General features: G+C 40.4%; 3 protein-coding genes across 5 annotated transcripts; 1 reads left to right on the top strand and 2 right to left on the bottom strand.

Annotated features, from left to right (window-relative positions):
• Positions 1 to 52,966: 52,966 nt before the first annotated feature.
• On the top strand, positions 52,967 to 82,376 carry cdkn3 (cyclin dependent kinase inhibitor 3). Of its 3 annotated transcripts, none has more exons than XM_060829150.1 (8): positions 52,967 to 53,018; positions 60,049 to 60,131; positions 69,014 to 69,069; positions 76,739 to 76,783; positions 77,285 to 77,507; positions 78,196 to 78,227; positions 78,385 to 78,488; positions 81,357 to 82,376. In XM_060829150.1, exons 2-8 carry the CDS (start codon positions 60,058 to 60,060, stop codon positions 81,444 to 81,446), a joined length of 624 nt encoding a protein of 207 aa, XP_060685133.1. In that variant the 5' UTR covers positions 52,967 to 53,018; positions 60,049 to 60,057; the 3' UTR covers positions 81,447 to 82,376. The 3 variants fall into 3 exon arrangements, with proteins under 3 accessions (XP_060685133.1, XP_060685132.1, XP_060685134.1); XM_060829149.1 differs by having other exon boundaries at positions 52,998 to 53,714; positions 81,357 to 82,374; XM_060829151.1 differs by lacking the exon at positions 76,739 to 76,783 and having other exon boundaries at positions 52,998 to 53,714; positions 81,357 to 82,375.
• cnih1 (cornichon family AMPA receptor auxiliary protein 1) lies at positions 82,336 to 106,777 on the bottom strand. Its single transcript, XM_060829152.1, has 5 exons — positions 106,672 to 106,777; positions 105,999 to 106,067; positions 95,594 to 95,706; positions 87,448 to 87,591; positions 82,336 to 83,501 (listed from the first exon to the last, which is right to left on the bottom strand). Exons 1-5 carry the CDS (start codon positions 106,750 to 106,752, stop codon positions 83,474 to 83,476), a joined length of 435 nt encoding a protein of 144 aa, XP_060685135.1. The 5' UTR covers positions 106,753 to 106,777; the 3' UTR covers positions 82,336 to 83,473.
• Positions 106,778 to 127,954: 21,177 nt separating this feature from the next.
• On the bottom strand, positions 127,955 to 143,351 carry LOC132818295 (glia maturation factor beta-like). Its single transcript, XM_060829147.1, has 7 exons — positions 143,063 to 143,351; positions 142,627 to 142,723; positions 140,677 to 140,726; positions 140,269 to 140,318; positions 138,802 to 138,884; positions 136,116 to 136,189; positions 127,955 to 131,493 (listed from the first exon to the last, which is right to left on the bottom strand). Exons 1-7 carry the CDS (start codon positions 143,063 to 143,065, stop codon positions 131,422 to 131,424), a joined length of 429 nt encoding a protein of 142 aa, XP_060685130.1. The 5' UTR covers positions 143,066 to 143,351; the 3' UTR covers positions 127,955 to 131,421.
• Between the last annotated feature and the right edge of the window lie 828 nt (positions 143,352 to 144,179).

Here is a 144,179-nt window from a genome sequence, read left to right as displayed (position 1 = left end):
TAGTGTGGAAACGGGCCCTTCGGCCCAACAAGTCCACACCAACCCACCGAAGTGCAACTTACCCATACCCCTACATTTACCTCTTACCTAACACTACGGGCAATTTAGCATGGCCAAGTCACCTGACCCCCACATCTTTGGACTGTGGGAGGAAACCAGAGCACCCGCAGACACAGGGAGAACATGCAAACTCCACACAGCCAGTCACCTGAGGCAGGAATTGAACCCGGGTCTCTGGCGCTGCGAGGCAGCAGTGCTAACTGCTGTGCCACCATGCCGCCCACAAATGCTAGGCCAACGTTTATTGCCCATCTCCACTTAACCTGAAGAAGGTGGTGGTGAGTTACCTTCTTGAATGATTACTGTTATTGCTGTGTAGGGACATTCAAGGGAGTTCCAGGATTCTGACCCAGCGACAGTGGAGAGGTAGTGATTTAATTCCCATTTACTTTAAGAGAAAACAAGGTATGATCTTGGCATCATTGCTTCCTCATGAAAATAAAATGAGAAGCAAAATGTTTTATGATTTGGAAACTCATCAGTTAAGTACCAATCAAGATCTGAAGATTGTATTAAGCTTCATGAATGAAAATTACAAAAATGATGATCTGTTAGATATTAATGAGACAAGATCAGGTTGTGACAGACTTTGGTGAGTATTTATTCAATAGGGGAATATATGATGGACTATAATGATCTAAAAGATTTGGAGGAGCAGGTGTTGGACTGCGGTAGACTGCGGTAAAAATCACACAACACTAGGTTATAGTCCAGCAGGTTTATTTGGAAGCACACTAGCTTTCAGAGCGACGCTCATTCCTCAGGTGATTGTGGAAAATGACCAGAAGACACAGAATTTAAAGCAAAAAAAGGTTACAGTGTCATGGAGCTGAAATAACCACCTGATGAAGAGAAAGCGCTTTGAAAGCTAGTGCTTCCAAATAAACCTGCTGGACTATAACCTGGTGTTGTGTGATTTTTAACTTGATCTAAAAGATTGCCAACAATCGACTTAGAGATTCCTCATTCAGTGGTCACACTTAAATGGGGATGTGAGTGCGAACAGCTGGGTTTAAACATTGGCAGGGAAGTGATAGCTGGACAAGGGGCTACCTTCAAAGGGGAAATGATTCAGATATAGCCAGTCAACATATTTTCCCTCAAAAGGGAAAGATAAAGCAAACAAATCCAGAGTTCCTTGGCAATACTCCCTCAACCCTTGTTTTTGGGGTACAGATTTCCAAAGTCTATGCACAGCATTGAGGCAATACGTCAGCACATGTAGAGTTCACAGAGGAACCTCAGAGCAACTGTGCTGCCAGACAGCTTAAAGGGAACATTGCTCCCCGGCTGACAAAGGAAACAGAAAGCAAGTTAAAGAAGGAAAATTGTGTTTATGACCAGTGTCAGGAAATAAGTACAACTGAAAGCTATGCTGAATAATGAAGGTTCAGAACAGAGGTGATAAAACAAATAATTAGGAGCAGAGAAGCATCACAAGAAAAGGCTGACAGTTAACATAAAACAAAATCCCAAAGTCTTCTATACACACATCAACAGTAAAAGCACGTAAAAGGAGGAGTAGGAACTAAGAGGGAATTCACACAGATAGGCAAAAGGCATGATTATGGTGTTACATCAATATTTATCTTTTGTTTTTACCTACAGATGCTGCCAGGTCAGGATAACAGAAGAGGAAATTCAGTCACTAGAAAGGTTGAATATTGAAAAGGAGGAGTTATTGAATTAGATATCAATGATTAAAGCTGATAAAGCACCAGAACCCAGTGTGATACATCTAAGAATATTGAAGGAAATGAGAATGGAAATTGTAGAGACAGCAGCAACAATCTTTCAATCTTCCCCAGACTCGGAAGAGTAGATAAGTGCAAACATCACACCCTTGTTCAAAAACAGTTGGACAGATAAGCCCAGCAATCACAGAACATCCGATTTATCTTCAATGGTGGTGAAACTGCTGGAAATAGTTATTTGCAATAGGATTAGGCCATATGGAAAAAATGGGTTAATCCAAAAGAGTCAGCATGAATTCAGTAAAAGAAGGTCATGACTAACATGGAGTTTTTTGAAGACACAACAAAGAAAGTTGATGAGAATATTGATGAAGTGTGCATGGATTTCCAATAGGTTCTTGACAGATTTATGAGAAAGGTGATAACTCATGGAATAAAAAGGTCAGTTCATGCAAAATTGGCTGAGGGATAGGAAATAGAGAGTAATGATTATTGGGAATTTTTCAGGCTGGAGGATGGTTTGTCATTGAGTTGGCTATGGATTTTTTTTTAGATTACTTACAGTGTGGAAACAGGCCCTTCGGCCCAACAAGTCCACACCGACCCGCCGAAGCGCAACCCACCCATACCCCTACATATACCCCTTACCTAACACTACGGGCAATTTAGCATGGCCAATTCACCTGACCCGCACATCTTTGGACTGTGGGAGGAAACCGGAGCACCCGGAGGAAACCCACGCAGACACGGGGAGAACGTGCAAACTCCACACAGTCAGTCGCCTGAGGCGGGAATCGAACCCAGGTCCCTGGCGCTGTGAGGCAGCAGTGCTCACCACTGTGCCACCGTGCCGCCCAATTTGTATGGAGACTTTTGTTTTTCCTGACATAAGTATCTATAAATGACCCAGATCTTGGTGTGGAAGGGACCTTTTCAAAAGTCTGTAGATTACACAGAACTTGGGAGAAGCTGGTATAAAACTTCAAAAGGACATAAGCAATCAAGTGGAGTGAACAGATTGGTGGCACAAACCGTTCAATGCAGAGAATTGGGAATGATACATTTTGGTACAAACAATTGGGAGAGACAGTATAAGATAAAAGACACCTCCATCCCCCATCACAAAGGACTCAAAGCCCTCACCTTCTTCCTTTCCCGCCGCACCCACCAGTACCCTTCCACTGACACCCTCCTTCGACTGACTGAACTGGTCCTCACCCTGAATAACTTCTCTTTTCAATCCTCCCACTTCCTCCAAACTAAAGGAGTTGCCATGGGCACCCGCATGGGCCCCAGCTATGCCTGTCTCTTCGTAGGATATGTGGAACAGTCCATCTTCCGCAACTACACTGGCACCACCCCCCACCTTTTCCTCCGCTACATCGATGACTGTATCGGCGCTGCCTCGTGCTCCCACGAGGAGGTTGAACAGTTCATCAACTTTACTAACACCTTCCATCCCGACCTCAAATTCACCTGGACTGTCTCAGACTCCTCCCTCCCCTTCCTAGATCTTTCCATTTCTATCTCAGGCGACCGACTCAACACAGACATCTACTATAAACCGACTGACTCCCACAGCTATCTGGACTACACCTCCTCCCACCCTGCCCCCTGTAAAAACTCCATCCCATATTCCCAATTCCTTCGTCTCCGCCGCATCTGCTCCCAGGAGGACCAGTTCCAACACCGCATAGTCCAGATGGCCTCCTTCTTCAAGGACCGCAGATTCCCCCCAAACGTGATCGACGATGCCCTCCACCGCATCTCCTCCACTTCCCGCTCCTCCGCCCTTGAGCCCCGCTCCTCCAACCGCCACCAAGACAGAACCCCACTGGTTCTCACCTACCACCCCACCAACCTCCGTATACAGCATATCATCCGCCGTCATTTCCGCCACCTCCAAATGGACCCCACCACCAGGGATATATTTTCCTCCCCTCCCCTATCAGCGTTCCGCAAAGACCACTCCCTTCGTGACTCCCTCGTCAGGTCCACACCCTCCACCAACCCAACCGCCACTCCCGGTACCTTCCCCTGCAACCACAGGAAATGTAAAACTTGCGCCCACACCTCCTCCCTCACTTCCCTCCAAGGCCCCAAGGGATCCTTCCATATCCGCCACAAGTTCACCTGTACCTCCACACACATCATCTATTGCATCCGCTGCACCCGATGTGGCCTCCTCTACATTGGGGAGACGGGCCGCTTACTTGCGGAATGCTTCAGAGAACACCTCAGGGACGCCCGGACCAACCAACCCAACCACCCCGTGGCTCAACACTTTAACTCTCCCTCCCACTCCACCGAGGACATGCAGGTCCTTGGACTCCTCCACCGGCAAAACATAACAACACGACAGTTGGAGGAAGAACGCCTCATCTTCCGCCTGGGAACCCTCCAACCACAAGGAATGAACTCAGATTTCTCCAGTTTCCTCATTTCCCCGCCCCCCACCTTGTCTCAGTCAGTTCCCTCAACTCAGCACCGCCCTCCTAACCTGCAATCTTCTTCCTAACCTCTCCGCCCCCACACCACTCCGGCCTATCACCCTCACCTTGACCTCCTTCCACCTATCACATCTCCATCGCCCCTCCCCCAAGTCCCTCCTCCCTACCTTTTATCTTAGCCTGCCTAGCACCCTCTCCTCATTCCTGATGAAGGGCTTGTGCCCGAAACGTCGAATTTCCTGTTCCTTGGATGCTGCCTGACCTGCTGTGCTTTAACCAGCAACACATTTTCAACTAAGATAAAAGATGCCATACTAAAAATTAGGTGGGAGCAGACAAAGCTGGACATATATGTATATAAGTCATAAAAGTTGCTAGGACAAGTAGAGGTGTTGTCAGTAAACCATGTAGTATACTAGGCTTAATTAATAAGGGCATAGAGAATAGGACCAAGGAAGTCATAATAAACTTAAACAAGACACTAGTTAGACCTCAGCTAGTTAGACCTCACTACTTAGGGGTCTGGGCACAACACCAAAGGAAGGATGTGAATGCATTGGAAAAAATGCAGAAGATGTTCAGAAGAATGGTACTAAGGATGAGGTACTTCAGTTATGAACTTGTGGGCGGCACGGTGGCACAGTGGTTAGCACTGCTGCCTCACAGCGCCTGAAGACCCGGGTTCAATTCCCGACTCAGGCGACTGACTGTGTGGAGTTTGCATGTTCTCCCCGTGTCTGCGTGGGTTTCCTCCGGGTGCTCTGGTTTCCTCCCACAGTCCAAAGATGTGCGGGTCAGGTGAATTGGCCATGCTAAATTGCCCGTAGTGTTAGGTAAGGGGTAATGTAGGGGTATGGGTGGGTTTCGCTTCGGCGGGTCGGTGTGGACTTGTTGGGCCGAAGGGCCTGTTTCCACACTGTAAGTCTAATCTAATCTAAAAAAAGTTAGGGACTATTTTCGTTGGGTGACACATCAACAGACCATTAGTTAGGGATAGTTATATGCCATTATGTATGCCATAAAGACCCAGACAGACAGACATATTAAAATTGCCTAATGCTGTATGGACCAGAAAACACTTCGATCAAAGCTTGTTTTGGAACTACAGTGGATCAATTGAAGCATAAGGTTTAGTCCTTTTTTCTGACATAGAAACATTTTCATCAGTTAGAACAAATTATTTACCAGCTTTTGATACGAAGTTGCAAGAAATCAGAGAAGCACAAAAGGCAAGGTAAATTTTATAGCGATCAGGAAATTCTAGCCAGGTGGGTGGTAAAAATATAGTCCAAATAATCAGCTTTTCTGGAGGTATCAAGAAGAAAGGAAACTTTTGACTGTATTGGATGATCTTCTAGTCTTTAACTATAGGCAAGTAATACCCAAAGAAAATCTTCATTGAATCCATGAAGGTCAGTTGGTAAAAATGAAGTGTCGAGCTCATGCATAGCTGTCTGTATGGAGGCAAGACAATCGGAAGAAATTGATCTTTTCATATCATTCTGCGATAGTTGCGCAATTAATAATCAGATATTAACTGAACCTTTAATATCTGGTGCATTCCCAGATTGGTCATGGCAAAAGTTAGGATTAGACATCTTTAGCTTTAATGTGATCAAATATTCTTGCCCTTGAGAGTATAATCCCAGGTGACTAAAAGTTATGATACTGCACACAATGACAACTGGGGCATTGATGAAGTCACTGAAGTAAATCTTATTCACACACAGCTTTCCAGCTGACACTGTTTCAGAAAAATGTCTGCAATTTGTGAATGAATATATTAAGAAATTAGTACCAGAATCTGGAGTTAATCATGTCACTACTTCTCCTAATCATTCACAGAGAAGCCAAGAGAGTGGTGAAAATCATGGAGGTGCTAATGATAAGAATGCTGATTGGGATTTACTGAATTACAAACGGACACCCTTGAATAGTGGAAATGCACCAGCAGAACTGCTTATGGATAGAAAGCTACAGCAAAACTTCTCTAGACAACAAGAGTAGGAGCAACTGAGGATGATCAAAAGAGAAAACAGAAGAGCCGATATAATTGCTGGCAAAGAGCAAAGACTAAGTTGGCTTTGGTACCCAGCTAGAAGGTATGGAACACAGACCCTCCAATTTGTTACAACCAGTCACTGGGCAAAGTTCCCCAATTTGTTATGTTTCCAGATAAGGCATTGTAAATTAGCAAGCTCTCAGATACGGAGAGATGAACTGTCTCTCCTTTGTATTTACACCTCTGCAACCACTTTCCCCCCTAAGCCCTCTCAGAAACTGAGAGGTAACTCATCAGATATGGTTTTCTATTGTGAGGAGGTAATTAGATGCCTTACATTTCTGTCTTTTGAAATTTCTTCAATTTGAAGCTTCTATGATACCCATCAGGTGTGACAGTCCAGAATTCCTCACCAGATAGATATTGAATTTAAATTCAGAGTCACCATTTGGCTAGCTTTATCTGAAAAAAAAACACGCATGTTGCAATTAAAAGTTCAGTATGTTAGTTGGTATTTCCAGACTCTGATTCATCGTCACAACAATATTAAATTCAGCTTGAAAGGTATGGTGCAATGGCAGATTAAACTGTGTGAAGGACCAGAAAAGTGTCAGATTGAGTTCAAGTGAAGAGGAAAGAAAATGGCAGCATGAACTGAATGAAGGAGTATCCAAAAGATGGAAAGCGTGCCATTTGGAATATAGGAGCAGACAATAAAAAGACTAGCAAGAGGCAGGCAATGGTTAAGAGAGAGGGAGAGAAAGTAAAAATGATGATGAAGAGAGAGGAGGAGAGAGGGGAAAAGTTGCCTCTTTATTACTGTGACAACTCCATAAACAATTTAACAATCAAATTTTGCAACAGAGTATGACAACACATCACCACAATGGGCATAAATTTCTCCATAATGAAGAATATGAAGTTAACATTTTGATTGTAATCTTACATTACAGTGATAAAATGTTAGCTATAATAGCAGATTAAGTTCTGGAGGCAGTATGGTGGCTCAATGGTTAGCACAGTTCAAAGGACCCAGGTTCAATTACACCCTCAGGTGACTGTCTGTGTGGAGTTTGCACATTTTTCCTGCGCTTGTGTGGGTTTCCCCTTGGTGCTCCCATTTTCTCCCACAGTCCAAAGATGAGCAGCCCATGCTAAATTGCCCATCATGTCCAAGGATGTGCAGGATAGATGGATTAGCCATGGGAAATGCAGGGATAGGGACGGACATGGGTCTGGTTGGGATGATCTTCACAGGGTCGTTGTGGATTTGATGGGCTGAATGGCCTGCCTACACACTGTAGGGATTCTATGAAGTTACAATGTCCAATGGTTCACTTTAACAATGCTATTTTTCTACATCTGGTGTTCCGTTCTGCATTTTGAGTTTGTATTTTTTTCTAAGCCTTTGTTAATTTTCCAGATTGGCATGTTGGCATTCAAGTTGTTGTTAAATCAATGGAGGCAGCGAAACCTGCTTATCATCATTTCCTTTCCAAAAATTATCAGTTCTGTCAAACAAGAATAACTGTTCAGAACATCCAGTTAAAATTTACTACTGGTATTCCAGGGCTTTGTTCAAACAGATGGCATTTAATCAGCAAATTATGTGGGCAGTTTACCAACATCCCTCGGGAACAGAGGAGTGTTTCAATTCACTTTTGTCTTATCTATTGACACAGCAGGCTGTGCAGTAATCATGTAGCATCACAAATCAAGCTTCTTTCTTCACTGATCATGTCATCACAAGCAAATTTAACAGTCTTTCATATAATGTGGCAAAAAGTGTTCCTTTTCTCACTGGAAAACTCATTCGCCTCAGTTCTCGGTGTAATATAAAACTGCTTTCTGACCTTTAGATCTTTAATCACTTCAGATAAATAATGACCTTAGACTCAGTGAAGCTGAAACTGCACGGGGGGTTCCACTGGCCTCCCATCGTAACTCCAGACAGAACGCCTGTGAAATTTCAGCCCTATTTATAGAATTAACTGCATGTGTTATGTAGCCAGAATGTAAGCCTCCTCTTCAGATTTCATCCCACAACTGCAGGAGGATAGTTTCCTGATAAAGGGTTTATGCCTGAAATGTCGATTCTCCTGCTCCTTGGATGCTGCCTGATCTGCCGCGCTTTTCCAGCACCACATGCTTCAACTCTGATCTCCAGCATCTGCAGTGCTCACTTTCTCCTGCCAGAGGATAGTTTCAGTCCTGATCATGCTCCCACATCTTGTCTAAGTGACTATTGTTCTACTGGAAGCCTATGACAGTGATCACTGGTGAGTTATTACTATGCAATGGATGTCAAAGCCCAGTTCTCCCTTCACTTGACCGCTACACAAACATACACCCTTTCAGTGGGGGTCAATGGAAAGCAATCAGAAGCAGAAACCCTGAATGTTTGTCGATATCCGAAATCATGGGCATTCACACACACTGTACCAACTAAACATCAGTGAACTGACGACCTTCTTGGAGATGGGGAATCTGGATCTTTCTATCTTGACAGTACACATATTTTTGTCCTTAGCTAGAAGTAATGTAGTCTGGAAAATTGTGCCTGAAATTCTTCAGGGACTTTACTGTGTAGCACATTGGGAAGATGGAGTAGGCAACTCAAAAAGCACTCTCCAAAACCATGGCCACTACCATTTAGAAGGACAAGGGCGGCAAATGGAAGTATAACCCAATTTCTGTAGTGCCGCTGGGTCAAAATCCTGGCACAACCAGAAAAACCCACATTCCCTGAATGAATGAAAAAGCCCCAGGTAATGCTAAATGTGGGGTTCAATAGTTATAATTAGAGAAGCGTACATTAAGAAACAATGAGTTATATGTTCAGAGATTGTCGAGATAATAATGAACTACCACTACATTCATTTTAAGAGATTCATTTTAATACTGAATCTATTTTAATCAGATGAAGATTGGTTAAACTAAAGATTCTCATTATCTTCACTAGGAGTATAAGAGTTCACCCATGGTAAATAGGAAAAGGAGCAGGTATCTGCTAGTCTGTGATTTAATTAATGTCTGAAATTAGAGTTTCTCTCTAGTTCTATCCTATGTTTGTCCTACTACTAATTTCTGTACAGTCTTGCTTGTTTTGCTTAAATAGTTTGGCCGTTAGAATTTCTGTTGCCAATGCTCTGATTGTGAGTAAGGTTAACATTTCAAAGAAGTTCCCTACATCTTAAATTATTTGGTGGATGCTTACAATGATGAAAAGATGGATTTTGTGGTGGATTGCGGGTGTCCTGGATTTCCTTTACTCATTAAGGCTTATCCACAGGCAAGGGCAACCTTGCTTGGAAAATTGCATGGAGATGCCTTCAATTTGGGTCACAGGGGAGCAATGATTCCTGCTCCTGTACCTACTGTCTAAAATCCAGCTAAACCAGTTCAGCTTTTCATCAATGGTTACCCCATGATGTTGGCATTGCTGGACCCTATGATGACAATGCCATCACAAACCTAGGGAATGTTTTCTCTTGAGCAGAATGGTTGTTACTTGGTACATGATTGAAACAATTATTGTCTAGGCCCCGTAGTAAACTGGCTTGGACTGCTTTTATTTTATGTTCAATATCCTCTCAGCATCACTGCTAGTCCAATAACTATATCTTACATCCCCAACAATTTATTGTGCCTATAAATTGCTCTAAATATAGGTAAACAAAATCAGGACACTGATCACAACAGAGAATCCCTATTCAGTGCTCCAAATGCCAGAAAGTATCACATCACCACAGGAATTTCACCTCTTTGAAAAACAAACTGAACATATTTCTGATCAGGTTGAGTTTCTGGCTCCTTACAAGGCAAATTGTTTATTTCAACAAAACAGGAAAATAACCAGTTTACAGAGTCAATCAAACATAACCGCTACCTGACTTGATCCATGCATTCTCTCTGCATGCAGGTGTTAAAGTAGATTCTCACTTCTTATGCTGTGAACATTTCTGCAGTTTGCAATTGGACTGGCTCCCCTGCTGGAATTGTACAAACCAAAACCACAGAACCTTTCTTATGCATTAAGCTTACCAATTCCTGAGGAAAACAGATTTCCCTCATGAATACAATCCAAGCTCCTTTGAAGCTGGACAGAAACAAAAGGTTGCATTTCTTGTCTCAGTGTAATATATATAACCAATTGCTGATATTGCCTTATGATGCCAAACACACCAGATGAAATCCACACCCTCCAACTATGCCATGGCCAATTCCTGCTACACTCTCAGGATCTACGATGTCAACTTTGTGTTTATTGAGGAATCTATAATTATCTTCCAGTTTTGATCCAGTGTCATTGTCACACTTTCATTTATTAATTAAGTCACAGGCCAGCAACACCTGCCCATTTTTCCATTTACTACCAGTGAACTCCTATAGTCCCAGTGAAGATAATGAGAAACTTTGATTTAACCAATCTTCAACCAATAAAAATAGTTTCAACATTAAAATGCAGCAGAGTATAAGATGCAATGCTGACCTATTGGAAGTTTGAACTGGACACAAACTGAAAGTCTAGCAGCTAATCTACATCGTGGCTGGTGGGCAAATAAATGAAAATGCACCATGCAAGTCAGTCTAAAGATGAGTTTCTTTTATGGGATCATCTTTCCACAGTTAAGATTAAAATGACAAAATGATATTTGTCATAGAGTTATGGAGATGTGCAGTCTGCTGGGCTATTAACATGGATATATAGTAGAAGGCTGTTTACTCAAAGCTCAGCATATATCTTCATCAAGTTTCAAGAAGATGAGACGGAAATATTCATATACTGTTAATCAACTTAATATTGTGAAATGCTAGACAACCTTCCCTTGGCAGACCTCCTGAGACACCAACCTTTTTTCCTTATCTGCTGCCACACCTACTGAATATTTGAGGCTGCAATGACTGTGGTATTTCCTGCTCAGCAGTTTGAATGTTTCTTCTGTAAGGAGGTTGCCGTGTGATGCCAAAGAAAGCAAACCTCCCTGCCAGCAAGCACTTCTTTCATGAGCACTTCCAAACGTGCCTCAGAAAAAGGTGATGATTGTCTTTCTTCAACCAGATCTCTCTGTGCCAAACAGGTGGATCAGCCCGTTGAATAGAAGCTGCAGCCTTTAACATCCATGTCAGCATGATTTTTCCTCCCTTCCTTGTTTTTCCACCCAGTAACAGAACATTTCCACATGCTGGTCCGATACAAGCCAGAATTCATTAGGAATAGTTAACAGCGCTTCTTTAGGGAAACCTTATAAGATTCTTCTGTCACGGTGTCAGAACCAAATTATTGCGCCCATTTCAATGTTGGCACCAGAAGATGTTCCCAGAGACTGAAGAGATCAAAAAGAAAGGCATTGCAGAAATAAGTGAAATGTTGATAGGGTAATGATGATAGCCATAGACAAAAAAATCAGAGTAGGGAGAGACTGGAGGCTAAAGGTGATTTGACAAACTACCTCTGTAGAAACTATATATGATTAAAAAGAAATGTCAGACAGCACTGAAATAAATTAAATATGACTGGATCAGGTTTGATTACTAATTGTAACACAATTTTCAACAACTTGGCATTGAACAAAATCAGGTTACCATCCAGGCTTGTTTAGGAATAAGATAATTCAAAACAAATCAAGGTAGACTCCACACTTCTCTGCCACATAAAGGAATGAGCAGGAAAGGAGAAATTTAGCGAGGATCAGTCTTATTCCAACTGTCAAAAAGAGCACACAACACCAGGTTATAGTCCAACAGGTTTATTTGGAAGTACTAGCTTTCAGAGCGCTGCTCCTTTGTCAGGTAACTAGCTGATGAAGGAGCAGTGCTCCGAAAGTTTGTCCGTCCAAATAAACCTGTTGGACAATAATCTGGAGTTGTGTGATTTGGAACTTTGTGCACCCCAGTCCAACACCGGTACCTCCACACCATTATCCCAGCTGGAATGGTGATCATCTGATAGGAACATTGGAGCTGGAGCAGGCCATTCAGCTCCTTGAGCCTCCTCTACCATCGAGCTGATGGATGATCGTTAAGTTAACACAATTCTCCTGCATAATTGCCATTTTTCCTTAATGTTACTAGTAAATAGAAATCAATCAATCTCTCTTCTGATTTTACTTATTGACTGAGCTTCCGCACCATCTGGGATAGGGAATTTACAAAGGTTCACCATGTTCTAAAGTTCCTCTTTACTTCAGTCTAAATGGTTTGTCCTTTATTCTGAAACTGTATCCCCTCAATCTGGACTCCACAGCCAGGTGAATCATTCTTTCTGTTTAATTGTTTAACTGTCTGTTGCTTTAAGAATCTTGCAAGTTTTTTTTAACGTAAGATCACGCTTCATTCTTTTAAACTCTAGAGAATACAGGCGTAGTCTCATCGGTGTCTCCCCACTGAATAAACCTACCGTCCCAGGAATCAGTCTCATGAATCTTTGCTGCACTCCTTCTGTGGTAAGTATATCCTTCCTTATACAAGACTATCCCTTCATTACTGCACTGTTTCATCAAAACAGGAATCTAGGAAGCTTTAGTTGACTTCTGATTGAAGAAAAAAAACATTGACCAGTCCGGTTTTCCCTCAGGGACATAGATTGCCTGCTATACACCAGCTAAAACTCCTGCTGCTCTGCTTAAAACATTATCATATTTAGATGTTTTATGGTACCACAAAAACAAAACAATAAAATTGCAAATTAGTGGCTTTAGTACTGACAGATGTCCACTAAGGTAAAATCTAGTCCAATGACATTCGACAGCATCACCTAAGTAGTCCAAACTATAGCCAGATTACAGACAATTCCTAATGTCACCAATCATTTCACTCACATACTGAAGATGAAAAACACTTCACAGATAATGGAATATAATCTTCAGTTGAAATAAGTACAATAAAAAAATTCCAGTCTGATTAAATCCATTCCAAAACACAAATGATAATCTGTTGTTTCTGCACAGTCATGCTTTAATAGTAAAGTTCACCACAGGAGAATACATAAAGAACAAATTACACCCTTTACTGCTCAAATTTGAACTTCAGTCGATGGCTTATTAAAAGAATTTCCGCTTTGCAAACAGATTCAAACTTCTAATTTTCCCCTAGATTATGTTGTTATATTTGAGGTCAGGAGCTCTTTTTAAAAATGAGATATTGCAGAACAGGTATAAAATCTAACTGCCATGAATTGATTTAAAATAAAACTACAAATAAAATTGATACAAAGATTGCTTTAAATATGAGCTTCATTTTTTTTCTCTTCAGAGCTGTTCCACACATTGATGTTGTAAATTCGTATAAAGGGATTGATTTATCTCCTCAGATTTTTACCTGTCCTTTTCCTTTTATTTTCAGAATTGCTGTGTTCTCAAAATTTTCTATTGTCATAGTTGCAATTTTACCTCATTAATGAATTAATCTCATCAGTTCATTTCTTTAAAAAAATAAATTGAGATCATTAGAATTTCAAAATGGCAATACAACAAAAAGCACTTCATTTACTTAGCACCCTTAACATAATAAAATGCTCCAAGGTACATCACAGCAATATTATCAAACAAAATTTGACGACAAACCAGATAAGAAAATATCAAGCCAAGTGACATTCGGTAAGTTTTAAGTGGCATCTCAGAGTTAGAATTCCTGAGCAAGGGCCTCAGCTGTTGAGAATTGGGGATGGGCAAGACTTCAAACATTTAACAGTAATTGCAATATCAAAGTGACATTCTGAAATCTATGAGCTTAAAGACTTCTGCAGAGAAAAGACAGAAGCAGTACAATAAGAATCCAAAAGAGAAATCTAAGGTTTTGTTTCATGTTTCCTTACATCCTTATGACCAAGATCTCAACCAAAATATTAATCTATTTGTCTTCTGTGTATTCAGCTTCTGTGTATTGCTGTGTATTTATTTCAAAACTTCCGCAATTCATAGCCTTCTATATTTCCAATGTAATTTCTTTGCTTGTTGTCTTTCAGATATTACATATAACCCACTGAGAAGATATCATGTCAACAGCTTTAAAAGTTCATTGTTCACTCATCTTTTCAATTGGACTGAACACCAATCTGTGTAAGTATTGCCATTTAACCAAAAGCTGGGAGTTGGGTCCCAACTGTAGGGTTCACATCTCTGTCACCTGACAAATACTTGTGCCATAAGAGGCCATAATTGTAGATATAAAGCAACATTGTACCCTCATCACATTTGTACATCAACATACTTCCTTATGAAAGTTTCTTTTAAATCAAAATTTCATTTCTTTCATAGGTATAAAATGTTTTTAGATTTCAACATATATTTTGATTTTCCATCTAATTACTGATAACTACAAATGACCCAGCAATGAGGAAAAGCATCTGTATTTATGCCTAATTTGAAATGCCTCAACCCAATTAATTATATTTATCTAGCATGTTGTTTATTATACTCCCGTTCTTTGACCCTTCAGTACAAACACTGTTCATTATACTGGATGCCAAACAGTTTCGTGTCATGGACCTATCTTCTAGAATTTAATCAATTTGGCCAAAAGAGACTTGATGACAGGAAACATTTGAAATATTATTTCTGCAGAGATGACATTCTAGGATTGCATGATGTTATTTTCCTCCATACACTGTTGTCTGAAGTTAAGTGACACCAGCAGGTCAAAGATGTCTATATGCTGTTTGTGTCTCATTTGTGCATGATCAGAGCCTAATGATGATTCCGCCATTAATTTCCCACTCAGTCCCTTTTACGAAGTGCTTAGCTTTCACTCAGTACTTTCCTCCGACAAAGAGACTGAACCTGCCACTTGAAGGTAGTGGAGAGATCCTTGGTCCTCCAGAAAGTGCATACAATACCAAAGAGAACTAACTTAAACCCCTTTGAAACCTAATTGTGTATACCATATTTCACTAGAGTGGGGCACTGGGGAAGAGTAGAGGCCTAGAATATGTAACTATCAGAGAGATGAATGATATCTGTCACCATTTACTGGCTCCTGCTCTGTGGATCCAGCAGAAAAGCTGATCAGCAAATTTTAAAAGCTCTGAAGTGCTACATTCAGTAGTCAATTTTGTGCCCCTAATTCGTCCCCATCTGCAGATTCGTCCTCAGTGAAGGTGGATGTTATTTGTGCTGTGATATCAGCCACTACCACATTATGGATGGCTTTGTTTGCTGCCACCATTCTCTTCCTTTGGCTGGGTCTATGGGTCCACTTTATTTTCAGCACAGGCTTAATGACAGGAGACTTGGAATAAATTACATTTTGTTTAAAACATGATAGCAATCAACCACAAGTTACTTTAACGAGTTATATATTGTTATTAAGACTACTGACGACCAGTGGATAGACCTTCATCCTACAAGATCTTAAGCTGCTCTGCCTTTTCTCTAAACTACTCCTTATGACATCTTCAGATTGGATGATCCATCTCCAACATTAATCCTTTCAGCACCTTTATATAACCTTGGAGAATCGTTATAGGTTTCAAATAAGGTGCATTGTTGGGGCTTTGAAGAAAGAGAAACTTCTGTTCATGTGGCAAAAAATAGAGCGTTATAACCCTGAGAATGAAAACTGTTAACTTCTGTATTTCCTCAGAGGCTGACCACAGACCCTCCATACGGGCATTCTTTCTCAGACATGCTTCTTTTGAAGTGAATCCTCATGAATTCTGGAGATCACATCACAAGCCAATGGTAACCATTTTTGACAGCCTCTACTGGGAAAGTGGCTCTTCTTCACCCACTTCCCAAACATTTATGTCCCTTAAGCTCTGAGAATCACCCCATATCACATCCTCACTGCCTAAGTCCCTTGGTGTGAGTGTCTGAGTAGGTTGCCTGGCTTTGGGGAAACAAGTCATATAAATGGTTAATTGGGAAGATGGGCAGCATCGTACAACTACATGGAGAAAGTATTTCAACCTTCATTGTTTTCATTCTCATCTCTGCCCCCTCCACCACTCCCCAACCCACAAGCCTCCTTCGCTGAGGTGGATCTGCATGAAAAGAAAGTAGCCCTGAGGAATGGGGGAGCATTCCCTCTTGGGGATGAAGGATGCAAAGAAAGAGTGGAAGCTAACATCTACATTGTTCTTCACAGAGACAGAAAAGCTGCAGATGCTTGGTGAAACATCTCAGCCAGGCCCACAGGGGCCATCCTGACCTCCCAGTCATTGTCCATTTTAATTCCCCTTCCCACCCCCTTTCCAACATGTCCATCCTTGGCCTCCTCCTTTGCCACAATGAATCAAACCACAAATTGGAGGAACACCTCATCCTCTGCCTGGGCAGCCGACATCCTGGAATCTCCAATTTCAAATAACCTCCCTTCCCATCACTCGACTCCCTTCCCAATCCTTCCCCCCTCCTTTCCATTCCTCTCATCGACCCTTCCTTCTAACCACCAACCAGGTCGTACCCTTTGCCTGGGTTCACCTACTGCAAATGTGTTGCTGGTCAAAGCACAGCAGGTTAGGCAGCATCTCAGGAATAGAGAATTCAACGTTTCGAGCATAAGCCCTTCATCAGGATCCTCACCTCATCACCCTGTGCTCCCCCGACCCCCTTTATCCGCAACTCTCCCTAAACCCACCTCCCCATGTTCTGAAGAAGGGTTACACCCGAAACATGGACTTCTCCACCTCCTGATGCTGCCTGGCTTGCTGTGTTCTTCCAGCCTCCTGCTTGTCTGTGCTGGTGCTTCACAGAGCTGACAGGGCAACACTGGAGATGTTCTACCCCTCATTTTAAAGGTGCTGCCAATTTTGCAACCTCTAACGGCTGAGTCACCCATTAGCTCCATAGTTTTTTCATCCATGGTAGTGAAGGAATATAAAGCAGGGGGAAGGGAGTGACCCCTCTAAAAGTCTTTTCAGGTCAAAGACTTTTCCCCGGAACTTTAGAAAGTCAAGCTGCTGTTGTAGTGTTATATGTGTTTTTTCATAAAAGCCTATTTATTGCTATTGTTTCAATATTTCTTCTGCTTATCATGGTGCCCAGGGCAACAGAGGACAAAGGGCTAACTACATCTGACATCTCAGAACACCAGCTATTTCCAACCTTGCAGCAGCAAGCATCAGTTTGAACATAACTATTCAGTGGGAATTAATGAGTTGCACTAAATGAAACACAGAGCAGGTGGGAGAATGAATGAAAATGCAGGGCAAACCCAAGGCCTCATGCAGCAACTAAGCCAACTTGCCTAAAACTGTAGTTTGGTGGCTCATCATAATCAGTTCATGAGAAAGCACAGGAACCTCATACAGTTTGGAGACTTCCATGAAACAGTTCATAACCATTTCTGCACAAGTACTTGAACAAGCGACACAATAATGACTCAATAGGTTAATGTACAGCTGTTATAATACCAAGGTATAAAAATCAAAGCTGTCTTAACATGAAATCCTGCTGTGTGTTGATCTCAGGTAGATGAAAGAACTACAAAGGTAAATATTACTCCTGAGGTAGGGCGTGGAAAAAGAAAAAGCTGTCTCTGGGTTCTTGCTTCTGACAGCTAGTCAGTGACCCCTAGTGGGAAGTGTGGGTGTGAACTGGGAACAGGATCAGGCTCAGCTCTGATGCTCTTGATCATCACCTTCATCACCTCTACTCCTGGTCTGGAACTCACCCATTAAGAATGAACACTTTAAGTGAGTTGTCAGGAACCTAGACCCCATTATATGCCAGTTTATTCAGAAAAAGGGGAGAGGTAAATACCATGGCAACAAGCCAATTGGCCTTTGCCTCCTTTGTTGCAATATCTTTCTTACTAATGAATTGAAACAAATACAACTGTGTTCAATTTTCCCTTTTCTCAATATTCTTCTGATCATACCAAAGGTCACTCGTAAGCACACATCCAGTTCAAGTTGAATTTCTATTTCTCAGGCAATGTAGTTACAATTGTAGCAGTTCCAGTAACCGCTACGGGTAAAATCAACCAATATCACAGATTCAAATCAACGCTTAGGACTTTCTTGTTTCAGTTACATGCCACTTTGATCAACTATTGGAGATCAAAGCTATTGGAGACCTCAACTGGTACTGGACAAAGATGTACAAATCATAGCATGCATATGTGAGACTATGCAGTTGAACCTCTGTTTAACAAAATGATGGTAACTTGGGAGTATTTACAACGTGGAGAACAAGCTAGCTCCTAAAGACACATTAGATTAGTGCCAATGGAATATATGACTTCCATATATGGGGAAGGCAATGGCTTAGCGGCATTATCTCTGGACAGTTAATCCAGAGATGTGGGGAATGTTCTGTGTCTTTGGATTTGAATCCTATCACAGCAGATGGTTGAATTTGAATTCACTGAAAAAGACAATCTGTAATTAAGACTGGAACGGTGACCATTAATCCATTGTTGATTGCCAGAAAAGTCCACTGGTTCACTAATGCCTTTTAGGGAAGGAAACTGCCTTCCTTACCTAGTCTGGCCTACATGTTATTGACTGTTAAATGCCCTTTGGGAAATTAGGGATAGGCAATAAATATTGTCCTAGCCCATCATACCCTCATCCTGTGAATGAATGAAAAAAAACACTTTTTAATCCAGCCCACAGCACAACTGAACCCGAGGTGGGCTGGATTAAAAAGTGCTTTGAACCTAAGTTCAACTGGATGATAAATGACTTGATTTACTGGAGATACATTTTAAATTGAGCCAAGATGTAGTTTGATCCAATGTGGGATATTAATTGTGAATGGATAACGGGGATCAACATGTGCTCCTACAGTAGGAACATTCAGAAATTGCAACTATTGTATGTAAGGAGGTAGATCGCTGCAAATAAACAAAAAGTACAAAGATTAGTTCGACTTCTATCTTTCATCCTCCAAGCTTTCGAAACAATATCATGGTAGCAGAGAATAATTGGTTAAAGATAAGAGTTGGAGAAAAATTTCAGCCCTAAAACGAAAATCCTAGTAACCATTTTGGAAAATGGCAGAAAGAAAGTTAAATTATTGAGTAAAATTATCCTCCAATGTTCTTGGAGTCTGAATCATCTAACCTGTGGAACAGAAAAAATGTGTTTATGTGACTATGAGCTTCTGTGCAATCAAAGGGAAACAAGGCTTAGCCTTCTCTTATTATCTCTAAACAAGAAAAACCTGTCGTATTTTATACGATTAAAGATTATTAGATTCCCTACAGTGTGGAAACAGGCCCTTCAGCCCAACAAGTCCACACCGACCCTCTGAAGAGTAACCCACCCAGACCCATTTCCCTCTAACTAATGTATCTAACACTATGGGCAACTTAGAATGGCCAATTCACCTGATCTGCACATCTTTGGACTGTGGGAGGAAACCCATGCAGACAGTTGCCCAAGGCTGCAATCAAACCTGGGTCCTGGTGCTGTGAGGCAGCAGTGCTAATCATTGAGCCACTGTGCTGCCCATTAGTTGGATAACAGTGAAGTATTTGTTAGGGTTCTTTGATGAAATCTACAAGAAAGGTGATCGATTAAACACCTATTAAATGATGCATGATCAGGATGATATTGTGGAATTTTGGTTTGTAGATATGGAACTATAACACATGCTCAGCCCAAATGACATGAAGCAAAGATTCTTGACTCCACTGGTATCAGATCATTACACACATGCAGGGAAATGATGAGGAAGACACAGTATTTCATGCAGTTTGTATCTGGCTGAGGAAATTCTTTATCTGTGTCTCATCCTTCTCCCCTCTTCTGCCATTGACATTGTCTTGGCAAAGCCAGATAATCAGTTCAATTGCTCCAGCTGTCCTGCTCAGTGTCCAACCTCACTCTTGCCATCTGCTACTAGAGGTTCCATTTTGAAAGTAATTCTGGGAATCCCTGGATTGCTACCAATAATTAAATTTCCAGGATTGCACTAGAGGCTTCATATGGACAGGCTACTGGTTCTACCTGAGTTTCAGTTTACAAAGGAGGAGATCCTGTTGGAACGAGTACCATAAGTGAGTATTTTTGGAAGGGTCTACAGTTATTGTCTTGCCTTAATAAAACCCAGTGTTCCTCATCAATGGACTAGAAAAACATTAATGTCAGTGAGTAATACCAATCTGTGAAAAAACATCAAATTTTCTTAAAGTTACAAAGACAATTTGTTCATCCTATTTGTCTAAAGTTAAAAATCCTGTTAAATGACAAAAAGTACTCAAAGCTAATGGAAGATTCAGAATAAATTTGTAATCTATCAAAAATATTGGAGAAGACAGGCCCAGATCCTATTCCAAGCCTGCCATTGACTTATGTTTTTATGAAGGAGTTGCCATGGATCCTAGGAGAATAGGACAGAGACTGAAATATATTTATCTCAAATTTTATTGAACTGGCAACTGGATTTAGTCTCTCTACAATTATATTTACTAAAGACAAAAGTGTTATTCTAGAACAAACCAATCCATGGAAAATTTCATAGAGAAATCCATTGGACTTGGGACACCAATGAAATTTCTGACAAGTTATGGAGGGGATAAATTCAGAGCTATATGCGAAAAGATCAGCACCATAGTCATGGATGTCACAGTTCCAAGTCTTTTCAAGTAATGCACTCTGATGGAATCATGCAGTGATCTCTACAAAATAAATTTTAACTGATCAATCAGATTGCAAGTCGGCTAACACCCTGCCATTGGCAGTTCATGCAAAAAATTAACTGCAGATGGCTAGAGAATATAGTCCCTGTCAATTAGCTTATGGGCAAAATCCCAAATTGCCTTCTGCTTTGTGCAATAATTCTGGGCTAGAAGGCAGTACAATTAGGTCCAATCTTTCTGCACATTTGAATGATTTGCATGCAAGGAGACAGGCTTTCATCAATCCTCAGAGGTCATTGTAGCAGCACTTAAGACCATCAGTGGGACAGAGCGAATTCACTATAAGTTTGGTGAGAAAGGGAGTAATTTTTAAATCTTAAGATTTTTAAATAAAACTACAGCTGCTTGCTTACAATTAATATGTTGCATAGAGTCACTGCTTAGAGTTTTTAGTTTCTTCCAGGTTTAGGTACAGCCAATCAAGCTCCCTGCTGGGAGAAAATGAGATCAGCTCGAAACTAGTTCAGTAGCTGCTAAATATTAGAGTCATCTGTAACTTAATAATATAAATAAGAGAGGTTTAGTACAATAGGGCAGAGTTTAGTTAGAGAAACAGTTGAATAAGGAGTGGAGGGAGGTACTTTTCTCTTTTCCCTTTTCTATCTTTGCCAGACTCCAGAAACAGTTAAAAGCTGTACAAGAGGGATAAGTTTTTTATTTAAAATATTAACAAGTTATATTGCATGATAATTGCAAAGATATCTAATCTTCAAATTATAGATATTGGCATAAACGTAAGTTATGGCAGGCCAGCCTGGCCATGTGGAAACACAATCCTGTGCCATGTGGGGAATCATGGAGATGCCATGTGACCTAGAAAACCAGCTGTAGAGACTTGACCTTTTGGTTTCAGAAGTGAAGTGGCAGCTGGAGTCACTCTCCTGCATCCACAAGGTTGACAGTTTTATGAAATGCATATCCAGAAAGGTAATCAAACCATAGATTAGAGGCATACAATCTGTTAGAAAATGGCTGACCACCAGACCAAGGAAGAGTACACAGAGGTAGGAGTTCCATCAGATCCTGCTCAAAAATCAGTTTTGGATTCTGGCTGCTGGTGAAGATGCTGTCTCATCTGAGGAATCTTCAGGCTGGGCCATTTTTACAGAATAAAAGAAGATTGGAAGTTTAGTAATGATAGGAATTCATTACTTTGACAAACAGACAGGCATTTCTGCAGCTGTCAACATGACTGCAAGACAGAAATTTCCTTCCTAGTGCTGGAGACTGGATTAATTGTATCTCAGACTGGATTAAACTGTATCTTGGACTGGATTAAACTGCATTCTGATGGAATTAAAGTATATATTGGGCCTGATGTTCCAGAAGGACTTCTGATGAAGCATATAACTAGAGCCAATCTTTACACATGTGATGGACTTTAATAGAGACAGGCATCACAAACATGCCAGGGTCAAGGATGTCTCAGAGCATTAAGAGGACATGCTTCTGGTGATAGGATGATCAGTTACAGGTGTGGTCAACATTGAAGCTAACAACGTAAACAGGAAAGGGGATGTAGTACTGCAATCAGATTTTAGGGCGCTAGACAGAAATTTAGCAAGCAGGACCTCAAACATAGTAATCTCCAGATTACTCCCAGCAACACATACAAATGAGTATTGTTATGATGGAGAAGTCAAACCCCTCTGTTAATTAAAACCATTTACCCAGAAAAGCTTGCCTTGCCTCATAATGTATAAAAAGGTGAGGGAGTGACAGAGAACTCTTGATTTCCACTATTTAAAGAAAAAAAATTCCTAACTCTAATAGTGAACACGAAACAAAACTAGCAAACACTCTTTCCCTTAACTGAACACAATCCTATTAACATGTTGTTCCAATAACACACTTATTAAATACTACATTAATTTAATCTCAAGTCCACAGACTCTATCTTCTCCGTTGTCTTCAATCTTCTGTCTGCTGATCTCCCTCGGTTGTCTTCTTTCTTTTAACTGCCAGTATGTTTTATAAAGATACTTTTTGATAAAGAGGGTCTTCTAATTTCTTTGGCAGCAAGATGTTAGATGGGCAGTTAGCTCTCTGGCTCTATGGCAGTTGCTCTACTGATCATTGGCAGTTGCTCTCTGACCAAAGTTTCAAAGTTCCCTGGTTTTAAACCCCCAACATCATTCCCTGCCATAGGTCTGATATCTAGGAGAAAGTGAGAACTCCAAATGCTGGAGATCAGAGCTGAAAATGTGTTGCTGGAAAAGCGCAACAGGTCAGGCAGCATCCAAGAAGCAGGAGAATCGACGTTTCGGGCATGAGCCCTTCTTCAGGATAGGTCTGATATCGTCAAAACAATAAATTCAAACTCAATTTAGTTTTAGCATCCTGAGCATAATATAAAGTAATTGGTTAAATTTGAATTGTTGTCAAAACGGCAACCAAAACTCAGGTATCCATTTAACAGCCATTTGCTACATGTATCTATTTTGGAACAGTCCATCTCCAGCTGTTCTGTTCTACAGCTGGGGCTGTACTTTAAATTTACTTCAAATTTACTTCAAAAATTCAGAAAACACTCTCTAAAGTGAACATACATGTGTTTTACTTCATAATAGTATTTAAATAGCAGGATAATATAGATGAACACACAACTGAAAGGTTGGTGCAAGGTGGGGGGGACAATTTAGATTCCTGGGACAGGCTCTGAGGGAAGTGGCAAATTCCGTTTCCTACTTCAGTTCACAGTCAAAAGTACAGGAAAATAAAAAGTACAGTCTTTATAGAACACAGTCTGAACACTTCTGAAAATTCTGACTAAGGAACAGTTACAGATTTAGCTTGCAAACTTGGCACAAATGTGGGAGAGAAAGGAAACCTCTCAAATTAAATGAGTGGATTACAAAAACAAAATGCATGTTAACAACTAGACAGCAGGTTAGGTTCCCCAAGTTATTATGGGTCCCAATGTGATACCCCAAATCAGTGAGTTGCTGGACGAGAAAAGCTGAACTAGTTCCCCTTCTTTATTCACTTACCCCTTGATTGGTTGCAACAGAGTTCATTTAAAAAGAATCCAACCATGTTGATACATTGCCTCCCGCCAGGTTAGTTAAAATCCTTTTGTCCTGTTTCTTTTTGATAGATGCTTTTGAGTAGAGATGGAAGATGATAAGCTCTCTCATTATCTTTTCCTGTCTGTTTGAAGTCCCCTGATATTTTATAGGTGCAACATTCCACGGGTCCCAGACAGGATCTTGCCAGACAGCACTGAATTTACATTCTGACATTTTTAAAACTATAGGCATACTCATTTTTTAAAAAAAACACATTTTGGATTTAAAAGTAAATTAAATGTCCATAACTCTTCAGGGTTCTGATTAATCACCAAGATAGAATGTAAAAATAAATTGATAGGAATCTTAGGTGAGGGACCTCTTGCAATGGGATGCCTTACACTAATTATGGAGGTTTAATGTAAATATTTTTGGGAATTTTGTTTGTACGTATAAATTCAGATTATTATTTAAAGAGAGACATGGGAATCTGTTAATTGTATATTAATATGTTTACTTGTTTGCAAGTAGCCATGAACTGAAGATTCACTTGAGGTGCCAATATGGCTGGAGACTAAAATTGTAGTTCCTGGTTCAGAGATGCATGTTTGTGGTGTACGTCACTGTAAAAGCCCAGTGTAAAGACTCTAGTTCTATGCTTAATTAAAAAGCCTTTCAGAATCTCAGGCCTGAGAAATAATTTAATTCCATCAGCTGTACAGTTTAATCCAATCCAAGACAGAGTTTGATCCGATCTGACTTAGATTTTAACCCAGTCTGAGATAGAGTTTAATCCAGTCTGAGATTCAGTTTAATCTAGTCTCCAATATAGTTAAACCCAGTCAGCAATATCCTTGCTTTAGTATTATCATGCCGTGACCAATGGTGGCACAGTGGCACAGTGGATAGCACTGCTGCCTCACAGCACCAGGGACCCAGATTTGATTCCCGCCTCGGGTGACTGGCTGTGTGGAGTTTGCACATTCTCCCCGTGTCTGTGTGGGTTTCCTCCGGGTGCTCTGGTTTCCTCCCACAATCCAAAGATGTGCAGGTCAGGTGAATTGGCCATGCTAAATTGCCCATAGTGTTCAGGGATGTATAAGTTAGCTGCATTAGTTAGGGGCATGTAAAAGGATAGGGGTATTTGTCTGGGTGGACTTGTTGGGCTAAGTGGCCTGTTTACACACTGGAGGAATTAAATTCTACTCTATGATCATCTCAGGCAGTCTTTTGCACAGTTTGAGTGAACTGACTTCTACATTTTACACATCAGCAATGACCCCACCTCCACAACCCCAATGATGTAATCCTTATTCACTTCTCCATTTCTCCATCATGTAACCTGTTCATTCCTGGCAAATCCTGCAGGTGTAATTAATCAGCACTCAGTTAGGAGCCTTAGAAAGTGATGTGGAGACAGGGAAGCACCTTGGAGTGATATAATACCTGTATAAGACTGGCTGACCACAGTTAGGAGATTATCGCTCAAGTAGCTCATAGGTCAAGGAGCGCTAAGGCTTTTGAGAGTGGGGATATAGACTGGAATTGGGGACTGGTGGATAGGCTTAGCAAACAGATCAGGATGGTAGCGGTTTGGAATTTGATAGGCAGTCTAGGGATTGAGAACAACTCGGAGGGAAATGAAGTGACATTGGAAATTAGGATGGGATAGGTGGGTCTTATAGGATAGATATGGTTCAAACAAAGAGCTGGGAAATCCAGGCTTGGATCAGAGAAGACATGGCTGAAGATGCCAGGTATGAAAAGGATTGAGACTGATTAGGAGGAAAATTGATTTGGGTAAGCATATCTCTCGCAGCAGAAACAAAAGTGATTGGAACAACACTGAGGAGATCAGTGAATGAGAGTGACACTTGTGGACACACTGTGGGGGGAACAGTATTGCAGCTGATGGGAAAATGGAAAATAAGGGTGTGAGACTAAGGATTCCACTCCAATACTTGGAGGAAACATAAAAGGGCTGAATATGGCCAACAAGGACTCATAACTCTCCCTGGGATTTGTCAGGCCCTCTCCTACTTTTGCAGCCAAACAAACCAAATTCAAAGAAAGTTTTCTCTACTACTTCTGTTTAGCTCTTCGTAAACTGAAAAAAAACTAGCTGGAAGTTGAATAGATGCAATTAGCTTTATATCTACTTTGCAGCAGTGTCATAACCAGGCACAATAACCTTCTTTTTTACTTTATAGATCCAAAACTGATTTCAAACAGTAAATAAACAAAATATGTCAATGACTATGCCACTGATTCACCTTCAATGCAAATGTTATTGTTATCTACCCCAAAGTGTCCAAAGCAGAAAAAAAATCTCTCCTCTGGTAGGTGCCATGGCTTGTTGAAAGTTATGGCTGTCAGATGTCAATCATTTCAGTCCCAGGACTTCTGGAAGAGTTCCTCAGTGTAGTGTCCTAAACCCAACTACCTTCAGCTATTTCATTCATGAGTACCCTTGACTGACTGTGGCATCAAAGAGCCCGTGCAATACTGGCGTTAATGGAAATCAGGGGGACACCTCTCTGCTGGTTGGACCCATACCTGGCACAAAGGGAGGTGGTTGTGGCTGCTGAATCATCTGTGAGTCATCTCAGCTCCAGCATATCTCTGCAGGAAGTCCTCAAGGTAGTGTCCTAGAGCCCAACCATCCTCAGCTGCTTCATCAATGATCTTCCCTCCATCATAAAGTCACAAGTGGGGAGCTTCACCAATGATTGCACAATGTTCAGCACCTTTCATGATTCCTTCAATACTGAAGCAGGCCATGTCCAAATGCAACAAGCTCTGGACAATACCCAGGATTGGGCTGACAAGTGATAAGTAACAGTTATGTCACACAAGTGCCAGGCATGACCATCTCGAGCGATAGAGGATCTAACCATCAATTCTTGGCATTCCATGGTTGAATTCTATCAATGGATTCCCCACTATCAATATCCTGGGGGTGCCATTGACCAGACATTGAATTGGACTAGTTATATAGTACATTGGCTAAAAGAGCAGGTCAGAAGCTTGGAATACTGCAATAAGTAATTCACTTCCTGAGTCCCTAAAACCTGTCCACCTTCGGAAGCTAAGTCAGGAGTGTGAGGAATACATCCCAATTGCTTGGATGTGTGCAGCTTCAAAAATATCTACGAATCTCAACACCATCCAAAAAAATCCAATTTACTTTATTGGCATCTCATCCATAAAATTCACTCCCTCCTCCACCAACACTCAGCAGCAGATGATATGCATTACCTTCAAGGTACACTGCAGAAATTCACCAAGGCTCCTTAGAGAATACTTTTCAAACACGTGACCACTTCCATCTAGAAGGACAAGGGTGGCAGATACATGGGAACACCACCATCTGCAAGTTCCTCTTCAAGCCACTCAACATCACCACTTGGAAATATGCCACCTTTTCTTCAGTTACTCTGGGTCAAAATCCCAGAACTCACTCCTTAACAGCATTGTGGCTGAACCTATTGCACAGAGACTGCAGTGATGCAAGATGGCAGCTCACCACCATCTTCTCCAGGGCAACCACAGACAGGTAATAATTATGGGCTCAGCCAGTGATGTATACATTCCATGAATGAATAAGAAACACCATCCCTCCATCATAAGGTCAGACGTGGGGATATTTTCTGATGACTGCACAATTTTCAGTACTATTCGCAACTATTCAGAAGCAATTGCTAATACACTGGGTACTATGCAAGCTTGATCTAAGAAATGGCAAGTAACATTCATGTCACACAAATGCCAGACCATGACCATTCTGAAATGAAACAGAACCTAACAATCTCCCTTTGAAATTCAGTGCCATTATTGTTGCTGAATCCCCCCAGTATCAACACCTCAGAGGGTTCCATTGACCAGCAATGGCAAGATCACCCCTATAAATATTGCAGCTACAAAAGCAGATGAGAGGCAAGAAATCCTGGAGTGAGTACCTCACTTCCTGTTTCCTGACTGCCCACCCATCTTCCAAAAGCTACAAGTCAGAAGCAGGATGGAATATTGTTCACTTATCTGGTTGGCTGCAGCTCCAACATTTAAGAAATTCAGTATGATCCAGGACAAGCAGCCTGTATGGATGGCACCCTGTCCACCCCCTTCAAAACTCAGTCCCTACACTGCTGATATACAACGGCAGTAGTGAGTAAACCCATTTACATGATGTACTGCAGCAATTCACCAAGTTTCCTTTGACTCCTAAGAACTCTACTTTCTAAAAGGACAAGGGCAGCAGATGAATGGGATAAATAATATATCTTCACCCTCCTCTGAGTCATTCCCCATCAAATTATCTCACCATTCTGGGTTGGAAGCATCCTATGCTCCTATGAATGCAGCAGTTTAGTATATATTAGCACATATGAAGCAAACTTAATTCCCCACGCAATGCAGTCTAACACTGCAGAGCTAGAAAATTATTCAGCTAAGGTGCAAATTTAATACCTTCACAGCACAAGACTGAATCCCCTTAATTATGAGCACCCTTTGACTCTGCTAAATGTAATATTGCAATTGGCGTTAATTTATAAACCAATGGTATGGATAACTTATCCACTACCCATTCATCAGTATTTGCAGCCTTTGGCAAAGAGAAAAAAACAAACAAAATATATGCATGAAAAATGAATTTTGGTTTTTGTTACTTTCTCTTACATTTAACAGTTCAATTGTAATATTGTCTGAAGTAAATACTGAAAACGTGGCCTATCTTGTATAGAATGAGCTGCCAGAGGAAGTGGTGGAGGCTGGTACAATTGCAACATTTAAGAGGCATTTGGATGGGTTTTTGATTAGGAAGGGTTTGGAGGGATATGGACCGGGTGTTGGCAGGTGGAACTTGATTGGGTTGGGATATCTGGTCGGCACGGATGGGTTGGACCTTCCTGGTGAAGGGCTTTTGCCCATAATGTTGATTTTTCTGCTCCTCAAATGCTGCCTGACCTGCTGTGCTTTTCCAGCACCACTCTGATGTAAACTCTAGTTTCTAGCATCTGCAGCCCTCACTTTTGCCAGGTTAGACCGAAGGGTCTGCTTCCATGCTGTACATCTTTTTGACTCTATGACTCTATGATATCGATAACCATTGGGAATCTGTTTCTGATCTATCTGCTAGCACTCATTTGTCGGGTCTGTATTTTTAATTTTGCAGTTAGATTTATCATTGCTGAGCATTACAAAATGTATTATATCTTTCTTACCTACCCTTGGTAAGTTCATTCACTTTACTTACAAAATTAATTTTGTCTGTTTTCAGAGTGACAGGTAAAAGAGAGAAACATTGTTGTTGAAGCACATGCAAAACCCCAATAGTCCTGTGGGATGCTTGCACAATTTCTGAACTTGCCTTCATGTCCCCATGGTCAAAGTGGCAAGGTATATTATCACATTGATCATGTGCACGCACAACCAATGGCCACACCGTATCATTTGGGCAAGAGATGATGAATTAGCAACAATCCTCATTGCAGACATCCCACAACATAGGGTGAGAGATAATCAAGTGATAGGTTCATAAATTACTGGGTCAGATGCTTCCATCTGGCTCCCTATCAAATCGCGTGGGATATGTCAAATATAGTCAGTTATTCCCCTTATGCTTGTTACATTGCACAGCCAGTTACCTTGCAGATAACCTAAGAAAACATATCGGGCAAGTTCCACAGACTCGATTATTTAAAATGCCATGTGATTGCTTGAAGTCTATGATGTCACTTGTCTAATTTAATTGCTTTATTGTCACAGAACTGTCATTGCTAACACTTCGTTCTCCTCACCAGATACTATTTCTTGTTCCCAATCATTTTTTTCAATCTGTATCTGTTGCATTCTGTTTTACAGTCAGTATATATGCTCATGATCGTCATTGCTGTAACATAGCATATGACCCCAACGGTATAAAGATCTTACATTCCATCTTAAATTGGGTCACAATGGTCGAACAATATATGGCACATACTATCTCGTCAATGATCATTATGTAGTGAACAACAAAATAAGATTTTCCCCTTGCTGCATTTTTGTTCAGCACCAATGGAGAAGGGATTATAATCCCCAGCACAACATATACTCAGAAGGCGAGTGTGAACAAGCCTGCGCAGCAACCAATTGTCCAACAATTCTGAGACATAGGACAGTCTTCTTAAAAAGGCAGAGGAGAATGAAATAGATACAGGTTGAGTAACCAGGTAGAGATCCCCTGCTGGCTGGGCAGACAATGTGAGTTAGAAATGTCAATACTTAGATACCAACAAAGGATTCTTAAGTATGCAACCAACCTGGAAATTCCAAAGTCATTACTGACCATGGTGCTACATTGCCAAGGAACAGAAACCAACACAACCGGTGTATGTCATGCATGATTAGAGTAAGGTAATATATTTAAACAATGACAATTATACAGTGTTGTTGAGTGACAGAAACCAGCAATAAGACAACTGAGTTTGCAAATAAATACTACAAAAGAAAAGTGTACCTCTCCAGTTAGTAATACAATAAACAGATCAGGATGAGTTATCAAACCTCCAAAGCATTGCACTAAAGTTTGAAATGTTAATCTTGTAAAATCTATTTACCTGTTCATTTTATTATCAAGTGACTGCAAGTGCCTTTGTATAGCCACAGAAATGTGTTTGGAAAAGCTTTTTTTTAATCTTTGGAACAGCGGGTGATGTTGTGTTATCTCTTACATCAGTTATCACTATACCATTGAGAGACATGCTCATGATATCATCACTGTATCATAGCATTTGATCTAAGAGTATAAGCGCCTCACAGTTCTTCTTACCAAGGATCACTTGAAGCATGACAGGCTACTGGAAACATGCTCCTCTGTTATATAAACTATTAATTTAATATTAGTCCAGATATTACACGCCTGAAGAATGTCATTTTTGTATGTAATAGTTTCTTGTAAAAACTGTCTGTTAGATTCTTCAATGCTGTGATATTTAAGTACAGTTTTTTTTGTGTGTAACCTAATGTAAGTATTATCACATCAGGCAAAACCATTCTCTTGGAAGCAAGCTCACAAGGAAGATGTTGGGGTCCATGAATCAGTTGGTATTGTATATTTCTCATTATTTTGTTTTATTTAAAATATACAGTTATTCAAATCTCAGTTTAATAGAAATAGAATAAGATTTTGAAGAGAGGAGAATTGTTTGGTGCATGTGATCCTCTCCAGTTCGAATAGACAATATAGATTTTTTGTAATAATCTTCGATTCTCACCACCGTCTATCCAGCAATTGGACAACAGTGAGGATGCTAGTTTACTTAAGGGAATTAGCTTGTGATGCTGAACTGGATAAAGCAGCTAGCATTGTGAAATCATGACCATGTTTCTCTTTGAAAGCACTGGAACATGGCACAAGATGGTGCCAACTGTACTCTGAGATTAAATGTTTGTTTTAGAAATGAAATCCACAATTATTCTTAAACATCTTGTCACCACAAAGAGAGAATGTTGGATAAGTATTATCCACCCAAATGCTCTACAATCACTTAATGAGTGTGAGAGGGAACTAAAGTGGTAATCTGTCCTTTAACTAAAACTCCAAGGTGTCCTTCTAGGCTCACACTTCAATTCCTTTACCAAGATAGTATCTTGCACTAAGTGCAGCAAAAACTGCAATTTCAGCTCAAGAATCATTTAAGGCGTGTGTTTATTGTATTTGAACATGCAGCCAAAAATTGACCTGATTCTGAGCACCTTTGTACTTTCAGGAGTCACATTGTTTGTCCTATATTGTGTAGTTTGATGAAGAAGCAACATTAATTTCAATTGCATACTGAATTGTGGAATTTTCGATGCAGAAAACAGTGGAAACCAAGATCAAAGAGGTTAAAAAAGCTCAAGTGAAACCACTCACAACCAGCCCAAGGATTGGGTATTGGAGAAGTGTTGATCAGACATTCTGGCATCTTGATTGCCTGAGTATGTGCACCAGTGAAGGGTGGTGGTGTGATCCAATGGACAATTTGAACCAAGCTCGTGACACCAATGGCCAAAGGCCGAATTACATTCTGGAACATCAGTTGCAAGGGTGGATGGAGAGCCAGCCCAATGTCAGAAAGGAAAGAGATTCCAATGGCCCAGCTCAAACACACACACATCGTTGCAGTTAATATCCTTTCTCAGATGGATAGAGCTACACAGAGAATTAATATTGTGAGAATTTGTGAAGTGGTCATATAATATTTCAATGAGGAATATTTTGTTAATAAAGTTGAGTTGAGCTGCAAACCAAATTCTGTGCCTCATTGTCAAATTTTAAATGTTTTAATCAAGTTAGCTTATTTGCTTCTAAACTCCTAGCCTGCCCAACCTTTCCTCATAAGGCAACCCTCACCCATTTCCAGATGTTAGTTTGATAAACCTTTTCTGACCTGCTTGCAAAACATTTTTAGCTTTCATTGTGAATGTGCAAACTCCACACAGACAGTTACCTGAGGTGGGAATTAAACCCGGTTCTCTGGCAGGTTCAATTCCCACCTCAGGCAACAGTCTGTGTGGAGTTTGCACTTTCTCCCCGTGTCTGTGTGGGTTTACTCCGGGTGCTCCAGTTTCCTCCTACAGTCCAAAAATGTGCAGGTTATGTGAATTGGCCATGCTAAATTGCCCGTAGAGTTAGGTGAAGGGGTAAATGTAGGGGAATGGGTCTGGGTGGGTTGCTCTTCAAAGGGTTGGTGTGGAGTTGTTGGGCCAAAGGGCCTGTTTCCACACTGTAAGTAATCAAATCTAATCTAATGTGTATTCTTCATAGGCCTATCAATAATGTGTCACAAATGTTTTGTGTAACTGAAGTGTAACCTCCCTACTTTTATATTCCATTCACCTTGTGATTAATGATAATATTCTATTAGCTTTCCTAATTACTTTCTGTAGCTGCACACTTAATGTTTGCAATTCATCCACAGGAATACCCAGATTCCTCAGCTTCTCAAAGGTCTGCAATCTCTCACCATTTAGCTAAAATGCTTCATTTTTTTCACTCTACATGCCAGAATGGACAATTTCACATTGTCCCACACCCTACTTCATTTGTTATCTCTTTGTCATACATTTAACCTATCAATATCTTCTTGTAATCGGAGTATGTCCTCTTCACAACTTAGTTTCCTACCTACCTTTGTATTGTCAGAGAAGTTAGCAACCATACCTTTGGTCCCTTTATCTAAATCATTTACACAAATTATAAAAAGCTGAGGTCTCAACATCACCTCTTGTGATACACCATTCATTACACCGTGCCAACCCCAAAAATATTCAAATACACTTGGCAGCCAATCTTCTAACCATGCCAATATGGTGTTGGGGTAGCATGAGTTTTTATTTTGTCCAATAACCTTTCAGTCTCTGTAACTGCACCTGGGAATCTGAGTACAGTACATCCCGTGGTTTACCTTTATTGACAGCACATGTCACCTCTTCAAAGAAAACTAATAAGTTGGTCAGAAATTATTTCGTTTCACAAAACCATATTGACTCAGTCTGATTACTTTGACCATATCCAAATGCCCTGTATTAAGTTATTTTAGGATTGCTTCTCTCATTATCCCTACAACAGACATTAAGCTAAATTACCAATAGTTTCCTGTTTTCTGTATCCCTCCCTTTTAAATAAAGCTATTACATTCGCTATCCTCCACTCAAATGAAACCATTCCCACATCAACAGAATTTTGAAATATTAAAATCAATGCTACAATGATCTCACTAGTCACTACTTTTAAGATCCTGGGATGGAGTTAGTCAGGCCATAAGCGTGTCAGCCCACATGTATGTGTGTGTATGTACAACTGTGTTTCTGTATGTGTCTGTATTGATACATATATTTCCACACGTGTTTGTGTGTCTGTGTGTGTGTATATCTGTTTCTGCAATTGGGTGCATGGGTATGTACATATGCCTATGTTTCTGCTTAAGTGTTTGTATATGTAACTGTGTTTCTAAACATGTGTGCTTCTGTATATATATATATATATATATATGCACCTGTGTTCCTATGAGTGTGTGTACCTGTGTCACTATTCCTTAGTGTTGCTGTGGTTGTGTGCATGCACATAAATGTATGCATTAAAACATTAGGTTAGGACATGTGAATATGTCTATGATGGTTTAATAATCTACTAACAATTGCACCCAAAGACTGATCTTTCAGTGATGTAGTATCAAACTACAAGCAAGAATCCATTCCTTCAGAGCAGAAAGAGAAATAGTCAGAAGCTTTTAAGAAAAAGATTACTTCAGGGGAATTAAAATGAAAATAGTCTCAGTTCAAATATGCACTTATGGCCTGCTAATGAGAATTCTTTTCCATAATCACTCCCTTTCACCCATTATGTTTCAAATCACCACATGGATCTATCCATTTCCTTTATGTTAATTGTTAAGGGTCTGATGAGAAGAAGGTCACTTCAGTGGTGCTTACTTTACGAGACCATCAAGTTATTTTGTGAGAATAAATTTAAAAGATGCAAACTGATTGGTGTAATTGTCTCAGTTATGTAACGAGGTAAATCTCTGACAGCTTGAGCTTCAACTAGCTTAAAACTGAGGTTTCTAGTAGCATGTCATGCTATCCACTGATCTTAAATATTTATTTGAACGTTCGTGTTATTTATTCTGCACAACTGAGTGATTGAACTCACATTTTAAAAGTGCCTGTTGATTTCCTGCACTCTGGTGTTTGCCAGAACTAAAGTATGATGTCTCCATCTTGTGGTACAACTCCAGTAGTGTAAAGCTGCAAATCTGGAAGAAGCATAAAAGAACAAGAAAATCTGTCAAAAGTTACCAGTCATAAGATAAGAACATTTCTGTGGCATAGTTTTCAATAAATGTGGTAAAACTGTTTCAAAATGGCTTCAACTAGATGTATTTCGAAGGAAATATCAATGCATTATCAGCTGTTATGATGAATGCATGTATCAGAACAATTTTATTAACTTAAGATGTCTGCTTTGACTCAGCAGTAATACTCTCACCTCTGAGTCTAAGGTCATAGTTTGCCAGGAAGGTCGGGGACATAAGTGGTCTAGAACAGATTACACTGTCTCAGAATATGAGAAAGGCAATGCAGTACTGAGATGAGGAGGAATTTCTTTACTCAGAGGATGGTGAATCCTTGGAATTCTCTGCCCCAGAAGGATATGGAGAGTCCGTCATTGAACATGTTGAAGATTGAGGTTGCTAGGTTTCTACATATTGAAAGCATCAAGGGATACAGGAACTGAGCACAACATTGGGATTTTGAAAAAGAAAATTATCCATGATCTTATTGAATGCTGCAATAGGAATTTTATTGTTCTAATTCTAATCTGTGCCAGCAATGAAACATCAATCCATCTCACTCAAACCCCTGCCATTTTCTCCAGGCAGTTGTATTCTTCTTTCTAATGTATTTAACAAAAATGTTTGTCTTAGGTAGAGTTTACTTTTTAGGTAAAAACAATGACTGCAGATGCTGGAAACCAGATTCTGGATCAGTGGTGCTGGAAGAGCACAGCAGTTCAGGTAGCATCCAACGAGCAGCGAAATCGACGTTTCGGGCAAAAGCCTTTCATTCCTGATGAAGAGCTTTTGCCCGAAATGTCGATTTCGCTGCTCGTTGGATGCTGCCTGAACTGCTATGCTCTTCCAGCACCACTGATACAGAGTTTACTTTTTGCCTTCTTTCAAAACATACATATAAACATTTGTTTGTAGGTGGAGCAATTTAATTTAAATATTAACATGCATATATTGATGGACAGTAGTGGAGATTAACATATGCTTAATGAAAGTTGGGAATATAATGAAGATCCATTAGTGGTGCAAAACCATTTGGGAAATTTATGCATGAAGAATGCAGCTCCCCAAATTTTTGCTTCAAAATCTGTGAAACTGTCAAAGGTCCAAATAAAGCTCAATGCAAGCTTGAGAAACAACACCTCATCCTTCTAATGGGTGCTCAACAAGCTTCTGGTTTCAACACCTCTTGATTGTAGTTACCACCTCCATTTACCCTCGGGTATTGGCGCTGTCAATGGACAATGGTTGTACCGGAGTCTCTCGAAATAGAGGAGATTTGAGCTGGATATGTGGCTTTTGGGTCATGATTTACAACATTACGGCCCACTCACCTTTCTGTGCCACATTCCTGCCCTATTGCCCACCCCCACGGAAGCCGTATCCTATTCATCATGCTTCCCCCTCCGGAACCATTCCTTTATGTTTTTATTAGTACCATGACTACCCACTTGCGTCCTTCAGTCTCTCTTTCCCTCCATCCTATCACAGATTTAATTCTGTTGTCTTCCTTGCCTTTGATGCTGCATTTTTAAAAAAGCTGTTCACTTCTAACATTTTTGACTGGTGACATGATGCCATGGATCTGAAACTTTGAGCCACAGTTTTTCTTTCAGCATCTAATAGTAGCTGCCATTAGTCAGATTTGCCTTAACATATTAAAGGTATTTTTTAGGCATGGCAAGCTGTTACAAATGCAAGGTGATAGTAGCACAACAAGGCATCCTAAGTGGACAGGTATTATGGTCAATTCTTGGATGAGGATTCCCAATTTAATCTGGTTCCAGATTGAAAATCCAAAATTGTTAAATTCCAGGATGAGAAGGATGAACTCTCTCCCCTTTTTATTCACCCAACTCCTTGGTTGGTTGCAACAAAGTTAATTTAAAAAGGATTCCTCCCCTGTGGATGCTTTTCTCCCAAACTAAATTAATTTGTGTTTTAAAAGGAGCCAATTTAACCGGGTTTCCTTGAGTTAACTAAAGAGAGAATTTATTCATTATTAAATATGAGAAGAACGACACTGCACCCATAACTACAGATTAGAGGTGAATCCAAAAGAAGGCAATAAGATTTGAAAGTTTTATGGATCAGTCTCTGAGTTCCATGAACAGTCAGACAGGGAGACATCACAGCCATTATATTGGTGACACTGGTAGCACTGATGTTGGTTGGCAAGTTGTTAATTTCAAAATGCTTCACTTTGCAGGTCAGCTGAAAATCTTTGGTCATGTTTCCTTTTGACTTCAGTATTACTTGTTTTCTGACTTTCAGTAAAGCTAACATCTTTTCTTTTTACCTGCAGCACCGGGATGACTAGGGATTTTCTCATCTATGACCCTCACAGTATACACATTCACCCACTAGCACACACCAACTAGGATTGAAAATGGCTTTTAACTCTTATTCTTGTATATTCTTGGAAAAAGAGGGGAAAAGAAGACATATCCGCAGTTTGAGACATAATCCAGAAGAGACTGCTTTCTTCAGGAATGTCAGCCCTTGTTATCTCTATAACTACAGGAGATCACGTTGTAGGATGATTTTGTCTTACATCTCTCCTTTTTAAGAGTTTCTGTTTGATGTTGCCTTGACACCTTCAGGTGTGACATTCCAGGTTCTTCTCCAGATAGCCACTGAAGCCACAGTGATTTTTTTGGGAGTATTTTTTCAAAGACAGATGCGTAATTAAAAACTCAGGTGTCCCTAAACACATTGGGATTCTGAGCAGTCATATGACACAGGACAAGCAATGATGTATCTCCTAACCAATCAGATTGAAGGATTAAGAACTTAATGTACAATGAAAATAAGAAATAAGTGCATCAGTGGGTCATTTAGCCCTATGAGCCTGCTTCACCATTTAATGGGGTCTGATAATGACTCCAACTCCGCTTTCCTGCCTGCCTCCATAACCTTTGACCCCTTTGGTAGATCAAAATCTGCTTAATACAGTGATGGGGAAGTGCAAAGTACAGTTCAATTTAATTTAATACGTACGAGAGGGAAAGATGAGAAGTGATAAGACAGAACAAAACAAAATTTTGCATTATAAAAACTGTCAACAGATTACACCTAAAGGAATGAAACTCCATTCTTGCAACAGTGCTAGAGTGATTAACTGGAGAAGGGCAGAAGAGGTGAGGACCAATGGTTCATCAAAATTGTGTGGCTGTGTGCATATGTACAACCCCTCCAAAGGTCTGGGCACGGCAATTAGCATGCCAACACCAATCGCAGCACAGATGTCCAGTTCCAGGAATCATTGCCATGAACGGGCCTCCGAAGTCTGTGCAGCTGAGCAAATAACTAAGAAGTAATGCTGTTAGCACAGGCAGACAGCATCATTGAGAGGAATGGGCAAGGTGTGGACCCTGTGACAAGGAGTATGTTAGGGACATTTTCCAGCATGTATTTAATATTCTTTTAACTAGAGAAAGTGAAAGGAATGAGAGTTATTTTAGGGGAAGTCATGGCAAGGCAACTTGGGCCAGTGGAATGCTCCTCCTATACGATGTGGGAAGTCAGGAACACTTCCAGTGTCCATGTTGATCTTGCAATCTGTTAGCTTATCTTTATAAAATCGACTGCACAGAAGCAGCCCATTGAGGCTGTGCAAGTAAAGGTTATCCATCTTGAGTGGGGATCACCAGTGGACTAATTCAAGTGAATCCAATTATCCTGAAATTGATTAGGTAGGTCTTTAAAAGGGATCATTCAGCTTTATTAGTCTCTCCATATACAATTTCTCATATAAGTTAACCTGTTACAACTTATTTTGATCTTGCTTCAACTGAAAAAAAAACTTTCAACAAATTTTGTAGGTCCATTGCATACTTATCAAATTTCATTTCATTCTTAAGTTAAAGTTTCCTGTTGTTCTGTTATGTCTGGTTTGAACACAACTGACAGAATTGATTATTTTCAAATGAAAAGAGCTGTTTAAAATAAGTTGGCTCCCCAACTTAATTAAACACTGATGTTGAGTGAGGGGCTAACTGGCAATGGGGATTGCATGAATTAGAAAATTTTATGTTAAACTTCTATTAATACTTTCAAGTTTTCAGCCAAGTGCTTAGTTTATTTTCAGTAAAATTGGAAATATGGATTTACTTCTCTCTGCCATCTTTCAAACTTTAACAATAATGACTGACTATTTTCTTCTTGAATCAGCATTTTCTGAACTTAATTTCACAATTTGAAACTTCTCATAAAATCAATTATTACTAATTTAAAATGATTTGGTCATATGCCTTTTTAAAAAGTAAAAGCAATCCAAAATACCAATGAATTCTACTAAATTGTGTTACTTTTATACAAGATAAAACAAGTGAATTTGACAAAATATTCACTAACTGACTTGCTGATCATCTGTAGATATAACTTATTGAAATTCAAATTAGAAAATTTTGTTCTTATTTGTCTAAAATTCATTTATGAATAACTGAATAAATTTAAAAACTCTGTTCAAATTCTAAATTATACTATCTATGTAAGACTTGCATATATTTCTAACATAACTCAAAGCTCAAATAGACTATTTTTGCTGTGTAGTTTATTTGAATCAGAGTAAGAAACTCATCTGGAACAATTTAAGACATTCATTTTTGCCATGAATTTGCATTTTTAAATATATAATATCACAAATATTGCACGTAGGTTCAATTTAGATTATAATCAGCACTTGCATTTGCAGTTTCTACAAGCTATATTTTCTGGCCCAACTTTCAGGCAAAATGAACACTAATTATAGAACTCAAGCCAGGCAGATGTTAACTAAAGGGTAGATAATATTTCAGCTCAGCTGGGTATTCTGTAGCAGCCACAAATGCTATTTTTGAAAAGGATCAAATCTAGTGAATTATCTGATAGAATGTACTTCAAGTCATCATCCATTGCTTTTGTAATTACAGTTGCATTTTAAAGGTTACATCAATAACAAGAAAGAATGAGGTTTCAAAGGTCATAATCATCTCTTTAAGGAATTTACTAACTCAGCATTTTTTCATGGAAGTAGATTCAGTCATTTCCATATAACGAATTATGAAATAGTGTTGTATTGCTGTTGAAAACTGGAGAAAACCTCAATTGATTCTAAACTTTTATATCATATTCTTAATTTTAAAACACCTTCTGCAGTAGCTTTACTTAATTGATGCATTAATGATGCGAATATTAAATAGTAAAGTCTATATTTTTGCAGAGCATAGTAACAGACAATCTAAAATAATTGCAAATACTAATGCACACATTAAATGAAGATTCATTGTCAATCCTAAGATATATGTTCTTTCCACTCTTCAAAATATTATTTTAAATTAAGAATAAATGTAAAATAACTGTTTTACACTGAAATAAAGTTACTTCATTCAAAGTATCAGCTCCTCAGATATGTTTACCCAAGCAGGACATTTGTATTACAACTTGTCATTTGCTTTCAATTATATTCAAACTAATAATGCCTGTAGAAGTATTGTGACTATTCTGAAAGAGATACACAAAACATAGTGTAGCTCAAATTGTTTTAGACTCACCCAGTTGACAAACACAACTTTACCAAAATTAGGTTCTTTGAAAAGACATTCACAAAATCATTTACTTAAATATCACTAGTTAACTACTAGCTTCAAATTCTTTAGCCAACGTTAAAGCCGACATCCTGTAACTGCAGGAGTGTGGGATACCGCACCTCAGCAGCTACAGGAGATGGTTGAGCTTGTGGCCATCAGTTTGATCGGGGGGCAACAATAGCTACACCTCCGGCCTGCGTATCCTGTTGCAAGGAGGCAACTTCACCATCTCTGAGGTTAAGGAGGTGGTGGGCGGACGCCTCCTTGTCACCGACGTCATGTACAGAAATGCTCCCCTGAGACTGATTAATGTGTACACCCCAGTGGGTAAGAGTGAACGGTTGGCCGTCCTGCAGCAGCTTCCACTGTTGCTGGCTACGTCCAGGCCGGATATTCTGGCCGGAGACTTCAACTGTATCATTGATGCAGATGGATGATCCGGCGGGGGAGAACAGTAAACTGGACACCACTTCCAGAGCCCTGATGGGCACGGTAAAAGATGCCAAGCTGCACGACGTCTTCAGCACCCCTGCAGACGGAGCGCAGCGTAGATACACCTGATCACGGGCAGACGGGTCTATCCGCTCAAGGATAGATTACCTGTTTGTGTCCCGAATGTTCTCGGTCAGATCCACTGACGTCAAGCCGGTGTTCTTCTCTGACCACTGCCTCCTGCTGGCCGACTGTCACCTACAGGATGAACAGCGGGCGGATAAGGGAACTTGGAAGCTGAACACAAAGCTGTTGACCCCGGGAAACATTGAGGAGCTCAAGAGGGTTGAGAACCGTGAAGCCCTTCTTTGAGTCCCCAGCGATGGTGGTAAAAGGGAACATCAAGAGGTTCTTCATCCTCAAAGGTGTTCAGGAGACGAGAGAGAGGCGGGGAAAGCTGCCCCAGTTCCAGGAAAGTATGCAGAACCTGCTCCTGCTGCAGACGATGGGGGTCAATGTCACGGTGGACCTCAAGGAGGTGAAGGGCCAGCAAGGCTCGCTCTTTGCCTCAGAGGCCTCCAAGATAATCTTCCGGTCCAGGGCCTGCTCAGTGGAGCAGGACAAGACGTACTCACGTTTCTTCTTCCAGAAGGTGCACAAAGAGAGTTCCGTGCTCAGCAGCTTGAAGGAAGAAGACGGCTCGGTAACGTCATCTCAGGCTGACGTCATGAGGATCAGCAAATCCTTCTATGCCAGCCTGTATGACGTGAAGCCAACCAACAGGGTGTTAGGAGATTACAGGGTGACCTGGACAGGTTAGGTGAGTGGTCAGATACACGGCAGATGCAGTTTAATATGGATAATTGTATGGTTATCCACTTTGGTGACAAGAACAGGAAGGCAGATTACTACCTAAATGGAATCAATTTAGGTAAAGGGACAGTACAAAGAGATCTGGGTATTCTTGTACACCAGTCAACGAAGGCAAGCATGCAGGTACAGCAGGTAGTGAAGAAGGCTAATAGCATGCTGGCCTTCATAACAAGAGGGATTGAGTATAGAAGCAGAGAGGTGCTTCTGCAGCTGTACAGGGCCCTGGTGAGACCACACCTGGAGTACAGTGTGCAGTTCTGGTCTCCAAATTTGAAGAAAGACATTCTGGCTATTGAGGGAATGCAGCGTAGGTTCACAAGGTCAATTCCTGGAATGGTGGGATTACCTTATGCTGAAAGACTGGAGCGACTGGGCTTGTATACCCTTGAGTTTAGAAGACTCAGAGGGCATCTGATTGAGACATATAAGATTATTAAAGGATTGGACACTCTGGAGGCAGGAAACATGTTTCCGCTGGTGGGTGAGTGCCGAACCAGAGGACACAGCTTAAAAAATACGGGGTGGACCATTTAGGACAGAGATGAGGAGAAACTTCTTCACCCAGAGAGTGGTGGCTGTGTAGGATGCTCTGTCCCAGAGGAGGCTCAGTCTCTGGATTAATTTAAGAAAGAGTTGGATAGAGCTGTCAAGGATAGTGGAATCAAGGGTTAAGGAGATAAGGCAGGAACAGGAGACTGATTAAGGATGATCAGCCATGATCATATTGAATGGTGGTGCAGGCTCAAAGGGCAGAATGGCCTACTCCTGCACCTATTGTCTATTGTCTATTGATCAGCTTGGACCAGGAGAAAGCTTTTGACAGGCTATCACACACATATATGAGAGATGTTCTCTCCAAAATGGGCTTTGGGGAGGGAATCTGCAATTGGATCAGACTGCTCTACACCAACATTGTCAGTGCAGTCTCAATCAATGGGTGGGAATCAGATAGCTTCCCAGTCAGATCTGGAGTCAGGCAGGGCTGCCCTCTCTCTCCTGCCTTGTTTGTGTGTTGTATAGAGCCATTTGTCGAGTCCATCAGGAAGGATGTGAGCCTGAGAAGGGTGACTATTCCTGGCAGCAGGGGCCTGCAGGTTAAGGCCTCCCTGTACATAGATGACGTCACCGTTTTCTGCTCGGATCCGCTATCCGTGCACAGACTGATGTGCATATGTGACCAGTTCGAACGGGCCTCGGGGGCCAAGGTAAACCGAGGCAAGAGTGAGGCCATGCTCTTCGGGAACTGGGCCGACCAATCCTCGATCCCCTTCACCTTCAGGACCGACCACCTGAAGGTGCTGGGTATTTGGTTCAGAGGGGCTGGGGCGTGTGCCAAGTCTTGGGAGGAGCGTATCCGCAAAGTGAGGCAGACACTGGGCAGATGGAAGCTACGGTCACCCTCCATCGCGGGAAAAAACCAGGTCATCAGGTATGCGACATTGTCATTGCTGTTATACGTGGCACAGGTCTGGCCTATTCCCAGTCACTTGGGCCATATTCCAATTTATATGGAGATCAAAGATGGACCAGGTCTAAAGGTACTCAATATATAAAGATCTGGGCAACGGGGGAAAAAAATACACCCAATGCCACCCTCACCCTGATGACCACCTTTGTGTGTGGCTGCATCAAGCTGTGCGTGGATCCCCGGTAAGCAAACATCAAGTGTCACTATGTACTGAGGTTCTACCTGTCCCCGGTGTTGCGAAGGATGGGCCTGGCCTCGCTGCTGCAAAACGCTCCGAGTAGTTGGACCGTTCCATATCACCTGTCCTTCGTGGAGAGGTTTATGAAGAAAAACACCACTAACCACAAGTCCATCAGGAAGTGGTCAGCATGTAGTGTCCTTGAGACTCTTCGGGAAAAGGAGAGGGCGGATCCTATCAAACGGTTCCCTGGGCAGACTGTCAAAGTCATTTGGCAGAATGCCTCATCGCCAGAACTTTCCAACAAGCACCAAGGCATGGCTTGGCTGGTGGTGAGAAGGGCTCTGCCTGTGAGATCCTTTATGCATGCCCGGACTCTCAGCCACACCGCAGGATGCCCTCAAAGCGGCTGCGGGGGGGACGAGACTGTCACATACCTCCTTCTGGAATGTGCCTACGCAGAAGAAGTCTGGAGAGGAATGCAGTGGTGTTTGTCAAGGTTTGTCCCGAGCAGCGCCGTGAGGTGGGACTCCACGCTCTTACGGTCTGTTCCCTGGGATGCACACCGAGACGAACATCAACTGTGCCTGGAGGATCATCAACTCGGTGAAGGACGCTGTCTGGGTGGTCAAAAACCTGTTGATCTTCCAGCTGAAGGAGTTGACCCTGACTGAGTGTTGCGGACCGGCACATTCCAAGGTCCAGGACTATGTGTTGAGGGACACGCTGAAGCTTGGGGCAGCTGCCGCCAAGGCGCGGTGGGGAAAGACCACCATGTAACATCTGCTTGTCTGAGAAGAACAGGGGGCCCACGCAGTCATTTGGGCTCTGCTGACGCCTCAGCTAAATATATGGACATAAGATGGATAAATATACAGACCTGTATATGCAAATGATAAATTCTGATCTCTGTATGTCAATGTTTACGTATGTATGGCATGACCAATTGTACAGACCATCAAATTATTTTATGAATAAAGTATATTTTTGAAATAAAAGAAAAGAACATCAATCAGCTATTTCTGTTTAGAGTCATAGAGACATGGAGATGCAGAGCACAGAAGCACACACTTCGGTCCAACTCATCTATGCCAACCAGATATCTGAATTAATCTAGTGCCTTTTTCCAGCCTTTGGCCCATAATCCCTCTAAACCCTTCCTATTCATATACCCTTCGAGATGCCTTTTAATTGTACCAATTGTCATTATACTAAACTCCACCATTTCATCTGGCATTCCATACACTTACCATCTTGTGTGAAAAAGTTGTCCCTGAGGTCACTTTTTAATTTTTTTCCCTCACATAAAACCTATGCCCTCTAGGTTTGGACTTCTTCGTCCTTTGGCTATTCATCCTATCCATGCCCCTCATGCTTTTATAACCCTCTACAGCCCCTTTGCTTCCAACGCGCAAAGGAAACCAGCCCCAGCCTATTCAGCCTCTGCCTACAGCTCAAATCCTCCAACCCTGGCAACACCCTTGGGTGTCTTTTCTGTATCCTTTCAAGTTTCACATCTTTCCTATAGCAGGGAGACTAGAACTGCATGCAGTATTCCAAAAGTGGCCTAAGTAATGCCCTAGAGTAAAAAGTGAGGTCTGCAGATGCTGGAGATCAGAGCTGAAAATGTGTTGCTGGTTAAAGCACAGCAGGTCAGGCAGCATCCAAGGAACAGGAAATTCGACTTTTCGGGCCAGAGCCCTTCAATCCACCGCCTCCAACCTCATAGTCCCACAACCCCGCACCGCCCGTTTCTACCTCCTGCCCAAAATCCACAAACCTGACTGCCCCGGCCGACCCATTGTCTCAGCCTGCTCCTGCCCCATCGAACTCATCTCCGTGTACCTCGACACGGTTCTGTCCCCTTTAGTCCAAAGGATTCCTGATGAAGGGCTCTGGCCCGAAATGTCGAATTTCCTGTTCCTTGGATGCTGCCTGACCTGCTGTGCTTTAACCAGCAACACATTTTCAGTTAAGTAATGCCCTATACAGCCGCAACTTGACATCCCAACTCCAATACTTAATGCACTGACCCAATGAAGGCAAATGCACCAAAATGCCTTCTTCGCTATCCCGTGAAACTGAGGACTGCAGATGCTGGAGATTAGAGTTTAAAGTGCGGTGCTGGAAAAGCACAGTGGGTCAGGCAACAGCCAAGGAGCAAGAGAGTCGACGTTCATCAGCCCTTCCTGATGAAGAGCTTATGCCTGAAAAGTTGACTCTCCTGCTCCTCGGATGTTGCCTGACTTGCTGTGCTTTTCCAGCACCACTCTCCCCTCTTCACAACCCCGTCTACCTGTGACTCCACCTTCAAGGAATTATAAACCTACGCCCCAAGGTTTCTTCATTTGACAACACTCCCCAGGACCTATCATTAAGTGTATAAGTCCTGACTTGATCTGCTTTATCAAAATGCAGCACCTCACATTTATCAGTATTAAACTCCATCAGCAACTCCTCAGTGCACCAGGTCGGGCCCTGTTATATTCTGAGATAACCTTCTTCACTTGAAAGATGCCAACATTTATATTAGAGTTATGACTGGTCACCAGTGATTTTACAATGATTTTGTAGATACTAAAGATTCTGAAACATTGAGGAAGAAGGGTGTTCTCAATTATAAGCACTGACCAATATTTGGTGACTTCACTTCAATGAGTTGCCTCAAGTAAATTCTGAAAGAGCTGAAATTGCTCTGTAGTATCCATTTTTAAAAATATATTCATTCATGGGATGTGAATATCACATGTTGGACCAGGATTTATTGCCCATCCCGAGTAGCCTTTGAAAAGGCAATGGTGAGCTGCCTCTTGAACTTTCTTACCCTCCAGGCAATGTTGTACTGTACACCCAAATCAAGGAAAAAAGTGAGTCCAAAGTTTTGAATACTCTAGCACTCACTTCAACAAAGTAAACTGGAAACCTGCAGGCCCCATTGAAAAATCTTGTGTAAACAATCATATTCCCATTCATGACATTCTCATGTTAAAATCTGTACAGTTAAATATGCTGCCTTACCTATTACTATGAGGAGAAAGTGAGGACTCCAGATCCTGGAGATCAGAGCTGAAAATGTGTTGCTGGTTAAAGCGCAGCAGGTCAGGCAGCATCCAAAGAGCAGGAGAATCGACGTTTCGGGCATGAGCCTTTCTTCCTGAACACATTTTTAGCTTACCTATTACTATCCCCTATTTCACCAGTGGTAATTCTCTCAGAATTTCCAAGGTTAATCTGATCACTAATCTCTAATGCGTGACCTAGGCACCAGAAAATATTGAGGTTTATCAATGTAGTTCCAGAAAAGACTCTTTGGTGCATGTGCTGTTTCAGTGCTGTATTCCTAACATCCCTGTGAGTGTTCATACTGTTCCAGAAAACTTTTTAAAATTCCTTCATGGAATGTGGATATCGCTGGCAATGCCTGCATTTATTGTCCATCCTGAACTGGCATTGAAATGAGTGGCTTGCTTGGCCTTTCAGAGTGAGCCACATGTAGGCCAGGCCCGATCAGGATTGTAGTTTGCCATCCCTAAAGTAGGTTAGTGAATAAGATGGGATTTTATTACTATTGACAATTATTTCGTGCTTAGCCATTAGAATAGTTTTTTTCAAATCCATAATTGGAATTTTAAGCATCTGCTATGGTCAGATTATGATCTGCCATCCCAGGGCATAAACCTGGGTCTCTGGATTACAAATCCAATGACAATTCTGCTGCACCAAGACCTTCCAAGGGCAATCAGGAATGACAATAAATGCTGGGCTAGTTAGTGACACACACATCTCAAGCTTTTTTTAAGTCAAAGAAACATCTAAATAAAGTTCTGAAATAATTATTAGAGAATACATTAGCAATAGTGGAACAATCCACACCGCCAGGATCTATTGTTCCTCAGAAATTGGCCTTCCAAATCAGCAGCTCTAACAGGGCAGTTTTGAATCTCATCTCCCTTACTGTCAGGAAGGTGGTATTCCTAATTGTCACATTATAATATATGCTCACATCTGACTAGCATTACCATATAAACTTAACTGCTGCAATCCTTTTCTTTCCCAATGGAAATGTACTTCCTAATTTCATAGATCCACCTTTTCAACACATACTAGGAAAGCGCCATCAAGAACTTCTTTGTGCAAAGGCATCACTTTGTATAAAATTAATATGTAGAAAGTCTTTCCTACTCTGACTAATGTTAGTAACAGATGAATTGGAGTTTAGCCAGCATTCTAGTGTCAAACTTCTTACTCCACTTTGCTGGTACCTTTGACCTCCACCTCAGTGAGGCATTAGACCACAAGTCCATCAGGAAGTGGTCAGCATGTAGTGTCCTTGAGACCCTTCGGGAAAAGGAGAGGGCGGATCCTATCAAGCGGTTCCCTGAGCAGACTGTCAAAGCCATTTGTCAGAATGCCTCACCGCCAGAACTTTCCAACAAGCACCAAGGCATGGCTTGGCTGGTGATGAGAAGGGCTCTGCCTGTGAGATGCTTTGCGCACACCCGGACTCTCAGCCACACCGCATGCTGCCCTCGAAGCGGCTGTGGGGGGACGAGACTGTCACACACCTCCTTCTGGAATGTGCCTACACAGAAGAAGTCTGGAGAGGAATGCAGTGGTGTTTGTCGAGGTTCATCTCGAGCAGCGCTGTGATGCGGGACTCCGTGCTCTATGGTCTGTTCCCCGGGACGCACACTGAGACGAACATCAACTGTGCCTGGAGGATCATCAACTCAGTGAAGGACACTCTCTGGGCGGTCCGAAACCTGTTGATCTTCCAGCTGAAGGACTGAGTGTTGAACCCGACTGAGTGTTGCAGACTGGCACATTCCAAGGTGCAGGACTACATGTTGAGGGACGCACTGAAGCTTGGGGCAGCTGCCGCCAAGGCGCGGTGGGGAAAGACCACCATGTAACATCTGCCTGCCTAAGAAGAACAGGGGGCCCACGCAGTCATTTGGGCTCTGCTGACGCTTCAGCTAAATATATGGACATATGATGGATAAATGTACAGACCTGTATATACAAATGATAAATTCTGATCTCTGTATGTAAATGTTTACATATGTGTGGCATGACCAACTGTACAGACCATCAAATTATTTTATGAATAAAGTATATTTTTGAAATAAAAATAATCAGTGAGGCATTAGAACCAACACAGCTCCCATCATTCAGCTACTTCTTAGTTTTGGGTCTTTCCAAACATACATATGGATAAGATACTCATAATTATATTTTCCCTTTGACAGGCCATCTCCTGATCTATCATCTTAAAGTGTCATCTCCTGTCAATGGTACAGAATGTTCTGTACGTACCATATGTGACAATGTTCTGTTTGTAAATCGGCTGTGAAGGTTCATACAGTCAATGCTCTAAGTATTCAGTATGTTGGCTCTGTGGGTGACTCATCTCCAAAACCGTTTAATTCAAATTAGTGAATAATTCAACTCTTTAAAGTGTAGGAGAACAACTTTGAATTATCATAAGTTTGGAACTGAGCATACCGACAAGTCAACAAATGAAGAGCAGGCACCAGTAAACTAATAAATTCATGGAGCACTGGATAAATTACGAAGGTTACAAGAAATGAATAAATCAATGTAAATAAGCAGGTGCAACAGAATTAATGCCCTTTCTAGCTGTCATTACTGTTGCTTCATGACCCCAGACCCAATAATTGACTTTCATTAGGAGTTTACTTTCCAAAGCAATTTAACCTCAAAACATTAAAAGTACATGAGTAGAAATGTCAATTTTGATATTACTATGGGCTGAATTTTCCACTTTCTTCTGCGACATAGGGAGAAAGCTGGGAAAATTCAGTGAAAATTTTAAAAATTCTGAATCTTGACATTGAGAAAAATAGTTCCCTCTCCTGGTCCTGAAGACAGCCCTTGGCCGTTGACATAATTTATGAAGGGAAGAGCCGAAGGCTGTGTTAGAGAAGTCACTGAGCCATGGCAGACTGAGTACAATGAATCACCTTCGAGAAAGCACAGCCTAAAAATAGGAACACACAGCTCTCTGCTTTTAACACTGGGACTTCATACAAGTTCTTACATCATTATGTACCATTATGTAAATATTTGCTTCCTTTTGAAATTCCTGCTAGTCATTGTTAATGGGGGTAGAAATGGAAGATGAGAATTGAGGTCAGATGCTTCTGGCATTGAGGCAACAAGATTTGGGCTCACCTATCACAATCTAATCGATATGCTGTCTTCTTGTTAGGCAGTCCCTCGAGATCAACAATTACTTTCCTCCACTCCAGTTCAGTGGGTCCTGAGATGCTAAGTCCAATACACCATCTGCAAATTCTGTCAGATATGCTTTGAAGACATGGTGTTTGAAGACATGGGAAGATGAGATGTTGGAGATTTGAGTGTTCTCCAATAACATGAGATGGTAAGTGAGCACTCTTAAATACAGGTGGTCTTCTACAGAACGTGTTTCTACAACACGAATTGGCTATAACATGAATGCCAAATTTAGACCGAAATTTATAGAACATTAACTTTCCTTACCTGTATTGGCTATAACACTATTCTGGCCCCATTAGTTTAAATGGTACTGGTATCGCATGATTTTCTTACAAAGCAAGATTGCAAGGGAACCAAACTATGGCATTATAAGATATCTGTATTACTATCTGTACTATACAAGCAAGGAAATCAAAGGTTGAGTGGAAAAGATAGGCTGAGCTCAAATTAATATTTGGCTTTGTTACTGAAGTTCCAAAATCTCTTACCACTAGATGGTGCAGAGGCACAAGGATGTGTGTACCAGCATTATGTAACACAAGTAGCCAAATCAAATCAATTTCTTCACCAGGGAAAACAAAGAGCTCAGATTGAGTCGGGTGGCTAGCTTCAACCTAAAATCAAAGAGCCAGAAATTCAATGACCTGAGGCAAAGGCTTTGACAGTGGGCTGAGATTCATAGATACCCAGTTTGTCAAGTGAAATGCGAAAAGTTAGGAATTAAACATGGAAATCGGGGTTGGAAAGATGTCCAGTGTTTAAGGGAAGGAAGCAAAATATTGTGCAGATCTGAGCAACTTGTGTTACAATGGGTCCAGCAACATAATGCTGGTAATATACATCCTTGTGCATCTGCACCATCTAGTGGCAAGAGATTTTGGAACTCCAGTAACAAAGCCAAATACAAGTGTGGACATTTGAATTCTAAAATGGTAGTACATTTGTTTGGAGTTACCCAATTGTAAATATTAACATGAAAGACCAGCAAAGTGTGACAATAAGAAAGCAGGTTGCTGAAGGGGAACAGTGCTGTAAAATATACCAAAAGCAAGAAATACAAAAGTAGATTTTAAGTATGAACATTGGGTGGAAAATTAGTGTTAGGTATGTGATGTAGGAATGACAGGCAGTCAATGGCTACGACTAATTTCCATTTGGTGGTGTAAATAAACATCTACATTTGCTTGGTCTTCAACTGAAGCAGGAAGTTGGACATTTGGTGGAAGGGCTGGTATTTAGACATAATTCAGTCACCATTTTGAGGTCACCTTGTTGTCCTTGTTTTATTTGTCCATACTACTATCCATATTTAAAATGGAAGCTGCCCATGTTAACTTGTCACAATATCCTACACAAGGGAAAGGTGTAATTATAGCATTGCTATGTTATTGAGGAAAGCCATTCATTTTTAAGAAGAAATTTGAATGCCTTGTTATTGACTGAGATTTATGCTTCTCAACTAAAACTTCTGTGGTATAATTAAATAAAGCAAGTTCAGCTTACAAATGAACCACAATGCATAGACATTTGAGGCGACCCATTCTGGTAGGACAAACAAAAATAGAGAGTATTTCTTAAATGGTGAGAGGCTGAAGGAACTTGGTGCATTTGTTTTTCGGTCTCTGAATGTTGACATGCAGCTACAACAAGCAATTAAAAAGGTAAATGATTTTTGAGCTAGATGGTCTGGCTGCAGAAGCAGAGATGTTTTACTGTGCTCCGATAGAGCCCTGGAGAGACCACACCTGAAGTATTGTGCACAGTTTAGGTTTCCTTCCCTGTGGAAAGATGTACTTGTCATAGAGAAGGTACAACAAAGGTTCACAAAATTAATTTCTGACCCTGTGCAGAAAGGTTGGTGGTCTCTGTCTTTATTCTGAGGAGTTTAAAAGATTGAGAGCTGATTCTTGCAGGGCAGAAGCAACAAGACTGTTTCCCCTGAATTAGGGAACACAGTTCAAAATAAAGAACGAGCCATTTAGGGTTGAGATGAGGAAACATTTCTTTGGTCAGAGGGGTTGTCTGTTTGGAATAATCTGTATCAGGGGTCTGTGTAGTCTTTGTCTATCTGTCTGTCTGTCTCTCTCTCTCTGTACTGTCACCTGTTCCGTAATATCCTTTACTGGTTCCCTATATCTCAACTCAGATTTTAAAATGCACATCCTGGCTTACAAATTTCTTTACCTTACACCTGTAACTCTGCAAAATAGCTTACATGCTGCTTAATTAGGATTTTCTCTCCATTTCATTAATGGCAGACTTTTTGCACATCAATTCCTGCATTCACTTTTATCGAGTCATTTCTTTTGTCAAGTTCAAAAACTTTCTTAAAAATTAATTATTTGGTCACTCTCCATAAACCTCATGTTTGGAGCTTGTTCCAACCACTTATAAAATATCTGGCTTTTCCCTTTCAAAGTTGCTGTAGAAAGCCAAGTTGTCTTAGTTGTTCATTATTGACTAACCTGTGCCTCTTACACTTTGTATACATCACTCATTTGTTTATGGAGAAAGCAGAAACTGCTGGAAAAGCTCAGGAGGTCTGTCAGCGTCTGTGCAGAGTAATCAGTTAACTTTTGGTTTCAGTGACCCTTGAAGCCCCAGCCTTTGACACAAATACAGTAGCCCCACCCATGATGCGTGAACAGTTGCTCCTAACTGATTCCAGGATCCAGTTATTGGGCCCTGATGTATCTCCTTGTCCCAAGCATTGATCAGGAGTGGCTAGGAATGTGGTATTCAAAACACAAAACAGCCCTGCACGACTTTATTGAATGCAGAGCAGTTCAAAGGGCTGAATCACCTACTTCTATTTCTAATTCGGACGTCAAAGTGCTTGTAATTACTTTATACAATACTGGGAACTTCCTTTTCAAGTAAATATTCAACTACCGTTGAAATATACAATTAAAGGTGCTTCCATCACTCTTTCAGAAAATCAATTTGCGATTACAACCCACATGGAAAACAGAAACTGCAGCCTAAGAGGCTATTCAGTGCTTCACTGCCCATCCTGGTGGTTTTCCAAATGGAATACGGGATCCTCCCTATGTCCTTGCTATAAACCTGACCAGATCCTTTTAAAGTAATATCCATCTCCATAGCACATTCCTCATCCTCCACTGTACGATTCACATTTATTTGCATGTGATATGAAATCGCTTTCGCCCTTTAACAGGCTTTACTTGTAAATGTTTTATTAGCCATATGGCTGTTTTCCTGGTGATGGAAAAAAATTAATAATAAAATCTATAAAACAATCTTGTTATTTTATATTAGAAAAAAATTTAAACACAGCCGCGGGTCAATCGAGCAAAATGTAAGTGTTACTGTAAGCCCTCTTGGGTGAGGGGGCGGGGGGGTGGGAATAAAAACAACAAACATTTCTCTCCCTCTATCTCACACACTGAGCATTGGAGAATACAACAGCTTCCTGCTTCCTGACTCGTGTCTAGGAACTGTCCAATCACAACAAAGAAATTGCCAAAGGCCAGCCAATCAGAAGCTGTGCATCCAGTCTCCACCCAGAATGTGGAGAATTGGCCAATCAAAGCTGGCCGTGGGAATACAGGTTTTTTTTAAAAAAAAAGAACCGACTGTAAACGTATTTGTGAAAGGGGTAAGTGAGAGAGACTTAGACAACTATAGAGAGAGAGATAGATAGACATAGATCTATACATAGAGAGAGGTAGATACTTACTTAGATGCAGAGAGAGGAATGACAAAGATACAGTGTGAGAGATAGATACATACAGGAATAAGAGAGAGAGTGAAAGCGAGGGAAAAACGAAATACAAAGAGAGAGAGAGAGATACAAATCGAGTGAGAGATAGGCCAGATAGATTCAGGAGTCCCAGAGAGATACATAGACAGAAAATAACAGTGGTAGAGAGAGAGGCATAGAGAGAGGGTGATACGGAAATACAACGATAGATACTCGTTTGAGTCGGAGTTATAGAGAAAGCAGTTATAGAAGTTACAGGGCTGGAGTTAGAGATACAGAGACAGGGCAGAAATAGGATAAAAATTTGACACGGGGCATAGCAAAAGGGCTTATGCATTAAAGAAGTTAGAGAGAAGAGTAAAAAGGTATATAACAAGAGATGGAGCATCAGGAAAATTCAGCTGAGATGTAGAAATGCACTAAAGAAGATACAGACAGATACAGCAGTAAGAGCACACTGGAAATCAACAGGAGGTAGAGCAAAGAGATTTCAGGAGACAGTCTGCAAGAGGTAGTGATAGGAATAAGGAGACAATATATTGAGAAATAAAAGAGTGGGACAAGGCCAACTGGCAAGGCATGGTGAACCTGGTGAGTGCGGGTCAAATGTGCTGGGATTGTGTTATGAGATATTGGATTTCACTGGATGGTGTGACACGGGGGTATGAGGTTTCACTGGATGGTGTGACACAGGGGCATGAGGTTTTACTGGATGGTATTACTTGGGGGTTGTAATTTCAGTGGCTGACTTTCAAATTTTGGAGTATGGTGGACAAAGTAGCTTTCAAGAAAATCTTATTGAAGGAAGGGTAGCAGTGTTTTTGTTTTGTGTTTGTTCATCTATAAAATCCATCTGCTGCATTCCAGTTTCATTGCAATGCAATCGGTTCTATTAATTTCCTTCTCAACTTCTCTCTTGCACCTAATAAGTTACCCCTTTAAACTATGTGTCTGCAAATGATTTTCATGCATCTTTGAAAGACTTGAGTTTCTATTTTTGATGTTAAGCTGTGATGTTGCTCAAATTGGACTTGGAGCCTGGAACAGGACTGTAGTACAATATTTATCTATAAACTTGTCTGTTCCTTAAAGCCTGTTCAGCAACATTTTGTGCTAAACTTATCCCATGGTCAATTAAACATAATTATTGTTGAATGTTTCTCTAGTTGTTGTGGTTCTGTTCGCCAAGCTGGGAATTTGTGTCGCAGACGTTTCGTCCCCTGTCTAGGTGACATCCTCAGTGCTTGGGAGCCTCCTGTGAAGCGCTTCTGTGATGTTTCCTCCGGCATTTATAGTGGTTTGTCTCTGCCACTTCCTGTTGTCCGTTCCAGCTGTCCGCTGCAGTGGCTGGTATATTGGGTCCAGGTCGATGTGTTTGTTGATAGAATCTGTGGATGAGTGCCATGCCTCTAGGAATTCCCTGGCTGTTTTCTGTTTGGCTTGTCCTATAATACTAGTGTTGTCCCAGTCAAACTCATGTTGCATGTCATCTGTGTGTGTGGCTACTAAGGATAGCTGGTCGTGTCATTTCGTGGCTAGTTGGTGTTCATGGATACGGATCATTAGCTGTCTTCCTGTTTGTCCTATGTAGTGTTTTGTGCAGTCCTTGCATGGGATTTTGTACACTATGTTGGTTTTGCTCATGCTAGGAATTGGGTCCTTCATTCTGGTGAGTTGTTGTCTGAGCGTGGCTGTTGGTTTGTGTGCTGTTATGAGTCCTAGTGGTCACAGTAGGTCTGGCTGTCAGTTCAGAAATGCTCCTGATGTATGGTAGTGTGGCTAGTCCTTTGGGTTGTGGCATGTCCTCGTTCCGTTGTCTTTCCCTTAGGCATCTGTTGATGAAATTGCGCGGGTATCCGTTTTTGGCGAATACGTTGTAGAGGTGTTCTTCTTCCTCTTTTTACAGTTCTGGTGTGCTGCAATATGTTGTGACCCTTTTGAACAGTGTCTTGATGCAACTTCTTTTCTGTGTGTTGGGGTGGTTGCTTTCGTAGTTCAGAACTTGGTCTGTGTGTGTGGCTTTCCTGTATACCTTTGTGGTGAATTCTCCGTTTGGTGTTCTCTGTACCATCACGTCTAGGAATGGGAGTTGGTTGTCCTTTTCTTCCTCTCTCATGACTCGGATTCCCTGTGAGTGTGGCGTTGATGATCCGGTGTGTGTTCTCTATTTCTGTGTTTTTAATGATCACAAAGGTGTCGTCCACGTATCTGACCCAGAGTTTCGGTTGTAATTGCGTTAAAACTGTTTTTTCTAACCTTTGCATTACTGGACACCAACTAGCCACAAAATGACACGACCAGCTATCCCTAGTAGCCATACACTCAGATGACAAACAACATGAATTCGATTGGGACAACTCCACTATTATAGGGCAGGCCAAACAGAGAACAGCCAGGGAATTCCTAGAGGCATGGCACTCATCCACAAATTCTATCAACAGATACATCGACCTAGACCCTATATACCGGTCACTGCAGCGGACAGCAACTGACAACCGGAAGCGGCAGATTCAAACCACTATAAATGCCGGAGGAATCAGCACAGAAGTGCTTCACAGGAGGCTCCCAAGCACTGAAGATGTCACCTAGAAAGGGGACGAAATGTTTGCAACAAAAACTCCCAGCTCGGCGAACAGAACCACAACAACAGTGACTATGACCAGCCAGCTCAGAGTCAGTTCTCAACTGAGGAGATTGTAATCTCCTGGTCATATTGGAGAGTGATGGCTTGGACTCGATGTGTAATGATCTGGGCAATGGGGGAGAAAACACACCCAATGCCACCCTCACCCTGATGGCCACCTTTGTGTGTGGCTGCATCAAGCTGTGCATGGATCCCCGGTACGCAAACACCAAGTGTCACTACGTACTGAGGTTCTACCTGTCCCCGGTGTTAGGAAGGATGGGCCTTGCCTCGCTGCTGCAGAACCCTCCAAGTATTTGGACCATTCCGTATCACCTGTCCTTCGTGGAGAAGTTTATGAAGAAAAACACCTTTGACTACAAATCCATCAGGAAGTGGTCAGCACGTAGTGTCCTTGAAACCCCTCGGGAAAAGGAGAGGGCGGATCCTATCGAGTGGTTCCCTGAGCAGACTGTCAAAGTCATTTGGCAGAATGCCTCATCACCAGAACTTTCCAACAAGCACCATGACATGGCTTGGCTGGTGGTGAGAAGGGCTCTGCCTGTGAGATCCTTTATGCACGCCCGGACTCTCAGCCGCACCGCACGCTGCCCTCGAAGTGGCTGTGGGGGGACGAGACTGTCACACACCTTTTTCTGGAATATACCTCTGCAGAAGAAGTCTGGAGAGGAATGCAGTGGTGTTTGTCGAGGTTCATCCCATGCAGCTCTGTTCCCCGGGACTCCGTGCTCTACGGTCTGATCCCCGGGATGCACACGGAGACGAACATCACCTGTGCCTGGAGGATCATCAATTCAATGAAGGACACTTTCTGGGTGGTCCGAAACCAGTTGATCTTCCAGCTGAAGGAGTTGACCCCGACTGAGTGTTGCAGACTGGCACATTCCAAGGTCCAGGACTATATGTTTAGGGGCGCACTGAAGCTTGGGGCAGTTGCTGCCAAGGCGCAGGGGGGAAAGTCAACCATGTAACATCTGCCTGCCTAAGAACAGGGGGCCCACCTAGTCATTAAGGCTCCGCTGACACCTCAGCAGAAGAGCTGGATAGTAAATGTACAGACTTGTATATAGGAAAAATAAATTTTGGTGTCTGTATGTAAAGCAATGTAATGTGTGCACAAGAATGGCATGACCAATTGTACAGAGGTCCAAATAATTTTATGAATATAGTATATTTGGCCCAGGAAACCCATCAAGAACCTCATAGTTAACGTAGTTCCATCCCGCCCTACACCCCACCCCACCCCACCCCTCGGGGGATGTAGGCCTGGTCTGCTGCTTGTAGCTTCTTTTGTGATACTTTTGCACTGGGACTGGTTTCTCCAACTCTGACTCAGACATTGGTGATATGTACTGGCCTATGGCTCATGTCTTGCGTCCAGAACGTCTTGGAAGAGTCTCCTCTTCTTCTGGTGCCAACATTTCGGATGCTGAGGTGTCCTCAACACTGCGGTTTCTGCCAGGCCTTCTGGCTGTTCTGTGGGACCAGACATGTTTTCCTCCTGCCTCATTTGTGTGGTAACAGCTTTCAGGTGATCCACATGTTTGTTTAAGAATATACCACTGCCCTGTGCTTTGTAAGTCATGGGACCTGACCTCATACCCATACAGGGTCATTTCCATGGTTTTGGCACCAAATGTCATTCCCTGAATTAAATTGTCTGTCTCACTTCAAGGAGGCATGTGGCCAGCAATGGTGTTCCTACTACTCTTTCACCCTTCTCCTCCTCTGCCCAACGCGCCCCGCCCCCCCCAACAGTCTGGGAATATCAGGTTTAACCTGGTGTGGAGTCTTCCGCCCATCAGCAACACTGCTGGAGCCATGTAGTTGCATGTGGAGTGGACCTGGAGTTGAACAGGAACAGGTTGGTTTCAATTGACATTGTAGGCTGTTTCTCTAAGCCTGCCTTTGGCATTTGGACTTTTTCTGCTATACCGTTGGACAATGGAGGATATTGAGCTGACCTAATGCTCTGAATGCCATTAGACTTTAGGAAATATTGGAATTTTCTGCTGGTAATTGACATCCCATTGTCCATGCTCAATACTTCTGGGAGTTTGTGTATTGCCAATGATGCTCATAATTTCTCATTCAGGGTTAACCCAAATTACAAACCACGTTGTGCTAACCTCGTTAAAAAATCCCAATATGGATTCCCCCAAGTTCTCTAACACTCAAATAAAATTGATAGTCTCTCAGGAATAGAGAAGGTTTAGGATCGTAATATACCTCAACCAACTTTGTCAACTATTGGAAAGTTTTCTGTCCAGTGCCTTTGGGAAAGTTAACCCTCTTATAACCAAGAATGCTCTGGGTCCAGATGCAGTCAGAAGGATTACGCATTGCTTTTCGTCTGCCCAAATGTCATTTGCCCAGAAAAATCAAATGAGTCCAGCTTCTCAAATAAAGACACGATGCCAAAAATGCTTACTCCATCTCCAAGATGAAAGTTGCAAGCAAATGTTCTTCAGGCATGTCCTTTTTTTCTCCCATTACCTCTGAAAAAAGCTGCGTAGGGGCCAGATTTATGCACTAGTGCACAGCACACTGGCTTTGATAGCCAGCTTGGAGTCAGTCCTCAACTGAGGAGATTGTAATCTCTGGTCATATTGGTCAGCCAGGCCTTTCCTGATTGGCCCAGGTTAACAACCCCAATCAAGAACTTCATAGTTAATGAGGTCCACCTGGTTCCAATCACTATACTTCCATGTTGCCTTCCTGCCAACAGAACATGGAAGTCTCCAGTACACTAAATGCTGGTGAACTTTCTTGAGATTGAAGCAGATATGAAGTTGCCAAGAAAGGAGTAGTACGAGATCAAGACTTGGGACAGGACATTTTTAGCACAGATTGTGTAAATTTAAGAACTTTTATTTTAGATTTCATGTGCCAGTTCAGTACATTTAAGTGAAGGAAATAAAGTCTGGCAGAAGTAATTTTGAAAAAGTCAATTGATAATTTGATTTGTCTGTTTTGCCATTGATTGTTTGTTTGTATAAGCGTGATTTGATTGGTTGTGTTTATATTGGTTACTACTTTAGGTAGTTTATAATCTCCTGTATAGTAAGTTAATCAGCATGACTAACACTATATTTGAGTTAACAGCATGCATGGCAGACACTATATGCCTCTCATGCCTGTGCTCACAGATTTACATTGGTTTCCAGTCAAACAATGTCTTAGCCTTAAAATACTCATCCTTGCTTTCAAATTCCTCCTCTATGTAGTCTCTCCTTTACCTGGTAATCTGTTCTAGTCCCCCAACCCATGAGATAATCTGTAGTCATCAAATTCTGGTCTCTTGAACCTTCCTGAATGTAATCACTCAACCATTGTAGTCATTCCTTCAGTGACAAGGCTATAAGCTTCTCATAATCCCTTCCCTACAGATGCTCCTTTTAAAATTTGACTCGTTGATCAGATTTTGGTAATCTACTCTAATTTTACCTTTGGCTATGTCGAATCTAGCATTTTAAGTGTCCCTTGGACATTTTATTTAGGTACTATATAACTACAAGTGGTTGTAAAGTATGGAGGCCAATTTTCTGCATTACAGAAGCAAAATAAAACTATTGTAACTAATGATAATTGGAATACCCATTTTGACTGTGGCACAGATGCACAATGTGCTGTCTTGTCACTCCAGAGAAATATTAAGATCGTATTTGTAATAACTGAGAGCATCAAAACATCTGCCTGTAAGTACACATTCTGATAAATTTACAATGAGTGTCAGATTACTTACTTGCATAACAAAATGTGTATTTGACAAAACTTGTGTTTATTCAGTGCCTGAATGCAATGTCCAACAGGTAAATTTTAAGGAACATCCGTAGGGAAGGGATTCCAGAGCTGAAGGTTTTCGCAGTTGAAGGAGTGATTCCAATGGCTGAGTGATTAAACTTGGGGATGTTCAAGAGGCCAGAATCTGATGACTATAGATCACTTCCAGCTTCGTGGTACAGTCACTAAAATGTTGGTGTATCAGAATCAACAAGATTGCATTAAAGCATAATTTGCAGCATGGCCTCCTTGTCTAAAAGTATAAATAAATACATGCACATAGTATCAAATTGTGTTGATACAATATCCAGCATTTCTAGCAATTCTATTTATAATGTGTAGGAGTTCCTGTTCTAATCGAGATAATCTGCTGTCTGGTTAGTGAGCATGAATTAGAAACATTACCATATTCTAGATGATTTGTTTTCTTTATTAAGTTTAACCTCATGAATTTGCACTGCAGTTGACTCTAGAAAGTAATTTAAAAATGTTTTTTAGACAGGTACAATGAGAACAAGTGAATTTGACTCTTCAGATGAGGACTCAGAAGAACAGAACCAATTGCCATTGCAAGTATCCTGGTAAGTATCTGCACCAAACTCATTGCTACCACTTTGCCAAAATGTTTGTTCTCTGTAAACACATTAATGCATGGCACCACTCACCTCAGTCAGATGGAATGTTACTGAGATTAAGAATTACATTGCAATTTTCTTCATTGTGGGAATGTATAATTGCTGTACTATCATAATTCTTGAATAATCGCTGAGATGAATGACATGTTGCTGAAGCTCTATCCCAGACTCAAATTTGCATTTGAGATGGAGCAACACACTGTCTCCCCTCGATGGACTAGCTGAGAAATACATTAATGGATTCTTCACTGTTGACTTCTACAAGCCTGCCTTCATCAATCAGTTTACACATTGAGATTCATGTAGCTCCACATGCTATAAGATCGGCCTTAACTGAAATCTCGTAAATAGTGCACTAGCCATTTGCTAACCTTGCACAGTTAACACAGAATTAGATTGCATCAGAGATTTCCTGCAGGACAATGATGGTCTTGATCATGTCAGTAGTCTGTGTCTATTGTGCAAACACACAAGCTGGCCAAAGACTGACCTGAAACATGTCTTTAAAAACTGGCTGATTGATTGGACTGTTTGATTCATTCAATTGTTACAATACATTGAGTACAGTTTATATTCTATCAGTATGTGCTTGCAAACCCTAAACAAAAACATCTGCTATTAAATTTGAGGCAGGCAGTGTCTGCTGACACTAGAACTGCAGGGCACCTGTATGCTCACACACTCGGAAACTTACATGTTCATGGTTCCATTGTTGCATCAGGTGTGACATAGAAATGGAAATTAGCGGGGCTCTGAATGGGGGAGAGAATGGACAAGGCTGGGGCTGGGAACAAGAGGGATTTCTTTCAGCCTCCAACCCAATATCACACTCTTTCTACAACCTCCACCTACCTCAGCCAATCGCCTGCTCCTTCACAAACCCCTCCTCATTCAGTGATGCATGTTTGCAGGGAATAGTGTGTATTCTCTGCAGTGTTAGCAAACACAGCTTAAATTAGATTCCATGACTGGGCAGCACTCGTTGAATAATCCTGTGTGCAAATAGCTACATTGATCATCAATTTAAGATAATCGGTCCAACTCATAATGCGGCTCATTTCGATTTGCTAGAGGCTACATAGATACAGAGATAGGGGCCTGTTCTCAGCAAATAAAATGGTGTATGCTCGGACCTTATGATTTTAAAAAGTTACCTTGGGGCTTGGGAAACCTATTATTCCCCATTGCTTTCTCAATGACAATGTCTTAGCCAATTGGAGTTAATCTTTAAACAATCAGCATCATTTTATCCTGAACATTTAATTGTTGTGATCATTTGAAATTTAGTATTTTTGCATTTGTCCTGATAAGTGAAAGATGAAAAACTTCAGGAACCTGTCTCTTTTCTCATCAATATTTAAACTCTGTACTTTTTGTAACATTCTCAATGTCTATTGAGTTTTTAAAAGTAACAAATTCACACTCCCAAGAAATCAATATTTTTTCCAAGAAAGTTTTCATCAATGTCCCTTTTTCACAGTTTCACTTGACTTGCTTAACTCTCAACACCACTAAAGTATGCTTACAGTACAGAAATTTTCTTTCTATTGCACTTCAGACTCAGTAAATGTTGAAGACACAATGATAGATGGACCATGCATCTATCATAACTTGTCGAGGGTTCAACTACAGTTTCTAATCCCATTTTGGTATTCTACAAACATACAAGTTAGGAGCAGGAGTAGCTGTCTCAGTGCTTTCAGTCTGCTCCACTGATCTGATCACTCCACAATCCTGCCTACCCCTGATAACTCTCATGTCATTGTTTAGTGAGAATCTTCTTGATACTTTTGCCTCACAAATATTCAGAGACTCTTCTTCCACCACTTTTTGATGAGGAGAGTTCCAAAGTCTCAATATTCTCTATGAGAACAAAACTCTTTGTCTCTGTCATTAATTGGCAACTCCCTATTTTCACACTGTGACCTCCAATTACAGATACTCTCTCAAGAGAGTCTGAGGATGAGACCAGACTTGAATCAATATCAGGTGTCCTTGCAGTACATTATAGACAGAGTGGCACACAATCTTAACATGCCATATGGAACAGGGAATGTGATGATCTCTCAGAAGTTGGGAGCATGGCAGCAGTCATCCGAGGAGGAAAATGAGGACACTAAGTGGCTAGGAAGTCATCTTCTGCGTGATAAGAGAGCTGTAGTGTCACACAAAACAATCCAGGAAGGATGTCACTGACATTCAATTCCAACTGATGTGAGCTGGGTATGGAGATCACCCACTGACTGTAAAGCTGTTGCTGTTTGAAAGGCAAATGATCATTGTCAGTTTCTTCAAAGCAAATGCAAGTTTTCTTTCTGCTTTTCTTTTTTGATGCTAGTGAATAAAAGTGAAAGGTTTCAACCATTTGGATGCTTTCCAACATGTGATTGTTTAACGTGGAATTGTAAAGGTATTGGGCTACATTGAAGTTTAGGGACAGAGTTGAGTTATAGAATCATACAGCACAGGAACAGACCCTTCAGCCCAAATCATCCATGTTGGCCAGGTTTCCTAAACTGAACAAGTCCCATTTGACTGCATTTATCGCTCTAAACCTTTCCTACCCATGTAGCTGTCCAAGTGTATTTTAAATGTAAATATACTCACCTCTTACACTTCCTCTGGCAGCTCATTCTATATATGTACCACCCTCTAGGTGGAAAACTTTGCCCCTACAGGACTCTTTTTAAATCTTTCCCTCTTCAGGGCCTTACCATTAGCTGTGTAAGTCCTGCCTGGTTGGGGTTACTAAAATGCAACGTCTCGCATTAATGTAAATTAAACTCCATCTGCCATTTCTTGGTCCACTGGCCCACTTGATCAAAATCCAATTGAAATCTTAAATAACCTTTTTCACAGTCCACTAGACCATCCACAAACCTACATGCCTCCTATATCCAGACTGTTTATAACTACGGTGAACAACAGTGGATCCTTGTGCCATACCACTGGTCACAGGCCTCCAGACTGAATAATGACCCTCTGTCTACTACTGTCAAGCCAATGTTATATTCAGTTGGCTAGCTTTCCCTGAATCCCATGTGATCTAACCTTACAAACCAGTCTACCATGCAGAACCTTGTCAAAGGACTTGCTAAAGCCCACATAGACACCTTTTACCATTCTGCTTTCATCTATCATCTTAGCCACCTCTTGAAAAAGCTCAATTAAGTTTGTGAGACACTATTTCCCATGAACAAAGCCATGCTGGTTATCCCTAATCAGTCTTTGCCTTTCCAAATACAGATTCCTGATGAAGGGCTCCTGCCCGAAACGTCGATTTTCCTGCTCCTCGGATGCTGCTTGACCTGCTGTGCTTTTCCAGCACCACTCTAATCTTGACTCTGACTCCAGCATCTGCAGTCCTCACTTTCACCTTTTCAAATACATGTAGACCCTGTCTCTCACAATCCCATCAAACCCCCCATCTTAACTACCATTGACATTAGGCTCACTAGTAAGTATTTCCCTGGCTTTTCCTTGCAACCTATTTTAAATAATAGCACAACATTAGCCACCCTCCAGTGTTCTAGCACCTCAGCCATAGCTATAGAAGATACAACTATTTCTGCGAGGAGACAAGGTTCGACGATGGAATGATACTAAGGACAGGTAATTTGTGTACCTTGATTCTTGAATTGCAATACATTTACAAATTGTGCCCTTGTATTTGCAGTGAAGCATCAGCTGTGTCACTTATGTGCCCTGAAGTAATTCTTTTTCACTTGCCTCCCACGACGTATATAGTGAAGGGAAACTCCTAGTTGACAGCACTTGAAATCCCAGGAGATTGAGGGAGTGGCGAGAGGGACAATAGGATGAGTGGGGTGCCATAGAAGCATGGTGCAAAGATAATAAAATGGGTTTCGGAGAAAAGATTTGAGAAATCTTGCTAGAGCTCCACAGAAAGGTACCCTGGACACAACTCACCAAGATTGACACTTGTCTTATTTCTGCTAAACGTTCACCCCAAAGCCTGTAAAAAGTTTTAGCTAAACTCGTATGTCCTGACAGAGCCGTATATCTGATAAAGCAGTTTCATAATGGATAGACAGTCAATGTTACTGACAGAGGTGAGTACACTGACCGCCGTGTTCATCAGCAAAATCTTTGCTACCAGACTTTCAGGGGCATTTAGAGAGTCATTGAGATGTATAGCACAGAAACAGACTCTTCAGTCCAACTCGTCCATACCCACCTGATATCCTAACCTAATCTGGACTCATTTGCAAACACTTGTCCCATAGCCCTCTAAATGCTTCCTATTCATAAACTTATCCAGATGCCTTTTAAATGCTATAATTGTACCAGTCCCCACCACTTCCTCTGGCAGCCGATTCCATGCATGCACCACCCTCTGTGTGAAAAAGTTGTCCTTTAGGTCTCTCTTATGTACTTTTCCCCTGTCACCCTAAAACTCTGCCCTTGAGTTCTGGACTCCCCAACCCCTGGGAAAAGACTTTGTCTATTTATCCTATCCATGTCCCTCACAATTTTGTAAACCTCTATAAGGTCACCCCTCAGCCTCCAACGCTCCAGGGAAAACAGGCTCAGCCTGTTCAGCCTCTCCCTGTAGCTCAAATCCTCAAACCTTGGCAACATCCTTGTAGATCTTTTCTGAACCCTTTCAAATATCACAACATCTTTCCGATAGGAAGGAGACCAGAATTGTATCCAATATTCCAACAGTGACCTAACAAATGTCCTGTACAGCCGCAACATGACCTCCCAACTCCTGTACTCAGTGCTCTGACCAATGAAGGAAAGCATACTAAATGCTTTCTTCGCTATCTTATCTACCTATCTACTTTCAAGGAGCTATGAACCTTCTTTGCTGTCCACTACAACCTCCAACTTTGGTGTCATCTGCCAACTTACTAACTATACCTCCTATGTTCACATCCAAATCATTTATATAAAAGTTGAAAAGCAGTGGATCCAGCACCCGATCCTTGTGGCACTCCACTGGTCACAGGCCTCGAGCCTGAAAAGAAACCCTCCATCACCACCCCCTGTCTTCTACCTTCAAGCCAGTTCTGTATCCAAATGGCTAGTTTTTGCTTTATTCCATGAGATCTAACCTTGCTAACCAGTCTATCATGGGGAACCTTGTCAAATGCTTTACTAAAGTCCATACAGATCACATCTATCACTCTGCCCTCATCAATCCTCTTTGTTACTTCTTCAAAATACTCAATCAAATTCATGAGACATTATTTCCCATACACAAAGCCATGTTGACTATTGATAATTAGTTCCTGCCTTTCCAAAATATATATTTTTGGAATATGCATCCAATTCAAATCAGTTGGCCATCTCTTCAATCTGAAACAATTGAAATCCTCAACGTAAGATATAGAAAATGATAGAACAGGAATTTCTTTTGGTAATGACTCTGAGCTAATTTCACACTGTGAGCATGGGTTTTTGAAGGGTCATGGACTTCAAAGTACTGACAGCTACGGGTTAACCATCACTTTAAAGAAAACAGCTACATTCCTTCAACTAGCACCAAACTCTGACTCTACACCACTTACTATTAACAATCAATGGCACATCCTGAAGACAATACACCACCCATCTCAGAAGCCTAATCATTAGAAATGTCTGCATTGACAACTAAGTGACAAATAGAACTATCAGCACAAGCTCAGCATTTGCCTATTTTTGGAACTGTGGAGGAAACCGGATATCAAACTTACAATAAAACATGCTGTTTTCAAAGCAATGGTATTACCATCTATCCTTTATGTTGATGAGACATGGACTACTTACTCCTGATGTATTAAGTAGTTGGACAGATTCTGTACAAAGTAATTTTTGGAACTTCATGAATCTGGAATGTGAGAACAAAGTTCACAACAGTGAGGCACTTAAACAGCAGCAATGCCTGGAATTGAAGCATCTTATACTTGAGCCTAGTACAGGTGGAATGAATGTGGAGTTATCTGCCTGACAATGAGCTCCCTAAGGCAGTTGTGTATTCACAAATTGGAGAATAGGCTGAAGCTACTCCTTGAAGGTGAACTTCACAAAGTGTGGCCTATCCATCATGAATTGGGAAAGAGAAGCTCAATAATGAACTAATTGGGGAGTTATCTTAATTTCCAACAAATAGCAAAGAGTAGAATAGTTGAAGATAAATGTCAAGCTAGAAAGATTGGGTAGTCCCAAGAAAATCAGACAATGTATCTTTGCCCACACTATGAAAAGCTGGGCAGCTCTGCAATCCACAATTTCCATGCAGATTTCCTTCCTTAAAAACATTGATGAACCAGATGAGCTTTTATAATAGTTGTACAATCTATTAGTTTCACTATCACCCTTCAATAAGAAAGGAAAACCAATGACAACTCACTGCCCATCACTGAGGATTGGCTTACCTGTGGATCAGCCTCCTTTTGTTAGTTGTTCAATTATACACCACTGTTCATGACTGGATGCTGAGCTTAAATCAGATCTGTTGGTTTGTGGGATTGCTTGGATCTACTACATGCTCTATGTGTTGTATGTCATAAATGTAGCCTTGTGTTGCAATTTAACAAGTTTGGCATTTCATTTTTAGGAATGCATATCGCTGCTAATGGCTTACTCACTTGCACTTGTTGAACCCCTGGCTTGATAACTGTGAGAACAAAAGAAATGGGAGCAGGAGTAACCACTTAAACCGACCCTGCCATTCTATAAAATCTTGGCTGATCTGCCCCAGGCCTAAATACCTCTTCTGTTTCAGCTCATCATAGCCTTCAACTCTTTTGTAACAAAAATCTATCTACCTCCTCCTCAAATACTTTCAGTGATGTAGCCTCCACAACTGAGGCAGAAAATCGCAGAGATTCATTACCCTCTGGGAGAAGAAATTTCATCTCATCTATTTTAAACAATTATTTCCTAACTCTGTAACTGTGTCCCCTAGAATCCTCCACAGGTAGAAATATCTTCTCAACCTTTACCATGTCAAGCCCCCTCAGAATCTTGTATGTTACAATAAGATTGTTCTAAATTCTAATGAATTAAGGCCGAATCTTCACAAGTTCATACATTCATAAGATATAGGAACAGAATTCGGTCCATCAAGTCTGCTCTGCCATTCGATTATGGCTGATATCTCACTCACCCCCAATTTCCTACCTTCTCCCCATAACCCTTCAACCCATTACCAATTAAAAATCTGTCTAACTCTTCCTTAAATTTATTTACTGTAACAGCATCCACCATGTTTTGGGGTAGTGAATTCTGTTTTAAGTTTGCTACCCGTTATCCTAAAATAATGACCTCTCACCCTAGAATGCCCCACAAGAGGAATCATTCCAGACAGTATAGGCCTAAACTGTTGAATCTCTCTTCATACGACAAACCCCTCATCTCTGGGCTAATCTGTTTAGCTGTTTGAGGTGTCAGATTTTGGGTTACTTTCTGCATTTTCAACCACGATCCAAAAGAAATCTGGACATAATTAATGTTGAATAGTTGTTTTTATGTTAAGTTCACAAAAAATGAAGACCTGGTTGATAAGCACAAACTGGAGATCCTGGGACATAGAAAATATTGTTTCGTTAACAAACTCACCCAAGCCATAATGAACAGCCATTGATACTGCTACACTTAATCTGGGACAGGATCTTATTTCGAATACTTGCAGTGGGCATTGAGATAGGGTTGGGGAGAACGGAAGTCCCATACAGGATCAGGTAGTCTGTCCAGGTCTCCACAGCTGCAGGGCTGTAACCTGTTCAACTGACAACTTCACTATCCAATCCCTGGAGAAGGAACAAAGTCAGAAGCTGAACCACAAAGAGTACCTATGGAGTTGGGGAACAAAAGAGGAAAATATAAATACAAAGCTGTTTGCACAAAAAAGTCATTCAGGAAGCAAGTTTCCTTCAAGAATAAAACCCACCTATATTTCAGTAGTATTTTTGTTTTATCAAAATGTTAATCAGTTCACCTTCTCAGAAAATGAGAGAAATATATGTAGAGGGTGAGTGAGGATAACTATGTTCAGTTTGCAAAATATAATAGTAATGGTCATCAGATGATGTTATTTTATGTGTGATGCGGCAAGAGTAGTAATCCGTTCTGGATATTCAGAATCTTTTCCCAGTTTCCTTTATTGAAATATATGTAGGGTAGCCATAGGACAGAGCAACATCTCTCCTCTGACTGCCAAAACAATGATTACAGTATTTTATAGGTGAATGTTCACATTATCCACTAATTAGAGTTCAGATTACATCCAGATTAGTATGGTATGATTGAGCTTAAAAATGTATTGCTGGAAAAGCGCAGCAGATCAGGCAGCATCAAAGGAACAGGAGAATCTCCTTTGATGCTACCTGACCTGCTGCGCTTTTCCAGCAACACATTTTTAAGCTCTGATCTCCAGCATCTGCAGTCCTCACTTTCTCCTATGGTATGATTGATATAATATCCTTTTTTTTGGGTCACAATCCATCTCCTCCACACTCTTGGTTCGCCCACTCCCTTCATGTCCAAAAGTGCTCATGCTAGACTAAGCCTTGTTGATCATAGTCCACTACTCTCAGACATGTTTATGTGTTATCTTAACCTGCTCATATATTTGGATAATGGGTAAGGAGAGGCCCACATATGGAAAATCACTGGCAATACTAAGTCAAGGTTAGTATCCGAGACCAGTCCGAAATTCATAGGCCTGAGTGGCCTTTGTAGATTTTATTTGTAGCAGTGATCCATTGTCTTTTTCTGATTGTTAAAATATATGCTTATTATTGCAAGTGTCTGTTGTGTTTGGCCACAGTAAATTGCTAAAATATATAGATAGAAATACTTTGCTATGTATTTAATAGGTTGGCTTTATCAATGGTGAACTGCCACCAGTTCCTTGGAATCTGTGCACTGCCAGGTAAGCCATTTGATTTGATTTGATTTGATTTCTTATGATCACATGTAACAAGATACATTTAAAAGTATTGTTTTGCGTGCTATGGGGTGGGGGTATCCAGAACTTTAGGGCATAGGTTTAGGGGGATGATTTAAAAGGACCTAAGGGGCAATGTTTCATGCAGAGGGTGGTACGTGTATGGAATGAGCTGCCAGAGGAAGTGCTGGAGGCTGGTACAATTACAACGTTTAAAAGGCATCTGGATGGGTATATGTATAGGAAGGTTTTAGAGGGATATCGGTTAAGTGCTGGCAAATGGGACTAGATTAATTTAGGATGTCTGGTCGGCATGGACAAGTTGGACCGAAGGGTCTGTTTCCGTGCTGTACATCTCTATGACTCTTTGACTAAATCATGCCTTACATCAGTACATCAGAACGCAGAATGCTGTGTTACAGCCATAGAGAAGGTGCAGAGAAAGATTAACTCTTAATATATGAGAGGTCTGTTCACAAGTCTGATAACAATGCAGAAGAAACTGTTGGTTTGTGGTTTCAAACTTTTGTATCTTCTGCTATAGGGTTCTAGTTTGTGTTCAGTAATTTGCTGATTTTTACGTGGTGTGAATTATCTCCAGGTCCCTGATTCTAACTCTGGACTTATTTAGGAATGTGAAGTGAAAAAGATAGTAGGCAGGTATTTCAGGGCAAAAGAATCTCTGTGCTTATAACATACAAAAGATAAGTATAATAAAAGAAATAAAAGCAAATGTAATAAACAGTGAAATTACGCTTGCAATTATACAGAGGGCAGTAATTAAACACTATTAATTTTAAACAAAGCTTAAACGCTATTAGAAGCTAAACACAGTTTTAATCATAGATGCTTTAATCAGGCTTCCTACCCTTGGGGTTCCCTGCACCGTCACCACCCACCTTCCTCTCCCTACTAGCTAGGATGGAAACTTTGGGGTCTCAGGAGTTTCAGCTCACCATTGACAAAACACAGTATCAAAGTGCACCCAGTTGCTGAGGTTCTTGCCGTTGGGTCTCTTGGCTTGGAACAGGCTTGAATAGCACTTGGTTGGCATTCTTCTACTCAGGTGTCCTTTGTTGCGATGTTGCTCTTAGAAGCTGAATCAGAAAGACAAACTATGTTGGGTCTCTATGGTTCTTGGTCCCAAGGCTGCTTGTTGGGGCTGGAAGCCTGCGGGGAAGCTGTTTCTGCAGAAGCTTTTTGATGGAAAGGCTCTTCCTCTCCATTCAGATCAGGGCTGGCAGTTATACAGCCTGTGTGACCTGTATTTCTCTCAAATCTGTGTTGTCCATTTGTGTCTGGTGTTCCCTTTGAGGTCAATTGGTTTCCTGTAAATGGAAAGAGTATATGTAAAGGGATTCTGATTGAAGTTGAATGCCCGATATCTGGGTGAAAGAATATTGATTGAAGTTGAATGTTGGGTTCCAAAATGTTAGCATGAAGTATAAACATTAGTTTCAGTCAATGTGTTGGGTCTGGTTAATTGCTCTCTCGGAGAGGAGGTGTACATTGTATTTCCAGGTTGAACAATAGTCCCAGACTGAAATCATTCTTGCTCCGTGTGTGTTGCAGCCTATGTTCAGGCCTTTGTCCAGCACTTTAGACAATAGGAAAATCCAAGGTCTTGTCCAGTATTTTAGATGATGGCGATTTTTCCTCAGTTCTACACTGCCCTGTCAAAGAGCGTGGAATAGAATAGAAACTGGTTGAGAGGGTTCTTTGATTATGTTGGCTGCTTTCCTGATGAAGTAGATCGAGTCAATGCAAGGAAGGCTAGTTTTCGTGATGGACTGGGCTGTATTCACAATTCTCTGTAATTTCCTGCAGTCTTGGACACAGCAGTTGCCGTTCCAAACTGTGATGTCTGGATATGATTCTTTCTGTGGTCCATCTATAAAAGTTGGTGAGAGTCCATGGGGACATGCCAAATTTCACTAGTCTTCTGTATGCTTTCTTAACTGTTGCATTGACACGGGTGGACCAGGAAAGACTGTTGGTGATATTTACTCCAAGGAACTTGAAGCTTTCGACCACCCCACCTCAGTAGTATTGATAGAGATAGGGAAGCGTCCTGCACTCCACTTCCTGAAATCAATGACCAGTTCTTTCATTTCACTGACATTGAAGAAGACTGTTATCTTTATACCATGCCACTAAGCTCTATCTCTTTCCTGCACTTTGTCATGTCGTTGTTTGACATCCAACCCACTGCAGTGGTGTGAACAGCAAACTTGACATCAGCCACACAGTTGTGAGTGTGTAATGAGTGTACTGAGGAGCTGAGTATACAGCCTCACAGGGCACAGTGTTAAGGATTTTTATGGAGGAAGTGTTGTTGCCTGTCCTTACTGATTGCAGTCTATGGGTCAAGAAGTCAAGGATCCAGTTGCAGAGAGGGGAGCAGAGTCTTAGGTCTCAAATTTTGGACAGGAGTTTGGTTGGAATTATGGTGTTGAAGACGGAGCCAAAGTTAAAAATAGGAGCCTGATGTAGGTACCCTTGTTATCCAGATGTACAAGGGATGAGAGTAGGTTCAGGGAGATGGATCTATTGCAACTGTAGCCGAAGTGAAATGTACCAAGACAATCTGGGACACTGGAATTGATGTGAATCATTACTAACCTCATAAAGAACTTCATAATAATGGATGTCAGAGCCACTGGATGGTAGTCATGAAGGCACATTGCCTGATTTTGCTTTTACACTGGGATGATAGTGGTCTTCTTGAAGCAGGTGGGAATCTCATGTCAGAGTAGGGAGAGGTTAAAGATGTCTACAAATACTCCCACCAGCTGGACCACACAGGATCTGAGTGCACAGCCAGGGAATGGAAATTTAACCCCAAACTTTAACACGTTTACAATCACGTTTTTAACTCTGATTTGCGATGAAATATTCAAAATCTCCGGAATTTGTCGTCTACATGGGAGAAGTATTTAAGGGGAGCTCCTTTCCTACCAAGTTGATTTTTAAATACCTTGATCAACAATGTTTATGAAGTGGGACATGGCATGGGGCAGGGTGACATTAGGCACATGGACACACGATGGCCGCTGAGCCATCAGTTGGCCACTTGACACATAAGATGGCCGCTAGACCATAATATGGAGAGAGACAGCAGAGCAAATACAAACACTGCCTGGGGCCACTAGAATGCCAGCACAATGCACTCACAACCTAGTTGATTAGTTTAAGGTGGGTGGGGGAGACAATACACGAGTAACATGCACTGCCCACCTAAATGTCTGGGTCTAGCCAACACCTTTGATAGAAATGCTAACAGCTTGATACGGACTCAGGGATGCAGTAATCGTCCTTCTCTGGAAGAGCAATTAGCGCCCATTACTACAGCAGTGGACTTGCACGCAGACATTGAAACTAACAATGTCTGTGCTGAAACTAACAACAACCGCGCTGAAATTAACAAGGCTGCGCTGGAACTGACAGTGACTGTATCAAATCTATCAACGATTCTGCAATGATTACCATAAACAAACCATGTTGCAAAGACAATAATCTCATCATTGACCTATTGTATCACAAGATGTATATAAAAGTATCTTGACATGTGCTCCAGGTCAAGAGAAGAATGGCAGCTGACCATTGTGCTGTTGGTATCTTTCTCTCCCCAGAGCTCCTGTATTTCCTTGTACAATAAACCGAGACTGGTGATTTACCCCATAACAGTTATAATCAGGTTTCATTAGTAAGAAGTAATGGACAGTCAGATGGTATTTGTTAGCATCTCATATCTAGCCCTGTGTTAACTAAAAATCCATTTATCTTCTGTGGAAGGAAAGACAGTGAGAAATACTGTGCTACAGAAATGTAGTGGTTTTAATTTGCCTTAATAGTCAATGGCAATTTAGAAAGTGAGGCTGCAACATCCTGTAAAATAGGCAAATTTTAAATGAAGTAACTTCATAAGCTAGTCTGAGTTTTAAATTGAATTCACAAATAGGATTTCTTATGCCCAACTCTCTGACTCTGACCAACAATCTCGGTATTGTCAATTTGCTGCAAATTCTGCTGGTTTTCTAATTAGAATAAGCCACAACAAGCATCAGTGGATAATCAGTTGGCACCAACCTAAGCTGAAAAGACAGCACAGCAAATGGAATCTTTAAATAATTGAAAGTGTCAATCTTTTATCAGAGATGGCATCTTATTGAGTCGGAAGGTTTGGTTTCAAACACCACTCCAGAAACCTAAAGAACATAATCTAGATTGAGTCAGAAGTCTGGCGGTTCAATTGAAGCATTAAACCAAGGCTGCAAATGCCCCCTCATTTGGGTAGAAAAGAATCAATGGTGGTATTCACAGTTCTCATTATCCTAGCCAATATATTTAATCTTCAACCAACATTAGAAAAACAAAACTCACTGGATCTTCATTTCTGCAACTATGTTTTTTTATTTTGCTAATATCTATTGACTGGTCAGTGTCCTAAAATTGTGAACAACATTATGTCAATATATGTTATTTCTTTCTAAAGTTTAAACTGAAGTTACAGTTGATATAATATCATGCTTTTTATTAAACACTTAAGGTCCTCTTGGAGCCTATAGCAGAGGATTAAGCAAACCCACCCCAATAAAGAGGAAACACAACGTTATCTTCTTTGCATTTTGAAGCTAATGAATTCATCCCAGGTGTTAATGTTTCCATTAAAGACCACAGCTCCTTAAAAAGGAATTGAACTTTCAGTTAATAGCTGAACGGATTACAGGACAAGATTACACCTTTTACTGTAGCAAACAAATGATGAACACTATTGATTCAACACTTTTTTTATAGGCATTAAAGTTATAGAACTGAACTCCTTTCACAAACAACAAAACAAAACCTATCTGGCAGATGTTACATTGTCCTTTAAACAAACATTCAAGGATCCTCGAAACACCCCAAAATGTTTCCATGCTTCCAAGGGTTTAATTCCAATGTTATCCTGTCCCAAAAGGAAACTTTTAACTGTAGAATCAACATTTACTGTGGGTGTTCCTATAAACTTCTCTCTCTAGCTAAATCTAAGCAAATGTTTCAGAGTCCTTTGAACTTCTCCAGGTCTTCATCTTTGCAGTCTGAGAATAAGTTTAAACCTCTCTCTCTGTCTCTTTCCACATACACAAGTTCAAATCCAACCTCAGTAGCTAGTGCAATTTAAATTCAATGAATAAAATCTGTTTAATTTCAGTGACAGTCATCACAAAATGATCAGTTATTGTTAAAAACTCATCTGCTTCAAGGAAGGAAATCTGCCATCTTTACCTGGTCTAACTGACATGTGACTTCAGATTCATAGCAATGATTTGTCATGCAATTCTTTTATCTAAATTGAATTAACTTGAAAACTGGCCTGAATACCTGAAAACAATCAATTAGTGTTGTAATTCCCTTCTAACTGATAAGGCTAACAGTGAAGTAGCCTACAAGTTCTGACAAAGTACAGTGGTGACCCTGGAATCCGAACGCCCTATTGGTCAAACAAATCAGAATCTGAACAATTATTTTGAGAGAATCTTGCCCTAAAATCCGAACAAATTTTCAGAATCCGAACATCACATACCGTTCAGGTCGCACATTGTTTGTTCAGTTCGTCCCTGTAAGTAGTTGTGAAAGCATCTCTCGTGTGTCCATCACTGGTTTACCTCGTGAGTTGTGCTGGTTTCTTTAATTATCACCCTTGTGCATTCACCATTGCACCCAAGAAGAGCAGTGAAGCAAATAAGTGCATTCACCATTAGCACTCCTCACTAAGGTAAAGGAAGTTATTTTCATGTTAGTACATTTATTTCTTGCTTTTATTAAAAGTGTCTAGAAAATGTTTTTTTTTGGGTCCAGAAACGGATTAATTCACTTTCCATTATTTCTTATCGGGAAAATAGTTTCACAATCTGAACTTTTCGCAATCCGAACAGCCTCCTGGAACAAATTAAATTCGGATTCCGAGGCACCACTGTATCTAATTTAACAATATATGTAATTTCCTCTTTAATTTTGTTTTGCGCCAATTAAGGGTAGATTGCCCATGTGACCTTTTTAGCAGCTGGAGATTATGGACTTCTCTCTTGTCCCTTTTTGCCCATCACATATGGACATTATTCTACAAATTCCATATAACCTCAATTCTGCAGTTTTCACCACTGATACGTACCATACATGTGGTATATTATCTGAGAGTAGTAACATGGATGGACAACTAGTACACACTTATGGAACTGTTTACAATAAAAACAAATTGTTCAACAGGATTCAGAAACAGTTTTTCATATGACAAATAAACACAGGCACAAACTCCAGGAACTGTTACTACTTATGGGAAAATTGAATCTCCCTCCTTCCCAGGAAAAATTTAGATAGTAAGAAAGATGATAGGAGGTAAGTGTTACAACAACTCTTTCTCTTATCTCCCCCCAACCCCATCATCTTTACTTTCATACAAGAGGAACATTTACTCCTGATAAGCAGCAACTCTGCTTCATTCTACATTCAGGAGACCAGGGCTTGGCCAACCTCGCTAGGAGAACAAGAACAGAAGCCATGGAGTGGACAAAAGAGGCCACAATTTTTTTTTAAGAAGTGTTACCCTTGTGGACTAAACCTCCAGGATTCACAAGGAATCCTTCAGTCTCCCTAGCCCCAGTTTTGCTTCACTTTCTCAGCCCAGGCATTGAGTTCCAAATTCCAGTCCATGTAACCTAAGCATTTAATAGGAATATTAATTGCAACGGTCAAGAAAATAATGCAGTTACAACAATGCAGCATGCATTGTTGGGATAATATTTGCAGTTGAATTAGGTTTTATTGGAAATATATAACACTACAAAATAATAAATGGGATCATTAGTAACCAAATAAGAGTGTTGCAAAAATCACTTGTCTTGATGTCAAACTTGTAGTTACAGACACAATGAAAGATTGGGACTCTGATTGTTGGAAGCCAACCATCTCAGCCCCGGGACAGTTCTGCAGGATTCCCCATTGCCACACCCCTACCATCAATATCTTGACAGCCCATCATTTACTAGAAACTGAATTGCTGCTAAATTACCATACCTACTAGAGTAAGGCTGGATATGCTTAAGAAAATGGCTCACCTCCTAACTTCCCAAAGCCTCTGTACCACTGTTAGGGCGCAACTCATTTTCCTGGATTGATGCAACTTCAACACTGAGGAATGTCACTCTCATCCAGGACACGAAGACTTGATCAGTGCTCCATCCAGTGGTTTAAGTATCCACTCTCTGCACTACTAGTATTGTGGTAACAGTTTTTTTTGTTGCTTTCTGCAGGACGCACAAAAGAAATTCATCAAGGCTTCTTTAATAGTGCCCTCTAGACCTCGAAACTTCATCACTTAAAAGGCATCAGGTGTATAAGAACAGAATTGCCTTGATCTTCCCATTAAATATCGTGACTTGTAAACAAAGAGCTTTACTTCATTGTCACCAGATAATATTCCTAGGACTTTCTACCTAACAGTAATGTAGGAGTATGTTACCACATAAACTTCCGCAGCTCAAGAATGCTTTCCTTTATTGTCTTTAGGAAAATAATGATGTACCGGTATTAGAATGTCCTATGTTATAATATTGCTTCCATTTTAATAAATCTGGATTCACAAAAATTATTAAATACTACTTTATTTAAACAGGTTGTAAATTTAAAGATGTAAGAAGAAATCTTCAGAAAGATTTAGGTAATTCATATTTATATATGTATATCATGTTTCTGGTCTTGGGTTCAAGGAAGGTATTCATTTTTTGATAACACTTTGATCTTAACTTTTTTGCATTTGAAGCTGTACTTCACTATTTCATTTATACTTTATGTGGGGCTTCTTTCTACCCTGTTGCAGGAGATTTGCTTGCAGACTTCTTCTAATGCTGTTGTAACCTAATGTTTGATGGAGGAGAATAATTGCTATTTGATTTTTCTTTTTTTTCAGCCAACAATGAGAGCTGAAATAAGCTTGCTTTTGTGGGGAATAGCAAATCAAGTGTGTGACTGTTGCATACATCAACACAGTAACAGTTACACAAGAGTGTTGCCTTCTTTTACTGATTGAACTCAATTTAGATAAGCCAGTAGCTCCTGCGATCTGCATTGTCAATTCTGTAGTTGGGATTACATGTTATAAACTGTATGTCTTATATGGAGTTAATCAGTCATCGTCTCCATATTCTTCATTTATTCACAGAAGATCTCAAGAGTCACAACATACAGGATGTATTTGTGCTCTGTACCAAAGGAGAGATGGTGAAATACAGGGTTCCAGGCTTGTTGGAATCATACGAGCAACAGGGTTTCAAAGTGTATCATTATCCTTTCCCTGATGGTAGTGTTCCAGATATTGCTAACTGTTGGAACATTCTGGAAGAATTGAGAATCTGCTTGGAAAATGCAAAAAGAATTCTTATCCAGTAGGTGCATTGCAACTGTTAATTATGAACTTGTAGAAAATGTAATCTTTTATGGTCAATCATTTGCAAATGCAAGTAACTATGTCTCAGTTATGATCAAGTATAGAAATTGTTTAAGACAGATTAATTGTAACATGGTGAGACTGACTTCCACATTGCATAAGTGCTAACCCCAACAAAGTCCAAATTCGGTGGATTGGCTGTGCTAAATTGCCCAGAATGTCCTGGGATGGGCATAATGGGCCAAATGGTCTGCTTCCATACTGTAGGGATTCTGAGTTTCCCGCGTCAGACTATTCTGAATATTTTGGGGAGCTACTGCATTACTGGTGCCTCTGAATGGGAGCTTGGAACCAACAAACTGCTGCAAGATTCGAAAGACAGTATCAGTTTTATCAGTATTTTGATTGAAGAAGCAGTTACACATGGTCTGCAACAACATTCCTGTCAGAGTTGACATCTAGTCTTCAAGGGTGCCTCATTAATTGGGACATTGAATATTCATTTATTATAATTAGTGAGTGTGCTCAATTGAGGGATGTCTCCATGTTCTGGATGGTTGATTAATCCTGAAAAACTGATTAGCATGTTATATACAGATAAAAATAGTGGATAATATTGATGCAAAATGTCTTTTAAATCAGAATCCCAAACATTTTCTTGAAACATACTCGAATTATCTTTGCAGATGTTACGGAGGTCTTGGACGTTCATGTCTAAGTAAGTGCAAAATTTAATATCCTATTCTTTCACTTCTCTGTAAACTTTCCCTTTTCTACCAAAGAAAAATTGAAGAGTGCTTCCTTAACTCTCAAGTGTCAAGTAATCAGGTTAATAAAACAATTTGAAAGCATTTCCTTCTTACATTGTCTCCTAGTTGCAGCATGTCTTCTACTTCAGTTGTCTGATACTATGTTACCAGAAGAAGCAATTGGCCACCTTCGTGAACTGAGAGGAGCTGCAGCAATACAAACAGTGAAGGTATAAATGAATTACATCTCAAATCCTTAGACCACAAGAAATAGGGAAAGGAGTAGGCTGCCCAGTCTCTCGGGCCAGTTGTGTCTTTGATTAGGATGATGGTTGATCTGACAATTCTTGATCCTCCTACTGATCAAGGATTGATATCCCAGCCTTTGGGACTCTGCCCCCTCAGCTCTCTCAACCCTCTGAAAGAAATTCCTCATCTCAGTCTTAAACTAGCTCTCCTTTATGGGCCTCTGGTCCTTGACTCTCCCATAAGGGGAAACATCCTCTCAGCATTTACCCTGTCAAGCCCCTTAAGAATTTCATATTTCAATTAGATCACCTCTCATTCTTCCAAACTAGTGAGAAGAGTCCCAACTCATTTAGTCTTTTGCTCTGAAGACAATTTCTGCATGCCAAGGATCATCTGGTGAAACTTCTCTGAACTGTCTTCAATGAAATGATAACTGCAAATGTGGCTCCACTATGTTCACTTCCTTCAAGTCATTAATAGGTTTTGTAATTAGTTGCATTCCCAGCATGGATCTTTTTAGAATCTCACTGTTCTGGGTCGCCAATCTGGAAGCAAACCCCTTATCCCGAATTGCTGTTTCTTGCCCTTGAGCCAATTCTCTCTCAATGCCAAATGTACTACCTCAAACACTGCAGGCTCTTATTTTATGACTTAATCTTTTTAGTATCTTGTCAAATGCCTTCTGGAAGTCCAAACACAACTACTGGTTCCCCTCTATTCACTCTGGTTGAGATATCCTCAAAAAAACCCTAATAAGCAGTGAGACACTATGTCCCTTTTGTGAAACTATGCTGACTCTGCTTGAATAGGTAGATTTTCCAATGAGCTACTTCTTGCTTAATAATTGATGCCAATACTTTTCCAACAATAGATGTTAGACTAATCAGCATATAATTACCTGCTTTTTGTCTCACTCCTTTTTGAATAGGGGTGTCACATTAGCAGTTTTCCAATCCTTTGGTACCTCTCCACAATTCAACTATTTTTGGAAAATTACAACCAATACATCCTGTAGCTATTTCAGTAGCTGCCTCTTTTAGGTCTTCTGGCCCTGATGGCTTATATCCTATCTGCCTTTTGCTCCATTAGTTTATTTACTGCTACTTCTTTAGTGATATTTAATTCCTCCCCTGTATTCTTTCAAATTAATGGGAAGCTTGTTGTGTATTCCACTGTAAAATGACGCAAAATATATTTAACTCCTCTGCCATGTCCTTTGTTTCCCCAGATTCATTTTCTAAGGGGCCTATGTTCATTTTGACTTCTCTTCCTTTTTACGTATTTAAAGGTCTTTATTGTCAACTTATACATTCCATGCCAGTGTGCCATTATGGTTTATTTTCTGCCTTTATTATTTTTCAGTCCTCCTTTGCGAGATTCTGAATTTATCCTATCTTCAGGGTTATCAATAGCTTTGGCCACATTCAAATTAATTCTCACCTTCCTTGGTTAGCCATATCTCACTCCGAGGCTTTTCCTCCTTTTTGGATGTATTTTTCCTGAGTGTCGTGAATTACCTCAAGTGCCTACCACTGCTTGCTTGCTGTTATTCCTGTTAATCTGTCCAGTATACTTTAGCTTACTCTATTCTTGTCATTGTAATTCCTTTTAAAGTTATTTCTTAACTGGGTTTCTCACACTCAAACGGTGGTAAGGAGTGTTGCTGAACAAAGAGACCTTGGAGTACAGGTTCATAGCTCCTTGAAAGTGGAGGCGCAGGTAGATAGGATAGTGAAGAAGGTATTTGGTATGCTTTCTTTTATCGGTCAGAGTATGGAGTGCAGGAGTTGGGACATTATGTTGCAGCTATACAGGACATTGGTTAGGCCACTGTTGGAATATTGCATGCAATTCTGGTCTCCTTCCTATCGGAAAGATGTTGTCACAGCTGAGGGGTAACCTTATAGGGGTTTACAAAATTATGAGGGGTATGGATAGGATAAATAGACAAAGTCTTCTCCCTGGTATGAGAGTCAGGGCAGCACGGTGGCTCAGTGGTTAGCACTGCTACTTCACAGCACTCGGGGCCCAGGTTTGATTCCAGCCTGGGACAATTGTGTGTGTGTGGAATTTGCGCATTCTCCCTGCATTTGTGGGTTTCCTCTCACAGTCCAAAGATGCTAAATTGCCCATAGGTTAAGTGCGTTAGTCAAAGGGAAATAGGTCTTGGTGGGTTATTCTTCGGAGGGTCGGTGTGGACCTGTTGGGCGGAAGGGCCTGTTTCCACACTGTAGGAAATCTAATCTAATCTAATCTAACTAGAGGACATAGGTTTAGGGTGAGAGGTGAAAGATATAAAAGAAGCTGGTACAATTGCAACCTTTAAAAGGCATTTGGATAGGTATATGAATAGGAAGGGTTTGGAGGGATGTGGGCCAGGTGCTGGTAGGTGGGACTAGATTGGGTTGGGATTTGTGGTTGGCATGTCCAGGTTGGACAAAGGGTCTGTTTCCATGCTGTACATCTCTATGATCTTTTAATCCGAGATGGTTAATTAAATACATCTCATTAGGATTACCAGATCCAACATAGGCTGCTCCCTGGTTGGCTCCATTGCATATTGCTCTGGAAAACTATCCTTACGGTACTCTGAATTTGTTATCATAGCTACCCTTTACAATTTGATTAACCCAATCAACATGAATAACATCACTCCTAACTATTGCTATATTCATCTTACATGTTCCAATTATTTAGCGTTTATAGTCTTACCCACAGTGTTTGGGTGGGGGGGGGGGGAAGAGAAGAGAGGAGAATATCTGTGATCAAATAACGGATGTACTCAGCAAATAAAATGGAATATTAATACCTAAAATGCATTTTAATTATGATGCTGTTTTGTTCAACAGCAATACAACTATTTGCATGACTTTCGGGATAACATGGCAACATACCTGGCAACAAAAGACGATGTTGCAGCCCGATCAGTGTCAAGATAGAAAAAAGAAAGCAAACCTTGCAGGCTGTACATTGTATATAAATTTTACAATTATCTGACCTAGACAGAAGAATTCTGACTAAAAACCATTAAGTTGTAATGCTCAGTCTTTCTTCCACAGCTATGCCAGGCTGGCTGCGTAATTCCAGCATTTCCAATTTATTTCAAATTTTCTAGCTGCATTTTCCATTTGTATTATATCATATCAAACCTGTTTGGGCTTTTATTTACTGGTTCCAGTTTTGTATCAAAATACTAAATTGTGTGACATTTTTCAGAAAGTACATGGATATATAGTTACCATTTTAATATACAATGTGAAGTAACTGATTTTCACAGCTGGATCACAAACAGGACAGAAATAAATTAACTACACCACGTGTCTTAAGAAACAGTTAATCAAAAAATGATGTTGAGAGCAATCAATTGTCTACATAGATAATTTGTGTAACTCGGGTTAAACTTCGCCCGAGATAACAAAAAATGTCACAACTCAGTATTCAAACTGAACAGTGGAAAAAATGCCTTGTGTGTTGGTACTTCAGATTTTTGTTGGTGATCACTTTAGGCCACTAAACTGCTGAAAAACAGTCACGCATTCAACATACAAAAGGTTTCTCCAGAAGTATGAGTTTTGAATTGCATGTCATTCCATATATAAGAATGATATACAACATTATATTGTTGTATAACAACTATGCCCATTTACTCAACACTGATCGCTTCGTAACTTTCCTATAAGGCTTACAGTGAGAAAGCAAAAGCAAACTCAACATAAAATACAATTAACTCGTCAATTCTCAATGTTTGAATAGGATCAATGTAAAAGTAAAAATGCATTAATATTAAACTCTATCTTTATAAAAGAACTATAGCATACAGGAATGGGTTGGTAAAGTCTTTAATCAGTTTTTTCATTTACAATTGTACCTTTGCAATAAAATGTTGTGTGTCCATTCTTAAAAAGCATCAGCCTCAATTTGCTAACAGGAATATTTGTAAAGTAGTTTTAAACACAACTCAAGTCGTTCCATACTACTATTTCATTATTGACATTTCCCATGGTTCACCTAAACATTAAATGTTGCATTTTTCAGCACACATTTTTAACATTTGTTCATTTATTTCCAAACTTTTTATTCGTAGGATTTTGTGCAGAAAAAAAAAATAGCTGATAAACACCACATCTAGTGATGAGTGCACAAACTAACAAAAGCTACTATGAAAAGTGAGTTTGTTATTTGAACTTCAATCATAATTAGAACAACTGCTACACCAAGGCTCAAAATAACCAAATACGTTATGTAGTGAGTACATAAAAACTACATAAATATGTCAGTCAAATCAACATTGAGTACTTTGGCACCATTACTAGAGCTAAAACATTTTTAAATAAAATGTTATTTTGCATGGGAAAGGGACCCATTTGTGTAAAAAGAACTTTAATCTGTGTACTCTGTAAAGACTGACTATCATAGGTTATTTCCATAATTTTTCTGTGCGTTCAACAAACTTAAAATAAATTCTGTTTGCATAATCCAAAGAAACTATAAAATGTTCATTTTACTAAAATTGTAAATAATATCCATTGAGTTTTAGGGGTTCAAACTATATCCAGATTTCTCTGGTCTTTTATTTTTAATTGGACACAAGATATTTGAGCCAAGTTACATAATTGTTTACATAATATACCTGTAAATAGCAAATAGGAGTGTGATTCAATGTTACATTTTAAAACATAATCTGAGATTAGTGATTTCATACATAAAGTACAAACTTAATTCTTGAGTTTTGGATCAAGGCAAACTGCAGAAATCATTTTTTTCTACAGGCAGAAAACTAAAAAAAAAACCCCGGGGGCAAAATGTCCATGAAACGTAGGGAAAAACATTTAATCTATATACATACAAAGCCATTCATATCTGGTGAACTACATGTTCTGTTGATGGGCCCCAAGTTCTTGAAAAACCATTATCCTTCTGTTTCTTGCATGGAGTAAACAATTTCACTGGATCTCACAAATGTTTTTTAAGAACTCACCAACACATAGATCATTCTGCAAAACAAAATTGTGAAAACATCTAATATAGTAAACTTGTCAACATTAAATAACATCACAGAATTGACTTCAAAGTAACCAAATCAACTGCTGTAGTCAGATTTAACACATACTGATCTCTGGACTCCAGTATAAATGGTATCTCCCCTAGTGTCTTCAAACTGTCCTTTCAGTCATGCATTCCATGCCCATCCTTCCTACCTCTTGAATATTTGCTGCTACACATTAAGGGACGCCTCTAATCCTTCACCTAAAGGGTTATTACCCTTACTCTGTTTGAAATTATAAATAAGAACACCAGGATTAGGAGCAGGTCATTCAACCATTTCAGTGTGCTTTGTCATTCAAGTGACCTACTTTCTTGTCAGGTGCACCTACAACTTTTGAATCCTGGTCAATAATTTCAAAAATCTATTTCACTCAGTTTAATGATGCACCTTCCACCTTTCTCCGTGGTACTGAATTCCAAAGATTAACAACCACAGGAGAAATTCCTCCACACTGCCTTGAAACTGAGCTCTTAAGTACTAAACATCCAAATAAGGGATAACAGCCTCTTTAGCATTTCGCTAATCAAGCACCCTCAGAATAACTTCTCATTCTCCTAAACTCGGAGTATAGATTCAACTTTGCTTCACAAGATCATCCATTCATCTCGGAGATCGTCAAATGAGTACTTTCTGAAACGCCTCAAGTGAAAATATATTCCACCTCAAATATGAAGACCAAAACAGGGCACAGCACTCCAGGTGTGGTCTCAGTAATAATTTGTATAGTTGTAACAAGACTTTTTTGACATACTTCATCCTCCTTGCAATAAAGGCCAACATTTCACATCCTCCCTAATTACTTTCAGTTCCTGCATGCTAATTTCATGTGATTTCTGTAAAATGACATCCAGCTACCTCTGTATTACAATGTCCTTAGTGTCTTCCCATTTAAGTAAAGTTCTACTTTTCTCTTCTTCCGAAGAAAAGGGAAAAATCATTTTTCCACATCAGAGCACTTATCCAAGTTATTAACACAATGTAAGATTGATACAGTACTGATCCCTTTAGCATCCCACTGGTTACAGCTTGCCAAATGGAAATGATCCATTTATCCCAACTGTTTCTTATTGGCCAATTTTCTATCCATCCTAATGTTTAAACAAGATGAGGGTTTAAGTAATGTTGTAACATTTTATATAGAACTTTACTGAATGCCTTTAGAATCGGAATACAATCACTGCTGTTATCAACTCTACTTCTTACATCCTCAAAGAACTATAATAAATAAACAAACATTATTTCCCTCTCAGAAAACTACACTGACTCTGATGGTATTCTAATTTGCTAAATATCCTGCTGTTACTTTCTTTGTAATAGTTTCTCACACTTTCCCAATTACAAATGTAGCTAGCCAACAGATTATTGCATTCTATCACACCCCCTTCTTTCTCGAATATAGCAATTCAATTTTTTTTTCAAACTTGGAGTTAGAGAGTCTAAGGATGAGCGTGACATTGTTGTCGAGCGTCAGTAAAACCCCAGCTAGTTCACGAATAGTCTTTGGGGAAAGAAACTTTAGGGTGGCACGGTGGCTCAGTGGTTAGCACTGCTGGGTTCAATTCCCGCCTCAGGCAGCTATCTGTGTGGAGTTTGCACATTCTCCCCGTGCTTGCGTGGGTTTCCTCCGGGTGCTCTGGTTTCCTCCCACAGTCCAAAATAAAATGTGCAGGTTAGGTGAATTGGCCGTAGTGTTAAGTGAAGGGGTAAATATCGGGGAATAGGTCTGGTGGGTTGCTCTTCAGAGGGTTGGTGTGGACTTGCTGGGACAAAGGGCCTGTTTCCACATTGTAAGTAATCTAATCTAAAAAAAAATGACATCCTTAGCTAGTCTGGCTTACATGTGACTCCAGACCCACAACAATGTGGTTGATTCCTAACTGCTCTCTGGACAATTAGGGATGCGCAATAAATGCTGGCCCACCAATGATGCCCACATATGTGAATGAATAGAATAGTGAAAGCTTGGATTTACGTTTCTAGCTTTGGATCTAGAGAATGTTTGATGATTACAACGAAGATAGCCAACATCGCTGCAACCACTCCTTTTGTAGCAGAGCATCACTAGAATGCACAATCTCAGGAGACTTCTTTGCCCAAGTTCCATCAGTTTTCTTAGTTCTTTGTTAAGCTGCTTTTTGTCCCTGATTACTATTCTTGGAATGCTTTTTCTCTTCTGCTATGAAAACAGACAATATACTGTTCTAATCTCTTCAATTTCCCATCATCAATTCTCCAGTCTCATCCTCTAAGGGATGAGCATTTGCTTCAGAAATTTTCTTCCTCCATATGTACTTGAAGAAGCTCAATCTCGGTTTTATTATTTCTTGCTTTCTTGTGCTCATTTTCCAACTTAATTCTCCTCTTCCATTTTCTTAATCAGCCTCTTCTGGTTTCTAAAATGTCCCCAAACTTCTGTTTCATCTAATCTTTGCAGTAAACATTTTATTTCCATTTAATTTTATTCTTCAAGTACTTAGTTAGCCATAGAATGTGCATACTTCTCATAGATTATTTCTTAATAACACATGACATTTGTACAAGACATTGGTTAGGCCACATTTAGAATACTGTGTACAGTTCTGGTCGCCACATTACCAAAAGGATGTGGACGCCTTGAAGAGGGTGCAGAGAAGGGATTACGAGGATGTTGCCTGGTACGAAGAGAGATTGAAGAGGTTAGGTTTATTTTCACTAGAAAAAATAGGAGATTGAGGGGGAAAACCTGATTGAGGTTTACAAAATCATGAAGGGTATAGACAAGGTGGATAGAGACAAGCTTTTTCCCAGGGTGAAGGATTCAATAATAAGAGGTCATGCTTTCAAGGTGAAAGGTGGAAAGTTTAAGGGGGATACACACAGCAAATACTTCACACAGAGGGTAGTGGGCGTTTGGAACGTGTTGCCAGCGGAGATGGTAGAGGCAGGCACGGTAGAGTCATTTAAGATGCATTTGGATAGATGTATATGGAGGTGGGAAGCAGAGGGATACAAATGCTTAGGAATTGACCGACAGTTTTAGACAGTACATTTGGATCGGCTCAGGCTTGGAGGGTCGAAGAGCCTGTTCCTGGGCTGTAAATTTTCTTTGCTCTTCTTTGTTCGTTATATCTGCATTAGATAGGCACAAGAAAGCACAAGACGCAAAATCTACCATACACGCACCGCGGCAGCATACACATCATCTACAGCAACTCAAGGTTACTTCAATAGGACAGCATTCCGCTGTATGTCTAATGCCAGAAATGAGCACAATGTTGGATAAACACCAACACCAAGTCATACATGACCCTGATATGGACATATATCGTCATTATTTTAGGACTGCTGGGTCAGTATTCTACATGTCACCACATCCCAAGAGATGTCTCTTCTGTCACCTAGTGACTCTTCTGGACTGGATAGACGATTATTTTCACTTTATGTTCCTAACCTCCTCCTTTTCAATACAAACATTTTTGTCAATACTACTTACCCCTAAACCTTCTCACCTAGTTGACTCTTTCATTCCTAGCTTGGCTTCCTATATCCTTTTTGTCTCCTCTATAGATTCAACCTCAAGACTGAATAACCATATAGTTTCCCACTGTAGTTCTTCATTTCCTAGGATTTTCAAATGAAGCAACTCCTCTGCTTTCTCTTCCTCCTTCCACAGACATAATGCAATTATTGCTTCTTATTTTATCCCATCATCTACAGCCTTCGACCTGCAGCGTCAGTTTTATTTTTTAATCCAAGTTTCTTAATTGAAAAAATACCCCACTCTGAGAACATGAAACCCAACACCTTAAGTTTTATACTTCAAAAAGGTCATTCTAAAAACTTAATGGCAGACAAATGTCAGTGGTAAAGCTGAAAAAGTAATTCTAAAACAATTAATTTCTATACCAACTTACCCATATAGATAGTAAAAAAAAGACAACAGGTAAAATGCTAGTTTGCACCACCCTTCCTTCTGACAATATGCTAGTATATCTGCATTCATAATGGTAGTAGGGTCGTAGAGACCTGGAACGCTCATTATAGGTCTAGTCATGTACCTGCAAATAAATGAAATGTGAAAAAGAGTCAATTTCTGTTATCAAATGTAGTGATCAACAAATAAGCAAGCCAAAAATGGAGTACAGACTGTTTCCAGATCATTCATTTGATACTTGATACCAAATAAGGCAGACCCATAAAATTAGCTTGATGGACAATGTATCAAGTTCAGGTCATGTCATTGCACAAGTTAATTTAATGGTTTTTAGTACCTTGATTGAAAAGCTAAATAAAATTAGAAAATGTTTTGTATATAATTTGGCTTTGGTAATGCAAACTGGTACAAAGCTACAGTACTGCAAAGACAATATTGGAATTCTCTACTTTTTTTAACTTAATAGTATCCATTTCGTAATAATAGTATCCATTTATAGACAATGTCTTAGATCGCACATTTCCAAGGAACAGTTGATCCCAAAAATAATACAGTAAGTTACTAATTAGGGGAAGTAAAGATAGTATCCCATTGAAAGAAAAAGTATATAATTCTGCAAAAATCAAGTCAGAGGTTGCACAGAATATAAAAAAAAGCTAAGGCAGAGAGAGACATCAATTTAAAAACAGACAGTAAGAGTTTCTACAGGTACTTAAAAAGTGGAAGAAAATGAGAGGATATTGAAAGTATTGTCAGAACTAAAAGCTGCTGGACCTAGTCTACAACATTGTCCTTTAGGACCTGAATAGATCAATTGGTGTTGCTGCCAAGCCACTCTTGTAGTGGAGATTAAAATCCCCCACTCAAAATACATTTTGCACCCTCAGTGCTTCCTCCAAGTGTTGATCAACGTAGAGGAGTGCTGATTCATTAGCCAAGGGAGGATGGATACATGGTAAACAGTTGGAGATTTCTTTGCCCATGTTTAACCTGAAGACATGAGACTTCACAAGGTCCAGAGTTAATGTTGATGACTCCCAGGACGATTCCCTCTTAATTACGTACCACTGTGCCACCACCTCTGCTGGGTCTGTCCTGCTGGTGGGACAGGACATATCCAGGGACGATGATGGTGGTGTCTGAGACAGAGCCATATTCAAGGAATGATACCTTATGGACAATGTCAAGTTGCTGCTTGACTAGTTTGCGAGACAGCACTCCTAGTTTTGGCTCAAGCCCCCAGATGTTAGTGAAGAGGACTCAGCAGGACAACAGGGTTGTTTTTGCTGCAGTCATTTCCAGTGTCTAAGCTGACGTTCGATCGTCTGTCCAGTATCATTTCTTAGTTGACACTTCATAGTGATTAATACAACTGATGGCATGCTAGGCTATTCCAGAGGACAGTTAAGAGTCCAACCACATGTAGGCCAGACCAGGTGAGGATGACAGATTTCCTTCCCTGAAGGGCATCTGAGAGCCAACAATCATCATTAATTTCATGGTCATCAGATGATTGTTAATTTCAGATTTATTTTAAAAATTGAAGTCAAATTCACTTCCATGGCAGGATTCAAATCCTGGTCACCAGAATATTAGTTTCTGAATTAATAGTTTCACAATAAACCATTAGGCCTTGGCCAGAGTTAGGTCCTTACAAATATTTTTTTGCAAACAAAAAGCAACATACAGGTTGAAATACTGTAACCTGTGTGCCGTATCATATTCCTAGCTAATACAACTTGTAAAATAAATCACTAAATCTAAAATAAAATATATACAGTTTGGCACTTCAGGACTTCGGAGCAGAAAACTTCAAATCATTAAATTGAAATGGTGCACATAAATTAATTAATAAAAAAGCATTTAAAATTTATTTCATTTTAAAGAAATACAATATATAAGCGCTGTGAATACAGTAGGTGAGCTGCTCGAGGTAGAGTCATAGACATGTACAGCATGGAAACAGACTCTTCGGTCCAAACCGTCCAGGCCGACCAGATATCCCAACCCAATCTAGTCCCACCTGCCAGCACCCGGCCCATATCCCTCCAAACCCTTCCTATCCATATACCCAATCAAATGCATCTTAAATGTTGCAATTGTACCAGCTTCCATCACATCCTTTGGCAGCTCATTCCATACACATACCACCCTATGCATGAAAACGTTGCCCCTTAGGTCTCTTATATCTTTCCCCTCTCACCCTAAATCTATGCCCTCTAGTTCTGGATTCCACCACCCCAGGGCAAAGACTTTGCCCATTTATCCTATCCATGCCCCTCAATTTTGTAAACCTCTATAAGGTCACCCCTCAGCCTCCAACGCTCCAGGGAAAACAGCCCCAGCCTGTTCAGCCTCTCCCCGCAGCCCAAACCCTCCAACCCCGGCAACATCCTTGTAAATCTTTTCTGAACCCTTCAGGTGGGGAGGCTGGTCAATTACAACATTTCAAGGGTTACTTTTATTCTTTTATTCAGTTTTAAAGAACCCTTTTTACTTCTCAGTAGATTAGAATCCCTACAGTGTGGAAACAGGCCCTTCGGCCCAACAAGTCCACATCAACCCTCCAAAGAGTAACCCACTTGCCTCTGACTAATGTACCTAACACTATGGACAATTTAGCATGGCCAATTCACCTGACCTGACCATCTTTGGATTGTGGGAGAAAACTGGAGTACCCAGAGGAAACCCATGCAAACATGGGGAGAATGTGTGAACTCCACACAGACAGTCACCCAAGGCTGGAATCGAACCTGGGTGCTGTGAGGCAGCAGTGCTAACCACTGAGCCACATTTGGATGGATATATGAATAGAAAGGGTTTAGAGGGATATGGGCCAAGTGCTGGCAAATGGGACTAGGTTAGTTTAGGACATCTGGTCAGCATGGAGGAGTTGAACTGAAGTGTCTGTTTCCATGCTGTACATCTCTATGACTCTATATGAAAAGTAGCTGAAAATGTGTTGCTGGTTAAAGCACAGCAGGTTAGGCAGCATCCAAGGAATAGGAAATTCGACGTTTCGGGCATAAGCCCTTCATCATGAAAAGATGAAGGGCTTATGCCCTCTATATGAAAAGTACACAGGTAAAGTTTTAGTTCAACACACGCCATCTAGTGGCAGACAATGTCGATGCAGGCAGACTTAAAAATCACACAGCACCAAGTTATAATCCAACAGGTTTAGCTGGACCACTAGTTTTTGGACCACTGCTCCGAAGTACACAACCAGTTGATGATGCAGGCAGAACTACATATACTTGTATTGCAAAACTTCTACTACTGGGATTTTAGTGCAAGCCCAGATGGGTAACCAGGACAGAAACAGACACCACAGACTTTACAGATGAGGACAGAGGTCTGGTGGTGGTTTAGCTGGATAAAGAGGGACTGAGGGCAGGGAAGAGAGGATGAGACAAGGCCAGGGGAAATGAATATGGGTGCAGAAGCATTGGGAAAGCATCTTGAAAGCAGACAATCTATAAAATAGATAGTTTAGCAAACAATATTAAATAGAAACTCTCAATGTAAATCAAATATATTGTCATTTTTTAAATAAGCAAAGTTAAAGCGAAACATTAACTGAAAGAACTTTAGATGAGGAAAATGATTTCTCTAATTAAAGAAAGGAAGGAGACAGAAAACAGGTATTTACAGGCCACATTTGTCAGATTGATTCCAATGTTTTTTTAAGAAGTTATGGTAAGGCACTTCGAAGATCTCAATGTAATCAGGCAGAGTAAACAATTTTATGAAAGAGAAGTCATGCTTGACTTAGTTAATGGGAGTTCTTTGAGGAAGTAACAGTGAAGACAAATGTCAATCTAAGAATGTGTATACTTCGATTTCCAGAAGGCATCTGACAAGGTGACACAAAGGTTACTACACCAAATCATAACTCATGGTGTTGGGAATAACATTAGTACAGACAGAGGATTGGTCACTAAGGAAACAGTAGATATAAAAGGGTCACTTCCAAGTTGGCCAGATATGACTTGGAAAGCTGGGGCTTCACTATTTATCATTTCTGTCAATGACTTGGATAAAGGGACAATGGATGGTTTCTAAATTTGTTGATGACATTAAGAAGGTAGAAAAGTGAACTGTGAAGAGAAGGTCTTAAGTAGTCTGCAAAACGATCATTAAACGTATGGGTATACAATAGAGTTTGAACATGTCAGAAAATATTAACTATTCCAAATTGGCAGGAAGAACAGTAAAGCAACATCTTGCTTAAATGCAGAGAAACTGTAGAGTTTGAGGTCAAGGGAAATCTGGATGCCCTGGTAGATGAATCACAAAAGGTTGGTGAGCAGGTACAACAAATGATTTGAAAAGGTAACTAGTGTTATCATTTATTAAATGGAGAATAGAATACGAAACGAGGGATGTTTTGCATGCGAGGCCTTATCTGGATTACAGTGCACAATTTTTGGCCTTCCAATTTTTAAAAAAATGAAATACATTAGAAGTCACTCAGAAAAGGTTCACTCAACTGATACTTGAAATGGGGCATTATCAGGAAAGGTTAGTCAGACTGGACATGTATCTCTGGAGCTTACAAGGAAGAGAGCTGATCTTATTGAAAAATACAAGATCTAAGAGGACTTCACAAGGTAGTTGCTAAAATGATATTGTCTTTATAGGAGAGACTAGAACCAGGAATACAGTTTAGAATTAAAGGGTAGAGAAAAGTGAGATGTTAAAGGGTTAATTTGTTTATTGACATGTTAAGAAATTGGATCTCCTGGAGGGGTGGGGGGGTGGGGGAGGAGTGTTTTTTGGTCTTGCAGGCAGGAGGTGACAATCTAATCATACTCTGTAAATGCTGCAGTTTAAGGAGTACCCTAACCACACACTGCTTCTGGAAATACCCTAATCACTTCACATTGTTTTTAGGTGGCATGTGACTATGGGGGAATGGTAGTGGATTGTGCAAAACTCGGTATAAAGAGAGGAGGGGGAGGGAGCCTTGTCCAGGGAGCCTCGCTTGACACGCTCCGCAAGCATCTTGAAGAGTGTTAAGTGATCCTCCAAAAGCTTGCAGAAATAAATCGTGGCAGTTCACAGAAGTTGGCATATTACAGTTGTATCAAGCGTGTAAGAATCTCAAGAAGGGAACCTAACATTAGAATAATGTTCTCTCAGAGGGTCATGAGTCTTTGAAACAAACAAATAAGCAACGTAATCAGTATCCAAGAGAAAAATACAGTTAACATTTCGGGTCTTACCACCATACATTACACCCTACATCTTTCCTCTACAGTGGTAGGCAAGATAATATCAACATAATGCAGAAATCAAAATAAAAAAAACTACATATTTCAAATTCACTATATCAATTTTAAAGCACTGAACTCTGACTCTGTTATTTGCATTGTTCAATTCCAATTACTCAATAATTCCAAAATCTTTAGCAAAAACTCAACATTAACAAAAGCAATGGTACACCACAGCATTAAGTGAATCTTGCACTGGAAACAGTCACCCAACTAAGACTAAATACTTAAAGTGTAGGAATTAACAAATATCCTGGAGTTTGCTTAATTGTCTGAAGGATCATGAACATTTATTTGGATAATTTCCCATGGGAAATTAAATAGATACGATAGGTTTCATTTTAAAGTTTCAGAAGATTTATAGAAGTGTCAGTATTGTTGAGCAAACTGGCCTATTCTCTTCAATGCTCAAAATTCAGAAATCCAAAGACAATGCAGCAAGACAGTGCAATCAATCATTTTAGGTACTCCATCAAACCATTAGAATTAACAAAGTTCACGAGGTGTACACCATCCTCCCTACAATCTGAATAGTAATGAATCCATGGCTGTGAAAAGGTTTCTGCATATGACATATATGGTTTCATACATCATGTATGTAACTACAGAACAACTTGATTGTTTATGGATTATTCAGTATACTGAAGTGTGTCCTGAAGGAACTATTTTTTCGGGAGCAACAAGGATTGGGTAATAAATGCTGGTTGAGCCAGTGACACTCACACCGCATGAATGAACGAAAAAAAGGACAGCCAAATACTGGGGTATACAATCTATATATTGGCATTGTACCAGCACTGAAATGTTTCCATGAGGCAGCTCAATTCTCTGGTAGGCCATGCGCTTTTTTTGACTGATGTCAGTACCCACTTAGTGGGAAATACCACTCAAGTAATCACTGCATAGTGGAAACAGCAACCTGAAACAACTTCTTAACCCTGTTCAAATGTTTGAGATACTTTCCCAGAATAATAAGTAGAAGATTGGGATTTCTCAGGTCCAAAAGTGAGAGGTTTTGCCATCTTTGCCCCATCTTGCTGCCCCATCTATTTTTGTAACATAAGCAAATGGCTAGGGCCCTGTTTACAAGATTGCTGAGAAGATAAATCTTGTAGCATGCTGAGCTAATATGAATCCGAACATGCAAAGATAGTCAAAATCCTATTGGCTGACTTCTCAATTAACAGAAAAGTGAGCATAATGAACTGCTTCAACTCAGAAGTTAATTTAGGCATGAGTGGTCAGCATTATGGTATGTAAGGAAATCCTTAGCCAGATTCAAAGATCACGTACCAGTCATCTTTTGTATCAGAAATTAGAGAGATTTAGGTTGTTAGGGCTCATTCCATCATAAAAATAGATTTTTTTGTAGAAACAAGGCCAACTGGGAAATCCACTGATGAGTTCTTCACTACTGTCAACCACAAGCCTACCTTCACAATATATACACATCTGTATAGATTTGTATAGTGCTTCACACTAAGATTGGTCTTATCAGAAATCTTGTAGCCATTTGATCACCTTGAATGCTTGACACAGATAAAGAGTCACATCAGACTTTACAGCCACGTACAAACTTGCTCTTAAGAGTGGAAGAGAATGATCCTCGTCTATGAGGGACTGCCAATGACCATAGAGCATATCAAAGCTATTTCATAGGTGACACTGATCAGATGCCTATCACATTTCACACAAATGGGCTGAAGAATACTACTTTTGAACCTGAAAAGTCTACTTTGCATTACCTTGAAACAGTAAAACATCCCAAGAAATTTGACCAACAGGTTAATCAATCTGCCTGACACCAAACAAATGGCATTTTCCACTAACAACGTTCTGCTTACCATATGTTTAAGCAAGAGTGTCTGAATTTCATTGATAGTACAATGTTATGTATATGGGTCCCATGTTCCAACAATTTTCTAATCAAATCAATAAGCATGTTCATTTATTTATACGAGTCACAGTACAGAATATATTCACCTATCCCACACTAACAAAAAGTGTAACAAAACATGTGATTCTGAGATTGGGCAACACATGGCAAATAATCCCAAGAGCACTACTCACTGTACTAAGCACCAATTTAGGATCACAGAGTCATACAATGGGATGGGGCCCTTTGATCCATCAAGACACAAGACTACCCTAATTCTATACTCGGCCCATTTTCCAGCACCTAGCCCATAGCTTTTTATGTTATATTTCAAGTTCTCATCCAAGTACTTTTCAAAAGTTTCCTATCTTACCACTCTCTGGGCAAATATAATTTTTCTTAAATCCCGTCTAAACCTCTCATCCTAAAATTATGCCTCCTTGTTAATGACCTTTCAACTAAAGGGAATTTAGGATAGTCTGTCAAATATGCACCATACTTGATTTACACTTGCTAGAACTACCACATACTAATACGCAGGGAGACATTCTCCAAATAAAACAAATACTCTCAAGCCTTGCATCTTTCTAGAATTGTCTCTCAGCTTGGGGAGTCTATAGTTCCCCACTGTTTTTTTTTTCAAGACATCTCTTCTCCTACAATATAAATTAGAGGGTATTTGAAACTTAGTATTCTTGGATTTCTCGTGATGAATTCAAGGCAAAACATTTCAGCAACATCACTCTCTTCTCAGCAAAACTCTCTTCTCAGCAAAATGTATATTCTGTATTACGAAGTAATACGTAATAAGAGAGATTGTGTGCCAGACTTCAGGTAAAGGCATGCATTACAGAAAGGAAAATACAAATAAGCTAGAGGAACAGTGTTGCTCATTTAACATAATTTCAATTATCTTTTCAATAGGAAATGCTTAAAATACCTTCAGCAGAAAACTGCAGACATCATGTACTTACCTCCAGATATGGTAGCCCAGCAAAGGCATATTGACACCCAGTGTAAGCCACTCTGTCGCACATAGGAACATGACACAGAAGAAGGCATGGATGAGATACTCAGGAAGTACCAGCTGGAAAAAAAAACTTAAAGTCAGCATGTTTTATTATATTTGCTTTTGCACCAAAGCAAAAAGAAAACACCCTTTGGATTTTTAAAAATTATTAGAACTCCTCTAGGACAAATCAGTCATTAAAGCAATAGATATTTAGTAAGCAGTCTTCAAGAATTCCACGTGTGGGGGCGTCATTACATAGCCCAATAAATTATCATTGTTTTACATCTGGAGACTCAAGTTCAAATCCAGACTGTGCAATGGACTGAATTTTTCCGCATCTAAAGGTTCTAAGTAAATATTTGAATAATCTCAATTTTCTAATTTTCTCAATCAAGTTTCTAATGAATGAAAGTCCATAAAACTAAGCATAATCCAGCACCAATCGTCACCAAATTAGTAGTCTCAAAACCACAAGAATTGAAAGAACTTTACACTGCCTTTATTTCATGCCACGTTTTTCATGCAAAATGTGTCATTCCCCAGCATTGCTTACAATACAGGAAAATAAATTGGTTCACATCTGATAAAGACAAATTCAAACTTCAAGGAATCTTAGGGGTAACGAACAAATCCATCTTTCGAATAAACATTTACACATCCTGTCCAAGCTGCACGTTTATTGACAGGGATGCATTCAGAACAATGGGTGCAACACATGATGCAGAACTATTCCAAAAAAAAATTCCATAGATATTACAAAGCATGAACAGGAACACCAGATTGGAATAAAGCAAGGTATGCAGCAGCCACGTGACATGCAAGTTTAAGAAATTAGAAATTATGATGTTATTTTCTAAAATAATTAAAATATATGTAGACTTTAATACTGCAATCATTTAAAGTCCTTTAATCCCTACAGCACTGTTTCATCCAGGCACAATCATGATCCCATTTCAAATTTGACAAAAGAAAAAACCTGTGTCGAGAGCTGATGGGCCTAAAATCATGTCAATCTTCAAACTTCTAAGAGTTGGTAGGATTTGTAGCTCAGGAACAAAAAGGCTACATGCTTCAATTTTCTTTAAAGTACAAAATTAAAAACAACACTTTAAGAATACAGGACAGAGGGGAGAAAACAAGAGAAGTGAAACATTTAGAATATTTTTTAAACGTAGAACACATTTTTCTCATTCAAATACATCAAGGAGAATTTTACGCTCACATGAAGGATGTCAATTCCAGCAACTGGAATATTTTTGTTATGTTGTGCTCTAATTTCAATATCAAACATTCCAAAGTCTGATACTACTAATCAGCTGGAGAGCAAAGCTTCCTTCAATCCGTTTTATCCTCTATCCCCACTATACCTGTTTTAATCATTACACTTTTCAGTCACCTTTAGAATACCCACATGGGGTGTGTTTACCAAATTAAGAATGATTTTTGCTCTGGGACTTTAAAGGATATAGTAAACCAGTTGAGTTTTACAACTGCGGTCACCATTAAGCTTTTATTGCATTGAAATTTCATAATCTGTCATAGTGGGATTCAAATCCATATCATCAGAAGTTTAACTTGGGGTTCTACTAATCCATAGACATTACCACTACAGCCCCAAGGCAGCCTTAATATAGAGCCTTAGCATAAAAGTACATATTGTATGATCATATTCCAAGTTATTGCCATGCACCGATAATCACACAGAAGTCTTTGATTTTCATGGTATTCTGATCGTAAGCCAACATAGGTTAAACTTTTCAGAATGAAATGGTTACTTCCAAACAATCCTTTTCTTTAAAAATATGGCTTGAGAAAGAGCATAGCAGCATGGAATTTTGGTTACCTGTCTTAATAGACAGCTTTACACCAGAAAAATGGAAAATGGCAGCTAGTACAGGTTCTACCAAATTGGAAGCTATATTTTATTCATTCACAGGATGATCACTTCCTGAGCCATCATTTACTGCCTTAGCTGACCTTGAGATGGTACTGGTGAGCTGCCTTCTTGAAACGTTAAAGTCCATTTGTGTAGGTATACCACAATGGCATCAGGGTGGAAATTCCAGAATTTGACCCAGCAACACTGAAGAAACAAAGATATATCTAAATTTGGACAATGAGTGGCTTGAAGGAGTACTTGCAGTAGAATTCAATGATTGACACTGTTGGAATATATTTCAGGTGGTTTGGTTTCAGATATGCCAAGTTTCTTCCTATATATTCTTGGGGGATGTTGGATGTTGTAGCAAGTAACATTTTACGCCACATAAATGCTAGACAACGACAATCTGCAATAAGAGACAACCTCATTACCGCCCCTTGACATTCAATGGGTGTTACTATCACTGAATCCCCCATTAACAACATCCTGGGGGGTTTGCATTGATCAAAAATTCAACTGGACTCACTATGTAGAGTCATACAGCACAAAAACAGGGTCTTCAGCCCAACTCGTCCAAGCCAACCAGGTATCCCAAACTGAACTATTCACATTTGCCTGCATTTGGCCCATATCTCTCTAAACATTTCCAATCCATGTACATGTCCAAGTGTCTTTTAAATGTTGTAATTGTACCCACCTGTACCATTTTCTCTGGCACTCGTTATATACACACACACACTTCAATTTTGCCCCTCTCACCTCAACTTATGCTCTCTAGTTTTGGACTCCTCTACCCTGGGGAAAAGCCTTTAGCTATTTATCTTAGCTATGCCCATGATTTTACAAAATTTGTATAAGGTCACCCCTCAGCCTCCTACATGCCACAGATAAAAAGTCCCAGCCTATCCAGCATCTCCTTATAACTCAAACCCTCCAATCTTGGTAGCATTCTTCTAGATCTTTTTTGCATCCACTTCAGTTTAATAACATCCTTCCAATAACCAGGTGACCATAACTGTATGCAGTACTCCAAATACTGCCTCACGAATGTCTTGTACAGCCATAACATGACATCCTAACTCACCATGGGTTGGCATGGTGACTCAGTGGTTAGCACTGCTGCCTCACAGCATCAGGGACCTGGGTTCGATTCCCACCTCAGGCGACTGTCTGTGTGGAGTTTGCACATTCTGTGTCTGCGTGGGTTTCCTCCAGGTACGCCAGTTTCGTCCCACAATGCAAAGGTGTGCACGTTATGCCATGTTAAATTACCCATATAGTGTTCTGGGATGTGTAGGTTAGGTATATTAGTCAGAAGTAAATGTAGACTAATGGGGAATGGGTTTGAGTGGGATACTCTTCAGAGGTTAGTGTGGACTTGTTGGGCTGTAGGAATTCCACACTGCAGGGATTCTATTCTATAAATACACAGTGGCTGCAAGAGTAGATTTGAGGCGAAAAATGCTACAGTAAGTAACTTACTTCCTGAATCCCAAAGGTCTGTCCACCATTTACAAGGCACAAGTCAGGAGTATGATGAAATACTCCCCGCTTGCCGAGGTGGGTGCAGCTCCAACAACATTCAAGAAGCTTGACAACATCCATGACAAAGCAACCATGTCGACAAGCAGCCACTCCCCCCACCACAGACACACAGTAGCAACAGCATGTACTATCAAGGTGCACTGCAGAAATCATAAAACATCCTTAGACAGCAGGTCAAAACACAGTACTTCCCTCACTTAAGGGCAGTGTGGGTCTACCTGCAGCACATTGACTGCAGTGGTTAAAGAAGGCAGCACATCATCATCTTCTCGAGGGCAACTAGGAACAGACAATAAATGCTGTCAAGCCAGCAATGCCCACGAGTGAATGAAGAACTTGCTACTCATTCATATTATTTAGATTTTAGATTACTTAGTGTGGAAACAGGCCCTTTAGCCCAACAAGTCCACACCGACCCGCAGAAGCGCAACCCAAGACCCATTCCCCTACATATACCCCTTCACCTAACACTATGGGCAATTTAGCATGGGCAATTCACCTAACCTGCACATTTTTTGGACTTGGGAGGAAACCAGAGCACCCGGAGTAAACCCATGCAAACACGGGGAGAATGTGCAAACTCCACACAGTCAGTCGCCTGAATCGGGAATTGAACCCGGGTCTCTGGTGCTGTGAGGCAGCAGTGCTAACCACTGTGCCGCCCACACAAATGACTTTGCTACATAGTGTGAGACAAGATTCATCAACAGTCTAGAACAACAGACAGAGACTGCAATTGCTCCTCCACAAAGGGCAGACTGAATTTTTAAAACTTCTAATCTGGAAAGATTCCTGGATGTGGATGTCGGTTTGCTCACTGAGCTAGAAAGTTAATTTTCAGAGGTTTCATCACCATACTAGGTAACATCATCAGTGAGCCTCCAGTGAAGCACTGGTGTTAGTGACCCGTTTTCTATGTGTGTGTTTAGGTTTCCTTGCATTGGTGAGTATCCAATGGACATAGTTTGACAATTTCTCAGCAACAAACCCAAAGCAGACAAAACACAACCAGAAACCTTAGCCACTCTCCCCTTACATCACAGACATCTCTGAAATGTCTGTCAGACTACTCAGATCTCTTGGCATCATGGTAGCCCGCAAACCCACCAACACATTAAAACAACAGCTAATGAACTTGAAAAATCCCATATAGACAGCAAGCAAAACTAATGTCATTTACAAAATAGCTTGCAAGAACTGTAACAAACACTACATTGGACAAACAGGCAGAAATCTAGCCACCAAGATACATGAACATCAAATAGTCACAAAAAGACCTATTCTCACTCGTATCCTTACATACAGATAAAGAGGGACACCACTTCAATTGGGGCAACACGTTCATCCTGGGACAAGCCAAACAGATTCACGCACGAGAATTCCGAAAAGCATGGCATTCCGACCAGAATTCGATCAACAAACACACTGAGTTGGACCCAATTACCACCCTCTGAACCAATGAAGAGGAAATGCCATCAGCATAGGACATGACATCACCAACCCAAGGAAACCTAAACACAAATAGAAAGCAGGTCACTAACACCAGCGCTTCACCGGAGGCTCACTGATGATGTTACTTTGGATGGTAACAAGATCTCTGAAAAACGAACATTCCAGCTCAGTGAGCAAACTTACATCCAGAACCTCAACCTGAGCTACAAACCTTCTCAAAACTAGTTAATTCCTGGTTATTTTCTGGCAGTGACTCACAAATTTATTGAATTCAATTTCATAACTAGCTACGACAAAGTTTGTTTGCTACTCCTGCAATATACTACCAGACCAGAAACAATAGAAGGAGAGGCATGAGAGGAAGCACATGGTGTTTCTAGTTAGGGAAAACATTATTCCTGTAATTAGAGAGGATATTTCTGAGAGATCATTCAGTGAAACTATATGGGCATAAATTAGAAATAAGAAAGGGATGATCATTTTATGGGATTGAGTGTCAAGGAAAATTGAGGGGCAAATATGTGGAGCGATCTCAGATACATGGAAGAATAATGGAGTTGTAATAGTAGGGGACGTTAAATTTTCAAACATCGACTGGGACTACCAAAGTGTTAAAAGCATTTGTTAAATGTGTTCAGAAATATGTTCTTTGCCATGATATAACTGCACTTACCAGAAAGTATTAGATAACTTACAATGTGGGAACAGGCCCTTCGGCCTAACAAGTCCACACCGACCCACCGAAGCGCAACCCACCCATACCCCTACATTTACCCCTTACTTAACACTACGGGCAATTTAGCATGGCCAATTCACCTGACCCGCACATCTTTGGACTGTGGGAGGAAACCGGAGCACCCGGAGGAAACCCACGCAGACACGGGGAGAACGTGCAAACTCCACACAGTCGCCTGAGTCGGGAATTGAACTCGGGTCTCAGGCGCTGTGAGGCAGCAGTGCTAACCACTGTACCACCGTGCCGCCCAAAAGGAGCAAAACTTAATCTTCTCTTCAGTAATAAGGCAGTGCAAGTGACTGTAGTGTTAGTAGGGGATCACTTTGGGTCTAGTGATCACAATTCTATTAGTTTTAAAATAGCTATGGAAAAGGATAAGCATAAAAGCTAAATTTCTTAATGATAGTAAAGCATATTTAATAAGCCAAGATCTTTTACAAGTTGATTGGAATAGACTGTTCACAGGTAAAGAGACAAGTGGAAAGTGGGAGGCTTTCAAAAGTTTGTTAATGAGAGCTCAGAGGCTTTACATTGATGTTAATAAAGGGTAAGGCTGATAAGAGTAGGGAACAATGGATCAATAAAGATATTGAGGTTCTAGTCAATAAAAAAGAATCATACATTAGGTAAAGAAAACGGGGATAAAATGAATTTCTCTTTAAGGGTATAAACAGTTTGAAGAATTCTAAAGAGGGAAATCAGGAGAACAAAGAAGGGATATGAGATAGCCTCGGCAGATAAGATTAAGGGTAATCCAAAAAGATTCTACAAGTACTTTAAAAGCAAAAGAGCAACAAGACAGAGAATAGGGCCCCTTAAAGATCAATGAAGTTAACTATGTGCTGAATCTCAGGAGATGGGAGCGATACAAAATGAATATTTCGGGTCAGCTTTTACTGTGGAGAAAGAAATAGAGAAGTTGGGGAAATAAATATTGATGCTTTGAAAACAGTTCACATTATAGAAGAGAAAGTGCTGGAGGTCTTAAAAAGCATAAAGATGAATAGGTCTCTGGTACCCATACAGGTGTATCCCAGACCAGTGGCGAGTTAGGGAAGAAATTGAGTGGGCCATTGCAGAAATATTTGTGTCAACTACAAGCACAAATGTCAAAGGACTGGAGGGTGGTTAAAGTTGTACTTTTATTTAAGAAAGTCTGTAAGGAGAAGCCTAGGAACTATAGATCCGAAAGCCTGACATCGGTGGCAAGTAGGTTGTCGGAGGGGATTGTGAAACATAGGATTTACATACATTTGAACGGGCAAGGACTGATTAGTGGTAGTCAACATCCTTTTTTGTGAGGGAAACCTTATCTCAAATTTGATTGAATTTTTTGAGGAAGTAACCGAAAGATTGATGAGGGCAGAGCAGTAGACATTGTTTATATGGACTTTAGTAAAGCCTATGACAAAGTTCCACATGGTAGACTAATGAGTCAAGTTAGATCACATATGATTCAGGGTGTGCTTGTCAATTCGATACAAATTGGTTTGACAGTAAGAGACAGGAATGGTGGTGAAGGCTTGTTTTCAAACTGAAGTCTGTGACCAGCAGTGTTCCACCAGTACTGGGTCCACCTTTGTTTGTCATTTATATAAATTATTATTTGGATGAGAGAATAGGAAGCACAGTTAGTAATTTTGCAGATGACACCAAAATTGGTGATATAGTGAACAGTGAAGAGGATTACCTAAGGTTACAAAGAGATCTTCATTAATTAGGTCAATGGGCTGCAGAGTGGCAAATGCTAGGTATTGCATTTTGGTAAAACAAAGAAGAACTGGACTTATATTATTAATGGTAGAGCCCTGCGTAGTGTTGTAGAACAGAGATTGATGGGGTCATGTACATAATTCCTTGACGTTTGTGTCACAGGTAGATAAGGTCATTAAGAAAGCATTAAGCACACATGCATTCATTGCTCAGACCTTTGAGTACAGGAGTCGGGACATCACGTTGAGGTTGTACAAAATGTTGGTGAGGATTCGTCTGAAGTACTGTGTGCAGTCACCCTACTATAGGAAGGATATTATTAAAATGGAGAGGGTTCAGAAAAGATTTGCCAGGATGTTGCAGGGACGGAGGGCTTGACGTATAAAAATAGGCCGGGACTAGAGGATAGGATGTTATGGGGTGACCATAGAGAGGTTTATAAAGTCAAGAGGAGCATAGATAAGGTGAATACCAAGGGTTCTTTCCCCTAGGGTGGGGGTGTTCAAAATAGGGGGACACATATCTTTAAGGTGACAACACAAAATTTTAAAAAAGACTCGATGAGCTACTTTTTCTTTTAAACACAGTAGTTTGTGTGTGGAATGAACTGCCAGAGGAAATTATCAGTGCAGGTATACTTAAAATATTTAAAAGACATTTAAATAAGTACATGAATTGGAAAGGTTTGGAGAGATATGGAGCAAACGGAGGCAAGTGGGAATATTTTAGTTTGGGAACGTGGTCAGTGTGGACTACTTACACCAAGACGTCTGTCTCCATGCTGTATGACTCGTTCAGAACATGAGGAAAAAGAACAGAAAAATATGCCAACAGAACTAGGTTTGAAGGACACTGGCAGGGAATGTATATAGAGCATAAAAATCAGCATAAAACCATTTGGGCTCCAATAGGCTGCTTCTGTTGTCATATCTCTCTGCAATATAATTCAATGAAATACAAAATTCCAAACCCATACCAATTAACTGTCTCCCTACATAAAAAGCAGAAAGATGCAAGTAGTGGTTCAGTAGATAAATGCAAGACAACATCCAAAGCAGTAAGCTCTTTCCAGATCAATCCCTGGTCAACTGTTTCTATTTCTTAGTCATGGTGAAAGAAAGAGTACAACAGCAAATTTGAATGGATAACAATAAATGAACTGTTTCAGAGGAGGTACGGAATAAATTACTCAAATTGTGAAACAATGGCTAAGTCACTTTCTTTGGGAAAAAAACCAAGTTAACAACTAGAATCCTGACAAGGTATTTACACTATACGTTTTTTGCCAAGGTAACAGAAACTGAAGATTTAATTCATTTTTAGGACAAGGATATCACTGGCAAGGATGGATTTTTTAAAAAGTCTCACTAGTTCCCCAAGGTACCAACTCGACAACTCACTGCATTGTTTAGGCAATTCATGGCATAAGTAAAAGGCAAACATGTTGATGAGACTGGAATCACATACTGACCAGCCAGAGTCAAAGCAATGAACCAGATGGAGTAGAAGGAGGAAGAAAGGAGGGGTAACAGGAGGAAAATCTCCTACCACAAAGCATTCAGTCCTCATGGCCTTAAGTTGTCTTCCAGCAGTAGCTATGGCCTTCACTATAGACTACCAAATGCGAGATATGGCCTCCGATTGGTCAGCAGTTCGCAATGAGTGGGACCTCTGCCCAAGTGGCCCACTATCATGTGAAATGCCTGATTGGAAAAAGGCATAGCAAGCTTCCTGCGAAGAGACTGTTCACAGGAAATCGCTTCCTCAATCGAATGAGACGCCAGACACAAATTGAAAATTCTGAGTTTTAAAACAATAAAACTTGCAGATTTTAAATTTTAAAGATTGTACAAGAATACTATTCTAGAATTGCGCAAGATATGGCATACAGAAGGTTCATGTGGAAAATTCAAACTAAACAGGTCCAGAGGACACTGACTCAGCATGTAAAAAGCAAACATAGATCATGAAACAGATGGAATTAAACTCCAGATAGAGACAGGGAGGCAAACACTCAGGATTCTTTGAAGAAACAACTGCATGTCACAGTTATGAGCAGGAAAGGAGAACTTGACATGTTTTTATGGCTGGATGAATGAATATTGCCAAACTGACCCTTATTCTACAATTCTTTTGACTTGTGAATAGTGTTTCAGCCAATAAACTACAAATTAAAAGGTTGCCATTTTGTTAGTATATATAATTAGAATTGACCATATGACTGTTCAATAATTAACTAAATATATATTCTCAATGTATCTTTTCATTCATTGAAAGATTGCCAACCAAAATCCCAATATTGAGATGAATACTGATCACCAACAATAAACGTTCCACTTTATGCACAAGAACGTGCTTATATGCTTGATGATGCCAGGCTGGGTCATTTACAATAGTCTTTCAGTTAAGCAACTTAAGCAACTGAAGTTGAGATTCTTTAACCATTCCAAAGGATTTATTACATTGTTAAAAATTACAACAGTTGAGCTTGTAAAAGTTTAACGCACACTGCATTTTTCAATTTCAAAATGATTTCTGATTCCAAATCCTAAATTATTTGATGATACAATCAGCCGTGACAGTGTGGTTTACAAATTAAAATGTAATTGTAACATCCCGAAACTATGGGTTTTCTTTCCAATGCAGTATTAAGACAATTTCTTTGAAAATGGTGAACAGGTTTTCATTTTACCCCATATATTGTCAATTATGATCTGAAAGACATTCACATATGACCTCCAGGAAAAAGGTATTAAAACAAAAGGCATTTTAACTAGAAGTTAGTACGAACCTTTAATGCCAATTTGACTCTTTTAATCTTTTTGACCTTTACAACTGTCTTTGTGCCGAAAAAATGACAAAAGCAGATTGAAAAAATGTTAGTATGACAGCTGACAAGATCATTGCAGATTAATAAGTCAGAATACAAAGCGGAGCAAGCATAAATCAATAGACTTAAATAAAAACAGTCCTCTTAAGTAGAGAAAACTGGAAGTCTAGACATAAAGCAAAATATTTAAAATAATCTCATTCACTTACAGGATTGAGTGTATTACATTGGTCTATAGGATTCTTGTAGTCAGTCTTCAGTTCATCAAATGCTATAATCTGAAAAACAGTACATCGTATAAGGGCGCAATTTAATTGTGCATTTCATTTGCAATTGCACAAACTGTTCGACCTACATTATTCATCATACTAAAATATATATCCAATGTAATCTTTATTATATTCCACTCTTTCTGCTAAGGATTTTAAATGCGAAGTAAAAAATACATTGCATGCATCAAAAAGTTGTAATAACTATCCTTATACTTGGCACAATTTGAGTCTGCGGTACGGGAATTAATCAGGATGTTGCCAACAATTGAAAAGTCTGGCAACAATCAACCCAAATCTCTGAATGGATTCAAAGAGAGCAAGAGCATTAGAAATGATTATTGTTTTCAATAAGACGACCGGATTGAGAAGATATTTCAGAGGTTTAGTGAGGAAGAGAGAAATGTGCTCGTTGTACGGCAGGATCGCCGGGACACCCTCCCTCAGTGCCGGCCTCGGGCCTGATAACTAGGGCCAACCGGCAACTCTACCGCCATCAGCTTCTCCCCTCCCCCTGCCCCTCCGACTCAGCAGGAATCGCCTTAGCAAAAGTCTGGACGCTCTTTTAAAACTCAAAACAGATATAAAATCGTATATCATTTTCGTAACTCACATGCCAAATGGCGAAAAATATGAGCGCGGCGGTGAGAAGCAGCGCCAACATGTAACAAAAGGCCGCGAAAGTAAACGCCATCTTGGGTCCGTCCAGGCAGGCACCCGGCGCGATAACGTCAGCACGTCAAGGCCAGGCCACACCTCACGTCATCCAGACGATTAATATTGATGAGGAGATGCTGGTGTTGGACTGGGGTGTACAAAGTGAAAAATCACACAACACCAGGTTATAGTCCAAGCGGTTTCATTGGAAGCGCACTAGCTTTCGGAGCGTCGTTGCTCCTTCATCAGGGATTGTGGAGGGCTCAATCCTAACACAGAATTTATAGCAAAAATTTGCAGTGTGATGTAACTGAAATTATACATTGAAAAATTGATTGTCTGCTAAGCCTTTCATCTGTTAGAATACAGTGATAGTTTCACTTCTTTCTGTATAAATCACAAAATCTTTTTTTAAAAAGTTGCATTCTCGGGTTAGCTGTTCACAATGGTGATAGCTAGACAATATGTTGAAGGTGTTAGCCCCCTGTGTGCTCTGTCTATGACCTGATGTTTAGATTGATTCTAATCTAAAAAGTGAGATAGAGTTTTACATAAATTCATGCAGTTTTTGAGCAAAGTACAATGTAAGTCTGCAAGTACAAATTCACCCCACAAGATATATGTGTGCATGTGAGTCTTTGTCTGTGTATGTGTCTGTCTGGGTTGGGGGTTGTGAGTGTGAGAAAGTGTGTGTGTAGTGAGTGCAGAGTGTCTTAAGTCTGTGAGGGGGTTTATGTGTGTGTGTGTGTGTCTGTGTGCACGTCTGTGTATATGTGTGTCCGTGTGTATGTGTGCATAGGAGTGCCTGTGTGTGTGCGTGAGAGAGTGTGTGTGTGTGTGTAGAAGTATCTGTGTGTGTGTATAGTGCAATGGTGGTCACCTGAAATGTGACATGAACCCAAGGTCCCAATATTGATGAGGAGGTGCTGGTGTTGGACTGGGGTGGGCAAAGTGAAAAATCACACATCAGGTTATAGTCTAACACATTTATTTGCAAGTGCTAGATTAACATTGACCTGGGGAGATCCAAGATGGCGGCAACTCAGCAAGTCTGAGTTTACAGAGCCCTTCCCAAAACCTGGGAAAAGTGGGTTTCCTGCCCCCACCACACTTGCCAAACCACCCAAAAAATTTCTTTAATCTTAATTAGCTGCTGAATATTATATTTAAACAGTCTAATACTGAGTGGATAATGAGTAAATCAAAGGGACCCCGCAGCTCTCAGAAAACAAAGACCCCTCCCCCACCCTCCTCTCCTCCGGCTGCAGCTGATGTAAAAACAGGCCTTATAGAGATGATTGCTAGATTGGAATCGACACTCGTCAATTTCATCGCAGAATCCCGACAGAGATGGAATGCATTCGAAGAAAAGCTGCAGAAACAGAATCACTCTATCGGAGAATTACAGGGCCGAGTGGAGGGGGCGGAACTAAAGGCCACGACCTCCGAGGCTTCAGCTCAAACAGCTGCAGAACAGGTGCGAACCCTCGAGCAGAGAATCAGGGCCTTTGAAATCTACATGGATGATATTGACAACAGAAATCGGAGAAAGAATATTCGGTTGCTGGGCCTTCAAGAACAAGAAGGGAAAGGGCAGTTAGCAGCATTTCTGGAGCGATGGCTGCCCCAGCTTTTAAACCTGGGGGCTGAAACTGACCGGGTAAGGGTGGAGTGGGCCTACCGGGTCGCAGCACGCGGATCTGGCCCAAACCAGCGCCCACGCCCGGTCCTGTTCCGGCTGCAGAGTTATAGGGAGAGGCAGATACTCCTGGATGCCTCCAGAAAGCTTGGAAAGGATCCTAAAGCTATGATTCATGAAGGATCCAAGATTATGTTATTTCAGGACTTCTCCCCGGCTTTGGCACGAAGAAGGAAGGCGTTTGATGAGGTGAAGAAATGTTTAAGGGACTTAGATATTCAATACACCTTACGCTACCCAGCGACGTTATGCTTTACCCACGAAGGATCCGAGTATAATTTTAGATCATCGGAAGAGGCCAAGAAACTTTTAGACTCGGTTAAATAAATCGTAAGAGACAATTTATGTTGGCTTGCCTCTCCCACACTCCATGGGGAGAAATGGATACTTTATTCTACTTTACTTTTGCCTCTGGGAGCAGGGTTGTCTTCCTTGCTATGTTATTATACTTAACTGTAATCTGTTGGAGTTGTAATTTTATAGTTATGTGTGTTTGTACGTGGCATTGATGCTAGCAGAAATACTCAGGTATGGGTGGGGAGGGGTGGGGGTGCGGCGCTCACTGTTAACTCTAGCTCGGTATTATATCTAAATCCTATTAAGGAGCGCCCGGGTTGAGGGTGGGACACTGTTTGGGAGAGGATATGGTGGAACGTTGGAAAGGTAGTAGGCCCCCTGAGAACAAGGGGGAAGATCTCCATTCAAACATGTTTAATTTTTTTTGTTCTTATTGTTTGGAAATAAATTCCTTTTTATCATACTGTTATGAGTGTATTAGAGAACATTTTCTCTTATTTGAAGGATGTAAGCGACTCAACTATACACTCTGGATGATTGTGGATTAGTTGAATTTTGATGATTATATATTTAAAATCTATTTTTATATTAATGTTTGTGCTTGAAAATTCTGCTTATTTTTGTAAATTTGTCAAAATGTTAAATTCCCAATAAAAATATCTATAAAAAAAATTAAAAAAAACATTGACCTGGACCCAGGGATATCTTCCCTGCTCTGCTTTATGATAATCTTGTGGGATATGTTGACTCAGATGCTAATATTGACTGGCCTTAGGGGTATCACCCCTGCTCTTCTTTATTAACAATGGTGATAGCTAGAAATATGTTGAAGTTGTTGGGACCATGTTGACTGAGATATTAATATTGACCTGACCCTAAGGATTTCATACCCTCATGAAGAGCTTATGCTTGGAACGTTGACTCTCCTGTTGCTCGGATGCTGCCTGACTGGCTATGCTTTTCCAGCACCACAAACTTCGACCATAGAATATCACCACTACACAGCTTTAGAGTCACAGAGATGTACAACACAGAAACAGACCCTTCGATCCAACTCATCTATGCCAACAAGTATCCCAATCTAATCCCATCTACCAGCATCCACCCCATATTCCTCCAAACCTTTCCTATTCATATATCCATCCAGATGCCTTTTAAATGTTGCAATTGTATTAGCCTCCACAACTTCTTCTGGCAGCTCATTCCATACATGTACCACCCTCTGCATGAAGAAGTTGCTCCTTATCTTTATATCTTTCCCCTCTCACCCTAAACCTATGCCCTCTAGTTCTGGACTCCCGTCCCTAGGGAACAGACTTTGTCTGTTTATCCTATCCATGTCCCTCAATTTTATAAATCTCCGTAAGTTCATCCCTCAGCCTCAGACGCTCCAGGGAAAATAGCCCCAGCCTACTCAACATCTCCATGCAGCTCAAATCCTCCAACCCTAGCAACATCCTTGTAAATCCTTTCTGAACCCTTTCAAGTTTCATAACATCTTTCGTATTGGAAGGAGACCAGATTTGCACACAATATTCCAAAAGTGGCCTAACCAATGTCCTGAAGACAGCTGTAACATGACCTTCCAATGCCTGTACTCAATACTCTGACCAATAAAGGAAAGCATACCAAATGCCTTCTTCACTATTCTACCTAACTGCGACTCTACATTCAAGGAGCTATGAACCTGCACTCCAAGGTCCCTTTGTTCAGCCACACTCCCTTGAACCTTGCCATTAAGTGTATAAGTCCCACTAAGATTTGCTTTCCCAAAATGCAGCACCTCACATTTATCTAAATTAAGCTCCATCTGCCACATCTCAGCCCATTGACCCATCTGATCAAGATCCCACTGTAATCTGAGGTAACCCTCTTTCCTGTCCACTACACCTCCAATGTTGGTGTCATCTGCAAATTTACTAACTATACCTCTTATGCTCACATCCAAATCATTTATATAAATGATAAAAAGTAGAGGACCCAGCACCAATCTTTATGACAGTCCACTAGTCACAGGTCTCCAATCTGAAAAACAACCTTCCACCATCACCCTCTGTCTTCTATCTTTGAGCCAATTTTGTATCCAATGTTTAGGTCTCCCTGTATTCCATGAGATCTAACCTTGTTAACCAGTCTCCCATGGGGAACCTTGTCAAATGCCTTACTGAAGTCTATATAGATCGCATCCACTACTCTGCCCTCCTCAATCATATTTGTTACTTCTTCAAAAAAACTCAGTCAAGTTTGTGAGACATGATTTCCCATGTACAAGGCCATCTAGACTATCCCTAATCAGTCCTTGCCTTTTCAAATATTATTGTCCTATAGGATCATGTTGAATGAGTTACTAATATTGACCTGGTCCTAGGGGTATCTCCCCTGTTCTGTTTTATGATGGTTGTATCAGACAATATTGACTGAGGCAGAGCTATTGGCCTGGCCCCTGGAATATCACCCCTGCTCTGCTTTATGATAATCCTATAAAATGTAAACAAAAACAGAAATTGTTGGAAAATCACAGCAGGTCTGGGAGCATCTGTGGAGAGTCAAGAGTGTGGCACTGGAAAAGCACAGCAGGCCAGGCAGCATCTGAGGAGCAGAAGAATCAATGTTTCGGGCATAAGCCCTTCATTAGGTTAGCTCAATTGCCTAGATAGCTGCTTTGTCATACAGAGTATTGATGAAGAACTTATGCCTGAAACCTCAATTATCCTCGGATGCAGCCTGGCCTGCTGAGGTTTTCCAGTGCCACACTCTCAACCCGGATCTCCAGCATCTGCAGTCCTCACTTTCTCTTACCATCTGTGGAGAGCCAATGTTTGAGAACCTTCTGAAGAATGGTCACAGGACTTATATTTTAACTCTGATTTCTCTCCACAGATGCTGCCAGACCTATTAAGATTTTCCAGAAATTTCTGCTTTTCTTTCAGATTTCCAGCATCCACAGTTCTTCTGTTGTTTTTCAATAAAATGTAAAGTCACCATACTGCTACCAGACCATAGGGCTGTTCTTTCATTAAAGAGAAACAACTAATGTTAGTTTACCTGAGGGCCACCACACCTCAGTTGAGGGGAGACGTTGAGAGGGAAAGTCCTTCGCAGTAACCTCAGCTGGTGAGCATTAAACCCATAACTTTAGCATTACTCTGTATGACAAACCAGCTATCTAGGCACTTGAGCTAACTGACCTTTGGATAGTAATGATGACTTTTTCTAATTTACACATGGGTTGTGGGCATCACTGACTGGGCCAAAACATTTTGCCTATTTCTAGTTTCACTTGAGAAGATGGTGGTAGGCTGCCATCTTGAACAGTTGAAGTTAATTTGGTGTAGGAGAGTACTACTGTTGTTTTGGAGGAAGTTCTAGGGTTTGACTCAGCAACATTGAAGAACCTGTGATGCATTTCTAAGTCAGGATGGTGAGTGGCTTGGGGGCAAATTTGCAGTTGATAATGATCCAATGTTTCTGCTGCCCTTGACCTTTATATTTGGAGGTCATAGGCTTAGAAGATGCTGTCTAGGGAGCCTTGGTGAATTTCTCTAGTGCATCGTGTAGACATTGCACACTGCTGCTATTAAGCATCGGTGGAGGAGAGATTGTATGTTTGTAGCTGTAGTGCCAGTCAAGCGGACTGCTTTGTCATAGATGGTGTAAAGCTCCTGAGTATTGTTGGAGCTGCACTAATCTGGGATATGGGAAAGTATTCTATCACACTGCCTTGTAGATAGTGCTCAGAATTTGGGAGTCAGAAGGTGAACTTGGATTGACCTTTAAAGGATTCCTAACTTTAACCTGTTCTTGTTATTGTATTGATAAGACTAGCCCAGTTCACGTTTTGGATTAGTGGTGCTGGAAGAGCACAGCAGTTCATGCAGCATCCAAGCAGCAGCAAAATTGACGTTTCGGGCAAAAGCCCTTCATCAGGAATAAAGAGGGCTTTTGCCCGAAACGTCGATTTCGCTGCTCCTTGGATGCTGCCTGAACTGTTGTGCTCTTCCAGCACCACTAATCCAGAATCTGGTTTCCAGCATCTGCAGTCATTGTTTTTACCCAGTTCACGTTTTGGTCAATGGTATTCCCCCACAATGTTGGTAGTGGGGGATTTAGTGATGGCAATGCCATTGAATGTCAAGGAGCAGTGGTTAGATTTTGTCTTGTTGGAAATGGTCATTACCTGGCATTTGTGTTGCATAAATATCACGTGCCCCTTTTCAGCCCAAGCAGATCTTGTTGCATTCAGTATCTGAGGAATTGCTAATGGTATTGAATATTGTGCAGTCAACAGTGAATGTCCTGATTTCTGATCTTATGATGGAGGGAATGTCATTTATCAAGCAGCTGAAGATGATGGGACCAAGGACACGACCCTTGAGAAATGCCTGTAGAGATATCCTGGATCTATTATGACTGATCTTCAACTGCGAGTAAAAAGTGAGGTCTGCAGATGCTGGAGATCAGAGCTGAAAATATATTGCTGGTTAAAGCACAGCAGGTTAGGCAGCATCCAAGGAACAGGAAATTCGACGTTTCGGGCCAGAGCCCTTCATCAGGAATGAGGAGAGGGGCTCTGGCCCGAAACGTCAAATTTCCTGTTCCTTGGATGCTGCCTAACCTGCTGTGCTTTAACCAGCAACACATGATCTTCAACTGCCACAACAATCTTCCTATGTTTCAGATATGATTCCAACCAGTGGAGAGTTTTCTTCCTGATTCCCATTGTCTCCAATTTTGCTAAAGTTTCTTGATATCATACTCAGTCAAATGTGATCTTGTTATCAAAGACAATCACACATACTTTACACCGGAATTCAGCTCCTGTGTCACTGGAAACAACTCCCCTGAACTTCTTTGAAATAATCCTTGAGGATCTTTTACTTCCACCTAGGTGGCAGAAGCGGCCTCAGAAATTCCCTGAAATATGGTACACTTTGCTGGCAGCATAATTAACATTTTCTACCTGATTCTGCTTTCTTCACTTTCTCATACACGTACTGCAATGTCCCCATATCTGCTTCCAGATTTCCTAAGTGTGTTCTACCAGTGGGTTAAAATGATGGGTGAGTGGGAGTGGAAACATCTAAAGTTCAAAAATCTAAACATTTACATCAATCTGTTCCTCTCCGAAATCTCTGATTTGTAAAAAAAATGACAATCTGCAAAAGAACACTAGTCTGGCATACTGGTAATGTCACTAAAGTAGGAATCCAAAGACCCAGGTTAATCCTGTGGGGACATGGGTTCAGAGTCCAACCACAGCAGATGGTGACATTTGAATTCAATTATTGACTCTGGCGTTAGTTGAGTAGTTGATTTGCATGAATGGACGAATCACTTTAGGGAAAGAAATCTGCCATCCTCACTTGGCTCAAATGTGATTCCAGACCCACACAAATAAAATTAACTCTTAAATATTTTCTGAAATGGTCTAGCAATTAAATTCACTGTACCAAATTGTTTTGAAGACTAAGAAAAGGAATGAAACTTGATAGATCACCTATCAATGACGTTTGAGCGAGGATCAAGAATAGGTCATGGACCTCCTCGAGCCTGCTTTGCCATTCAGTAAAGTCATGGCTGACCTGACTTTAACCTCAAATCTACATCCCTGCATCTCCTTGATAATCTTTCACCTTCTTGCTAATCAAGAATCTATTTACCTTTACCTTAAAAATATTTAAAGAGCCTGCGTCTGCTGCATCTTAAAAGAAATTTCTTCTTAATTTTTAAAATATGACCCCTTGGTTTAAATTCTTCCTCAAAAGGAAGCATCCTTTTGACATCCACTCAATCAAATCCCCTCAGGATCTAATATGTTGCAATTAAATCACTCCGGACTCTCCTAAATTCCAGAAAATACAGGCTTAACCTGAAATAAGAGGCTGGTATCCTGTCAACAAGTCACCCTATATTTATATTTAGAAAGTCCTTGACACTGATCCAGCTTCCTCATGGATCTCAGAGTGATCAGAACCCCTGACACTTATTTTCTAGCTTGTCAGCCAGGGTTCCCTGATTGGACCAGATTAACAGTCCCAGTTAGGGAACTTGTCGGCCAGGTCCACCTGACTGACTGACCTCATTACAATCACTACATCAGTGGGTTTTGAGACGATTTGTAGCTCAGGTTGAGGTTCTAGATGTGGGTTTGCTCACTTAGCTAGAAGATTCATTTTCAGACGTTTATTCACCATACTAGGTAACATCACCAGTGAGTCTCCAGATGAAGCACTGGTGGCATGGCCTGCTTTCTAACTATGTGTTGATGTTTCCTTGGGCTGGTGATATCATTTCCTGCAGTGACATGATTTCCTGTGGTGATGTCATTTCTTGTTATTTTTCTCAGGGGTTGGTAAATGGGATCCAAGTCATTGTTCAATTCTATCAACAAGCACATTCACTTCAATCCCATTTACCGCCCCCTGAGAAAAATAACAGGAAATGGCATCCGTCCCTCTCGAAGTGCAAGGACATAGGCCAGTTCTTATTTTGCAGCTCCTCCTGGGGCATTTTAGCACCAGGTCATGTTCCTCCAACTTTGCTTCTGATACGGGTGGCGTGTAACACACAAAAGCTTGTCTCTTGTACCTGGAGCATCCCGGTTGAAATTAATTTTCTTCTGGAGGCAAAGGTTCTGCGGTGGAGACATCCACTAAAGGTTCCAAGGTATCTTAAATGCTTGACAGAAAGGGAGAACACGGCGAGTTCCGGAATTGTCGGAAAGGCTGTCGAAGATCCGGCATGATTTGCTCCTGCACATTTGTGGCTTTCATATGGTCCACATGCTTTTTCAAGACTGTCACACCTATCCAGACTTTATACATCACTGCACCTGACCTAACTTTGACCATGCCTCTTATCCATGCAATGCCATTCCCATGGTTTCTACCCCAAACTTCATCTCTTGAAGTGAACTTAGCTTAATCTTGGTAGCATTGGTGTTCTTGACGCTGTTTCATCCTCCCCACCCAGGTTTGGGAAGATCAAATTTAACCTGGTGCAGAGTCTTCTCTCCATTAGCATCTCTGCTAGATCTATCCCTGTAGTTGTATGAGGAGTGGTCCAATAAACAATAGGAACTGGGGCAGTTTGGTATCTAGTTAATCTGTAAGTTGTTTCTTTAAGACTGCCTTCAAAGTTTGGACTGCTCTTTCTGCCAGACATTTGGATGATGGATGGTATGGAGCTGTTCCTATATGTCAAATATCATTCAACTTTAGAAACTACTTAATGTCTCTGCTGGTAAATGATGGCCCATTATCTCTGACCAATGCTTCAGGGAGTGCCTGTGATGCATGCAATTTTTCTATTGTCGTCCCGCGTTTGACAAATTAACTCTTTGCATGTCCAGCCACTTTGAGTGGGTGACTATAATGACTAAGAACATTGAGCCTGTGAAAGGACCTGCATAGTCACTGTGTAATCAAATCCAATGTTTACCCAGCCATTCCCAGCAATGTGGAGGAGCTGCTGGCAGTAATTTTGGTCCTTGCTGGCAAAGGTATGCGTCTCTGGGAAGTAGGACAAAATGGATAAAGGAGCTGCACATAATGGCTTCTGCATTGCTAAATTAAATTGCAAAGCAGCTAGGGACAAAATGGCTCCTTATACGTGACAACTTACAGTTAAATACCTAAAGCTATATAAATAACTAACCACTAAAACCACCAGCATGAAGAGGTAGATGGATCAGATGAGAAAGTACTAACCACATTTGCAAGCTACAAGATGAGGAAATATTAAACCGCATATTGCAAGTTTTGAATCTTTGAAAAGGTGACATAAGCCATTACAACTTAATATCATTGGTTCAAGCTACTACCCATGAAGTGATTATAATTATTGATTGGTTGTTATTATGCGATTCATGCTCCATGTCTGATGATAATTAATGTACATAAACCTTAAGCAAACTCTGTAAGGTTGTTGGATTATTTTGACTGCCAAGAAGTTTTCATACTTCTGGGCAAATCAGAGTCTGCCAACCCAGCGCTGGAACATACAATAAACGATTGTTTGCATGTTGGACAAAGAGTCGTTTACAGGTGTGTTAATTGACAGGTCATGGAACCAAGTGACTTACAGATCATCACTGGTACTCTGGGCACTGCCGCACTACCATGGCTATGTCTGCATCCAGGCCTGCCACCAGACATAACGTCTCGCCAACATCTTCCTTTTGGAGACCTCTGAATGGCCCTGGTGGAGTTCAGCCAGTATCTGGCAGTGACCTTTGCTCAGGATAATCACTCTTGCTCCCCATAATAATTTGCTGTCCTTTACTGTGATGTGGTCTCTCTGAGTCCAAAAAGGTTTCAATTCCGGTTGTGATGGCCCTTTGGTTTCTCCCATCAGCATTAGCTGTTTCTGTTTTGTCAGGGCTGGATTTTTCTGCATCTAAAGCCTGATATCGTCAGCTGTAACTGGAAGTGTGTCCAGAAAATTTAAAACCATTATGGACATTTCCATTGACAGTACCACCGGCGGGCTATCTGCCAAAAGTGGGCAGCTCAATGCATCTGCATTTGCTACTTGGCCCCCCCCAGATGGTGTTTCAACTTCTAATTGTATACATTTCGTATGAGATCCTACCGGCAGACATCACTTGTCAGTACAAAATCTCACTTATGATCAGTGTTCCAACTCCTTAGAGGATGATGGCTGTTTCTTCACTTCCTTTAAAGTTATGGTTTGGCTACTTGACCATTTCCAAGGCTGGTTTTTCTTTAAGAGTTGATACAAAGGTGTCAGGATGGAGGCCAGGTAATGTTTAAACTTTCCTCAATAATTCATCTCTCCAAGGAAAGATCTGAGCTCCAGTATGTCCAGTAAGTCTTCAATGCGAGAAACTGTGTATTTATCTAGCTGTGAAAATTTGTTTAAAATCCCCACAAAGGCGAATCGACCCATTGGGCTTCACCACCTGTACAACCGGTGCTATCCATTCTGCAAACTGGACTGGTTTGATGATTCCTTCACTTTCTAGCCTCCTGATTTCTGCCTCTACTTTTATCCATAAGGCAAATGGCACTGGGCGGGACTTGCAGTATCATGGATTGCTTCCTGGTAAACATGCAAGGTGGCCTTGGCTCATTTGATAGTCCCTAGACCTCCCTGAAAAACTTCCAAGTGTTTAATTAGGACCTCACTTAGGCAGCATTTTTTTCAATTGAAAATATTGAGCCAATCTAGGAGAATCTTTCTCAAACAATTTTGCCTCATACAGCTTGAGGTCATAATATTCCTTAACTAAGACTGTCAACTCCTGAAAGATTTTAGTATCTGATGCCTCAGGGAACGTTAAGTTCCTAATAACTGAAAAAGATGTGGATCCACAAGCTGTCAGGGGAATTACTCATTACTTTTCATCTGCCCCAATGTCATTTGTTCCGAAAAAAAATGCATTCTTTCAACAAAGTGGGCCCAGTCTTTGATGACAGATTCATATGAGTTAAGCATTCCAAATAACAGCATGATGCCAGAAATGCTTACTCCAACTCAAAGACAACTGTTGTAAGCAAATTTCTTCAGGAGCATGTTTTTCTCTTGTTGCCACGGAAATAACCCCATAGAGGCCAGTATCCTGTCATCAAGTCACTCTTTATTTACACCTGCATTGTACTTGAAAGTGATCCAACTTCCTCAGATTCTGCTTTCAGAGTGCACAGGATGTTTGACACTCCTGTTCTTGTGTGTCAGCCAGGTCTCCCTGATTGGAACACATTAACAGCCCCAATCAAGGAACTCATATTCTATGAGGTCCACCTGGCTCACCCCATTACGTTCACTAGAAATCTATCTAGTCTTTCCCTATTAGGCTTTCCACTTATTTCAGGTATTAGTGGAGTAAATCTTCTCTGAACTGCTTCCAACACATTAACATGCTTCTGTAAGTATGGTGACCAATACTGTACAGAATATTCCAGATGCAATATCATCAGTGCCCTATATATCTGAAGCATAACTTCCCTATTCTTGCATTCAATTTCCCACAAAATGAGACATAACATGTTGTTAACTTTCCTGATTACTTTCTGAACCTGCATACTAATCTACTCTAATTCATGCACTCTGCAGATATCTCTGCATCTCAGAGTTGCAAATTTAAATAATATACTTCCTATCCTTGTTGCCAAAATGGATAATTTCACACTTTCCCATACTGTACTCCATTTACCATATCTTTGCTCACTCATTTAACCTCTCTATATCCCTTTATAAACTCCTTAAATCCTCATAACTCACTTTCCTGCCTATTTCTGTGTCATCAGCAAACTTAACAACAAACCTTCAGTTACCTGAATCATTTATTATAATTGTATAGAGTTGACGTCCCAGACTAATTCTTGTGGTACATCACTTGTGACAGCCTGTGACATCCTGCCAGTCTGTACTGATTCTTACCCTCTACTTCCTGTTAGGTGACCTAGGCACTGAAAAAGACAGCAGCAAATCCAGCCCTGTTGACCTTTCAAAGTCCTCTTTACTGACATCTGGCAGCTTGTGTTAAAACTGGGAGAGCTGTCCATATATTGTCAACAGCCCGATGAGTCAGACACATGGCATCATATTGTATGAATGATGTCACAGCCCATCCCTATTTCTCAGAATGTCCTGTCCCACTGACAGAAAAGACTCACTACTGTTGGCAATACAGTACTGTACAATCAGGAGGAAGTTGGACTCCAGATCCCATGAAGCCTAATTACAACAAATCAGACTTGGGTAATGAAACCTCCTGCTGATTACCACGCAATGCCCTCTCAGCTAACGAATCTGTACTCCTCATATACAATACTAATTGGAAGAAGCATGGAGGGGGACAAGGGTGCAGAATGTAGAATTAATTACTGACTGACCTGGCCATGTCCTAAACGATGTAACACTATACTAGGCTTTCAGGAAGTGATGAGGGAATCAATAAGGTGGTAACGCCTATTATCAAATTACCTTTAGCAGATGCATCTGCCCATGACAGTGCTTGTGAAGATGAAGTCTCTTCTTCACAATGATAATCCCTTCTGTTGCATTGTGTAGGATCACCACCATGTTAAATGGGATAGATTTTGTACAGATCTAATAACACAAAACATAAGGTCCTGTGACCCAGCAACAGTAGCAGTATTGGACTCAAACACAATCTGCACTTGAAGGCCTGGCATATTCCCACCCCTAGCATAATCATTAAACTAGGGGACCACCACTGGTTCAATGAAAAACACAGGAGGGTAGGTGACAGGTAGACTACCTAAAAACTGTGTGTATTTGCGTGCATATGCATGTGTTGGGGAAGGGGGTGTGGGTGCGGTTGGAGGGGTGGTGTTGAGATGTACGTGATAATCAATGGGTCTGCCCTGATGCTTTAACACCTAATGGGGTCCAGAACCAATGTTGAGGACTTCTAGACCAACTCTGTTCTGTGTACCCCTGTTCTAGGAATAGTGATATGTGCGAGTATGACAATGATGGATGTTGCTTGACTACAATGCAAAACAGTTTCCCAGTTTCGTTCTCAAGATCAGATTTTAGTAAGGAGTACTTTGAATGGTTGATAGGACTATGTTTGAAATTTTGTTTCCAGTGTCTAGGTAGTTCATATGTTTCGTTCCCATGTGAGACTTGTAGCAGATTATTAGGCTATTCTAGAGGACAATTAAGAGTCAGTTGCAGCACTGTGGGTCTTGAGCCAGAGTCATAGAGATTTACAGCACGGAAACAGAATGCTAACCAGATATCCCAACCCAACCCAATCTAGTCCCATCTGCCAGCACCCAGCCCATATCCCTCTAAACCCTTCCTATTCATATACCCAACCAGACGTGTTTTAAATGATGCAATTGTACTAGTCTCCACCACTTCCTCTGGGAGTTCATTCCAACACATACCACCCTCTTTTATATCTTTCCCCTCTCACCGTAAACCTGTGCCCTCTAGTTATGGACTCTCCCACCCCAGGGAAAATACTTTGTCTATTTATCCTATCCATGCCCCACATGATTTTATAAACTTTTATTAGGTCACCCCTCAGCCTCTGATGCTCCAGGGAAAACAGCCCCAGCCTGTTCAACCTCTCCCTATAGCTCAAATCCTTCAATCCTGGCAATATCCTTGTAAATCTTTCCTGAACCCTTTCAAGTTTCACAACGCCTTTCTGATAAGAAGGAGACCAGAATTGCACACAATATTCCAACAGTGGCCTAACCAATGTCCTGTATAGCCGCTACATAACCTCCCAACTCCTGTACTCAATACTCTGACCAATAAAGGAAAGCATACCAAACGCCTTCTTCACAATCCTATTTACCTGCAACTCCACTTTCAAGGAGCTATGAACCTGCACCCCAAGATCTCTTTGTTCAGCAAAACTCCCTAGAACCTTACTATTAAGTGTATAAGTCCTGCTGAGATTTGTTTTCCCAAAATGCAGCAACTCGCATTTATCTAAAATAAACTGCAACTGCCAATTCTCAGCCCATTGGCCCATCTGATCAAGATCCCATTGTAATCTGAGATAGCCTTCTTCGCATTCCACTACACCTCCAATTTTGGTGTCATCAGCAAATTTAGTAACTATACCTCTTATGCTCACATTCAAATCATTTACATAAATGATGAAATGTCGTGGACCCAGCATTGATCCTTGTGGCACTCCACTGGTCACAGGCCTCCAGGCTGAAACACAACCCTCCACCACCACCACTCTGTCTTCTACCTTTCAGCCAGTTCTGTACCCAAATGGCGAGTTCTCCCTGCATTCCATGATATCTAACCTTGCTAACCAGTCACCAATGAGAAACCTTGTTGAATTCCTTACTGAAGTCCATATAGATCACATCTACCACTTTACCCTCATCAATCCTTTGTTACTTCTTCAAAAAACTCGATCAAGTTTGTGAGACATGATTTCCCATGCACAAAGCCATGTTGACTATCCATAATCAGTCCTTGCCTTTCCAAATACATGTACATCCTATTCCTCAGGAATTCTTCCAACAACTTGCCCACCACCAATGTCAGCCTCACTGGTCTATAGTTCCCTGGCTTTTCCTTACTATCTTTCTTAAATAGTGGCACCATGTTAGCCAACCTCCAGTCTTCCGGCACCTCATCTGTGTCTATCAATGATACGAATATCTCAGCAAGAGGCTTAGCAATCACTCCTCGAGCTTCCCACAGAGTTCTAGGGAACACCTGATCAGGTCCTGGGGATTTATTCACTTTTATGCATTTCAAGACATCCAGCACTTCCTCCACTATAATATGGACATTTTTCAAGATACCACTATCTATTTCCCTACATTCTTTATCTTCCATGTCCTTTTCCACAGTAAATACCGATGCAAAATACTCATTTAGTATCTCCCTCAACTCCTGCGGCTCCGTACAAAGGCAGCCATGCTGATCTTTGAGGGGCCATATTCTCTCCCTTGTTACCATTTTGTCCTTCATGTATTAGTAAAAATCTTTTGGATCCTGCTTAACTCTATTTGCCAAAGCTACCTCCTGTTCCTTTTTTGCCCTTCTGATTTCCCTTAGGTATACTCCTACTGCCTTTACACTCCTCAGGATTCACTTGATCTATCCTGTCTATACCTGACATAGGCTTCCTTCTTTTTCTTAACCAAATTTTTTTAGTCATTCAGCTTTTCCTTTCACCCTAACAGAAATATACTTTCTCTGAAATCTCGTTATCTCAGTTCTGAAGGCTTCCCATTTTCCAGCCATCCTTTTATCTGCAAACATCTACCCCACAATCAGCTTTTGAAAGCTCTTGCCTAATACCATCAAAATTGACCATTCTCCAATTTAGAACTCCAACTTTTAGAGTCATATGTAGGCCAGACCAGATAAGGATTTCCTTCTGCAAAGAGCATTAGTGAACCAGATGGGCTTTTACAACAACGATATCATGGTCACCATTAGATCTTTAAAATTCAAATTCCACCATCCGTATTCAAACCCAGGCCCCACAGCATTACCTAGATTTCAACATTACTAGTCTAGTGACAACAATTAGGTGACCTTGTAAATCAGGTCAGGGTGATTGATGAATGAACGTAATGCAAGTTAGAATAGGCAGCAGAGTTTTGGATAATCAGAGGCTTGTATAAACAATCTGAAAGGCTGGAGTACAATGGAATAGTCAAGTCTAAAGATGACTATTTTTGGATGTAGGCTTTAATCAGCAGATAAACTGAGATGGGCTAGGCTTATACAATTGTAATGGAGGTGGAAATAATTGATCATGGTAGCGGCTCAGCTGGTGTATCTGACTAGCAGCTGGAGTGTCAAATATATTACCAAAATTGTGCATAGTCTGACTCAGCCTCAGACAATTACCAGCCAGAAGAGTTCATGGCTATGGAACAGAAATTATCACAAGAATAGAAGACACTAGCTTTAGTTTTCCAAATATAAAACAGTACACTCATTGCAAAGGAGCAAAACAATTCGCTACATTGGCTAATGTAAACCAATTGGTTGGCTTTGCAAATCTAATATGCTATACTATACAACCATTGGTCAAAAAGAGTGTTGAAATAATTTGTTTAGTTGAATTCAAATGTGCAATATATATTTGAAGTAACTTTGTCTCATTGGCTCTCCTCCAGAGTTTATGTCCGAAATGTTGACTCTCCTGCTCCTCGGCTGCTGCCTCACCTACATTTTCTCAGTGCCACACTTTGACGATTCCTCCAGAATCCTGCCTGTAAAACTGAGACAGTACTCAAAATTTCTTTGGAGTAGATTCTGTACTGAACTCAAAAGGTTTTTACCTAATGTCTTTTTATTATTAAACAATTACTCCTTTATTCCGTGCTGTAACTCAGATTAAGATAAAAACCCTATTGTCCCTGTAGACAACAAATATGCACCAGCTTGTTTCTAATTATGCCATTATGCTTCCCAACCTAGTCCCATTAAGCACTGTTATAGAACATAGAACAATAGTTTAGAACAGGCCCTTCCGCCCTCGCTGTTGCACCAACCTGTGAACGATTCTCAGCTCGCCCCCCTACACTATCCAATCATCATTCATATACTTATCAAAGAATTGTTTAAATCCCCCTAATGGCGCTGAGTTGACTAGATTGGCAGAAAGGGTATTCCACACCCTTACCACACTGTGTAAAGAACCTGCCTCTGACACCTGTCTTAAATCTATCACCCCTCAATTTGTAGAAGCTGACATCATCATCCTAGGAAAAAGACTTCCACTGTCTACCTTATCTAATCCTCTGATCATCTTGTGTGTCCATATCAAATCCCCTCTTAGTCTTCTTTCCAATGAGAACAGTCCCAAGTCTCTCCGCTTTTCCTCATAAGACCTTCCCTCCAGACTAGGCAACATCCTGGTAAATCTCCTCTACCTTTTCCAATACTTCCACATTCTTCCTGAAATATGGGGACCAGAACTGTACAGAATATTCCAAGTTTGGTTGCACTAGCGTTTTGTATAGTTGCAGCATGATAGTGTAGTTCTGGAACTCAATCCCTCTACAAATGAAACCTAACACACCCTATGCCTTCTTAACAGTCCTATCAACCTGGGTGGCAACTTTCAGGGATGTATGTACATGGACTCCAAGATCCCTCTGCACATCCACATTACCAAGAATCTTTCCATTGACCAAGTACTCTGCCTTTCTGTTATTCTTCCCAAAGTGCATCACCTCACATTTAGCTGCATTGAACTCCATTTGCCACCTCTCAGCCCAATTCTACAGTTTATCCAAGTCCCCCTGCAACCAGTAACATTCTTCCAAACTGTCCACTACTCCACCGACTTGTGTCGTTTGCAAATTTACTAATCCATCCACCTATGCCTGTGTCTAAGTCATTTATAAAAATGACAAACAGCAGTGGTCGCAAAACAGATCCTTGTGGCACACAACTAGTAACCAGACTCCAAGCTGAATATTTTCCATCAAACACCACTCGCTGCCTTCTTTCAGAAAGCCAGTTTCTATTCCAAACTGCTAAATCACCCTCAATTCCATGCCTCTGCATTTTCTCCAACAGCCTACCATGTGGAACCTCATCAAAAGCTTTACTGAAGTCCACGCATACCACACCAACTCCCTACCCTTATCTACATGCTTGGTCACCTTCTCAAAAAACTCAATGAGGTTTGTGAGACACGACCTGCCCTTGACCCATGTTGCCTATCTGAAATCAAATTGTTGCTTGCTAGATAATTATAAATATTCTTTTATAATCCATTCCAAAATCTTTCCTACAATACAAGTAAGGCTCACTGGTCTATAATTACCTGGGTCATCTCTACTGCCCTTCTTGAAAAGGGCACATTTGCATTCCTTCAGTCCTCCAGTACTAAACCTGTAGACAATGACGACTCAAATATCAAAGCCAAACGCCCTGCTATCTCCTCCCCAGCTTTCCATAGAATCCTCTGATAAATCCCATCTGGCCCAGGGGACTTTTCTACTTTCATTCTTTCTAGAATTAGTAACACCTGTTTGTAACTAACCTTAATTCTTTCTAGTCTAATATCTTGTACCTCATTCTTCTCCTCTTCCTGAGTGAAATCGATGAGAAATGTTCATTTAGCACCTCTCCCATCTCCACAGGGTCCACACAACTTCCCACTTGTCTTTGACTGGCCCTACTTCTACCCTAGTCATCCTTTTATTTCTCACATACCTATAGAAAGCCTTAGTGTTCTCCTGTATTCTATTTGCTAAAGACTGTTCATGTTCTCTCTTTGCTCTTAACTCTCTTTATTAGAATTATGTTCCCATAATTCTAACATACACTTATTGTTCTAGTTAATCAGATAAAATACAACCTTGACATCTGACTTAACTTGGATAAACAGTCTGGGTCAATATTGAGGACAGTGATCAGCAAGAGGGAATATTGTGTGTTGGCGCTGAAAATAGTTTTAATCTTCCCAATATTTCGGTGGGAAAATTTCCACTCATCCAGAATCAAGGTTAACATAAGTAGTGTGACCATCTAAATAAGTTGCTAGTAAGACAGTACTGGGTGCTATCAACATACACGTTGACTGTTTTTGGATAGTGCCACTGATACTTCAGTGTAGAACATAGAACAGTACAGCACAATACAGGCCCTTCAGCCCTTGATGTTGTGTTGGCCTTTTATCCTACTCTAAGATCAGACTAATCTACATATCTTTCATTGTACTAACTTGCATCTGCCTACCCAAGAGTCACTTAAATGTCCCTAATGCATCTGACTCCATAGAGTGGTGGGTGTGTGGAATGCACTACCAGCAGTGGTAATAAAGAACCTACCTCTGACATCTCCCCCAAATCTTATACCAATTATCTTAAAATTATGCCCCTCGTATAGACATTTCTGCCATGGCAAAAAGGCTCTGGCTATCTAGTCCACCTGTGCCTCTCAACATCTTGTACACCTCTATTAAGTCGGAATGTTAGAGAAATGACAGCAGGCCAAGGGCAGATGGTTGAGGTACTCCAGAGGTAACACCACAGAAGCGGGATAGTACAATAGTACTGAACAACAATACGATAGTACTGAAGGTTTGTGCTTCAGAACTTGCCGTTTCTTCAGTCAAGCTGTTCTAGTACTGTTACAACAATGGCATTTGCCCCACAATGTGGAAAATTGCACAGGTATATCCTATACGTTAAAAAAAAGGACAAATCCAACCCAAACAATTACTGCCCCATCAGTCAACTCTTGATCATCAGTAAAGCATTGGAAGGTGTCATCAACAATGCTATCAAGCAGCACTCTGCTCAATGTCCAGTTTGGATTCTGCCAAGGCCAGATCACCTTACAGTCTTGATTCAAACATGAACAAAGAAAAAGCTGTATTCCAGAAATGAGTGTGACAGCCCTTGACATCAAGGTTGCATTTTTCCGATTGTAGCATCAAAGAACTCCTGCAGATCAGGAATGAACGAGTATGAGGGGGCAAACTCTTTGGTCTCAGAGTTATACCTGGCAGATAGGAAGATAATTGTAGTTGTTGGAGGTCCACAGCTCCAGGAGATCACTGCAGGAGTTGCTCAGGGTGGTGTCCTAGGCCTAATCGTCTTCAGCTGCTTCATCAATGATCTCCTTTCCATCCCAAGGTCAGAAGTGGGGATGGTTGCCAATGATTGTTCAGAAGATACTGAAGCAGTCCATGTTCAAATGCAAAAAGATCTGGACAATATCCACACTTGGGATCACAAATACCAAGTAACATTCATACCACACAAATTCCAGGCTATGAACTTCACCAGTAAGAGACAATCCAACCACAGCCCTCGACATTCAATGGTATTACCATCACTGAATTGCCCACTATCAACATCCTGGCAGGGTTACCATTGATCGGAAACTAAGCGGGACTCCACATAAATGCAGTGGCTACAAGAGCAGATCAGAAGCTGGGAATACTGACTAACACACCTCATAACTCCCCAAAGTCTGTCCACATCTTCAAAGCACAAGCCAGGAGTGCGATGAAATACTCCCCCCATTTGCTTGGATGAGTGCAGCTCCAACAACACAAGCAGCTTGATCCCATCCAGGACAAAACAGCCCGGCTGATTGGAACTACATACAGAAGCATCCTTTCCCTCGACCACCAACAACACTCAGAAGGAGCAAATGTGTACAATTTACAAGATGCATGCAGAAATTCACCAAAGATCTTTAGATAGCACCTTCCAAACTCACAATGACTTCCATCTGAAAGTACAGGGCAGCGGATACATGAGAACACCATCACCTGCAAATTTCCCTCAGGCCACTCAACATCCCGAGTTCGACATATATCGCTGTTCCTCCACTGTTGCTGGGTCAAGTTCTTTGAATTCCCTCCCTAATGGCATGTGGGTCAACACACAGCAGGTGAAATACAACCGTTCAAGGCAGCAGCTCACCATCACCACCATATTGAAGGGCAACTAGGGACAGGCAATAAATGCTGGCCAGCCAGTGATACCCATATCCCACAAAACTAGTACATCATATATATTTCTGTAGCCATTACAACAAACCGCTCACTGGTTGCACAAAATAATGTGTATTATTTCAATCAAATTGCCCTTTCCTGCTTTCTCCTCAGATTAGAGATGAGGAGTTGCACATTAGATGAGTCAACTAGAAAACATACTCAATTGCAGATTTATAAATATCTTATATCGTACTCCTTGAACACTCATTGAAACACCTGATGGAAAATTCCCAAATCGTGGGTGAGGTTAGAAATAACCACTACACTGCTCTCAATCACGAGATAAAAATTAATCTTTATTCTGAAATCCAGAGAAAGGGCAAGGGGAAAAATACTTAACACAATTCCCCTTCATACATACGGCAACCATAATTTACGAGAAACATGCATTTTAACACAGCCCAGAGTGATATTTTGTACTGCAACCCAGCATCCAAATCAATATTTAACTCAGTTTTAAAGTCAAGAGTACATTCTAATGTTTATGCTACTTTAGTACAGCAGCAACCGATGAGCAATAAATACTGGCCTAGCCAGCACTCATCTCAATTTAACAGAAAAATCTTCAGTTTTTGTGAGTTATTATTGAAGAACAACAGTTATGGGACCTAGGAGCAGGAGAGGGATATTTGGCCCTTTGAGTCTCCACCATTCAATAGCATCATGGTTGAAGTGGCTGTAGTATTAACTCCACTTTCCTGCCTGCATCCCATAATCTTCCAAACTTCTCTGTACAGTGCGTTTAAACACTTAATCAAATGTTGGATCAGAAGTGAGACATTAGACAGAATCCTGGAGGAGCCAGGGACCTCAGCAGCCTGCTTGGTATCGAGTGAAAACCTCACTTTACCTCTTGTTGACAACACACATCACACCTTGGTGCTGCTCAGACATTTGATAGGCCAGTGGCAGATTTTCTACTTTAATCAAGAACCATGGAGTGAAGGTATCTTATTCAGAGCTGCCAGTCATCCGGAGGGCTGTAGTTCCACAGGGTAAGGAGGCAATGTGGTTGTTCAACACCCACCAGAGACCTTGGATTGCCAAGCACCAGTAGCTGGTCATGGAATAAGGATCATTAGTAATGGTAGTAGGCTTTGGAGATACTACAAATACATTGGAAAACAACGACGAGTAGTTTTATATTTGAGGTTCCGACAGACTGCAAACCAATGTCTGTCCAGCATGAACAATGATGTTAGATGAATGGAACTTAACTTTATGAAAAAGGGCAACAAGCTTTGAAGGTGATCAAGAATTCAAACAAAACTTCTTTAAGGACTGGAAAGAACGTTGAACTAACTTCCCCCTGCAGTTAACAGTTGAGGCAACTAGTACTGATGCATTTAAGGAAACCTAATCAAACATGCAAGACAGAAGAAAGTGGAAGACTAAAATAGTGCACAAATACTACTTTCCTACCACATATCCTATGCATGACAGGTCACTGGCCAGAAGAATAGCATGTTAGAATGGTCAAATTTAGATGTAATGACACCCAAGGTTTAAAACTATTAATGCTAAAATATAGAAGTGCACACTTTGATTTGCAATTCTGACACTAATGGCAATGTAATGTTGCAAACATTTATTTAGGTGAAATAATTTTTATCACAGCTCTAAAAAACAGGCACATTTTGCATAAGATATGAGTTACCATCAAAATGTGGAGGATTTAGCATGCAATTGACAAAAAGCAACCTCAACAAACTTAATTTGAAAAAATTCTTACTTGAGCAGGAAGCATACAGGCACAGTGCAATGAAAGTATGAAACGATCAATTCGTAACAAGCTATCATATTAATCACAATTTTGGAATGCTTGTTACAAAAGTAGAATGTTAAAGAGACTATTGTGCAGAAACTATTCTTTGCACATATTTTGATACTCATTTTGAACAGTCTCCAAATAGTATAACCATTTAATAAATGAAATAGTATTTGCAGCTTCCATGGGAAGAATGCTATAGGCATTGTGATAATCACTTATTGCAACACCTCAAGTACCTACTGCATGCCTAATTAACTCTTCAAGCACTGTATACACAAGATCATACAATTAATGTACTTTGATTTGTTACAATTGGTATTAGATTTTCTTGTACAAAAACATCTATTTGTGGCATCTATCCTATTCAAATTGGGATAACAATTTTGATTAGTTTTCATTTCAAATTTGACAAAATTAATTTTCTAAGAATTCCTAGCAGTGGAAATAATGGATTAATTTGAAGACTATAAGAAAAGGGATACCAAATAGTGGAAAACAAGTTTGTTTTAAAGCTGACCTATACGACCAGAAAAGGAGTCAGGTAGAGGCCAAGGTGTGGAAAAAGGAACAGAAATGACAAAAGCTCCCTTTGATACAGAGAATAATTTGAAATGATCAAAATTATAGTTCATATGACTATAACAAATTCAAGTAAACAGATTTCAAAAAAAAATCAGGAAATTAACATGGGGAATGATGAAATAAAATGCTGGAATGCAGATACTGGAAATCTGAAACAAAAACATTGAAAAAAATCAGCAGGTCTGGCATCTTTGGAGAGAAAGCAAGGTTAACATTTCAATTCCAATGGCCCCTCTTCAGAGCTAATAGATCACCAAATTCAAAACACGAATTCTGCTTTCTCTCCATCGATGCTGCCAGACCTGAGCTTTTCCATCAATTTCTGTTTTTGATGGGGAATGATTATTTTTGTTTATAATTAGTTTATACAAATAGTAATAAACAGCAGAATGCCCATACATTTCTAAAAGATGAAAACTCAAATATTTAAAATGGATGAACAAAGATTGGGAGATTGTACATTTACAATATGTAGGTCCAAAGCATGGACCAAAATCCTAAGTCAGAAAGTTACTTTTATCCCTGATAGCATGCATGTTTGTTAAAGTGGAAAAGAACAGACTTCATATTTCCAAAAATAATTTCAAGAATTAGACTTGTTCTGAAGAGACATATTTCCAAACAAAACTACTGAGGAGCATCTTTTTAAAAGTAAAGCCAACAAACAAGTAAGACTTGATCAACCCAAGCTATTAAGTCAATTTACTTAAATTAGTACAGATAAAATTGAATTCTCAAATGTTCATCGAATTTTGTGAAAGGAACCAGACATTATATAAGTTCATAAGTTAAATGCAGAATGTTTTAGTAAAAATTTTAAAATGGAAGTGAAAATTCAAGACAAAATGCCCAAGCCAAAAATAATGATTTATACTAAATCATGTCAAAGCAAAAAAGGTAGCATTTGTCATTTTTAAAGCAATCAGAAACCAATAAGAATACCAATAGGATGGAAGCAAAAGACCACCCCTACACCATAATGAACTCATGAATAATCATCCACCACATTTTTTTAAACCGCTAATCAAACAAATTAATAGCAAGTATCAAATTGGAGGTTAAAAGCTAAATATTAATTTGGCCATTACCAAGAAATATCTTCTCTACGTTCGTTTCTTGCATTGCACTATTGGTTAAAGGATTGCCCTATTTTAAGGGTAGACCTTGGTCTGTCTTTATTTTCTGGTTCACACAAAAAGACTAGAACAAAAATTATGAAGCATTTGAAGAGTTAATCTTCTTGGAAAACTGCATTCAACATTTTCACAGTGCATAAACCCATTACAGTTTGAAACAACATATAAAAGTAACTTAATCTTCCAGTTTCTGGAGTAGTGTTAGAATTCAAGCTTGTGATATCAATTCATATTAAGCAAATCAAGTCTGTCACGTTCTAACGGAAAAATCCCAATTTTTTGCACAGCCATTCTTCACTAAATTCTTCTGTATTTCTAATTTCAAAGACCTGAAAAAGAAATAACAATCACTAGTCAAATGACTCCTTTTATTTCTGATGCAAATAAACCCAAATTCTTGACAAAAACTTATATTGAGGCATCACAATAGCAAACTATCAGTTAAATACTTAGCAAAGGCAATATTTTACATGTTTATCTACAAACTAAAGTTACTTCATTCAAAAAAAGCTGTCAAAAAAGAGTGCTCTTAAATTCCAAACTTCAACAGTAGACAGTGTTCCAGAGTTGAGAAAGCAGCAGAAATAAGAGTAGGCAAAACAATGTGCCTTTATTGCTGTGTAATGACGTCTACTGTAAGATGTTGATGCTAAAGGGTCAGCCTCATTAGGGTCTTGAAATACAACAGTATCTTCTATGTCTTAGGCGGAAGTTCCAGGCTCAAATCGCACTCCAAAATGTAAATGACCAAGGAAGATGCATTCACAAAACAGGAACAGAGGTCAAATATTAGCATTCAAATCCTTCAAAATTGGAGTTTCCATCACAGTTCGTGGCTCCAAACTTGAACAGGTAGTAGTACAGGTTACTGCAGCAGTTGACTGTATAGATAGTACAGATCAGATTGGTACCAATAATCTAGTGTTCAATCAGGGTGGTTTCAGCACCTGCTCTTTGTCCTCTGTGGTTGTCATTGCAACAATAGATTAGAACAGCCGAGGAGCACTGAAGGAATTGTGGTCAATTAAGCCATTTGGAAACTTGGTCAAAAGCAGAACGCAAAGATTATATGGCTTTTCAATGTATGCTATTTTCCAATAAGTAGCAATTTCAATACCTGTTTAGGTGGTGACAGATTTTCAGGTCTAATTTACTTCTACTTACCAGGAAGTGCTTGCACTTCAGAATTAATCTGAATTGATGTATATTACAGACATTAGCTCAACAAGCACAGTGAATGCCCATAGGCACAATGACACATGTTTACAGTTTCTACCAGTTTTTTCTTACATTTGAATAACAAAGACTGACAAAAACAGCTGCATTTGCATTGCAGATCCTGATCTGTAAATTGCAATAAAACTAACATGGAGCTGAGCATGATAGAAAAAGATATTCACTGATCATTCTGACCAACTTAGACTACCTTGACCAGAACAGAATAGAAATTAACCTTAAGATTGTGAAGCTTAACATCTTGGCTGAAGATGACCAACAGTAACTTGTGCTGTAACTTTTTTTTAAAATGGGTGAGTGGTGCAGAGGTGGCCCTTATATATAACACCTGCATATGCAGCAGGCATCTTATTAAATCTAATCTTTAATATGTGACCTAGAATGCATAAAAATTAGAGTTGCTTTGGAAATAAATTTAAGAGAAAACTAAGTATTGAAGTTAAATAACAGCTGCTCAATCAGGTCTTAAGTTTCATCCAGTCATCACCAGATGCAAAATCTGACGTGCATTTGAAACTCTTCAAGACTGAACATTAAAAGGATCTCTCTTGTTGCAGCAACCACTACTATACTGAGCTTGCTGTCTCAGCACATGCATACAAAGGTAATTGCACTACAGTAGTCTTTGCACCTTGATCAGCCCGGACTGTTTATTAAATTGACTTTGCAGTATTCCAAAATCTTACTACTGAGCAAAATAAATAATACAATGTACAAAAATACAAGTTTGGTTTCCAAAGGAAGACAGAAATGCTGCCTTTGCTGATATATTAATAGTGTGCAATGCTACTGGCATTACCATACAAAATAAAAACTTGATTGGAGATTGTACTCTAACTGTTCCTGTCCTCAGCTTTGCAAATTCAATGCAACACCAATCCAGATTTCCCGTTTTTAAAAAAAAAAGTCACTTGCAGGACATGGGCATCGCTGTCTGACCAGCATTTATTGCTCATCCCAAGTTGCCCTTGAGGTGGTGGTGAGGTGCATTTATGAACTGCTGGAAATCACGTGCCGGTATATTGCCCTTAGGGAGGCAATATATTTCCAAATCATGATTGAGAGCGTCTTGGAGCGGAACATGAAGGTGATGGTGTTCCAATGTATCTGCTGTTCATGTCATTTTCGATGGAAGTGGTTGAGAGTTTGGAAGGTGCTGTCTAAGCATTTTTGTTGAATTTCTGTAGTGCATGTTGTAGGTAGTATATACTGCTGAGTGTCAATGGTGGAAGGAGTTGATGAGGTGCCAATTCACCAGGCTGCTTTGTCTTGAACGGTGTCAAGCGCATTGAGTGTTTCGGAACTGCACCCATCCAGGCAAGTGGAAAATATTTCATCACACTCCTGGCTTATGCCTTATAGTTGGTGACCAGGCTTCAGGGAATCAAAGTCAGTTACTCACTGCCTCTGATTTGCGCTTGTGGCCAATGTTTACATGACGAGCCCACTGGAGTTTTTGGTCAGTGGCCAAGGTGGCAAATCAGTGGCAAAGCTCAAGGATGTTGATAGTGGGAGATTCAATGATGGTCATAGCATTGAATGTCAAGGGGCAATTTTTAAATTGTCTCATATTGGAGATGGTCATAGCCTGACATTTGTGTGGCACAAGTGTTATTTGCTACTTGTAAGCCCAAGCCTGGACATTGTCTGGATGCATTGCATTTGAATATGGACTGCTTCAGTATCTGAAGAGTTATGAATAGTGCTGAATGTCGCTCAGTCTTTGGCAAACATCCCCACTTCTGACCTTAAGATGGAGGGAAGGTCATTGATGAAGCAGCTGAAGATGGTTTTGCCCAGAATACCAGCCTGAGGAACACCTGCAGAGGTATCCTGAAGCTGAGATGACTGATCTCCAACAACCCCAACCATCTTCCTATGTGCCAGGTACGACTCCAACCACTGAACAGTTTGCCCTGATAGCCCATTGATTCCAGTTTTGCTAGAGCTCCTTAATGCCATAGTTGGTTAAATGCAGCCTTGATGTCAATGGCTGTCAATCTCACCTCACCTCTGGAACTGAGCTCTTTTGTCTATATTTGAATAAAGACTGTAATAAGGTCAGAAGCTGAGGGGCCCTGCCGATACCAAAACTGGGCTGTGACCCAGAACTAAAAATTGTATGGAAAGAAACAAAAACAATTATGTAACTTTCTGCATTTTCAAGCCCACTGAAGCAAAGATCAGTTCACTAACACTACTGCTGCTCAAGCTGATCATAGTCAGAAGTCACAACACTAGGATATAGGTCAACAGGTTTATTTTAAAATTACAAACTTTGAGCATATCCCCTTTGTCAGGTGATTTCATTTAACAAAAGGGCTAGGGATTCTAAAGCACAAGATAATACAAAATGACTATGGATAAGATGGTATACAAAGTGATATAAACAATGCAGTCAGTCTCCCTTTATTAATAAAATCCTAGTGAAGGTTTACCTTCTCCCCTTAAGAGGGCCATATTGTATCAATGGCCTGAAATCAGCTTCAAGAAGAATTATTTTAACTTCCATTAAATTGTTCCACTACCAACAAAATAGTCAGAGTGGTACAGCATGGAACCAGACCCTTTCATCTATGCTGGCCAGATATCCTAAATTAATCTAGTCCCAGCATTTGGCCCATATTCCTCTAAACCCTTCCTATTCATATACCCATCCAGATGGCAGCTCATTCAACACACACCATAGCTGCATGAAAACGGTGCCCCTTAGATCCTTTTTATATCTTTCCCCTCCGACCTTAAACCTGTGCCCTAGAGTTTTGGACTCTACTTCCCTGCAGAAGAGACCGTTGCTATTCACCCCATCTCTACCCCTCATGATTTTATAAACCTCTACAAAGTCACCTCGCTGCCTCTGATACTCTAGGGAAAACAGCCTCAGCCTATTCAACCGCTCCCTATAGCTAAAATTCTCCAACACTGGCAACATCCTTGTAAATCTTTTCTAAATCCTTTCAAATTTCACAACATTCTTCCTATAGCAGGGAGACCAAAATTAAATGCAGTATTCCAAAAGTGGCCTCACCAATGTCCTGAACAGCCACAACATGACCTCCCAAATCCGATACTCAATGCACTGACCAAGTAAGGCAAGCATACCAATTGCCTTCTTTACTATTCTGTCTACTTGTGACTCCACTCAAGGAAATATGAACCTGCACTCCAAAGTCTCTGTTCAGCAATACTCCCCAGGACCTTACCATTAAGTGGATAGGTCCTGCCCTGATTTGCTTTTCCAAAATGCAGCACCTCGCATTTATCTAAATTAAATTCCATCTGCCATTCCTCAGCCCAGCAGCCTATCTGACCAAGATCCTGTTGTACTCAGAAGGTAAGCTTCTTTGCTGTCCACTACACCAATTTTGGCATCATTGGCAAGCTTACTAACTATACCTCCTATGTTCACATCTAATTAATTTATATAAACAACAAGAAGCAGTAGACCCAGCACCAACGCTTGCGACACACCAGTGGTCACGGGTCTCCAGTCTGAAAAGCAAACCTCCACCATCCACAAACCTCCATCTTCAAGTCAATTCCATATCTAAATGACTTGTTCTTCCTGAATTCCATGTGATCTAATCTGGCTAACCAGTCTCCCATGCGGAACCTTGTTAATGTGGAATCCAATAGAAAACCGGCAGACTGTAGCTATTGGTTTATAAATTAAAAACTGTATACACAGTCTCTGCAAAAAAGGTCATAAACTCACCTTGGTAAATTGTGCCTCATCCACCAATCCAATTTTGCTACCAGCATAAATCATTTGCTGTTCAGGCTTACAACCTAAAACAAAATCCACAGAAAGCCATTACAAATAACTAACTTTGAAGTTAGATTAAATTGCAGAATAAAATATGAATAGTGCTGAATTATCTTCAACAAATCAAGTGGTCTCTTGTATTCGGTTGTTAATAAATAGTAGAATCAAGAGTGCGCATAGGTTGCTATGGGGTTTATTAAATAGATTTTGGAATAGTCATACTGTAAAATAAATCAAATATAATAAATGCAAGGAGTAAGAATATAAAAGTTGTTTCCAAAGGAAAACAAATGGTTTTGCTCATTGGTTGAATGTGCTATGCTATTGGGTTGTCTCCGAATAAAGAATTTCATTTGAGATCATAATGTTATCACTGCTTTTGTTCTCTGTAAGGCTCAAGGAAACACTAAGCTGAACCTAAAATTTCCCCACAATTCATTCATTCTTGACTAGAATTAAACAGGATTGAAATAAATACAAATAATTACAGAACTGATTTCTATTTCCAAGCCCACTAACCCCATAGCTGCCCAAGCTGATATCAACCAATTCAGACCAAATCTGGGATCTGTAATTGGCCAGCTGAGTCACTGAAAGGTAAAGGTCATAGATTAAGAATCAAAGTTCAACCTATTCCCAGATGACCTTTCCATTCTGTCTCAGGGCTGTGCCAGCAGTTTGTGCACAAAATTTCCACTAAGAATCTTTTGTTGTAGCAACAAGTAATACAAGTATGAGAGATCAATCCTCATTAAAAGGAAACAGTTTCTTTTTATGGAAGAGGAAGAGTATTTTCTTTCAGAACTGTTGACCTTTGAATTTGATTCTGTTTAAAACGAGTTTGGGTAATTGGCATGTTAATGTTAACAGTTCACCACAGGTATTAGAATACAGGACAAAAGACCAGAATATCCAATGCCAGTTTATATTTAATGTCATACAAGGATGCAGTAAAAACTGCACATTAAACTAAATGTGCAGGTGTGTGTGTTTGTTTAAGATTCCCTACAGTGTGGAAACAGGCCCAATAAGTCCACACCAACCTTCTGAAGAGTAACCCACCCAGACCAATGCACCTTACACTATGGACAATTTACCATGGCCAATCACTTCACCTGCACATCTTTGGAACGTGGAGGAAACCGGAGCACCCAGAGAAAACCCAGGCAAACATGGGGAGAATGTGCAAACTCCACAGAGACAGCTATCCCAGAAATTGAACCTGGGATCCTGGTGCTGTGAGGCATCAGTGCTAACCGCCGTGCCGCCCTATCAATTATACTGCAAGGGTTCTGTGACAACATTTTCTAAGTCCATGAGATCTACCAACTAGAAGAACAGGGCAACAGAACACGACAAGGGCAATTCATACCAAGTCACATGCCTCTGACTTGGAACAGTATCATTCCTTCCTTGTTAAGTCACAGAACTCTAACCTCCCATCAGCAATTTAAAATGAGTGACAAATACTGGTTATGCCAGTGACGTTCATATCCCAAGGAAAAATGTAAGCAAGCAGTTTGACTAGTTGTGAATAATCAATCACGGCAAGAGCAAGCTGTTTGCAGAATGGTGGCAACCTCCCAGCAGTCAGAGATGGTGGTGGCAGCAAGTTCGTCACTCCTTCTGATCCGGACAGCAGCTGCCACAGTAAAGCTGCTGCTTGTAATCGGAGGCTGCCACAGTAAAGCACACGCCTGCAATCGGAAAGAGGCTGTTGCAGTAAAAGACAACCGGCCATGGCTTGGTCTAGGTGCCTGCATCAGAGACTTAGCATTCCATACATCTTTGAGATTGGACTTTAAGATCTGGATATTTTCCTTTCCTTTTGACCCTGTTTCTTATATTTCTTGCGTTTTTAAAAAAAAAGTATGCTCTTGTAACCAAAATGGCACCAGAGAATGGCAACTTTGTACACTTTTCACTGTACTCTATTTGAGTACATGGGACAGTAAAATCAAATTCTAATTATTTCAAACTGAGAAGCAATAGTTAGTAAGTTCCAGAGTTGCATACATTATGATCATTGCTGTGTATTCAATGCCAATGACGTGATTTTACTTACATACGCATTGGTGCAAGATGAAGACTGCTGCAATTGAGAAAGTAAACTCACTAATGATAAAGCATTTCACCAGGACATAATTGAATTTTTGAATAATTCCGAATTGGGTTTGTGTTAGATTAACAAAAAAAAAGGAACAAGATAGCAGCTTTGGTTTTAAATTGGAGATTTATGAACCTTTACAATGTGTGGTAAGATCAAGATGCATTCTAATTATGCTTCAGGATTATGCTGATAAAGCAGAAAATTCTTTAAAGTTGAAGTTTTCCAAAGTATCATTTGAGTAAAAAATGAGGTCTGCAGATGCTGGAGATCACAGCTGCAAATGTGTTGCTGGTCAAAGCACAGCAGGTTAGGCAGCATTGAATAGGTCAAAGTATCATTTGACCTATTCAAAAATATATTTTAAAATCAATCATCTAAAAATTAAAACAAGCCACCTACAATTGCAGAAAGTAAACAAAAATATTCAGTTACAATTTGAAGAGAGAACAAACATTGAGACAAAGATCAGACACTGGTAGGGGATATATGTTGGTCTGAAAACAACTTTAGAAATTGATCACTTACCAGAAGGACTAAAAAATATAAAGCATAATGGATAGGAGATCCTTCCATCAGAATGTTTATATCTGTAGCTGTAGACTACAAATGTGGTTAGAGTTAAAAAAAAAATCACTTCAGGTTTTGAGTGAAAAACACGACTCGAGTTGGTGAACCTGCCCTTTATCGTAAGAGATATCAAATGATCATTCATATCTTTATTTGGAATAATTAGAAAAATCACTTGCATATAAGTGCACTATTCATAAACAGACGAGACATACCCAAAGAATTAGTTTAAAAACAAGTTTTTTACTTTCCGTTATTTAAAGTAAGCAATTAACCATACTAATATTTTGAAAGTTATTTGATTTGTATTGCAAGAAAATATGTAATGACCAGGTAAACTGCTGCAACATGGATCTGGTTGGAAATCTCATTTCTAGCCCATAAGAAACCTTTCCTAATGTTTCGATCAAAAGGCACAGCAAAGCGCCAAGCCCAGAAATTAGTGAATCCCTGGTCTGACATAGGAAACGAACTGGAGTGTCAATACTGTGCAACTAACCTAAGATAGGTGGACTGAGAAAACATTTCACATCTCCTTTTTTCATATTATGCAACAATTCTTTCAACTCCATTCAATTTAATTAGCTTTTTTTTCTGTTCTTTCATCAAAGAATGTTAGCTTAACCTGCCTGTATAAGCTTCCTGAGAAATCAGTCTATATTTAAATGGATGCTGAAAGACTTGTTAGCATAAAATTTTAAGAACACGTTACTTGGTGTAGTATCATATTTTATAGAGCAAAGAGAAAGTTAATCATTTGTCGATGCTGGACAGATTATTTTCAGAATAAAGGATGGGGATGGAAGAGACATAGAAACACCACAAAAGTAATTACTAGTTGGCATTTAGCGACTCCTACAGGAAAGGGAACATATGGTGATCAAGAAAGTTATCAGAGTCAGGTACAAAGTCATTTCCAAACTTTAACGTGAAAGAGACCAACAGTTGTGGCCCTTGATTATTCATTTCAACATAAGCGGATGGGCACCCAACAGAAGCAGGGCCATCTCTACCAGACCCCAAACAAAAAAAAGCAGTCACCGATTCAATAAAAAAAATGAAGCTTATTTTCAAAATCAATACCTAATTAGATATAAATGTCCAAGCATTTTGTTCCAATTGGGATTCAGAACATGATCAAAGGTTGGCTCTCAGGTCTGCTAGTTACACTTGAAAATAAACTGCATATTAAACTAATCAAAGAATAATTAATTTAAATTGACCAAAATGTGCATCCAATAACAAATGGCTACCAAATATTTCCTTACTTTCAGAGGGAGTCTACTTGAATTTCAACCCTAACATTTTTCATCACACAAAGTCGTCAATCACTGAAGAGATTTGCAATTGTTATTTTGGATACAAGTGATCTGGAAAGGTCACAAAAGAAAAATTTATCAAAATCTAAAAGCCAGAGAAGGATATCTGGGTTGATGTTCAGGGAGCTCATTCTTGAGTTCTTCTGGGGAAATATCCTAAATGACAGGCAAACAACACAAGTTAGTATATATATTTTCCCCAATAATTTCTTGGTCTACAGTAACATGCAATTAACTTTGGCAATTTGTGAATACATTTTATCTTTTTCCTGCCTCCCATTTATATAAAGCCCTCATCTTCTCCCAGCTTATGATAATCATTCTCCGAGCCCTGTTAGAAACTTAAAGCACTGAAGTCAGATCCATAAGAGAATCCTGATAAATCAAAACCATCACAGCACCACACATCATGGAGGTGTAACATATTGCATAATGGTCAGTTTATCCACAGGTTATATTAAACATTTTTTGTTTAAAATAAGAACCACCTGTCCCCAGTTAATAAGTGACTGACCTCATATTCTTCATCCAGAATCACCATCAGTTGCTCTTGATCAATCTTCACTGTGACAAAAAGGCATTCTTAATGCTTTCTTTAAAAATACTGTCAGAATTATTTTGATTATTGCAAATGTTCATTTATCACAAATTTAAACCTCCATTTATTTTAATAACTTTAGCCCCTCAAGCCTGTTGCAATACAGAAATGGAAAGCTTTACCCTGGTAAACATACTAAAATTTTCTAAGATATGTTGATTTTTTTTAAACTCAGGTTTACATTTATGAATTATACCCATCTTAGCCCCTCCTGAAGCATTTCCAAAAATGGAAAAATACAATTCAAACCCAACTTAAATTTATGTAGTACTTGTGTAAACGTCATGAGGCTCTTCACAGGAGCACTAAGAAACAAAGACTGGCTTTGAAGGCACAGAAATAATCAAGTCAAATGACTGAAAAAAATGGTCAAAGGAATATCTTTAAGAGACACAAAAGATAAGAGGGAATTCCAACATTTGGGGCTAAAGCAACTGAAGGAACAACCCAAATGGTGGAGTAAGTATAAATTTAGAATACTTAAGAGGCCAATGTAGAGAATTTAGAATATCTAACCTTTCAATGGAGGAAATTCTCTTGAGTACAGCCCACCAAAATTACTCAATTTTTTTGGAACAAGATAGAACCGCTGAATAAGTTATTCAGTCTTTTATATGTATATAGTAGAGCTTCACTCTTCTCCCTCCCCCAACACTATGAGAGTCAACTGTAGCCTTTCAGACAGTCACTGGACTAGCCGTAGTAAACTAGTGACCATGAAGGCAGAGACTTTAGAAAATTATATCCTCATTAACAAGATTTAGAATGAAAGGAAGGTGTGCCACAAAGTAAATTAGCTTTTTAAAATATTTGCAATTTGAGACTTTCTGATGCTTTGCAAATGAACCAGAGTGTTTTCCATAAAAGGCATGATCAGTCAAAGATTTATTTTGTTTTCAGGTTGTTAAAAGTTATACAAATGCCTCTCCATAGACACTGCCAGACCTGAGGAGTTTTTCAGCAATTTCTGACTTTCAGCATTTGTAGATCTTTGGGGGCTTTTTTTGGAAAATAAAGCTTCACTGATTAAAATAAAATTCCATTCGTTGGAAAACAAAATCAGCCATATTTGGACATGATAGCAAGTTAGAAATAAAAGCACTCACTGTTACATAAGCACAAGTAAGCTAGCAACTTTCAGGAAGTGCACACGCACAATTAAACAATTTCAAACATTGTTCTGTGAAATGTCACTGTCATACAAGCTGAGTTATAAAAGAGTGGCTTCCTCCATTCAAGTGTATTGAACAGTGGTAACTCATGTATTAGAATTGTAGTTAGACTAAACCTGCCATAAAAACGCTTGAATTAACAAATCCTAAGTATGCTTTTAAATGACATTTAAAAATTATAGGGAAACAACTCTCTGGCATGGGAAGAAACCTTATCTTGTGCAAGTAGGAAGTCTCATTTCTTCAGCTTTTAAATGATGATTGACATTTTTTAGAAGACATGTATTATTTGTATCTTATCCCATGACTCTTACCTCTCTCTTTAAGTGAAATCTTTTCTGTTTCTGTCTACTTCACTTCTTGTACCTGACATGATGTGGAATTTGCTATTCTGCCATTAGTGATTCTTCGTGAAGGAGCTACACACAGTTAGTTATCTTCCTTGTTCACACCAATCCCCTACATCTGGCACTGCGAATTTCAGTCGTGATACCCACTGCAGCGTACTGTGCAAAAATAAAACCCCAAGTGGGGCTGGGGCTGGGGTTCTGTGCAACTGGCGGCTCTTAATGAACAGCGAGTGGCTCAGCTGGCCCGTGGCACTGTCCGGAGGGTGGGGGTGGTTCGTTAACGCAGACATTTAAAACACTGGAGCGAACCGAACCGTTCGCCATCCTAAAGACGTTTCACTCACTTATCAGGGCGGCGTTCGTGGTCTCTTTACGAAAGCGGAATTTTTTAAGCTTTTCCAGCAGCTGTTCGTCGACGCTGCACAAACTCACTGGACAGCTCTGGGGGAGGGGGATACACACAACACAGCCCGTTTCAGACATAAAATAATGACAAGAGCAAAGCTAGACACTGTGCAAAATCCCACCCCTCGGCCAATCTTACTCCGAATCTGACTTTGAAAGATCACGGCGTGTCTGGTTTTAATGCGGATTTCCACACCACCCTCCGGAAAACAGAACAACAACCGACTGAGGAAAACAACTGAGTGTTTTATTGTTAGGCCGTGCTGCTGCTGCTGCCACCACCGCCTCCCTCCCTCCAGGCCGGCCGTCTCCCCGGTGACAGGGCCCTCTCCTCCTCCTCCCCCAGTGATGGCGGACACTCGGTCGGCCCCTCACCATATTCTCAACGATCCTCTTCCCAACGCTTTTCCAAAGGCGGCGGCTCCTGCTTTTCCCTGCGGCTCGTGATCCACGCGAGAACCAATCAGACCCGGACCTTCCCTCCTCACTCCGCTGACATCATCGGGAAGAGCGTCAGGATCTGGGAACGGAGCCGCCCAGGAATCCGCGAGAGGCGCCTCTCAGTATTTTCCCCCCACTCCCACTGGATTAGAAACACCAGAGGTGTTGAAACCTGCCAGAAATAGCCTGCGATTATCTCCCACAACAGCTGTAGGGTTTCTCTGTTTTTTTTTCCAAAAAAACGTGGATCTACACAGTGTATGATGATTGGATTACACGCATCTCTCAATCAGAACACAGACCTTCTTCTCTTCCTTTAAAATCAGCCTGTTCAGAGATGTTACTGCACACCTCTGGAGCATGGTTGATGAGACTTGAACTCAAGTCCCTTGGCTTCCAGACAGAGACGCTCCCATTGCACCACAAAAGTCCTTAGAGTAATCGAAAGCTCTTCTGCTTGAATATACAATAAAAGAGTTGAAAAGACGGGGTAAGAGGTTTGTGAAATGCTCACAATCATTGTGAATGAGTCATCAGAACATTGGCGTAGAATCTTTTCATTAATATCATCTCTAATCCCCAGTGGGATAGGGGTTCAACCTGTCAATTGAGTGAAGTAACCCTCTGGACTGCTGACTTTGTTCATCCTTAAGTAAGGTGACTAAAACTATACACAGTGTTCCAGATGTGGTCTTGCCCATACCATATGGGCGGCACGGTGGCACAGTGGTTAGCACTGCTGCCTCACAGCGCCTGAGACCCGGGTTCAATTCCCGACTCAGGCGACAGACTATGTGGAGTTTGCACGTTCTCCCCGTGTCTGCGTGGGTTTCCTCCGGGTGCTCCGGTTTCCTCCCACAGTCCAAAGATGTGCAGGTCAGGTGAATTGGCCATGCTAAATTGCCCGTAGTGTTAGGTAAGGGGTAAATGTAGGGGTATGGGTGGGTTGCGCTTCGGCGGGTCGGTGTGGACTTGTTGGGCCGAAGGGCCTGTTTCCACACTGTAAGTCTAATCTAATAAGACAATGCAACGTGAGAATAGAAGTTTGCCA

This window comes from Hemiscyllium ocellatum, chromosome 8 (genome assembly GCF_020745735.1).
Source record: "Hemiscyllium ocellatum isolate sHemOce1 chromosome 8, sHemOce1.pat.X.cur, whole genome shotgun sequence".
NCBI lineage: Eukaryota > Metazoa > Chordata > Chondrichthyes > Orectolobiformes > Hemiscylliidae > Hemiscyllium > Hemiscyllium ocellatum.
Note: the sequence above shows the minus strand (reverse complement) of the source record. Positions and strands in the feature narration are given on the sequence as shown.

What these genes read in the sequence shown, in the direction of transcription:
- LOC132818295 (XM_060829147.1), bottom strand. An exon ending in CACGAACGCCGCCCTGATAA is followed by an intron (nt 140,727 to 142,626) that starts GTGAGTGAAACG and finishes TTTTTGTCACAG; the next exon opens with TGAAGATTGATCAAGAGCAA. An exon ending in CTCCCTGAACATCAACCCAG is followed by an intron (nt 138,885 to 140,268) that starts ATATCCTTCTCT and finishes AACTCTAACCAC; the next exon opens with ATTTGTAGTCTACAGCTACA.
- cnih1 (XM_060829152.1), bottom strand. Translation starts at nt 106,752, where the DNA reads ATGGCGTTTACTTTCGCGGCCTTTTGTTACATGTTGGCGCTGCTTCTC. An exon ending in CTGGGCTACCATATCTGGAG is followed by an intron (nt 87,592 to 95,593) that starts GTAAGTACATGA and finishes ATTTATTTGCAG; the next exon opens with GTACATGACTAGACCTATAA. An exon ending in TTTTTTTACTATCTATATGG is followed by an intron (nt 83,502 to 87,447) that starts GTAAGTTGGTAT and finishes TTTGTTTTGCAG; the next exon opens with AATGATCTATGTGTTGGTGA.
- cdkn3 (XM_060829149.1), top strand. An exon ending in TTGCCATTGCAAGTATCCTG is followed by an intron (nt 60,132 to 69,013) that starts GTAAGTATCTGC and finishes TGTATTTAATAG; the next exon opens with GTTGGCTTTATCAATGGTGA. An exon ending in GCAAAAAGAATTCTTATCCA is followed by an intron (nt 77,508 to 78,195) that starts GTAGGTGCATTG and finishes TTATCTTTGCAG; the next exon opens with ATGTTACGGAGGTCTTGGAC.